Source organism: Pan paniscus, chromosome X, assembly GCF_029289425.2.
Source record: "Pan paniscus chromosome X, NHGRI_mPanPan1-v2.0_pri, whole genome shotgun sequence".
NCBI lineage: Eukaryota > Metazoa > Chordata > Mammalia > Primates > Hominidae > Pan > Pan paniscus.
Window position 1 is genome coordinate 5,238,024 of NC_073272.2, and position 144,179 is coordinate 5,382,202.

At 45.4% G+C, this 144,179-nt stretch overlaps 1 protein-coding gene, 1 non-coding gene and 1 pseudogene across 2 annotated transcripts; 1 reads left to right on the top strand and 2 right to left on the bottom strand.

Annotated features, from left to right (window-relative positions):
* Nucleotides 1-7,327: 7,327 nt before the first annotated feature.
* On the bottom strand, nt 7,328-7,434 carry LOC112438535 (U6 spliceosomal RNA). Its single transcript, XR_003026949.1, has one exon. It is a non-coding gene; the product is annotated as a U6 spliceosomal RNA (small nuclear RNA).
* A 2,486-nt stretch (nt 7,435-9,920) lies between these two features.
* PRKX (protein kinase cAMP-dependent X-linked catalytic subunit) lies at nt 9,921-114,682 on the bottom strand. Its single transcript, XM_063601703.1, is given in 10 exon segments — nt 9,921-11,378; nt 12,221-12,369; nt 15,833-15,910; nt 21,313-21,370; nt 26,463-26,558; nt 42,531-42,650; nt 56,171-56,434; nt 75,603-75,771; nt 114,148-114,454; nt 114,456-114,682. Coding segments are annotated over 9 exon segments (1,398 nt in total). The 5' UTR covers nt 114,636-114,682; the 3' UTR covers nt 9,921-11,378; nt 12,221-12,243.
* Nucleotides 114,683-115,777: 1,095 nt separating this feature from the next.
* Nucleotides 115,778-118,656, top strand: LOC129395380 (ubiquitin-ribosomal protein eS31 fusion protein-like; annotated as a pseudogene).
* The last annotated feature ends 25,523 nt before the right edge of the window (nt 118,657-144,179 follow it).

The window sequence follows — 144,179 nt, forward strand, 5'->3', positions numbered from 1 at the left end:
GTGAAATGGATACTTCTACTGTATCCTCTACTGACTACCACAGCTGACTTTCACAAATAACGAATGATGTACCTTCTCCAGGGCCAGCTTTTTCCAGCTCTAGATGTTCAGGCATTCTGGTCATTATTCATCAGTTCAATTAAAAACAAGCCCAGTGTAAAATAACAAGAACTCTGAACTCTGTAGACCAAATTACCTTTCTTCATTCCTCACTTACTGGAATGACATCATTTTTTAAACTTTGCCTTTTGTAGATTTTTTTTTTCCTTTTTTCAAGGCACTCATTTTAAAACGGCCTCTGCACAATTCCTGATTCATTATGAATTGTTTTTCAGCCAGTGGGTTTCCGAGACATTGCCCCCAAGGGGATTTTAAAAGCTGAGTATGCAGCCGGCTCAAAGCCAGACATTTATAACTAGATATGAAAGCATGAATCTATTCTCCGTGATGTCCTTGAGAACTAAAAATGTTTCAGATGAAAGTTAAGACCCAGGTGTGCAGACCTGTGTCTTCTCTGATTTTTGGAGTAGGGGGTGGTTGACGGTGGTTCCCAGGGACTGAGAAGAGGGGACAATAGGGACTTGCTGTTTAATGGGTGTAAAGTTTCAGTCATGTAAAATAAAAATTTCTGGAGATCTCCTGGACAAGACAGAGCTCATGGGGAACAAACAATGTGGATTAAACACGTAAAAATTTAACAGGGTAGATGTCATGTTTTGGTTTTTATCAGAATTTTAACAATTGAATTGTAGCTTTACATGTGTAGAAAATGGTCTCTTTCATGGACTTCTCAAAGGTAGCTTGCCTAGTAAAATAAATTTGCAAGTCCAGACATGGTGGCTCGTGAGAGCCTGTAATCCCAACACTTTGGGAGGCTGAGGCAGAAGGATTACTCAAGCCCAGGAGTTTGAGACCAACCTGGGCAACATAGCAAGATCCTGCCTCTACAAAAAAATGTAAACATTAGTTGGGCATGGCGGGGGTGCATCTGTAGTCCCAGCTACTTTGGAGGCTGAGGTGGGAGGATGGCTTGAGCCTGGGAGGTTGAGGCTGCAGTGAGCTGCAATCGTGCCATTGCACTCCAGCCTTGACAACAGAATGAGACCCTGTCTCAACAAAAATAATATAATAAAATAAATTTGCAACAGATGAATGGATAAAGAAAATATGGCAGCATATATATGCCATGGAATACTATTCAGCCATTAATAAAGAATGAAATCCTGTCATTCTCATCAACAAGGATGAAACTGGAGGACATTATGTTACATGAAATAAGCAGAATTGGAAAGGCAAATGTCACAGGTTCTCTCACATGGGAACTAAAAGTAGCTGTTACAAAAATAAAAAGTAGAACAGAGGATACTAGAGGCTGGGAAGGGTGGGGGGAGGAGGGGACAGAGCTTTTTTTTTTCTGAGACGGAGTCTCGTTCTGTCGCCCAGGTTGGAGTGCAATGGCACGATCTCGGCTCACTGCAAGCTCCGCCTCCTGGGTTCAAGAAATCCTCCTGCCTCAGCCTCCTGAGTAGCTGGGATTACAGGCGCATGCCACCATTCCCAGCTAATTTTCGTATTTTTAGTAGAGACAGGGTTTCACCATGTTGGTCAAGCTGGTCTCAAACTCTTGATCTCATGATCCATCCACCTCAGCCTCCCAAAGTGCTGGGATTACAGGCATGAGCCACCGTGTCTGGCCGAGGTTTCTTAAAGGATACAAAATTACAGCTAGACAGGAGGAATACCTTCTGGTGTTCTATAGCCCTGTAGGACGACTGTAGTTAACAATAATATACAGTTCCAAATCTAGGATATTGAATGTTCCCAACACAAAGAAATGATGCGTGATTGAGATGCCTGACGGATTTGCTAATTACCATGATCTGATCACTGTACATTACATTTACTCAAACATTGGTATGTACCCCAAAAATATGTACAAGTATTATCTGTCATTAAAATGTAAATTAAAATCTTTTAAAAAAAATTTGATCCACAGAAGGGTTGATGGACTAGTTTTAGTACATCATGGTTTTCTGCCTTATAACAAAACATCAAATTTCCAGTTCCCTCATCAATATACTCATGGTAGGTCTTCAGCATTTGATGGTTTTAACTGGCATCCAATATTTTTGTCAGAAAATACAGAATGCTGTTCTTTAATAAATGTCTAAGTATATTATATATAATAATTCTATACATTATACTAAACATATATAAATATATATTATATAAATCACATTATATATACATTATATACATATATTATACATCTATACTATATATTATAGTATACTTATTATGTATATGTAGATATATTAAAGTCCTGTATATGAATATAGTACATGCATATATTCATATACAGCACTTTAATATATATTGTGTATATATTGTATGTTAATGTAACATATTCATATTGTATATATTTAATATACATGTATTGCATAAATACATTAAAAATATATATTAACATAAATTATATTAATGTATTTATTACATTAATATGTAATAAACATACATTAATCTATTTACATATTATAGTCATATATTTATTCTGTTATGCTTATGTAACACATATTTATTATTGAAGTGTTGTTTAGCGCCTTGGTGTGAGCAGGAGCAGATGGAATGGAAACCTTAGCTCTGTGATTTTGTTTTCTGCTGAGTTCTCGTGTCAACAGCTTTGTCTTTTAGCAGTGGTTAGAGTGGGCAGGTGTCCCACGCGTTGCAGTATTTGAAGGATTGAAGGATAACTTTGTTGCACACACATGTAACAGTGTGCATGTCACTGCCCACAGAAAACGGGTGCTCCCCAAACTGCAGTTGCTCACACCTGCAGTCCCAGCGCTTTGCAGGGCCAAGGTGGGAGGATTGCTTGAGGCCAGGAGTTTGAGATCAGCCCGGGCAACATACGGAGACCTCATCTCTACAAAATAAAAATAAAAAATAAATTAATTGGGTGTGGTGGTGCACACCTGTAGTCCCAGCTACTCAGGAGGCTAAGGTGGGAGGATCGCTTGAGAGAAGGACTTCGAGGCTGCAGTGAGCTGCGATTGCACCAGGGTACTCCAGCCTGGGCAACAGAGGGAGACTCTGTCGCAAAACAAAACAAAACAAAAAACTCCAGCAATTCCTGTCCATCTCTGCAAAGCGATACCCGAGACAGCCTCTTGTTAAGATGAGGGGGGTCCACCTAACTATGATTTTCCTTCACACCCTCGGAAGAAGGTTATCTGATCCTTTCAATAAGTATACAAGATGAGCCTGACTTCTAGGAAAGTCAGAGAGCTCCGACAGGGTGTGGCTAAATATTAATACATATCTATGACACATAATTGACACAACCCTGGACAATCTCTAGCAATCTTACCCCAAAGTACAAAGCATGTTTGTTCTGCTGAAGGGGCTTCAAGACCCCTCCCCTAGCCTTCCAACAAACACACAAACACTCCATATCCTTTCCCAAATCAGACTGTCACTCACCAAGAACCTATGCTACAGAAACTCCCGAGTGGTCCCTGAACCAGACCCTGAACAGCCATACCAGCCCATGGGAAGACTCCCTTCCCCAGGGAATTCCAAGATGGGAACAGGGACAGCTTGGTCATAAGTAAACAGGCCTGTGTTTGACCCTTAGCTGGGTGTAATATTTCAGCCTCTGCTAATAGCAAGTGCTATGTGAGTGTCAAAAATTACAAATCAATTGATTTTACAATGTACGAAGTCAGGATGTTTTTAGCAAGCTGCGAATGTCACTCAGAAACCTGGGTGTCAAATATGTGAGTAATAAGAGTAAGCAATAAAATATTTTATTCATTCATGATGATGAGGGCAGCACATTTTTAACAACCTGTGAAGCCAATCTGCAAAGTCAACATCACACTACAACAGGAATCAGCAAATGCTGGCCCTTGAGCTAAATCCGGCCCTCTGATTATTTTTGTCAATAAAACTTCATTGGAGCACAGCCATGCCCACTTGTTTACATATTATCTATGGGGCTTTTTGATTTTTGTTTTTTTAAGAGTCAGGTTCTTGTTCTGTCGCCCAGGCTGGAGGGCATTGGTACAATTACAGCTCAAAGCAGGCTCAAACTCCTGGGCTCAAGTGACCCTCCCACCTCAGCCTCCTGAGCAATCCCAGGCTCGTGCTACCACTACTGACAGATTTTCTAATTTTTGTAGAGATAGGGTCTTGCTACATTGCAGGCTGGTCTCAAACTCCTGGGCTCAAGTGATCCTCCCACCTTGGTCTCCCAAAGCACTGGAATTACAAGCGTGCACCTCCGCCTAATTATAGCAGCTTTTTTGCACTCTGTGCAACAGAGACTGTGTGTCCCACAATGCAGAAAATATCTGCCATGTGGCCCCTACAGATAATTGCCCATCCCTGGATTAGACCAAAGGAGAAAAGCCACAGCTTGTTTGGAGACAGAAGCAGATAAAACTCAGACTTCTGAAAAGATACAAAGTTTTATTAAACAAACCTGGAATCAACAGTATTATTACATAAATTAGACAGCAGTAAAATTTTCCTAGGGCATATGTACAAATCACAGTGATTTCCATTGTGCAACAAACAGACAGGATTAAAAATAGGCACTCCCCTCCCTGACCCCCCATGAGAAGGCGGGGTCACCCCGCGGGGTTCCCAGTTCTGGCTCGCCAAGGGGTGCACAAACCTGCAAAGGCACTCTGCCTGTGTGCGCGGCATCCGGCGGCAGTCACAGGGGCCCCAGAAGCACGTTGGCAACATGGTGAGGCTGCCCAGTGTTCAGCGCAAAGAAAGAATTCAGCTACGACAGTTGAGCAGAGCTCAACAGCCATCTCAGAGCACAAGGACTGTGGAAAGGCTTCAAATCTCATCTGCTAAAACACAATTGTAATGCCTTTTACATACAGAACAGAAGTCTCCACCATGGAAGATCAAACTAAGCCTGAACAGAACTTCCCAACACACGATAATTTACAGAAAACCATGACAGAGCATCCCTGCTATTAGGAAGGACTGTTCTGCGGGGTGCAAGGCCATAAGGTTTGCAAAGCAAACTTGATTATGAAAAGGCTGGGTGAAAATACAGCCCCTCACCTTCACCAAGACACACACACACACACACACACACACACACACACACCCCCGCAAAGAAACTATCCAAATGCATTAAGACACCTGTTCGTGTGCTTTTCTTCTTGCTTTTGTTAAGTGAATCCCATCCGTTTAAGTTAGACTAATTAGAAAGCCTGCTTGCCTCCATCAGCAACAGAAAAACAGTGCATACGACTCCTCCAATGTGTGTAAAATGCATGCTAGGTAGATTGAAGGAAAAATGAGAGGAACCCGGGCACCCCATTTCAAATCTCTACAACTGGAGAAATCAAAGGCTGCAAGGACTGTGTAGACCTGATGCAAAGTTAACTGGCTGCAAAAATAAAACCCAAGCCAGTGCTGTCTTGCACCCTGTTCACTCGGTAGCTGGAGCAATGAATGATTGTGACATTCTGGTGGGGTATTTGTGCAGCCTGAGGTGCACGTGGCTACAGAGTTGAGCCTTGGGGTCTTTAACAGTGTTAAGCCATAGTTTCACAGTTACAATGGTCCAAAGAACTAGAGGCCATGTAGGTCAAACACAGAAATGGCGAACACATCCCAAACCACTCAACTGTTTAGTTCCACTGGTGATTTTTTTTTAATGGATAGTGATTTCAAATGATTTGGTGTTTTTGTTCTTGTTTTTGCTTTTTCTTCAAAGCAAACAAATGATTTGGTCTTTAAGTATGGACAGAAAGAAACAAAACGCTGAATGAGAAATTCAGTAACAAGTGATTGTGCAGTTGTTTGATGGGCATGGAGAGGGAGTGGGGCTGAACAGCATTTTGAGGGGATGAAGCGCGCAATCTTACCCCACTGCTGGGGGGTTTCTGCTTCTTATTCTATCATGCTGACAGCAAATATAATTTGCCCATCGCTGGCTATAGATATGTTTAGGCTAAGCAGGATTTAGACTTCTGTTGCGAAGGAATTAGAAGAATTCAGTAGAGACAGTGTATACTATTCGGTTGTGACTTTATTTCCTTCCTGGCTTTATCAATGCCTATGAAAGCAGGCCGGTGGCATTTCCCTTCAGAAAAACAAGACTTGCCCCAATATACTTCTTGTAACATATCCATGTCCTATTCTCTTAGAGTATTCCAATTTAAGAAAATATTGCCAACTCATAAAATTACATGAAGCAAAGTAAATTTGTAATGTTTTTCTGATACAAATGTTGTGATTATGGTAATGAATTTTCCTCCACATTTTGCGCAGTGATTGTTTGTCATGATCATCCATGCGGGCATTTCGCACCGTGATTGTTTCGTGATCATCCATGTGGACATTTCGCACCGTGATTGTTTCGTGATCGTCCATGCGGACATTTTGGAATGCCCACCCGGGTCAGCTATTTGTATTTTTTTAATTTTTATGTTTTGAGACGGAGTCTTGCTCTGTGGCCCAGGCTGGAGTGCAGTGGCACGATCTCGGCTCACTGCAGCCTCTGCCTCCCGGGTTCAAGCGATTCTCCTGCCTCAGCCTCCCGAGTAGCCAGGATTACAGGTGCCCACCACCACACCTAATTTTTGTATTTTAGTAGAGACGGGGGTTTTGCCATGTTGGCCAGGCTGGTCTCGAACGCCAGACCTCAGGTGATCCACCTGCCTCGGCCTCCCAAAGTGCTGGGATTACAGGCGTGAGCCACCATGCCTGGCCAGGTAAACTATTTTAAAATTATACAGTGATTGCTCCATGTTTATAGCTCATTTTGATTAAATTAACCTCTACATGACATTGGGCCATTTAAACTATGACCCTGCCATGGGCAGTTACCAGGTAGCTTGTGTCACTTCAAATGCTGAAATGTGTGTGATGCTCCAAAGTGGGTTTCACACCATCACACGTTCTTGGAATCGCTTCTAATTTCTCATTTGTTCTGTATGGCTGGAGGCTGATCACGATGTCTGTAAAGAACAAGGTCACCAATGTGCTTGCATATTTCATTTTCCTGCATATCAGTTCACAATTAAGGCATTTCAGGCTTTCCTGATGCTAATTCTCATCTGAGTATAAAATCCTGGATAATAAAACAGACAACCTAAAAATAGGCATATGGACTCATGGGTTTATGTACTTTTTAAAGTGTGCTCAAGTGTTTCATTTATGGTTTTATTAATAATTTTTAAAGTAGAATGTTCAATAATATTACTATGATTTATTTTTATAGTCAGCAAACATGAGACTTAAAAGCTTTTCCTTCTAGCTCCACATGTTGGTGCACAGTGTAACCTTTTCTTAAAAAAATATGGAATGCTGCATGAATCTGCGGATCTTCCTCGCGCAGGGGGCCATGCTAATCTCCTCTGTGTCATTCCAATTTTAGTATACCTGCTGCCGAAGTCAGCACCAGTTTCACCTTTCCACATTCACGGTAAAACTGATGGGAAACTGCATGCTAAATGTTTAGACAGCGATGGCCCTCAACTGTTAATCCCAACAGGATGGTGAGTGAGAAGCACAGGCTGAAAATAGAGTTGTCTAAAACATTTCCACATTTCACCATCTGAACATCATTTTCCACTGAGTTATTAATTGTAAAGAGTTTATTCTGCTGAACCTACTAATTATTCTCACCTACTGAGTTGACCTCTATGTGAAGAAAAGGTCACTGATGAAAAAGGGTGGCTATGTTCTGTTTCTGCAATTTCACTGTTTTAACATCTTTTTTTTTTAATAGAGATGGGGTCTCGCTATGCTGCCCAGGCCAGTATCAAACTCCCAGGCTCAAGCAATCTTTCTGCTTCAGCTTCCCCAAATCCTAGGATTATAAGAGTGAGCCACTACAACCAGCTTCACTGTCTTTTAAAGCCTTAAAGTGGATGTTCTCTTCATACCACTTTCAAAAGCAAAAAGCCATTGCCTTCTTTTTTTTTTTTTTTTTTGGACAGGGTCTCACTCTGTTACCCAGGCTGGAATGCAGTGGTGTGATCTCGGATCACTGCGGCCTGGACCTCCCCAGGCTCAAGTGATCCTCTCATCTCAGCCTCCTGAGTAGCTGAGACTACACTCACGTGCCACCATGCCCGGCTAATTTTTTTGTATTTTGTAGAGATGAGGTCTCACCACGCTTCCCAGACTGGTCTCCAACTCCTGGGCTCAAGCAATCCACCCACCTCAGCCTCCCGAAGTACTGGGACTACAGGAACAAGTCACTGCACCCAGCTCAGATGAAATTTTTGAATGTGTCACAGAAGGTTTTTTTAGATACAGTACATTCCTCCAACAACTTCAATGTCATTGTAGATTCTTGGAATAAATTCGCTCCCATATCTTCCTCTCTTTGTTTCTTCTTTTAAAGTCTCAAGTTACCAGGTAGGAAGCACTAAAGATACTGAAGGTAGACCTCCCCATGATATTTTCTTCCCCAAAACTATAAAATGCATGTGAGATGATTTTTTTAAATCCATGCAACATACCCTTCAGATGTTGTCCCCGAGATTTTTGAAAAAACAAATTGAAAAATAAAAATTATAGGCTCTGTAAAGTATGAACATTTACATCACTGCACAATTTCTGTGCATCTGCCATAATGACTTCTATATATACACACAGGCATACACACACACACACACACACACACACAATTTGTGGTTATAATCGAACAAGTCCAGTTCAAACTTATAAACTTAAGTCTATGACAAAAACCAAGACATCACAGTAGGAACACAACACTAAAGGATAAGAAAAAATCTACAACCAAACAATTTTCAAAACCTTCCTACAGTGTGGAATTCCAGTTGCTTAAATAATGCCAGTTCCATGAATTTCAACTGTGCTCTAATCTATTTCTATACACACAGGTACAGAGAAAAGTGGAGATGTCCTTATGCCGTGAAGAAGACATTTTGCTTCTGGTCTGCTTAGGTGCAGTTCTTTGTTCCAGGCAGATTCCAATCTTCCTGTTTCTAGCATGAAATAGGACAAAAGATTCTGTGAGTTGCTCAGTAACTGGATGAATTTTGTAATCATCATCTCAATGATAATACAAAGGTTTCCTTTCCCTAAGTGATAACAAAGAAAACTTCCCTTTTTAATTCTTTTTGCAAGGATCCATAAGCCTGAATTCTAAAAGGAGAGGCCAATAAAAAGGAAATGAAGAATGTTTTAAAGGTAAGGGGTTTTTTTGGTTTGTTTGTTTGAGACGGAGTCTTGCTCTTGTTGCCCAGGCTGGAGTACAGCGGTGTGATCTCAGCTCACCGCAACCTCTGCCTCCATGTTCAAGTGATTCTCCTACCTCAGCCTCCTGAGTAGCTGGGGTTACAGGTACCCGCCACCACGCCTGGCTAATTTTTGTATTTTTGGTAGAGATGGGATTTCACCATGTTTGCCAGGCTGGTCTCGAACTCCTGACCTCAGATGATCCATGCACCTCGGCCTCCCAAGGTGCTGGGATTACAGGCATGAGCCACCTCGCCCAGCCCTGTTTTCATTTTTGAGATGAGGTCTAACTCTGCCATCCAGGCCGGAGTACAGGCACAATCACAGCTCACTGCAGCCTCAACTTTCCAGGCCCAAGCGAGCCTCCCACCTCAGCCTCTAGAATAGCTGTGACAACAGGTATGTATCACTACGCCTGGCTAACTTTTTTATTTTTTGTAGAGATGGGGTCTCACTATGTTGCCCAGGCTTGATCTCAAACTCCTGACCTCAAGTGAGCCTCCCACCTCGGCCTCCCAAAGTGCCGGGATTACAGGTAGGAGCCACCACATCCAGCCTGAAGAATGTTCTATCATACGCTTATCCATAAATAGATAAATTTATCCGCCAATAGATGATGAACTGCACAAGAAAAATGGGATCCCCAATTCAACATGCTTCCTCAGAGAACCTTACAGCAAGACAGAAAATATTTTATTACAAAGTAAAATAAAAGACATAGTGAGTCAGTTCTCTTAAATTCCTCCTCCACATTCAGAAAGGCATACAGGGTGATTCAAACAAAGATGAACGGCTAAAGCATAGTTTCTAAGCTGCCCTCAAGTGCAGTGATTCATCTGAACTGGTGTCTTATTTACAGGAGAAGATTTGGCTTCATGAAGAAATATCTTCCTGCATAAAATTCCTGCAACTAATCGCTCGTTGCTGAAAATGCCAGGGATGTGTTTGGTGTGCAAATTACTTGATAAAATTACTGAGATGGATTAAAATATTGCATCTGGGCCAGGCACAGTGGCTCATGCCTGTAATCCCAGCACTTTGGGAGGCCGAGGTGGGCAGATTGCCTGAGCTCAGGAGTTCAAGACCAGCCTGGCCAACATGGCGAAACCCATCTCTACTAAAAATACAAAAAAATTAGCCTGGTGTGGTGGCAGGCACCTGTAATCCCAGCTACTCGGGAGGCTGAGGCAGGAGAATCACTTGAACCCAGGAGGTGGAGGTTGCAGTGGGCTGAGATTGCACCACTGCAATCCAGCCTGGGGAACAGAGCGAGACTCTGTCTCAAAAAGAAAAAAAAATTCATTAAACAGAGCCCCAACCACTAGCCAAACTATATTAAAAATGATTCCACTTAGCAAAAATAATACTTACACATACTTTCTCAACAATGCATATCAGATTGAGAAAGGTTATTCCTATGTGTGGAATCTTTTTCAGGGAAAGTAGGGGCAGCTGGGGACAGGATGTAATGAAACTGTTCACTGATTATACGACAAAAATCCATCAAATGGAAGCTTTTTTGTTCTTTAAGTAAATTTTACAATTGAGGGGTCTCTATTAGAGAAAGGTTCTATTTTTGTGGCTTATCAACTAGGGGTCCTTCATACTAAAGCAAACCAAGTCTTTACATCATTTTAAAGATTTCCTGGAGAGACACAATTTGTAAGATGTTATGGGCGAGTCAGCTAAAATGTAAGCCCCAGAGTAGAGCAGAGAAACAAAAAGAAGTAAACACATTCAGGAACATCTTATGATTTTTAAAACCCGCAACTGGATTTCATGAGCATTTATGAAGTTGGTAAAGTTTCACGCTCTCATGTTAATACAAACCAGTCACCACTGTAAAAGCGTTCATCACACACTGAGAGGTGAAGCCATGCCATGGAGACAGGTTATCTTCTCGAGGTCATAGCCACCTATTCCTCTATCATTTTGTTGTCTATTATTTTAATTTGTATCCAGCTTTCCTCTTGGTACATCCATGTAAACACCTGCCCAGGATGGAGGGCTCTCATTCACCATGTCTTTCAGCAGGTTGGTTCCTCTCCCCAATCAGCAATTGCGACATTTGGTGTCTGTTTCGAATGGTGTTGGTTAGCCAATTGGCTTTCCACTTCACATAACTGGGAAGACTACAGGAAAATTACGGGAATGGAAATCAAAATGGGAAAAACAAGCTATGTCAATGAATAGACACATCACTGACAATATTTTGCTTCACTGGTATTTTTCTTGCTCGTGTGTTACAGGAAGAAAGATCTAATTGAAGCCATATAACCAAGCAATTTAGAATTGAGGAGTAACTGAAAGCTCTTTTTAATCCATACTTAAAAACTAATAATAGACTTTCAAAGGCTCGAGGAAATAACACAGTCAAAACCCTTTTTCAGTCATCTTAAATTAAAGCTTAGCAAATTTCATGAGGGATTCTAAAAAATATTATTATTATTTAAAAAATAATAATAGACCTTCAAAGGCTCAAAGAAGTAATAGACTCAAAATCCTTTTCCAGTCATCTTCAATTAAGCTTAGCAAATTTCCTATGAGGGCATATTTCTTCTTCTTATTTTTTAACCAAAGGAGACCTAAAGAGACTTTTGGAAATACTTGTTAATTATTCTAAGGAAGCTCGCCTGTCACTCAGGGTTTCTGGAACAGGGACCAGAGGAGCTGGGCTTCTCAAATGTTCAGGCACACACAAACCACCTAGCGGTCTTATTTAGACGTGCAGGTTCTGACGCAGAACATGGATTCTGAACTGTCATGCTGATGCCTCTGACGGTCACATGCTGACCTGGAGTCCCAGGCATGGCTGTGTTTATTTCGCTGACCCTTGCAATCAATCCCCTTTGCTCTGCTTCACTGCTGACCTCTGTGTGCATGAGGTTAAGCCCCACTCAGTAAACGCAGCCACACCTGGATGTGGGGTCGAGCCAGTCTCATTTTTTGGTAATTACTAAATATAAAGATATACCTTCCAGATGTGAGCTCCTGTCCTCAGAAATTCTTGAAGATTTCTAAATCCTTCTGCGGCACGGGCGCGGCTGTGTCCCAGTCATTCTCAGGGTAAGTTTCGAAGTTGGAAGTGTCGCCGTCGCCAGCTATCTTGGGCACGATGGGAGGCTGTGAGACATGGCCGAAGCACAAAGGCATGGTTAGAAAGGAACGGGACACTTGGATACTGCACACACCCCTTTATTTCTGTCGCTGTACCTAAAAATGAAAATGATTTGCAAAACACTAAAGCTGTCTTCCCTTCGTTTATGAACGCGGCAATCTTTGAATTAAAATATTGTGAATGAGGCTGCGTGTGGGGACTCACACCTGTAATCCCAACACTTTAAGAAGGTGAGGCGGGAGGGTCGCTTGAGCCTCAGAAGTTTGAGACCAGCCTGGGGAACACAGGGAGTCCCCTGTCTCTACAAAAAATACAATTAGCCGGGTGTGGTGCTGTGTGCCTGCAGTCTCAGCTACTCAGTAGGCTGAGGTGGGAGGACTGCTTGAGCCCAGGAGGTCGATACTCCAAGTGAGCCATGATTGCACCACTGCATTCCAGCCTGAAAGACAGAGTGAGATCCTGTCTCAAAATATATACATATATAGTATTAAGTAAGCTATGGTACACTCATGTGATGGAATACAATGCAGTATTTTTTAAAATGAGGAAGCTGGCTAGGCGCAGTGGCTCATGCCTGTAATCCCAGCACTTTGGGAGGCCAAGGTGGGAGGATCATCTGAGGTCAGGAGTTCGAGAACAGCCTGGCCCGTGGAGAAACCCTGTCTCTACCGAAAATACAAAAATTAGCCGGGCATAGTGGTGGGTGCCTGTAATCCCAGCTACTTGGGAGGCTGAGGCAGGAGAATCGCTTGAACCTGGGAGGCGGAGGTTGCAGTGAGCCGAGATCGCACCACTGAACTCCAGCCTGGGCAACGGAGCAAGACTTCGTCTCAAAAAAAAAAAAAAAAAAAAAAAAATGAGGAAGCTAGCCAGGTATGTAGACAGGTCTCCAGATTATACAGTCAAGTGCAAAAAGCAAGACTATAATAATGTACATACTACGCTACTCTAGATTTGTATAAATGAGTGGCAAAAATAAGAATGCATGTATCCATGTGGGTTTTTATTAGCACAAAGAAACTCTAGAAGGATACACAGAAAAACTTAATAAAAGGTGATTACCTACAGGTGGCTTGGAGGGGGTAAGAGGGAGACTTGGCAATATATCTCTTTTAATATTGACTTGGTTTTTGACCAATGTGGATAGATAAAACGTATTCAAATTGTTTTTTTAATGCAATTTAATACAATAAAGTATTTGAAAAGGTAAAACTTTGAACAAAATGATGCATCAGCCCAGGCCCAGTGGCTGACACCTGTAATCCCAGCACTTTGGGAGGCCGAGGAGAGTGGATCATTTGAGGTCATGAGTTCGAAACCAGCCTGGCCAACATAGTGAAACCCCATCTCTTCTAAAAACACACACAAAAATTAGCTGGATGTGGTGGCGCACACCTGTAATCCCAGCTACTTGGGAGGCTGAGACAGAAGAATCACTTGAATCCAAGAGGTGGAGGTTGCAGTGAGTTGAGATCACTCCACTGCACTACACCCCGAGCCTGAGTGACAAAGTGAGACTCCATCTCAAAAAAAAAAAAAAAAAAAAAAAGAAGCGTATCATCCCAGGCTCCAGCCCCAGAAACTCTGGTCTGAGCTGAGGACTAGGAATAAGCATTTCTAAGCATTCTCCATTCTTTTGACTCTGAAGTGCAAAGGTGAAAACACTACCATTGAACACTCCCATCAGTAACATATGCAGTTCAGAGTGTTCACAAAAGCCAAGATATGGAATCAACCTAAGTGTCCACCAACGGATGAAAGGATAAAGTGTGGTCCATACACACAATGAAAAACTATTCGGCCATAAAATGGAATGAAATCCTGTCATTTATAGCACCACGAATGGAATGGGAGACCATCATGTTAAGTAAACTAAGCCAGGCCGGGTGCAGCGGCTCATGCCTGTAATCCCAGCACTTTGGGAGACTGAGGCTGGTGGATCACTTGAGGTTAGGAGATTGAGACCAGCCTGGCCAACATGGTGAAACCCCGTCTCTAGTAAAAATACAAAAATTAGCTGGGCGTCTATAATCCCAGCTACTCAGGGGGCTGAGGCATGAGAACTGCTTGAAGCCAGGAGGTAGAGGCTGCAGTGAGCAAGATCGTGCCACTGCACTCCAGCCTGGGCAACAGAGCAAGACGCTGTCTCAAAAAATAAATAATAAACTAAGCCAGACGCAGAATGAGAAACACAGCGTGTTCCCACTCATATGTGGGAGCTAAAAAAATGGATGTAATGAAGGTTGAGAGTAGAATGATAGTTACCAGAGGGTGGGAAGTGTGTATGGGTAGGGGATGAAGGGGAGATGAAGAAATATTGCATAAACATAATGTTAGATAAAAGGAATAAGTTCCAGTGTTTGATAGCATAGTTGGGTGGGCAGAGTTAACAATATATTGTATATTTCAGAATAGCTAGATTTGCAATATTCCCAACCCATAAAAATGATAAATGTTTGAGCTGATGGATACCCTGGTTACCCTCAGTTGATCATTACACATTCTATGCGTGTGTCAAAATATAACATGTACCCCCATAAATATGTACCTGTGATAGTTACACTGCTTAGCAGCTGTGTAACCTTCCACACATTGCTTAACTTCTCTGAGCACAGTCTCCTCATTTATAAAATGGACAAGTATTATACATTGAAAAAAATGCCAGATTTTTTTTTTTTTTTTTTTTTTTTTTGAGACAGGGTCTGGCTCTATCGCCCAGGCTGGAGTGCAGTGGCATAATCTTGGCTCACTGCAACCTCCGCCTCCTGGTATCAAGCAATTCTTGTGCCTCAGCCTCCCAAGTAGCTGGTACCACAAGCATATGCCACCACACCTGGCTAATTTTGGTATTTTCTATAGAGGCGGGATTTCACCATATTGCCCAGGCTAGTCTCAAACTCCTGGGTTCCAGTGATCTGCCTGAGTTGGCCTCTCAAAGTACTGGAATTATAGGCGTGAGCCACAGCACCCAGCCAAAAAGCCAGATGTTTAAAAATAGGCAGTTTGGCCAGAAACGTTCCAAAGAATATTCTCCATGTAATACACCACCATCACTGAACGATGACCATGGTGCTAGACGCTTGCTTATCTCTGTAATCCTGTTGACCGCTTTCCACTAAAGAGGAGGGAGTAGGGTTTAGCAGTCACAGAGCTAGTCAGGAATCAGGCCAGGTCTCCTAAAATCTGCTTCAAAATCTGGGATAAGTGTCCATCCAGGGATGAATGGACAAAGAACATGTGGTATATGACTGGGTGTGGCGGCTCCTGCCTTTGTGGGAGCTAGGTAGATGGTTAGCACTAAGACACTCAGAGTGGGGAACTTGGCTTATGAACAGTTTTAGACAAATAGTTGTATTATATAAATTAATTACATGTCAGCCATCAATAAAGAAGTCCTAGGATTCAGAGGCAGTCCCTGTTCATGGGAGAGCTCGGGCATACTGAGTCACCCACTGATATGTGTTGTACCTTCAGTTTTCTCTGCGGAACAGCTTCCCAGTCCACGGAGCGGAACCACCGATGACGTTTCACATCATTCGCCCCGTTCTTCAAAAGAAACAACACGTGTCGTCAGTGTACAGAATTTTGACAGGGCAGGAAAGAAAAATACCCCAAAGAATCTCTACATTATTTTAGTATTGAAACAAACAGACCAAGTTTGCTGCATTTTGGAGAACTGTGCCTGGAGGGTGAGCTGCCAGGAAAACCTGCAAGCAAAGCTGTTAGTGTTTTGTTTGCCCTTTTTTGTCGCAGAAACAAATCCAGTCATTCTGCTCCTGTGCAATGCATTTGCATTCCGGACCAAAGACGAAAAAGGTAAATACGATTCCATCTCTCGACATAAAATTGGACAGCCAGTAATTTCTCAGTTTGTCTCCTGTTTTCGTCTTGGCAAACTTATTCAGTATTTTACAGACATAGAAACTAGGGTTCAAGGAATGATGTTAATTTGCTCCGTAGGACCCAGCAAGTAAATAACAAGACTGGGAACTCAAACCGAGGATGTCCAATCTAAGAGACCTTAAGAACGACATTGCACGGCCTGGCAATTAACAAGGTGCGTTCAAGTCGGCCTGCTTCATGCTCAAGGGTAGCACCAGGCATCGCTGGCTCACACTGTGGACATCACGACCTCGAAATCCCTCCCAAGTGCTCATCCGTAAACCTCACTCTGCTTCCTTTTCTTATACTTGTAGTGATGTTGTTATCAATTAAATGTGGGACAGCAGAAGAAATAAACGTAGGTTCCATGAAACAGAAGCCAGTACATCTGAATTTAACGCGTCTATCAGTTAGCATTACTGTAGTTTCAAATTTCTTATCCTTAAAGAGGAATACGTACACAACCATATCTTCAAAAGGAAACAGTAATGTGAATTTTTTCTATTGTTTTCCCATCCAGTTGTTTTGACAACTTTTTCTTTTCTTATTGCAAAACAGGTATTTTTAATCTTTAGCTAAGTCAAGCAACAAATAATACTGTTGAGTTTTACCTTCAGCAATGTTGTGAATAAGAGTAAGACTGCTGTGAATAAAATAAGAGAATAAAATAAAATAAATTTTATCCATCAGATAAAATTCTAATTTGGATACTAAAGGATGTGTGTGTCTGTATATACTCACATGCATACATAGTAATATATACACACACATACATACATACACACATATATTGATATATACACATACTTATATACATACACATGTTAATATATACACATACTTATACACATACACACATTAATATATACACATACTTATAGACATACACACGTTAATATATACATACTTATACACATATACACGTTAATATATACACACATATATTTATATATACACATACTTATATACATATGCGCGTTAATACATACACATATATTAAATATACACATACTTATATACATACACGTTAATATATACACATGTATTATATATATATACACATATACATATGTACTTTACACACTTTATATGTAGAGTATAAAGTATATGTATATACCGAGATTCACATTAGTATCCAAACTAGTGTGTGTGTGTTATATAAAGTGTGTGTGAGGGGGGTGGGAGCAGTGGTTCACGTTTATATTCCAGCACTTTGGGAGGCCAAGGCAGGAGGACTGCTTGAACCCAGGAGTTTGAGACTAACCTGGGCAACAAAGTAAGACCTGGTCTCTACAAAAAAACATAAAAAACTAGCCAGCCTTGGTGGTGCATGCACTGAGTCCCAGCTACTCGGGAGGCGGAGGTGGGAGGATCACTTGACGCCAGGAAGTCAAGGCTGCAGTGAGCTGTGATCGCACCACTGCACTCCAGCCTGGATGACAGAGCAAGACCCTGTCTTGAAAAAATAAAAATAAAAAAAGTGTGTGTGTGGGTGTGTATCTACAGTCATGAGCCTCAAAATGATGCTTCAGTCAACAATGGATGACATATACAGTGTTGCTCCTGTAAGATTATAATGATCTTAAAAACTCCTATCCCCTAGTGACATCATGGCCATTGTAACCACAGGACAATGCATCCCTCCTGTTACGCTGCCAGGCGTATAACAGTCTAACACATATGTTACCTACGGCACCTAATAGTTGGTAATGATAATAAATGACTATGTCCCTGGTTTATCTATTTACTATACTCTATGTTTTTTTGGGGGGGCGGGGCAATGGACAGAGTTTCACTCCATCATCCAGGCTGGAGGGCATGGTGCCATCTTGGCTCACTGCAACCTCCGCCTTGCTCTGTCTCAAAAAAAAAAAAAAAGAGAGAGAGAGAAAGAGAAATAAGCCAGGTAGAGACAGACAAATACCACCTAATCTCACTTATATGGGAAATCTAAAAAAGTTGAACTCATAGAAGCAGAGAGTAGAGTGGTGGATACCAGGGGCTGGGAAGGGGCTGAGATGGGAAGTCATTGGTCAAAAGAGACAAAGTGAGAGAGACAGGAGGAACAAGTTCAAGTCAGTCGCTTGCACAGCTCGGTGACTATAACTAATGATGTATTCTCAAGAATCTCTGGAAGAGTAGATCTTGCTGGGTGCAGTGGCTCTTGCCTGTAATCCTAGCACTTTGTGAGGCCAAGGTGGGCGGATCACTTGAGCTCAGGAGCTCGAGACCAGCCTGGGAAACACATCAAGACCCCAACTCTTAAAAACAATTTTTTTCAAAGAGTAGATCTTAAGTGTTCTCACCACAAATAAATGGTAATTATGTGAGGTAATGCATATGTTAATGAACTCAATGGACCCATTCCACAATGGGTACATATTTCAAAACTTCATGTTGTACATGCTAAATAATACCATTTTCATGTGTTAATTTAAAAAAAAATAAAAGTCAGTGTTTTCTTGAGTCTCTTTCAGTTTATCTCCATATCAGGAAGCTTTAACTAGACTTTAAGACCTAGCTTGGGAGTTTGTGAGCTTTTCCCCAATTCCTTTGATTGGGAAACTTGTTCTTCCCCCTTGGAAGGTACCTATGATGGTCACTACGCCATTCCCAGCAGATTCTAGATATGGGTCGTCTGTGATTCCCTGCAGTCCCAGCAAGAGACCCAGCTCTTTTCTAAATGGCTGTGGCATTAAAACAGGACCCGTCCAATCTTATGAAGAGCCGTGGCACAGATGAGTCCACACCGTGCAACCTGGCTGGATAGGCTCCTTGGAGACCTGAAGGTATCGGTTGCTGTCTGCAAATAATGTAAAGGACAGAGGCTTGACTACTGTTATAGGGTAAACAATGTCCCTCAAAAAGATATGTGCACATCCTATCCCCCAGTGCCTGTGAATATCACTTTATTTGGAAATAGGGTCTTTGCAGATGTAACTAAATTAAGGTTCTTGAGATGACATCATCCTGGAGAAGGGTGGGCCCTAAATCCAGTGACAGGTGTCCTCATAAGAGACAGAGGAGGAGATACAAACATAGAGGAGAAGGCCATGTGAAAATGGAGGTGGAGACTGCAGTGGTGTGGCCACAAGCCCAGGGATGCCTGGAGCCCCCAGGAGCTGGGAGAGGCAGGAAGGATCCCCCACTAGAGCCTCTAGCAGGAAGCAGACACAATTATCACACATTGGGCAGTGGCCCTCAAAATAGATGCCCATGTCCTGACTCCCAGTACCTGGGAATGGAACCCTACATGCAAATAGGGTCTTTGTAAATGTAATTAAGGGAAGGCTCTTGAGAAGAGATAATCCTGCATTAGGATGACCCTAAACCCAATGACAGGCATCCTTCTGAGAGACAGAAGAGGAGACACAGAGAAGGCCACGTGAAGAAAGACAGAGACTGGAGTGATGCGGCCATAAGCCCAGGGATGCCTGGAGCCCCCAGGGGCTGGGAGAGGCAGGAATGATCCTCCCCTAGAGCCTCTGGAGGCCTGAGACACCTTGATCTCAGACTCCTCGTCTCCAGGATGGGGAGAGCAGAAATTCCTGTTGTTTAAGCCCCTAGTTTGTGGTCAGTTCTCATGGCAGCTACTGGAGACTCCTAAACTACACAGAGGGCCCCAAGAGAGCCAAGTGGTTCAAGCCTCACACCCCGGTGTACTGTGTCTCTCCAGACTGTAATTTACAGCGTCAAGACGTATATGGAAGTTCCTCCATGTATAAGTCCCTCTGAGGTTGTCCAGAGCTAGAAATGGCCAACAAAAAGTCCATGAATTCTGTCAAATTCAGGGATGTCAAAACACGCATATCAGGTATGATACTACTTAAGGAATAGTCTGTTTGTCAATTATATACTTGCCTCCACACAAAAAGTTTGTGGAAATCATACCTGATGCACAACTTTTAAAATCATCACCTGCGCACATAAAACACCTACTCTCATGTCCATGGCAGAACCATTCACAAAAGCCAAAAGGTGGAAACAGCCCACATGTCCATCCATAGATGAATGGACAAACAAAACAAGGTCTGCCCACACAATCGAATACTATGCAGTCAGGAAAAGGAAGGAAGCTCTGACACGGGCTACAGCCTGGATGAACCTTGAAGACATCATGCTCAGAGAAAGAAGCCAGAGGCAAAAGCTTACATTTTGTACAATTCCATTTTTAGCAGAGCCCAGAACACCGAACCCTACAGAGAAAGTCAGTAGATTAGTGGCTGCTTAGGGTAGGGGTCCCCAACCCCTGGGCCACAAACCGGTAGTGGTCCACGGCCTATGAGGAACCAAAATGGGCCACACACCAGGAGGCGAGCAGCAGGCAGGTGAGCGAAGCTTCACCTGTACTGACAGCTGCTCCCCATGGCTGGCATTAGCACCTGAGCTCCGCCTCCTGTCAGATCAGCGGTGGCATTAGATTCTCATAGGAGCACACACCCTATTGTGAACTGCGCGAGTAAGGGATTTAGGTTGTGCGGTCTGTAGAAAAACTGTCTTCCACAAAACTGGCCCCTGGTGCCAAAAAGGTCGGGGACCGCTGGCTTAGGGCAAGAGAGGATGAAAGAATAGCACAGTGATAACTGAAGGGTGCAGGGTTTCTTTTTTTGAGCTGATGAAGATGTTCTAAGATTAACCACAGGGGTGGCTGTACATAATCGTGTGTATACTAAAAGCCACCGAATTGCACATTTTAGATGGGTAAATGGCATGGCGTGTGAATTCACTCTCCGTAAAACTGTTTAAAAAATAAAATAAATAAGTAAACAAAATAATGAGTAATAACTTATAAATTGTTATTGCTCTATTAACCTTGCTTGAGGGGAGGGGAGATACGGTGTAGACCCAGTTTGACGTTGTGGGCCCAGAAACCGAGATTTGATAGATCTTTCCTGGCAGTTTCAAGTAAAATTTAAAAAAATAAATAAAACACCAGATTTGAAATTTGGGCAGTGATTAAATATGACCGCTAAGCCTTGGTTTATACCTGCACATGCCAATGTGGGTGTTAGACGGCAGACACGCACATCGGGTACCACTGAATACCTACGGGATCAAATACTGACCTTCATGTTTCCTAATCGCCTTGTTCTGTCAACCACGAGCAGTTTCTTAATGAGGTCTCTATGTTGGGGAAGGAGACAAAAAAAAAAGTACACAGATTATATATCAACATCAGCAAACGCAGCATGGCAACAGAGATAAGATCTATCTGACATGAGGACCGCAGTTCAATTTCCACTTTGGCAAAACACTTTCTAGTGCTTATTTCCTACCATCACTGGCTCTTAAATCACCTATGCAAGGCTAGGTTGCCCCGTGCAAGGCTGAAGCTAAGGGAAGGGGGTTGATTACATCTTTGTAAAGAAAATACACCTTTGAGTAGAAAAGGGTGAAATTTATATGTGCCTGCAGGGAGGATCCAGACACTTAACGTAAACATGCCTGTCAGGCTGTCCCTGCAAAATAGAAGACATCTGCTTTCACCAACATCAACACTCATGCGCTGCCCTGGGGGTCTGCTTATTGATGGGATTCCTGTTTTAAAAGGCTGGCTTTCCCATAAGCACACACATTAGGATGAGTCTCCTAAGTCTGCTTCTTCACTTATAATCTTCCTTTTAAATAACAGACCATGTCAGAAGTACAGCAGGTGGGGAGGTTGGGCATACTGGCTCACACCAGTAATCCCAGCACTTTGGGGAGGCCGAGGCGGGTGGATCACTTGACGTGAGGAGTTTGAGACCAGCCTGGCCAACATGGTGAAACCCCATCTCTACAAAAAAAAAGAAAAAGAAATTCGCTGGGCATGCTGGCACACAACTGTGGTCCCAGCTACTTGGGAGGCTGAGGCACAAGAACCGCTTGAACCCAGGAGGCGAAGGTTGCAGTGAGCTGAGACTGAGCCACTGCACTCCAGTCTGGGTGACAGAGGTAGAGTCAGTCTCAAAAAAAAAACAAAAACAAACAACAACAACGACAACAAAAAACAGCAAGCTGGTTCAATTAGGGTGGGTAGTTGGAGATGATGTTGAAGACTTCCAGGAGATTAGGTGAGTTCTAAAAGATGCATATTTATGGAAGTAGAAATGATCATGTGTGTCTGTGTGTACACATAAAATACACAGAGTACATTATGTATAATAATATACATAATATGATATAATAATATAATATATTGAAGTCCCCCAAAACAATCCAATACCCATGACCCCGGTGTAAGCGTCTAGGCTTTCCCAGCATAAACTATGCCCCAAGGTAAGTAGCACGAACTTGGACTGAGCCACTCCCAGGTTCTGTGACAGACTGTGGAGTCTCCGACAAGCCAGGTGACGTCCTAGGGTCAGACTCCACCATCTAGATTGTGAATCTCGCCAGTGCTGTCCGATCGGAAATTTTACAGTTTCCTGCCACCATGCTTTCTGAATTAGGATGGGATGCTTGTCAGACTTCACCGCTTCTCTGCCACAAAGTAAAACTCAGAGGCCATCTGTCCGCCCACCTAAGGCTAGGATTTTGTATCCATCCTGTAAGGCTGAAAAGCTTTGAGCAGGGTGGGGAATATAAAAATCACCTAAAAGTTAGAAACCTTTCCACTACTTAGTGAGTTTCTCCTTCATTATTTTGACATGCTCCCCCCTGCCAAAAAAAATCAAGGTTATCAAACACTATACCCCCAAAACATTCCCAAATAAATGTGGGGCTTCGTCCCCCACGTGATTTACACCACTGCCTGCCCCCTTACCACACACACTTAAAGCTCACTGGAGTGCAATTATAAGACAGGTTTATTTATGCTTTTATATTTTAGATAAACCTTTGTTTTCTTATAATCCCAGTCCAATCAGCTTTAAGTGTATATGCTAATGGGGCAGGCAGTGGTGTAAATTATAGTGGGAAAAAAAGCCCTATGTTTATTTCAGAATGTTTTGGTGATCACCTGATAAATTTCAATGTGTGTGTGTGTGTGTGTGTGTGTGTGTGTGTGTGTGTCTGTGTCATGTAAGAAAACAAAATGTTTGATGACCTTGAATTTTTTTTTAAATTTTTTTGGTGTTTGGCATGTAAGAAAATGAAGATTTATTTAAAATACAGGGCACAGTGGCTTGTAATCCCACCTATGCAGTGGGCTGAAGTGGGAAGACCACATGAGACCAAGAGTTCGAAACCAGCATGGGCAACATAGTAAGACCCCCGTTTCTACAAAAAATCAAAACATTGGCCAGGCATGGTGGTGCATGCCTGTAGCACCAGTTACTCGGGAGGCTGAGGTGGGAGTATCATTTGAGCCCAGGACGTCAAGGCTGCAGTGAGCTATGATTGTACCACTGCACTCCAGCCTGGGTGACAGAGCAAGACACCCGTCTCTTTAAAAGAAAAAGTAAAATACCAAAGCAAACTCTTATAAAGCAGTCTAGAAAGTAAAGAGTATGGATGAGAAGAGGCCCCTGAAGATGCAAAGCCCTATAAAGGAACAACAGAAGTGTCCACAGCTGTAGATGGGTCCCTTGACCCCGGGATAAGCGACACATCTGCCGGCACTCTTTTGATGCACTGTAGCCAAAATTCTACATTTTATTTACGATCCTGGCACCAACTGGCTCCTCTCAGATGCAGGTACTTTCAGGTGTTGTAAAAAACACCGGCAGATAATACCTCTACCGAATTGGCAACAAGTCCCAAAGCTTTGTTTTGGTGTTTTGTTTTAAATGATATTTATTTCTATAAGGAATGTCAATCCTGATGTGCCATTTGCCCAGGCGACATGTTTACCTGGTCAAATGATAAAAGTTGCAGGAACCAACATATGACTTTAAAAAGCTGAGAATCAAAATTCTAGCATCATGGACAACCAGGGACAGTGATTTGGATAAGAAAAATGCCTCATTAAGGCCAGGTGCAGTGGTTCACGCCTGTAATTCCAACACTTGGGGAGGACAAGGCAGGAGGATCAGTTGAGTCCAGGAGTTCAAAAGCAGCCTAGGCAATGCAGCAAGATCCCCATACCCATCTCTACGAAAAAAAGGAAAGATATGAGTCATTGAGGTCTTGCTTCTCAGCCAATTTGATAAGATTTAACAAATAATGGGAAGAAGTGAACTATCAGTTCACTTCTATCTATCACTGTTTCTGCTCTTGGTGAACCCACACTGGGTATGTAAAGAAACAGGGGCACTGTGGGGAACACTGGAAGGGGCTGGGAGCTGCATAAAGAGAGGCATGTTAGATCAGACAGTACCAAGATGGTCGCTGCTGGTTCCCTACTCTCAAAGAAGATAAACTAGGAGAGAAAGAAGGACAAGTGGCAAGAGACCAGACTTTGATTACGCTTCTGGTTTGTTCTATTTCTGCAATTCCTTTTTTTGTTGTTGTTTCCACAGAACATTGGAACCCCCCCCCATATATATATATAATTATATTTTTTAATTTTATTATTTTTTCTTTTCTTGACACAGAGTTTCACTCTTTCATCCAGTCTGGAGTGCAGTGGTGCAATCACAGGTCACTGCAGCCTCGACTTCCTGGGCTCAAGCAGTCCTCCCACCTCAGCCTCCCTAGTAGCTGGACCACAGGCACCTGCTACCATGCCCAGCTAATTTTTAATTTTTTGTAGACATGGGGTGTTGCTACATTGTCCAGGCTGACCTCAAACTATTGGCCCCAACAAATCCTCCTACCTCAGGCTCCTGAAGTGCTGGGATTACAGGCATAAGCACCTCACCTGGCCAAACTCGATCATAAAAGTGCTTTGCCATCCACTTAATATAATGTCACTCAACTCAGATGGGATTTGGGGCCTGAGAGAGAGGTTCTATATAATCCTTTCTATTTCCTTCCAGAGCAGTCAGCTTCTGAGGTGCTATTTCCCCTGACACCTCCCTGTCTTACCATTCACTGCACAGGGTGTCCCTTCTAGGCGACTCATTGTTAAGCGGAGCCTCGTTTTCTTGCTAAAGTCTTTTAAAGCCTGCCTCTTAGTGTGTCAAACACAACACATGCTCAAGCCAATAAAACACGACCTTATCTTCTGTTCAGACTAAGAACCTCTGGTTAGGATGGGGTGCGTTCACCACCAAGAAACTCAACTGAACGTAGCCAGTGGCCCCATAAGGGGCATATTCAAAACAACCTGCTCCATCGCCCTGAAATAAGTCTTCTCTGAACTGAACTTCCACCGGCTCATAAGAAAATAGACCATGGAAAAGAAAAGTTTAATTCTCAACTAGATGCATTTAGCTGTAGTTTGTGCCCAGGGGGCTGGTGCACCCATCAACTCATCTGAAAAATACAGTGAAACAAACAGAAATCAGTGCTTATTACAGTAAAAATGGCTACCAGTTGACCAGATTGGGTAAGGTAGCCAGAAAACCAAAAGCATTCTTTTTTTTTTTGAGACAGAATCTTGCTCTGTCGCCCAGGCTGGAATGTAGTGGTGCGATCTCAGCTCACTGCAACCTCCGCCTCCTGGGTTCAAGCGATTCCGCTGTCTCAGCCTCCCAAGTAGCTGAGACTACAGGCGCCCACCACCACACCCAGCTAATTTTTTATATTTTCAGTAGAGCCGAGGTTTCACCGTGTTTCCCAGGATGGTCTCAATCTCCTGACCTCGTGTTCCACCCACCTCGACCTCCCAAAGTGCTGGGATTACAGGCATGAGCCACCACGCCCAGCCGCGTTCTTATATTTAAGAAAATAATATATTTTTTCCCTACTGCCACGACCTTTATAAAATGTGCATCCAAAGTTGCCAATATCCAGCAACTGTAAATATTCTTGAAGCAACATGCTCAGAACTGAAAATGTTGACGTTAAAAAGGACTTAGAGGTTGAGCATAATTTCAGCAGGAGAGAAAGGATAAAACTCTGCTAAACCCATCAACAGTTCTGTTAGCCACAGAACTAGGAGGATCCTTCTTGTCAAATTCCAAAACTGCTCGCTTATAAAATACGATGACAAACTCGTTCATTGGCTCATTTTAAATATAACATACCACCAAAAGAACACAATACGGCCAAGACTCATTAAAATGTGAAGCTATCATTAAAGTAGAATACTGAAAATCTTTTTCTTGTGGAAAAGACAACTGTCCAAAATAGTTTATGCGCAGCACATTTAATAATGCAATATGGTATCCTGCTGAGTGCGTGTTTTCACGGTGATTTTAGACACTTTAAAAATAAACACACCCCGTGATGAGGCAAACGGTTTACTTACTTTACGTGGAAATCCAAATGTCTGGGGAAATCTATTTTGCCTGCAAGAATTTTCTGATAAATGCCAAACGGGTTGTCATCAAAAAACGGAGGAAACCTGTTAGAAAAACAAACATGTATTTTTAGTGGGGAGTAAGCATGGAAAAAAATCCCTGCTTTGTAATGATAGCTATTTCTGCTTCACACAGGCAGAAGATAATTTATTTCACATGCTCTTCCCCGCACACTGAAGTTGTCACGATCTGAAAGCACGTGACAGTCAGATGGTTCTAAGAGGCAAGGCATCGTGTGCCACAGTCCGATGCAGGGGAAGCTCCCTTGGAGAGAATATAAAGACCATTTGAGAGGCGTCTGCTGAGCAGAAGGCAACTCCTTTGGGCATCTTATTGAGGGGCCACCAGCCCATTCCTTAACTGTGCACTAAACACTGGACAGAAATGCTCTCTCATGTTTACCGGGGTGAATCCACCACCATGACCAAGCATGGAACTCAAATGTCTCAAGAGCGAAAAGATAAGCACTCCAATTAAAAAATGGACAGGTGGTCTTCACAGACATTTCTCAAAAGAAGACATGGAAAAGGCCAACATGTATATGAAAAAAATGCTCAACGTCACTAATCATCAGGGAAATGCAAATCAAAACCTCAATGAGGTGTCAATCATCTCAACCCAGTTAAGACGGCCATTATCAAAAAGACACTGTAATCCCAGCACTTTGGGAGGCCGAGGCGGGTGGATAACCTGACGTCAGGAGTTTGAGACCAGTCTGGCCGACATGGTGAAACCCCATCTCTACTAAAAATACAAAAATTAGCCAGGCATGGTGGCACGGGTCTGTAATCCCAGCTACTTGGGAGGCTGAGGCAGGAGAATCACTTGAACCCGGAAGGTGGAGGTTGCAGTGAGCTGAGATCATGCCATTGCACTTCAGCCTGGGAAACAAGAGTGAAATTCTGTCTCAAAAAAAATTAAAAAAAAAAAAAAAAGACACATACACACAAAAATAACAAATGCTGGTGAGGATGTGGAGAAAAGGGAACTCTTTTTTTTTTTTTGAGACAGGATCTCGCTCTGTCTCCCAGGCTGGAGTGCAGCGGTGCAATCTCAGCTCACTGCAACCTCTGCCTCCCAGGCTCAAGCGATCAACCTGCCTCAGCCTTCCAAGTAGCTGGGATCGCAGGTACCTGCCACCATGCCAGCTAATTTTTGTATTTTTTTTTTTGTAGAGCGGGGGTTTCACCATGTTGCTTAGGCTGGTCTTGAAGTCCTGGGCTCAAGTGATCCACCCAGCTTGGTCTCCCAAATAGCTAGGATTACCAGCGTGAGCCACTGTGCCTGGCAGAAAAGGGAACTCTTACGCAATGTTGGTGGGAACGTAAACTAGTAGAGCCACCATAGAGAAGAGTATGGAGGTTCCTCAAAAAACTAGAAATAGAACTCCCATATGACCCAGCCATCACATTACTAGGTATCTGTTCAACGGAAAGGAAGTCATGATATTGGAGAGACATCGGCACGCCCATGTTTACCGCAGCACTATTCACAACAGCCAAGATAGGGAATCAGCGTAGGTGTCCATCAACAGATGAGCAGATAGGTAAAGAAAAGGTGGTATCTACACACAGTAGAATACTATTCAGCCATAAAAAGGAATACAATCCTCTGATTGGCAGCAACATGGATGAAACTGGAGGACATTATGTTAGGTGAAATAAGCCAGGAAAAGAACATTAAACAGCACTTGTGCTTACTCATACATGAAAGCTAAAAAAAAGCTGATCTCCTGAAAGGATAAAGAAGAACAGAGGATACTAGACGCTGGGAAGGGAAGACGTGAGAGATAGGGAGAGGTTTGTTAAAGGATACAAAATTACAAGCAGATAGGAGGAATATGTTCCAGTGTTCTATAGTCTTGTAGGGTGACTATAATTAGCAATAACATATCGTATTGTTTCAAATACATAGAGGATATTGAATGTTCCTAACACAAAGAAATGGTAAATAATTGAAATGGATATGCTAATTACCCTGATCTGATTACTCCATTCTTTGTATCAAAGCATCACTGTCTACCCCATGAATATGTACAATTATTATGTGTCAATTTAAAAAATAAAATAAGCCTGGGAAATATGGCAAAACCCAGTCTTAAAAAAAAATATATTAGCTGAGTGTGGTGGTGCATATGTGTGGTCCCAGCTACTTGGGAGGCTGAGCGGGGAGGATCGCCTGAGCACAGGAGGTCAAGGCTGCAGTGAGCTGTGATCACACCACCACACTCCAGCCTCGGTGACAGAGTGAGACCTTGTCACAAAATAAAATAAAATATAAAATAGGCTGGATGCTGTGGGTCATGCCTGCAATCCCAACACTTTGAGAGGCTGAGGCAGGCAGGTCACTTTAGGTCAGGAGTTCCAGACCAGCCTGGCCAACATGGTGAAACCCGTCTCTACTGAAAATACAAAAATTAGCTGGGCATGGTCCCTGGTGCTTGTAATCTCAGCTACTCAGGAGGCTGGGCCAGGAGAATTGCTTGAACCTGAGGGGCAGAGGTTGCAGTGAGCTGAGATCGCGCCACTGCACTCCAGCCTGGGTGACAGAGTGAGACGGAGTAAATAAATAAATAAATAGAAATGAAATCAAATATAAAGTAATTGTTAAAGTAAAGTTTACAGTGGTGAATACGCCACTATGGCCAAGAACAGGACACCTTTCTCGAGGCTTCCTTCACTCTACAGCACGAGCAATACCTGATTATGTCCAGCCCGGTACTGAGCCTGCTTGCACGGCACTATAAGGCATCCTCAATAAACTGCAAGTGAATGTCAGTGAACTACTTTTTTTTTTGAGACAGGGTCTTGCTCTGTTGCCCCCAGGCTGGAGTACTGCAGCGTGATCCTGGCTCAGTGCACTCAGCCTTCACCTCCAGGGCTCAAGCTATGCTCCTACTTCAGCCTCCTGAACAGCTGGGGCTACAGGTCTGCACCACCACGCCAGGGTTTTGTTTTTTGTTTTTTTTAATTTTTGGTAGAGACAAGGTCTCACTATGTTGCCCAGGCTGGTCTCAAACGCTTGGGCTCAAGTGATCGTCCCACTTCAGCCTTCCAAAGTAATGGGACTACAGATGTGAGCCACCACACCCATCACTGAATTTCTTTATATTCCTCATTCATGGAACAGTATGTGGCACACAACAGGTGCTCAATAAATGTGTACAGGCCAAATGAAAGAGCCGGAGATATCATATTTTTCTTTTGTTTTGCGACAGGGTTTGAGTCTGTCACCCAGGCTGGAGTGCAGTGGTGCCATCACAGCTCACTGTAGCCTCGACAGGGTTTGAGTCTGTCACCCAGGCTGGAGTGCAGTGGTGCCATCACAGCTCACTGTAGCCTCGACAGGGTTTGAGTCTGTCACCCAGGCTGGAGTGCAGTGGTGCCATCACAGCTCACTGTAGCCTCGACAGGGTTTGAGTCTGTCACCCAGGCTGGAGTGCAGTGGTGCCATCACAGCTCACTGTAGCCTCGACAGGGTTTGAGTCTGTCACCCAGGCTGGAGTGCAGTGGTGCCATCACAGCTCACTGTAGCCTCGACAGGGTTTGAGTCTGTCACCCAGGCTGGAGTGCAGTGGTGCCATCACAGCTCACTGTAGCCTCGACAGGGTTTGAGTCTGTCACCCAGGCTGGAGTGCAGTGGTGCCATCACAGCTCACTGTAGCCTCGACAGGGTTTGAGTCTGTCACCCAGGCTGGAGTGCAGTGGTGCCATCACAGCTCACTGTAGCCTCGACCTACCCCAGGAGGCCATCCTCCCACCTCAGGCTCCCATGTAGCGGGGACCACAGGTGTGTGCCACCATGCCTGGCTAATTTTTTACTTTCTGTAGGGATGCGGTCTCACTATGTGACCACTTTTAATGTGCAGGAGCAGAGTCTGTACTTGTAACTGAGACTGGGTAGTCTGCAAAGCTGACCAAAGCTCTTTGCCCCAAGAAAAGCATTTCTTGACCCCTGGAGCCCAGGAAAAAGACAGAAATACATGCAAATACAGCCTTGAAAATGGTGCATGTGTAAAAACAAGATTGTCATACTATGCTTTGTTGACTGTAGTAAAAAGATTACAGTCCTGCTGCAGAAACCAACAGACTTTAATAATATCTAGAAATGTTCAAAATATGTGAAATAAACTAAAAAAATATATATACTTAAAACTGCAAAGACCAAGATAAATCCAAGAACATCTAGAACTCAACTGTATTAGTCCATTTTCAGTCTGCTATAAAGAACTACCTGAGACTGGGTAATTTATAAACAAAAAAGATTTAGTCCAGGCGCGGTGGCTCATGCCTGTAATCCCAACACTTTGGGAGGCCAAGGTGGGCGGATCACGAGGTCAAGGAGATCAAGACCATCCTGGCTAACACACTGAAACCCTGTCTCTACTAAAAATACAAAAAAATTAGCCAGGCGTGGTGGCGGAAGCCTGTAATCCCAGTCACTCAGGAGGCTGAGGCAGCAGAATGGCGTGAACCCGGGATGCGGAGCTTGCAGTGAGCCAAGATCACGCCACTGCACTCCAGCCTGGGCGACAGAGCAAGACTCTGTCTCAAAAAAAAAAAAAGAAAAGAAAAGAGATTGAGTTGACTCACAGTTCCGCATGGCTGGGGAGGCCTCAGGAAACTTACAATCATGGTGGAAGGCGAAGGGGAAGCAAGGCACATTTACATGGTGGCAGATGAGTGAAAGCGAGCAAAGGGGGAAGTACTACACTTTAACACCATCAGATCTCCTGAGAACTCTATCATGAGACTGTACTAGGGCAATGTTGCTAAACCGTCAGAAACCACTCCCATGATCCAACCACCACTCACCAGGTCCCGCCTCCAACACTGGGGATTACATTTAAACATGACATTTGGGTGGGGACACAAAGCCAAACCATTTCATCAACCAGTAAGTGTATACTAGACACTTACATGTCCGTGGCACAAGTTGTACTTCTGAGATTTTCTCATATTGATCAGGACAGATACTTATATTGGCTCAAAGTCATGTTTTCCATTTAGCTTCTTTTGACTTAAGATATTCTAATTCAGGTATGCTAGCAACAGAAATACCTTATAAAATGGAGCTTTCAAATGACACACTCATTGATTATCAGAAATGTCCATGAGCAAAAATAATTCTCCTGTAGATTCCAAATCACTTCCTGACCTTAACAAAATTCAGTGGAGTGGACGGAATGAGAGGTCCCCAAAAAGATACATCCATGATCTTGCCCCAACAACCTGTGAATGGGACCTTATTGGGAAACAGGGTTTTCACAGATAGAATTAAGGAGCTTCAGATGAGATCATCCTGGAACAGGGTAGGCCCAAATCCAATGACAGGTATCCTCATAAGAGACTCAAGAGGAGGCAGACACACACAGAGGAGAAGGCCACATGGGGACAGAGGCAGAGACAGCAGTGATGCGGCCACAAGCCCAGGGATGCGTGGAGCGCCCAGGAGCTGGGAGAGGCAGGGAGGATCCTCCCCTAGAGCCTCCAGAGGGAACTGGATACACCTGTAGTGGATTGAACTGTGGCCCTCAGAAAGATCTGTCCACGTCCTAATGCCCAGACCTGGAATGAGACCTTATTCAGCAATAGGGTCTTTGCAGATGTGATTAATTGAAGGATCTTGAGATGAGATCGTCCTGGATTAGGGTGGCCCTAAATCCAATGACAGGTGGCCTTCCTTCTAAGAGACTGAAGAGGAGACAGAGACACAGAGGAGAAGGCCACATGAAGGTGGAGGCAGAGACTGCAGTGATGTGGCCACAACCCCAGGGATGCCTGGAGCCCCCAGGAGCTGGCAGAGGCAGGAAGGATCCTTCCCTGGAGTGCAGTCCTGAGACACTTTGATCTCAAACTTCTGGTCTCCAGGACTAAGAGAGGATAAAGTTCTCTTGTTTAAACCTTCCAGTCTGTGGTAGTTTCTAACAGCAGCGTCAGGACATTCATACGTCAAACTACACACGTGAACTGTCCAATACACTGCAGTGGAGAAAAATTCAAAGAAAAACAAAGAGGAGAAATACGAAGTACAAAAATGGAAATCAATGGGAGAGGTGACAGAGAAGTGGGGGTGGGTTACATGAGGAAATGAAAGTTACCAGAGAAAGGTAAATGATTAGGTGCGTGCGACGTGGCCCTAACACAGCATTTCTTCCTTCTTAAATAACATTTCAGTTGCTTGTTTTGCACTTTAGCACGAAGGTGAGTTTCCCAATAGGGTATCTCTTTGGGTCGCTGGTCCTGGAGTTACAAGCCACCACAACGTACTGAAAAACCACCCAGGCCAGGCTGGGAAGCAGAGCTCTGAGTACAGACACTCATGCGATCTGCGCCAACCCTGCCGCCTCAGACGTTAACAACCTCCTGAGCCCATCCTCCCTCACCTGCCCGCAGCGTTCTAACAGTAGTTGGGGGAGTTGTATTCCTGTTTCTCTCCGGGTTTGGGGGGCGACCCTGTGTGAATACATTCAGCTGTGTGAATAATGCACAAATACAGGAATGGAGCATTAAACTCCAGGAGCAAATGTCTCATACATACCTAAAAACATTTATGGAGAATATTAAACGAAGTGCTCTTGGACAGTAGACATTACATAAGATCATGGGAAAGGTATTAATAAGCGGAAAAAGATAAATAATAAGTGAGCACTAACTGATGATCTTGCCTGAAAGAAAAAGCAGAGACAGTGTGTGTGTGTGTGTCTGAGAAACAGCACTCCCCCGGACGCCTGGGCAGTGCCCTCTGAAACCCTCAAATTTCTGTCTCTAAACATACAGACTGCTTCCAATTCTTACCAAGTGGAGAATAAATTCTCATTATATGGCATTTGGCATTATTAAGCAAGTTAAATTGATCTGTGGTGACAGCTACACTTGCAAGGACAATCTGCTAATCAGCATGAATGCAAGCTCGAGATTTTCGCCTGAAAAATTCATGCCCAGGCTAGGCACAGTGGCTCATGCCTGTCATCCCAGCATTTGGGGAGGCCAACGCGGGAGGACTGCTTGAGCCCAGGAGTTCAAGACCAGCCTGGACAACACAGTGAGACCTCGTCTCTACAAAAAATTTAAAAATTATCTGGACGTGCTGGTGTGTGCCTGTGTTCCCAGCTACAGCCTGTGTAGTCCCAGGAGGCTGAGGCAGGAGGATTGCTTGAGCCCAGGAGGTCGAGGCTTCAGTAAGCTATGGCTGCACCACTGCATTCCAATCTGGACACAGAACAAGACCCTGTCTCAAAAGAAAAAAAAAAAAAAAAACGCTCATGCAGTGGCTCACGGCTCTCATCCCAGCACTTTGGGAGGCCGAGGCAGGTGGATCACTTGAGCCTAGGAATTTGAAATCAGCCTGGGTAACATAGCAAGACCCTATCTCTACAAAAAAATTTTAAAAAGTTAGCCAGGTACAGTGACGTGTACCTGTCATCCCAGCTACTCAAGAGGCGGAGGTGGGGGTTTGCTTGAGCCCAGGACGTCCAGGCTGCGGTGAGCTGTGACTGCACCACCGCACTCCTGACTGGGCAACAGAGCAAAACTGTCTGCAAAAACAAAAAAAGAAAAATGAAAAAAATTTACACCAATTGTGCCACTAGCTCTATCATTTGCCAGTAAAATTTGAATGTAGCCATTCCGCCTATCTACATCTTCCAGTAAAGTGGATGGTGCAGGCAGAGATACCCTGGGCGCTGTGAGCTGATGTTCTCCCTCCTACTCAGCTGGAAAAACACCCTCCTAAACTATCAGCTGACACACTAACTGCCCCAGTTCTGAGGACCCGGGCTGGCCTTGGAAGACAGGTGCTTTGGAAATGCATTCAAGAAAAGGAAGGCAGAGGTTTTTAGAGAAAAGAAGAAAGCCGTCACTAGAATTTCACTAGAATTTCATCCCACCTTGACTTCTTCCTCAAAAATCCTTGTCCCGATATCTTCAGATTAAAAACTAAAATTTAGGCCAGGCGTGGTGGCTCACACCTGTAATCCCAGCACTTTGTGAGGCTGAGGCAGGTGAATCACTCGAGGTCAGGAGTTTGAGAGCAGGCTGGCCAACATGGCGAAACCCCATCTCTACTAAAAATACAAAAATTAGCCAGGCACGGTGGCACGCACCTGTAACCCCAGCTACTCGGCAGGCTGAGGCAGGAGAATTGCTTGAACCCAGGAGGCAGAGGTTGCAGTGAGCTGAGATCGCGCCACTACACTCCAGCCTGGGTGACAGAGCGAGGGTCCCTCTAAAGAAAAAAATAATAATAATTAATAAATAAATATAAAATCTGTGCTCCTCAGATGAATCAGGGAGGCTGAGGTGGGAGATGAGAAAGAACTTGAGGGCCAGTTAAAGCAGAAGGAGCAAGCACTGGGGCGTGTGAGGGTTGGGGCAGAGTGGAGGGTGAAAATATAGCCCCGGGCACGTTGACTTGGGCATCACAGCAGTGGCCCTCAAAGTGGAGTCCCAGGGTGGCTTCCCGACCTCAATTTAGGGATGGCTGAGGTCGTTTTTCTGACTCCAGTTCAGAATAGTGATGAATTTTCTCCTATGCCTCAACTAAACACCACGCAGCACAGCAGACAGGCTGCCGACGGAGGGAGGAGAGGCCAGCAGCCCTTGTGAAAGCTGGACACTAAAGAGATTCACAAAACCCAGAAAATACGGGCAATCTCCTCACGAATGTTTTCTCTCTTTTTAGAGACAGGGTCTCTCTGTCGCCCTGGCTGGAGTGCAGTGACGAGACCACAGCTCACTGCAGCCTTGACCTCCCAGCCTCAGTGATCCTCCCGCCTCAGCCTCCCAAAGTACTGGGACCCTGGGCGTGTACCATCATGCCCAGCTAATTGGTTTATTTATTTCATTTTATTTTTTGTAGAAATGGGGTCTCACTATGTTGCGCAGGCTGGCCTCCAACTCCTGGGCTCAAGTGATCCTCCCACCTCAGCCTCCTGAAGTGCTAGGATTACAGGCGTGAGCCACCATGCCCAGCCTGAATGGTTTTAATTCTAGAAAGTGTGGTTACACATTTTTTTTCATTTAAAAATGCTATGTTCTCCTCTGATTATTATTTAACTTCTCATATATATTATTTATGTATTCTGTTTGTTTATATTTCAGTCTCTACTTTAATTTCAAATGTAGTCAGTGTGGACAGCTGTAACACACAGAAATGAAAGTTCTGTGGGTTGTTAATAACTTTGAGCTGTGTGTTGAAGGGTTCCCGAGGCCAACATGTTTGAGAACCACTGCACAATGCCTAATGCTCCCCGTGGAAGAGGCTCCACTGCAGACAGATTCCACCTTCTCTAGGATCTTCTGCACCCTGTCTGCTATGCTGTATTGTCTTAGTTGACACCTATGAAGAAAATTCATCACTATTCAGATCTGTCGTTGGAAAAATGATCTCACTCATCTGCTGAAACACACTTCAGGAACCCCATAGTCCTCTGGGATGCCACTTGAGAATCACTGCTGTCACAACTAAGACAAGATGGCCCGGGGGCTTTCTCTTACCCTGCACTCTGCTGTATGTCTTGTGTGTCCCTGTGTTTTGTTCTTGATGCTTTAGCTGATTTTTTTTTTTTTCTTTTTCTGAGACAGTGTCTCGCTCTGTTACCCAAGCTGATGTGCACTGGTGCAATCTCAGCTCACTGCAGCCTTGACTTCCTGGGCTGAAGCAATCCTCCCACCTCAGCCTCCTGAGTAGCTGGGACTACAGGGACATACAACCACACCCAGCTAGTTTTATTTTTATTTTTTGTAGAGATGGGGTCCCACTATGTTGCCCAGGCTGGTCTTGAACTCTTGGGCTTAAGCAATTCTTCTGTCTCAGGCTCCCAAAGTGCTGGGAGGACAGGCATGAGCCACCACGTCCAGCCTTTACCTGACTCTTGAGTTAAACTCTCTGGGAGAATAAAACCACAGAAATGGATGAGGAAAGAGAATAGGATGGAAGAAATCGGAGCTGAGCTTGGGTCCTTGGAAAGTGCATGATTGATTTTCTTCCAGAATGTGCCACACAATTTTCATCTGACCTAAACATGTCTCATTCCATGAAAATAAAATCTGCATCATGATATGATCTCCTTCCTAATCACATGGCAGATTTTACCACATAGATGGTTTTCTCTGTGCTTAGTGGAAGATTGAGATAATCACTTAAAGCAATAACACAGACAAGGCACAGTCTCACTTGATCCTAAGAGTGGGAATCCAGCAAATGGAGCTGCGATAGGAAAGGTGCAGACACGGGCTGCGAAGGGAGCAGGAGGACTCTGACTGCAGGCTGGCTCCACTTGTATGTGCAGCAGTGCCCTCCCTCCAGCCACCAGAAGTTTCCGGGTTCAAGGAGGTGAGGAGAGCAGCTTGGGAGCATTGCTCTCAGAGGCAGTCAACACATACAAAATGTAGATGGTTTCAGAGCTGCTAATCAGTATAAAGAAAACAGATGGGCTGCTGAGACAGGGCATGGCCCAGGAGAACAGGGGAGGCCCCAGAGGGCTGTGGGAGCAGGTGACAGGTGAGCCTGCAGCATGTGCAGTAGAAGAGAAAGGGCCAGCCCTGGCTGGGTGTGGTGGCTCACGCCTGTAACCCCAGCACTTTGGGAGGCCGAGGCAGGTGGATCACTTGAGGTCAGGAGTTTGAGGCCAGCCTGGCCAATATGGTGAAACCCCCTCTCTACTAAAAATACAAAAATTAGCTGGGCGTGGTGGTGCACACCTGTAATCCCAGCTACTCAGGAGGCTGAGGAAGGAGAATCGCTTGAACCTGGGAAGCAGAGGTTGCAGTGAGCCAAGATTTGCGCCACTGCAGTCCAGCCTGGGTGACAGAGCGAGACAAGAAAGCAGAGGTTACAGTGAGCCAAGATTGTGCCACTGCACTCCAGCCTGGGTGACAGAGCGAGGCGGAACAGAAAGGAAAGGAAGAAGGAAAGGAAATGAAAGGAAAGGAAAGGAAAGGAAAAAGGGGAAAGGGGAAAGGGGAAAAGGGAAAGGGGAAAGGAAGAGGGAGAGGGGAAAGGAAAAGGAAAGGAAGAAGGGAAGGGAAAGGGAAGGGAGGAAGGAGAGAGAGAGAGAGGGAGGGAGAGAGGAAGGAAGGAGAGAGGGAGGGAGGGAGGAAAGGAAAGGGAAGGAAAGGAAAGGGAAAAAGAAAAGAAGGAAGGAGGAAGGAAGCCAGCCTTTGGGCAGGGGGACAGGTCAGGCTTCCTGGCACGTTTAAAAAGCAGTGGGAAGACAAGGAGGGGCCAGGCTGTTGTCTAAGGGGGGTGGACAACCCACAGGCAGACCGTCTCAGAACCTCATATGATAACGAGCCTCCGATTCTGCTCCAGTCATCCGGGAAGCAACAAGTGGGCTCCCAGGGAATAGGGACACAGCTGATGTGTACGTGGACAGGATGCCTGCAGCTGCTTCCAGGAAAATGTACTGCAGGCAGGAGGGGATGCAGGAGACTGAGAAGGCTTGGGGTGGTCCAGGCGAGCTCAGGCCGGCCGGAGCTGGGGAAGAGCACAGGAATGCCTGGGAGAGTTGGGGTCGGCGAAGCTGGTAACTCTCAAAACACCCACCCATGTGAAGAGACACAGGGCTGCTGAGAAATTGAAAAAATAATATTCACCCAGAAATAGACTCTAATTAGAAAAAAGGAAAATAAAAATAGGCTTACTGTGAATCAATAGCTCCCTGCCTCATGAAATGCACAGGTCAGCAGACTGGGCTTTGATTGGGAGACGGTTATTCATTTAATTTAATTATTCATTTTCTTTTTTTTTTTTTTTTCTTTTTGAGATGGAGTCTCACCTCTGTTGCCCAGGCTGGAGTGCAGTGGTGCGATCTCGGCTCACTGCAACCTACCCGCCTCCTAGGTTCAAGCGATTCTCGTGCCTCAGACTCCTGAGTAGCTAGGATTACAGGCACCATGCCTGGCTTTTTTTTGTATGTGTAGTAGAGACGGGGTTTTACCATTTTGGCCAGGCTGGTCTCGAACTCCTGACCTCAGGTGATCCAACCACCTCGGCCTCCCAAAGTGTTGGGATTACAGGTGTGAGCCATGGTGCCTGGCCTAATTATTCATTTTCAATTAGCCTAATGATTTATTACATTATAATTAGGTTATTTTCTATTCTATTATATTCTAATATATTTAAATATTCCAATGTTATAGCCTATTAACAATTCTGGTAACTTTATATAATTCGAATACAGTCATTCTAAGAGTGTAATATTCTATTCTTTTTAAATTTATTTTTATGTATTTTTAACTTCAGCATACCCTGAGACTAATATTCTGTTTTAATTATAGTCTAATAATTCTATGTTGTATTCTAACAATATTATGTCCTAATAGTATATTGTATTCTAATAATAGTCTACTCTATCCTAGAATCAATAAAATTTGGGGCACACGAACCTCACTCTATTTAAAACCATTAGACTACAGGATACAACGATCCTCAGGCAATGCTGCCCTCGTGTGGTCAGTGTTATCACCGAAGGAAAATGTGGTGCTTTTCCTTGGGTGGATGCTGATCAATATGCCTAAGTTATTTTTAACCTTTTGGGTTTGCCTAGGACATAATGGGCTAGGGTGCATATTGAGAAGTTTGGTTCTATATGATTTGTAGGCATGCCTCAGCAAAGAGTAATGGAAAATTCAAAAGACCAACAGGCCGGTACGTAGGTAGATTATTGATAGCTAGATAGACAGAAAGGTAGCAATAGAGGGATAGGTAGGTAAGTAGATGATTGATAAATACATAGATATATAGAAAAGCAGATAGATGAATAGGTAGATAGATGATTGATAGATGGATAGGTAGGGAGGTAAACAGTTACACAGGAAGATGATAAATAGATGGATAGGCAGATAGATAAATAGGAAGTAGATCGATAGATTGGTACATGAATGACAGACAGATGATAGGTAAATACAGAGATAACAGGTAGGTAGACAGATAAAAAGATCGTAGAGATAAAGAGATGGAGAGAGATGGATATATAAATATATAAATGACAACTTAGATGATAGATAAGGATAAATGGATAAACAGATACATACATACATACAAAATAGGTAGACCATAGAGATAGACAGGGATAGGTGTGTGGGTGGGTGGGTGGGTGGATGGATGGATGGATGGAAGGGTGGGTGGATGGATGGATGGATGAAGGGGTGGGTGGATGGATGAAGCGGTGGGTGGGCAGGTGGGTGGATGGATGAAGGGGTGTGTGGGTGGATGGATGAAGGGGTAGGTGGGTGGATGGATGGATGGATGAAGGGGTGGGGGGGGTCGGGGGGTGGATGGATGAAGGGGTGGGTGGATGGATGATTGAATGAAGGGGTGGGGGTAGATGGATGAAGGGGTGGGGGTGGATGGATGAAGGGGTAGAGGGGTGGGGGGGTGCGTGCATGGATGGATGAAGGGGTGGGGGTGGATGGATGAAGGGGTGGGGGTGGATGGATGAAGGGGTGAGGGGTTGGGGCGGTGGGTGCATGGATGGATGAAGGGGTGGGGGTGGATGGATGAAGGGGTGAGGGGGTGGGGCGGTGGGTGCATGGATGGATGAAGGGGTGGGGGTGGATGGATGAAGGGGTGGGGGTGGATGGATGAAGGGGTGGGGTGGTAGATGGATGAAGGGGTGGGGGGGTGGATGGATGAAGGGGTAGGGGGTGGGGGAGTGGGTGCATGGATGGATGAAGGGATGGGTGGATGGATGGATGACAGGGTGGGTGGGTGGATGGATGAAGGGGTTGGAGGGTAGGTGGGTGGATGGATGGAAAAGTATATAAACATAGATAAATAGGTGGGTAGATGGATGGATGGATGATAAACAATACACATGGATAGCTAGACAATGAAATACAGGTTTTTACGGGTTCCACTCTCCTCCTGCGGCATCTCAGGCTCCGGTTTTGTGGTGGAATTCTTTGGTAGTGCTTGTTCAACATCGTTCTGATCCCTAAGCTAGTGTGGGAATTAACGGATTCACTTTCTTTATAAAAGAGGGCAGAGATAAGTACACGGGGGCAATGACCCCTGTCTGCTCCCCAAACAAAGTCAGCGACTGCCTGGATTTCCTGAGGTGGATGTTAGAATGTCACATGCTCCACACCCCCAGGAACAAGCGCTCGGTGCTCCCCGCCAGCAGGATCTGGCTTAGACACATCTTCCCCGCAGGAGAATGCCTCTCTTCCTTCCCTCCTTTGTTTCCAACTGAAAGGGAAGGTTCCCCAGTAAAACTCTGGTCTTTACCCCCTGCAGGGAATCAGAGAGATGTGAGAGAGGATCTGGCTTTTGCGACAATGGAGGCCACTCAGAGGATACGCTGGTGTCTGTCTTTGAGACTCGGGGGCAAGCAGAAGAAAGAAGGAAACAGGAAAAGAGAGAACCTAGGAGGCAGAGTGTCGGCTGTGGCAAAGCGCGGCAGAGGCTCCCCCAACCGGTGTTCTGGGCCCTCGCTGGCTGGGCTTCCTCTCGTCTTCATCCTAGAGAAGAGTCTTTCGTGCAGAGCCACACGGTGCAACAGTTCCTCTGACACGTAGCTCACTCCTTCCTACAGGTTCCTATCTGGAAAAGTGCCACGCTACTGTGTCATCTTAGCACTAACAACAGAACGAGGATGACGCCCACGTCCTGGGTTTCCAAGTGTTGCGTGCTTCCTTTGCGTTTCTGCTCAAGTCATAGTGGAGCTGTCTCAGGCATATGCTAGACTTGAACGCTCAATCATGCTGACGTCCCAACAAATGACCGACCTCTCTGTTATGTGGTCGCAGGGGGGATGGCACCTCTCCTGACTTCCAAATCTCACCCAACACAGGTATCACAGGCGTTGGAACGAGAGTAACTCCATCTTGAACAGGGGCCGGGTAAAATGAGGCTGAGACCTACTGGGCTGCACTCCCAGACGGTTAAGGCATTCTAAGTCACAGGACAAGATAGGAGGTCAGCACAAGATACAGGTCACAAAGACCCTGCTGATAAAACAGGCTGCAGTAAAGCCGGCCAAATGCCACCAAAACCAAGATGGCGACAACAGTGACCTCTGATCGTCCTCATGCCTCATTATACATTAATTATAATGCATTAGGTACTAAAAGACACTCCCACCAGGGCCATGACAGTTTACGAATGCCATGACAAGGTCAGGATGTTACCCTGTATGCTCTAAAAAGGGGAGAAACCCTCAGCTCCAGGAATTGCCTACCACTTTCCCGGAAAACTCACGAAAAATCCACCCCTTGTTTAGCATATAGTCAAGAAATAACCATCGAAATAGCCAAACAGCAGCCCTCAGGGTTGCTCTGCCTAAGGAGTAACCATATTTTTATTCTTTTACTTTCTTAATAAACTTGCTTTCACTTTATGGACTTTCCCCAAATTCTTTATTGCGAGAGATCCAAGAACCCTGTGCTGGGGTGTGGGTCGGGACCCCTTTCCTGTACCACAGGCATACGGTTTTAGGAAAGAACATATTCTCGCCTTCCTTGCCGGCTGTTCATCCAGAAACCACTCAACTGTATTTGGCTGATTTACCTTGACCCAACCTGTGCCCTCCTGAGCTCTGCAGGTTACTTCAGAAAGGGTCTGTGCAGAAGATTCATTTTTTAATTTAATTTTTAAATTCTTTTTAAGACTAAACAAGCGCAGAAGTGATAAGGGGGGAAAAGAGTAGAGCAAGGAGTTCAATCTGTAGCTGACTGTGAAAATCAACTGAGATAACTCACTACCTTCAGAGCAGCCCAGAATGTTAATTGTATATTTAAAGAAGATATGGATATTTCAATATAAAAATCTCAATGGGCATGCATGGGTGGTTCCTTCACAAGTTTGCGTTTTTTGCCTCTTATTCACACAAGCTCAATTGCTAATTCACATTGCCAACCTCAGCAGGGCAGCAGATGTGTGTGCAGCCACACTGTGTGTTTGTGACACTCACGTACCGTTTTCAAGGTTACAGAAATGCCGAGTGGACGAATGGGTGGGGGAAGGGGGTGCTGGCCTGTAAGATGAAGATTCTCTACAGAGACTCTACTTACCCCGAAAGCATCTCGAATATCAGGATGCCGAGGGCCCACCAGTCCACAGCCCTTCCGTGGCCCTTGCTCTGAATGACTTCGGGGGCTAGGTACTCGGGTGTTCCACAGAGGGTCCAAGTCCTATATGGGCGACAGAGACAGGCCCCCACAACACTCAGTGGTGCTTGGCTAATGCAGTCACCTTAGAAGCTCTGATTGTTACAATAACTTCGTTGAGTAAAACCACGCTCTGTTTACCCTCCTGTGCACATATTTTAATGTGTAAAGACAGTAACATTGTTTTCGCTGATTTCTTTCCATAGAAACATTTCTTAACGGGCTTGGAAGCTAAGAATTGGTTTTATCATCCTTGCTCCTGTTGCTGGTACTGTTACCACTGTTACTCAGAAGCAAAAAAAAACCTCATTTTTTTTGAGTTATTTATACCTGTCTTAGTATAAATCATAAAGAATAAAATTAATTAATTAAAGGAAAAAGAACGAGATCATGTCCTCTGCAGCAGCATGGATGGAGGTGGAGAGGCCATTCTCCTAAGTAGACTCACATGTTCTCACTTGTATGTGAGAGCTAAACACTGGGGACACACAGACACAGAGAGGGGGAAAAGCAGACACCTGGCCGCTGGAAGGAGAAGCACAGGAGAAGGATGAGGATGGAAAATCTACCTGTCAGGTATGATGCTTATTACCTGGGTGACAAAATAATCAGTACACCAAGTGTCATACAGTTTACCCATGTAACAAACCTGCACGTGTACCCCTGAACCTAAAAGTTCTTTAAATAAATAAATAAATAAAATTAAGTAAAAAGAAAATCCTTTATCCAAAAAAAAAGTGGCAGTGAAAAGAATAATTCAAGAACTCGCTTAGGCCGGGCATGGTGGCTCACACCTATAATCCCAGCACTTTGAGAAGCCAAGGTGGGCAGATTACTTGAGGCCAGGAGTTCAAGACCAGCCTGGCCAACATGGTGAAACCCCATCTCTACTAAAAATACAAAATTATCCAGGCATGGTGATGCATGCCTATAGTCCAAGCTACTCCGGAGGCTGAGGCAGGAGAAATGTTTGAACCCAGGAGGCGGAGGTTGCAGTGAGCCAAGAATGCGCCACTGCACTTTACACTCCAACCTGGGCGACAGAGTGAGACTCTCTCTTAAAAAAAAAAAAAAAAAAAGGTGCAAGAGCTGGGTTTGTACTTGTAACTGAGACTGGATGGTTTGCAAAGCTTATGTATGTTCTCTTTGGCTCTTTACACCCCCACCCACACCCCCCAGAAAAACATTTCTTGCCCCCTGGAAACCAGTGTAAAGACAGAAATACACTTCCTCCCCTGCATGCCATTTTCCTTTAAAGGTGCCTGCTTTGTGCTCCAAAAGCAAAGGGGTGGCCTCAAGCAGGAAGCCTGTACTTCTTCCCCTAAGAAAGCTCTGGAATAAAAAATCACTTTCTTTACACTAGACCACGCTCTTGCTAATTGCACTCTGCAAACGGCGAGCGGCTGAACCTGCATTTTGGTTACAGAAGAATCTGCTAAATAAAGTCAGGGCAAGATAACAAGGACTGCAGCAGAAGCTGGAAGACTCATGGGCTGGAAAGGAGCTGAGTATCAGTAACCCCAGAGAGGGGGCCTTGTCTGGGCCGTACTCCACTGGCGCTCTACTGCTGGGTAGAATGTCACTTCGGGCTTTCAGCAATTCAGACCTGTAGCACAAATGCGGGCCACATCCACCCTTCCTGCCAAGTGCTGCCCTGGTGTGTGGAGCCTGTCTGTAGACAGGCAGAAAGAAGCAACACCCTCGGAGGGAAAAAATATAGAGATGCTTTGCAAAAGACCCTTCCCTCCCACCACTCAGATCAATGAAAGAAGAAACCCTTATTTTGTAAGTTGAATGTAAAGAGAACAAAAAACAAGTTCCACAGAATCTGGTAATATACATGTTTATCCACTCTCAAGTTCTTTGCACAATGTATCAAGCATGTGCAAAGCCTATTTTATACCCAGCACATCTTGCCTGAGTCCGCACTGTTTGCAGTGGTGTGGGCATGTATCTTGGCTTCAGCTCCTCAGCTTCCTGCTTGCAGGAACCCACCCAAAATGTTGTTACTGTTATCTTTCCTTCCCTTCTCCACCACACCTCCATACCCCACCTCTTTCCAGACAACAGATTTTTCCACACTAATCTGTAAGCCCTTGGGATAACAACAAACTGGCTGCCATCCAAATTTCAAATTCTGTCGGCCATCCATGAAATAAAAGTACCACAGGTCAGGCATGGTAGTTCACACCTGTAATCCTAGTACTTTGGGAGGTTGAGGCAGGAGGATTGCTTAAGGCTAGGAGTTTCAGACCAGCTTGGACAACATAGCAAGACCACTCCTTTACAAAAAAAAAAAAAAAAAAAAAAAAAAGCCAGGTGTGCTGAAGTGCGCTTGTAGTCTCAGCTAGTCGGGAGGCTGAGATGGAAGGATCACTTGAGCCCAGGAGGTCAACACTGCAGGGAGCATGATAGTGTCACTGTACCCCAGCCTGGGCAACAGAGCAAGACACTGTCTCAAAAAAAAAAAAATTACTGCAGGATCTAGCAGATATAAGTCAGGAAACCAGGAAAGAAGACAAGGAGAGAAATTGAGTTCTCCTCCCATGGAAGCATGTGGAAGGGACTTACTCCCGATCTGCAGGTTAGAGCTAAGTATGGAACAGGGACCACCTTGTGGTCCTGTTAAGTGCTTCTCACTCATTAGAATTAAGTCTACAAATGGAAAGTACAATGTGCACTATTTTAGAAACACGCTCTCCCCTGCCCTGCCCAGCAGTTGAATCAACTCCAAGTACACCCTGGCTGCTTCAATGCACAACACTTCTGTCATTCTGCAAGACGAGCGACTTACTGGCCTGCTAGTTTTGTATTTCCACCTTTCTAGCCCATCCAAAGTGGCCTGAAAGTAGCTAAAAGCCTAGATCTTAGCTGATATGAAGCCCAGGTAGAGGCCACAGGTCATGCTACAGGCATTAGCTGCAACTTCTCCACTTACCTTTTGAAAGATGAGGCTCTTTTTGGCTCCGTGTTAGGGTAAGGACACACACCTAAGGTTGTATAAGTATCCAGGTTCTAACTGCCTCAGGAGGACTCCTGCCCTGTTAGAGTCACTCCTTCCTGCAAAAAGCCCCAATGCCTAGCTGAATGTACAGAGAGACATACGCTGCTATGGAGAGATGCTGACTGCGTGAATGAATATGAGATGAGACAGCCTGAGTGTTATGTCGAGACCACTGGTCTGGGCAGTGAATTATCCACTTCCCTGCTCCTATCTCCTTTTGCTCACCTGGCTTTTGGGTAGAAGGAAGGTGACACCTGCTGTTCTCAGTTTTCTCACTGTTCTTAGTTTCACTATGGCCGGGGGGAGGGGAGGGAGGAGGCCATGTTAACGAAGGAGAAACAGAGCTAAGGATAGGATTATCTATAAAGTATAGATATCCAATGACTCCTGTGTTCTTAATGCCCACGCCTTCCGCCACACCTGCACTGGCTGAACGGTGCACCCCCTAAAGTCCTAAACCCCAGTATTTGTGAGTGGGACCTTATGTGCAAACACGATCTTTGTAGCTGCAATCAAGTTAAGATGAGACCATCCTGGCTTAGGATGGGGAATAATTGCTTAACAGATACAAGTTCTCTTTTGGGATCGCGCAAATGTTCTGGAACTAGACAGAGGTGATGGTTGCACGACATGGTAAATGCAATAAATGCCACTCAATTGTGCACGGCAAGATGGTTCAAACGGGCTGGGTACAGTGGCTCATGCCTATAATCTCAACGCTTTGGGAGGCCAAGGTGGGAGGATCACTTGAGCCTCAGAGTTCCAGACCAGCCAAGGCAACATAGCAAGACCCTGTCTGTACAAAAATATTTCAAAGTTAGCCAGTCATGGTGGCTCACACCTCTAGTCTCAAGTACTCAGGAGGCTGAGGGAGGAGGATTGCTTCAGCCCAGGCGTTGGAAGCTGCAGTGAGCCATGATCCTACCACTGCACTCCAGCCTGGCTGACAGAGGAAGACCCTATTCTGAAACAGAAAAAATGTTAATACAGATGGTTACGATGGTACATTTTAAGTGTATTTTACCACAATAAAAAGAGAAAAAGAGGCCAGGCACGGTGGTTCATGCCTATAATCCCAACACTTTGGGAGGCCGAGGCAAGTGGATCACGAAGTCAGGAATTGAAGAGCAGCCTGGCCAAGATGGTGAAACCCTGTCTCTACTAAAAACTACAAAAATCAGCTGGGCGCGGTGGCAGGCACCTGTAATCCCAGCTACTCAGGAGGCTGAGGCAGGAGAATCACTTGAACCTGGGTGGCAGAGGTTGCAGTGAGCCGAGATCGCACCACTGCACTCCAGCCTGGGCAACAGAGTGAGACTCCGTCTCAAAATAAATAAATAAATAAATAAATAAAAGAGAGAGACAGAGAGAAACGGATGACATCTCCAAGCTGAGTTTCGGTCCAGTCCCTCTTACGTCCTAGCAGGTGGCGTCACCAGCCTCACTTTCTGTCTCTCCTCACGGCTTTATGACATGGTGAGCGTGTCACTCAGCTAACAGGGGCATGGTGGGGCTCAGGAGGAAGGACAGCTGATGACAGCTTTTACACTTGATTACAGATACAAATGCATTTTTTCCCTTTTTATCAGAAAAGTATGAGCCAGTGTTTTGTCTGGGTTTGGTAATGCAGGAAATAGATGTTCGCTCAGTACTCATGGTGAAAATACTACATTGCCTTTTCTTATAGGATCTTGGGTTGCAATAAAGCAGCAGGGTGTGGGGTTTTTCATAAAAAGGAAAGATTTTGTCATCTTTTTTTTATGGGGACACAATCACAGTTCCTAGAACTGTCTGATGGGGACAAACAGTTGAGAATTTCAGGCCCGTGAAGGGAGAAGGTGTGTGTCTGCGAGCATGGGACAGCTTCCGATGGCCAGCCCAGGCCCTGGGAGGGGTTTCCTCGGTGACAATGGCTCCTAGGCACCACTGATCAGCAGGGAGAAGGGTGCCTGTCACCAACCTCGGCACAGTAATACCCACGTCCTAGTATGAACTACAGCAAAATTAAAAGGGGCTCAAGGGAAAGTAACAACACCGACTGCAAACAGACTCGACATCTCAGGCCCTCCTTGACTTCCGTTAAATACTCAAAGAAAGAAGCTAGGGGAAAAGTTCTAAAGTAACTAGAAAGACTTTTCTGGTGTTACGAAATATATATAAAACCATTATGTATTTATACATGTATATGTTTAAATTTGAACTTATAATCTAAACACTAAATGTGTAACACATACTAATATATAAATTTAAATTTTAAAAATAAATATATATTTATAAAATTATATATAAAACTATGGATAATAATGTATAATTATAGCTACATATAACTTTCTAAACATATTTATACCATAATTTATGAGCACATATAATTATTTGGTAGCCATGTTTATAAAATTAAATATGTAATATTAAATATAAAATTGTATCCATTTATTATATATTTAATTGTATTAAATTATTTTTTAAATATAATTATGTTTAACTAAAAATTACATATTTAATATATAATTATAATTAGAATATATTAGTATATTAATATATACATACATTGTTATATTAGTAATTAACACATTACATTAATATCTTTATGTATTAAATTTATATATGAATATACTAAAATATTTAATATATTAAAGAGATAAATATATTTAAATATATAAATTTAATGTAGGATATATTATTTATGTGTAAATATTACAATTATATAGTTATTTATAATTATATACATAATTATGATTTTATATGTATGATTTTCTAATGTGGTAAAATACACACAGCATAGAATTTTCCATTTTAAGCATTTTTAATTGTATAGTTCGGTGGTGGGAAGTCCATTGACCTTGGTGTTCAACCCTCCCCACCGTCCACTGCTGGAACTTCTTCATCATTCCAAACAGAAACTCCATCCTCATTAAACAGCATCTCCCCCTTCCCTGCACCTCCCCGGCCCCTGGCACCCACCATTCTACTTTCTGTCCTTATGATTTGGAAGAATCTAGGGCCCTCCTACAAGTAGAATCACACAATATGAGACCTTTTTGGTCTGGCTTATTTCATCCAATATCACGTTTTCAAGGTTTATCAACGTGTAGAATGTGTCAGAATTATATTCCTTTTCATGGCCAAATAATATTCCACTGCACAGACAGAGCTCCTGGCCAATTTTAACCAGTTCACAAAGCAAATGGCCTGGCTCAGGGGTGGGCAAATATTTTCTGTAAAGAGCCAGACGGCAAATATTTTAGGCCTTGTGAATCACATGGTCTCTGTTACAAATATCCAGCTCTGCTACGGTAGCTCAAAAGCCCCCAAGATGTGACTGTGTTCCAATAAAACTTTATTAACAGACACATAGGGGGCTGGATTTAACCTATGCAAGGCTAATTTTTTTGTTTTTGATGTTTTGTAGAGATGAGGTCTTGCTATGTTACCCAGGCTGGGTTTTTTTTTTTTTTTAAAATAGTTGTCAGATGTGATAATGGCACTGAAGTTCTTTTTTAAAGGGAGTTATCTGTTAAAGATAGGATAAAGTGCACCTGCTTTAAAATAACTCAAGAAACAAATGGGCAAAGAGAAAAAAAACAAAGTGACAAAGCTTTGATAACAATCGAAGTTGGGTGATGGGGCCATAAGGTTTCAATGTGAATTACTCTCTCTACTCCTGTGTGTGTGTGTGTGTGTGTGTGTGTGTGTGTGTGAAAGGGGTAAGTAGTAATTTTGAAAGACTAGGTTCAATGTTATCCCTATAAGGCTAGAAATAAAAATCCAGAGGACAGTAATCAATGTAACATCTGGATTTAAAATGCTACAACAGAGGAACTAGGAAAGAGCTGTTGCACCTGGCATGGTGGCTCACGGCTACCATCCTGGCACTTTGGGAGGCCGAGGTGGGAGGATTGCTTGAGGCCAGGAGTTCAAGACTATCCTGGCCAACATAGTGGGACCCTGTCTCAAAAGAAACACAAAAAAACAAAAACAAACAAAAAGCTGTCGCAGAGAAATAAAAAACACCAAAAACAAACAAAAAAGAGCTGTTGCAGAGAAAGAAAACCATCTGTTATGGTTTAAAGACAGATGTATAAAGGTTGAGCATCTTTAATCCAAATCTGAAATCCCAAATGCTCCAAAAGTCAATACTTTTCCAGCACCGACATGAGGCTCACAGCACAAAGGAAATGCTCACTGGAGCATCTTGGATTTCAGATTTTCAAATTAGGGATGCTCACAGGTAAGTGTAATTCAAATATTCCACAATCTGAAAAAAATCTAAAATCCAAAACAATTCTGGTCTGAAGTATTTCAGGTAAGGGATGCTTGTGTTATGCATTTGAATTATAAAATCAAATTAAACACATCAGTATTTTATTTTGACCATTTCATAAAACCAGAAATAATTCTAGTTTGCCACCAAATCTTTTGGGGAGCTATCTAGATAACATAAAGTGTGTGTGCAAAATATTTAAAATACAAACGTAATATTGCTGTTAGAAAACAAGAGCCTGGTGAACGCAAGTCACAAAAGAACACCATCTGAACATACTGACAACCTAGGAAAGTCAGAAATCAAGTCACCAAGAGCAGTGGTTTAAAATAAGTAGGGTACAAGTCATTCAGTTAACAGGGTTGCTAGGGGAGGGGAGGGGAGAGGAGGGTTAGAGGAGGGGAGGGGAGGGTAGAGGAGGGGAGGGGAGGCGAAGGAATGGGAGGGGAGGGAAGGGGAAGGAATGGGAGGGGAGGGAAGGGGAAAGAATGGGAGGGGAGGGAAGGGGAAGGAATGGGAGGGGAGGGGAGGAAGGAAGGGAGGGAGGGAGAGGCTGAGTACCGTAGCTCCCGCCTGTAATCCCAAAACTTTGGGGGGCCAAGGTTGGAGGACTGCTTCAGTTTAGGAGTTCAAGACCAGCCCTGGCAACATAGTGAAACCCCGTCTCTACAAAAAATCCAAAAATTAGCCAGGCAGGGTGTGCAAGCCTGTAGTCGCAGCTACTTGGGAGGCTGAGAGACAGGAGGATTGCTTGAGCCTGGGAGTTCGAGGCTGCGGTGAGCCATGGTTGCACTACTGCACTCCAGCCTGGGTGACAGAGTGAGACCCTGTCTCAAAAAAGAAACAAAAAACAAAGAAAGAAATTCATGTAGTGAGTAGATTACATTACAACATGCTTAAGTATGTTTTTACCCCATGCTATAAGAGAAAAATGGCAGGGCGCGGTGGCTCACGCCTGTAATCCCAGCACTTTGGGAGGCCGAGGCGGGCGGATCACGAGGTCAGGAGATCGAGACCATCCTGGCTAACACGGTGAAACCCCGTCTCTACTAAAAACACAAAAAATTAGCCGGGCGTGGTGGCAGGCGTCTGTAGTCCCAGCTACTCGGGAGGCTGAGGCAGGAGAATGGCATCAACCTGGGAGGCAGAGCTTGCAGTGAGCCGAGATTGCACCACTGCACTCCAGCCTGGGCGACAGAGTGAGACTCCTCTCCAAAAAAAAAAAAAAAAAAAAAGAGAAAAATGAGAAACAGACTTCTTTCTGGGATATGTTCAAAAATGTTATTCAAGGCCAGGCACGGTGGCTCACGCCTGTAATCCCAATGCTTTGGAAGGTCGAGGCAGGTGGATCACTTGAGGCCAGCTGTTCAAGACCAGCCTAGGCAACATGGTGAAACCAGGTCTCTACTAAAAATACAAAAATTAGCCAGGTGTGGTGGTACATGCCTGTAATCCCAGCTACTTGGGAGGCTGAAATGGGAGGATCGCTTGAGCCCAGGAGGCCAAGGTTGCAGTGAGCCAAGATCCCACCACTGCACTCCAGCCTGAGTGACAAAGTAAGACCCTGTCTTAAAAAAAAAAAAAAAAAAAAAAAAAAAAGGTTATTCAAGATGAGGCCTCCCTGTTTAGTTCCATCTATTCTGTAGTGGCCCACGATACAGTGGTGAATTTCAGTTTTATTCAAAAGGCACATGTACTGTTTGAATGCTGAATCAGAGGCAGGGCCATGTATCTGCCCCCATGAACACAACTTCCCTGGGGCCGGGCCAGCAGAGAGATGCTTCGTTACAATGACGGTCAAAAAAAAAGGAAAAAAGCCCCCACAAAAAAAAAGTTTCCAGAAGCTACATTACCCATACAGAGGAAGATGCAGTTCTTTGCTAAAGCAATCTATCAAGATGGTAATGAGGCATTTTCTAAGATTTTCACATGTTCATTAAGTAAAATAATTGCTGCATGTTATATACTAAACCATCTTCGTCCATTTAAATAGACATCATGAATTAACTGGACAGTAACATGGTTTGTCAAACTTATAAACAAGTGAATATATGAAATATCTTATCTCTGTTTTCTTTGAATTAGACTTGCAAATAAAATGACTTTAAAAGAATTTACTAATATACCGTGTGCTGCCAAGAGAGGGCAGCACAGATGCTATAAATCAATATTTTAAAAAATCCTGCATCTTTCCTACTCCATGTAAAATGCACCTAATTTCCATGTGCCTTATTTTTGGAAATGTAGTACAAGAAATACTATAGGGGAAAATCAGATTGAATGTAAACGCATCATAAAATTTTCCTAGGAGAGCCCTTTTCTAAAAGCTGCCAGAGAAGAGAGTCATTTAGTGTAAAACTGCCCCCACATCAAGTTTCTCAAAACGCAGATGGTTTTACAATGTTAGGAGTATAATTAGTGTAATTATCTCCTTACCCAACCCCACCACATCAAAGAATATGGAAATATAAGATGTATTTTCTAGGCTTGTCTGACCAAGACAGAAGCCGATAGCCATGTGCAATCCTGGGTATTTGAAATGTAGCTTGTCTACCAAGGAACTGATGTCATTATCTAATTCTACTTTCATTAATTTAATCTGATTGAAAAACTGACACTCAGTATAGTTACCAAAAATCTTTCTGAGTATTTTTCAGCAGCTTGGGCATGTGAATTTACTTTTTATGACTGTTGATTTTATGAATGTAAATTAAAGATCCATTGGGAGCTAAGCTATGAGGACGCTGAGGCATAAGAACCATACAACGGACTTCAAGGACTTGGGGGAAAGGGTGGGAGGTGGGTGAGAGATAAAAGACTACATACTGGGGCCGGGTGCGGTGGCTCACACCTGTAATCCTAGCACTTTGGGATGCCAAGGCGGGCGGATCACAAGGTCAGGAGATTGAGACCATCCTGGCTAACACAGTGAAACCCCGTCTCTACTAAAAATACAAAAAATTAGCCGGGCGTGGTGGCGGGCGCCCGTAGTCCCAGCTACTTGGGGGGCTGAGGCAGGAGAATGGCGTGAACTCGGGAGGTGGAGCTTGCAGTGAGCTGAGATTGTGCCACTATACTCCAGCCTGGGCGACAGAGCCAGACTCCATCTCAAAAAAAAAAAAAAAAAGTTAGCCAGGCCTGGTGGCGGGCACCTGTAATCCCAGCTACTTGGGAGGCTGAGGCAGAAGAATCACTTGAATCTGGGAGGCGGAGGTTGCAGTGAGCCGAGATTGTGCCACTGCACTCCAGCCTGGACGACAGAGCGAGACTTCGTCTCAAAAAAAAACAAACAAACAAACAAAAAAGGATAACTGTTTTCTCCTCAATGGAGTATGTGTGTGTACGGAAACATATCTATATATAACTGTTCCAGGCTGAAATGTATCCCTTAAACCTTATATGCTGCAGTCCTAACCCCCAGAACTTCAGAATGTGACTATATGGGAAAGAGCATCTTTAAAGAGGTCATTAAGGTAAAACGAGGTCACTAGGGTGGGTCCTGATCCAAGAGGACTGGTGTCCTCATAAGAAGAGGAGATAAGGATACAGACATGCACAGAGGGACAATCCTGTGAGGACACAGGGAGGAGACAGCGTCTCCAAGCCAAGGAGAGAGGCTTCAGGAGGAACCAGCCCTGCCCACACCTGGATCTCAGACCTTAGCCTCCATGACAGTGAGAGGAAAAGGTCTATTCTTTAAAATGCCCAGTGTGTGGTCTTTTGTCACGACAGACTGGTTAAATGAATCCAATCATGGAAAAAAAAATACATATACATGTATTATAAGCTGAATGTGTGTGCCCACCCCCCCCAAAATTCCTATGTTGAAATCATCATCCCCAAAGTGATAGGATTAGGAGGTGGGGCCTTTGGGAGGTGATAAGGTCACGAAGGTGGAGTCTCATGAATGGGATGAGTGCCCTTACAAAAGGGGCCCCAGAGAGCCCCCTCGCCCCTTCCACCATGTGAGGACACAGTGAGAAGGCGCCGTCTACGAACCAGGAAGCTGGTTCCCTCCAGGTACAGAATCTGTCGCACCTCGATCTCGGACTTCCAGCCTCCAGAGCTGTGAGCCATGAATGTCTGCTGTTGAGGCTGCCCAGTCTATGAATGGGTGTTAGTGCAGCCTGCACTGGCTGAGACAACATGTGATGGTTCGTTTCATGTGTTGATGGGCCGTGGGGTGCCCAGATGTTTGTTCAAACATTGTTTTGGGGTATGTCTGTGAGTGTGTTTCCAGAAAAGAAACACATATATCATACATGTGATATAGTATGATATAGGTATACTATATATATTATATACTATGTAATATATATAATATATATTATATACTATGTAATATATATAATATATATTATATACTATGTAATATATATAATATATACTATGTAATATATATAATATATATTATATATTATATACTATATAGTATATATAGTATATACACTATATACTATAATATATACTATATACTATATACTACATAGTATATATAGTATATATATACTACATAGTATATATAGTATATATATACTATATATACTATATTATATATATACTATATATACTATATTATATATATACTATATATACTATATAGTATATATGCTATATATACTATATAGTATATATATAGTATATATATAATATAGTATATATAGTATATATAGTATATATATAATATAGTATATATAGTATATATATAGTATATATATACTATATAGTATATATAGTATATATAGTATATACTATAATATATTATATATATACTATATACTATAATATATTATATACTAAGTAATATATATAATATATATAATATACTATGTTATATATATTATATATATAATATACTATGTTATATATATTATATATATAATATACTATGTTATATATATTATATATAGAATATACTATGTAATATAATTATATATAGTAGATACTATGTAATATATATATTATATATAGTATATACTATGTAATATATATATTATATATAGTATATACTATGTAATATATATATTATATAGTATATACTATGTTATATATATTATATATAGTATATACTGTTATATATATTATATAGTATATACTATGTAATATATATATTATATATTATATATTATGTAATATATATTATATATTATATACTATGTTATATATATTATATATATTATATACTATGTTACATATATTATATATTATATAGTATAATATGCTATATAATAAATATTATATGTAGTATGTGTAATATATAATACATATAATATATACTATATAGATTATAGTGATATGTATGATATAGTATCATATAGGTATGCTATATATTATAATATATAGCATACCTATATGATACTATATCATAGTCATAGTATACTATATAATATATAGTATTATACTATACATATATAATACTATATCATATGTACATAAAATATACTATATGTTATATACAATAATATAGTATTATATGTATTTCTATTTAATATACATATATAGTGGAAATATATATATACATCATAGAAATATAGATAACAGAAAAAAATAAGTGCACGTGTGTGTGAGCAGGTGTGTATGGAATATTCAATTTGGTTTTTTTTTTTTTTTTTTGGTTTTTTTTGAGATAGGATCTTGCTCTTTCACCCAGGCTGGAGTGCAGTGGTATAATCACAGCTCACTGCAGCCTCAACTTCCGGGGCTCAAATAATCCTCCAACGTCAGCCTCCCAAGTAGCTGGGACTACAGGGATCCACCACCATAATCAACTTTTTTTTAAATATATATATTTCTGTAGAGACGGGGTCTCACTAGGTTGTCCACAGTGGTCTCAAACTCCTGGGCTCAAATGATTCTCCCACCTCGGCGTCCCAAAGTGCTGGGATTACAGGTGTGAGCCACAGCACCTGGCATTTAATTTTAAGAGATATTGTATCCTATTCGATGCAGATCTATTTTATAGTCAGGGCAATTCAAACTTGGATATGACTCATTTCCTCATCATTTCGGATCAATAGCGGATATGTGGTGTTCTGATTTCCTCCACGGTGCCAGTGAAGGAGACTGACTTCCTGCCCACTGGCTCTTTGCCAGCAATCGCAGCCCACCTAAAACGATCTGTGGGTCAACCTGGCTCTCTCATCCCTGGTTGCAAGTGTCTCCTACACATGAGAGTTAAACTCTGGTTCCCAATCTTTCCCTGCCTGACCTGCCACAACTACCACCACCTTTCTCATTGCCAAGCAGTGTAGATTCCATCGGAGTTCACGTTCCTCTTACCTGTCTACCAGCTTCTTGGCGAACCCAAAGTCCGTGAGCTTGATGTGGCCATCCCTATCCAGCAGGATGTTCTCCGGCTTCAAATCCCTGTAGACGATCTCCTTGGAGTGCAGGTACTCGATGGCACAGATGATCTCCGCAGAGTAGAAGAGCCCCGAGGTGCTGGAGAAGCGCCCCCGGTTGCGCAGGTAGCTGAAGAGCTCGCCACCCGGCACGTACTCCATGAGCATGTAGAGGAAGCGCTCGTCATGCCACGTCCAGAACCTGCGGGGACAGACAGCACATGCTCAGGGCCCCGCCAAGGCAGGGCAGGGGGTACGCCGTCAGCTAGGTGTTGGGGTACAGATGCAGCTAGATGCCAAAATGTGTGTACAGACAGACAGTAATAGCTGGGGACAGATGTCGGGACATGGAGCACACAGATATCAGCACATGGGTAAAGACGGATGTTAATATATGGGTACAGATAGGTGTTCGAATGCACGTACACACAGATGTTACGATGTGCTTAGAGACAGATGTTAGGATATGGGTGTACATCGGGGCTGATACATGGGTGTCAACAGTGTTACCATATGGTATTAAATATGGATATAGATATATGTTAGCATATAGGTATAGAAAGATGTTAATATGTAGTTATAGATAGATGTTAGGATATGGGTGTAGACAGATATTACAATATGGATATAGATAAGTGTTGGAATACAGGTGTAGACAGATGTTAATATGTAGGTATAGAGAGATGTTAGGATATGGGTGTAGATGGATGTAGACAGGTATTAATATATGGGTGTAGATGGATGCAGACAGGTGTTAGTATATGGGTGCAGATGGATGTTAGATTATGGGTGTAGACAGGTGTTAATGTATGGGCATAGACAAATAAAATACAGATAGATAAATGTTGGAATATAGGTGTAGACAGATGTTAATATGTAGGTATAGATGTTAGGATATGGATGTAGGCAGACGTTAGAATATGGATAGAGATCAATGTTACAATATAGGTGAAGACAGATGATATCTACACGTATAGATGTTACAATATGGGTGTAGATGGATGTCAGGATACGGGTGTAGACAGAGGTTAATATATGGACATAGATGTTAGAATATGGGTGTAGAGAGATGTTAACATATAGGAAGAGACAGATGTTACAATATGGGTGTAGATGGATAGTAGGATATGGATGTAGAGAGATGTTAATATACACGTAAAGACAGATGTTAGAATATGAACGTAGATAGATATTAACAGAGGTATAGAGAGATGTTAGGATATGGGTATAGACGTGTAGACCAGTGTTGCTCGGTGGGTGCAGACAGATATTAGGATATGGGTGGAGGTAGATGTTAATATGTAGGTGTAGATGCTAATATATGTGATAGACAGATGCTAAGGTGTGCATACAGACAGATGTTAGGCTATGCGTGTGTATAGATGTGACTCTACAGGTATAGACAGGTGCTGAGGTCTGCATATAGAAAGGTGTAATTCATCAGTATAGGTAGATGCTAAGACGTGTGTAGATGTTAAGAGGTGTATAATCAGATACTGGGATAAGCATATAGATGGACATTAAAGTACAAGTTCCGCAGATGTTACATAGATGTTGTCTTAGTCCATTCTGGCTGCTATCACAAAAATACCATATACTAGGGGGTCTTACAAATAAGAAAAATGTATTACCCTCAGTTCTGGAGGCTGGAAGTCCGAGGTCGGGGCGCCTGCTGATGAACTGCATGGTAAGGGCCCATTCCTGAGGGAAGGGCCCTTCTCGCTGTCCTCCCATGGACCAAGGGGAAACGGGCTCCCTCAGGCCCCTTCACCGAGGGCACTGGTCCTGTTCAACGGCTTCACCCTCACGATCTAATCACTTCCCCCAAAGCTCCACCTTTTAATTCCATAGCTTTGGGGGTTACTGTCTCAATATATGAATTTGGAAAGGACGTATTCAGACAACAGCAGATGTTAAGATATGTGTATCCTGGCACATGGGTAAAAGGTCTCATTGTCTTGGGATGAATGAATAGTAAATATCATGGTCTCATAATAAACCAGCCAACAGTATGCTATGGGCTGAACTGTGTCCTCCCAATATCCACATGTTGAAGTCCAAACCCTCAGGACCTCAGAATGTGACTGTATTTGGAGACAGGTCATGTAAACAGGTGATTACGGTAAAATGTGGTCACTAGAATGGGCCCTATTCCAACGGGACTGGAGTCCTAAGAAGAGGAGATGAGGACACAGACACACACAGAGGGACGACCACGTGAGGACACAGGGAGAAGACAGCGTCTGCAAGCCAAGGAGAGAGGGCTCAGGAGGCACCAGCCCTGTTAAGACGTTCTTCTCAAAATTCTAGCCTCAAAAATTATAAAACAATAAATCAGTGTTGTTTAATCCACACCGTCTATGCTACTTTGTTATGGCAGCACTAACTAACTAACCTACAACACACACGTCTTCAGAGATCACACCTGATTCAGTAACCTGGAACTATCATTAAGCCTGAGAATTAACAATAAACTAGCAGACTGCATCCCAAACCTGCTAGGAAAAGGTAGCCCTTTTAAAAAGCCCCAAATGAAGTATTTCGAAGCACTTGCTTGTGGGAGCTTGCCTGAGGTGCTTCTCCTTACAAAGGTGTTGATTAATGGAAGAAAACGCAGCAATGAGAGATTGAGGAAGGTGGGGGTAGGGATGAAAGAAGGAACAGAAGATACTGAGGTGCGTCTGTGCATTCAACATCTCAGCACAAGTTACAAATACAGTTTGGAGAGATACGCACTGATAAGGAAAGAACGTTTTCACCTAAAGATGGGACGGGTGGGGTATGAGGCAAGATTTGGAACTAAGGGCTTTGGGATTTTTGTTTGTTTGTTTTTCAGACAGAGTTTTGCTCTTGTTGCCCAGGCTGGAGTGCAACGGTGCAATCTCGGCTCACTGCAACCTCCGCCTCCTGGGTGCAAGCGATTCTCCTGCCTCAGCCTCCCAAGTAGTTGGGATTATAGGCGCCCACCACCACGCCCAGCTAATTTTTGTATTTTTAGTAGAGATGGGGCTTCACCATGTTGGCCAGGCCGGTCTCGAACTCCTGACAGGCGATCCACCCGCCTCGGCCTCCAGAAATGCTGGGATTACAGGCATGAGCCACCGTGCCCGGTCTGTTTGTTTTTGAAACAGGTTCTTACTCTGTCTGCCAGGCTGGAGTGCAGTGGTGCAGGTAAGGCTCATGCAGCCTCAACTTCCCGGGCTCGAGCAATCGTCTCACCTCAGCCTCCCAAGTAGCTAGGACTACAGGTGCATGCCACCATGCCTGGCTAATTTTTATTACTGTTATTTGTAGAGACAGGGTCTCACTGTGTTGCCCAGGCTGGTTTTGAACTCCAGAGCTCCAGCAATCCTCCCGCCTCATCCTCCCGAAGTGCTGGGATTACAAACGTGAGCCGCTGTACCTGACCTGGGCTTTGTTTTTGGAGAGGACTCGGAAGACACCAGCATGCCCGTGTTCCCATGAGCACATGAGCCTTCACCAGTAGAAGACACCCAGTAGAATCAGGAGCATAAAGGTCTTCAACCATGACCAGGACCCGTGCCAGTTTTGTCTCATCTGATCATGATGCTATCACAGATGCTCCCCTGCAAGCTCATTCAAATGAGCTGCACCCCGCTGGTGTACGAAGAAAACAAAACGAGGCCCAGGAAACGTTCCCTGAGGACAGGGAAGGATGCTCAAGGTCGACCGGATGGTCTTGTCTGCTAGCACAGGCCATTCCACCAAAACAATGTAGAATGAAGGCAAGGACGTGGGAGACAGCTTGCAATGACACAGAGATTAATGCTAAGAAAAATCATAGGCTGGGCACGGCAGCTCAATGCCTGTCATTCCAGCACTTTGGGAAGCCAAGGCAGGAGGATCACTTGAGGCCAGGTATTTGAAAGCAGCATGAGCAGCACAGCAAGATCCCGTCTCTACAATAAAAGAATCAGCCAGGCATGGTGGCATCCCAGCAATTCGGGAGGCTGAGGTGGGAAGATCATTTGAGCCCAGGAATTGGAGGCTGCAGTGAGCTATGATCACAACATCACTGTACTCCAACCTGGGTGACAGAGCAAGACCTCATTTCTAAAAGGAAAAAAAAAAAAAATAGACACATGCTACTGTGAATTTTAGATGAACATTTATTTGACTAATCACAATGTTTTTATGTATTAGCAAAAATATGGGCCTCTTATAAAAAAGGCTCTTACCTAATGCACTTTTAAATTTGCAGATTCTGCAATGATGCTGGAGGTGGGGGACTAATGACCCACACATACAGGTTGCAGGAATGCCTTCTGCTCTCCACCTTGCTGCTGGATTCCTGCCCCTCAGCAGCTGGGTGGCTGAAGGGAGCTCAGGAAGCTCAGGGTTAGACATTTCTTCTGTTTTTTTTCCTTCAGTTACTGAAGGCTGTGCACCTGTGTCCCACCTCTCCATTCACTTCTTATAGCTCAGCAAGTTCAAAATGTGTGGTCTTGAGGCATAAAGGGAAGCAGGGAGACTATATGAGGAAGGAGAAGTATTTTGCTGGAGTGGTTTTTTTTTTTTTTTTTTTTGAGACAGTCTGGCTCTGTCACCCAGGCTTGGAGTGCAATGGCATGATCTTGGCTCACTGCAACCTCCGCCTCCCGAGTTCAAGTGATTTTCCCGCCTCAGCCTCCCGAGTAGCTGGGATTACAGGCGCATGCCACCATGACCGGCTACTTTTGGTATGTAGTGGCTGTTTTCCAGAGCAATCTGCTGGAGTTCTAAAAGATCCAGCACATACCCACATTCCTTCCATCTTATCACTGACATCTCGACTCATTTTCTCCCAGCTAAATGCCCTGTTTTTCTGCTTTGCACCGTTATTGGTTGGGCAAGAGTGTTCCTCTCAGTAATATTTCGTGATTAAGTACATGGCATCTCAAATGCATGACAGTCAAGCTGTACTTTTGTGGATGAGCTTAGAAGACAACCATGATTTCATGATTTCACTGTTCTGGTGGGGAAATATTTTCCAAGGTCCAAATACTATCGTACGAGTGAACTTTTACAATAAACTTCTGTGTCAGCTGGTGACTTTCTAAATTTCTTCAGGGCGCAAGGTGGAAGGAAAATTTAGCTACGACTGACCAGCCAAGGTGTGATACTGAACATGTGGGGGTAACACCGAGCTCTTGAAAATACCATTAATGGTCAAAGCAATAGCAAGACCACTGTCTACAACTGTTAATTTGGTTGAAGAGAATATACATGGCTCTATTTCCCTATGGCTTACACACACACACACACACACACACACACACACTCTCTCTCTCTCTATCAATTAGTTTGCAACACATTTTTGGATATATCCTGTATCCTCCCCCATCTACCTCACTCTGGGATAATAATCTGTACAGATCCTCTTATAATGCATCACCTTGTCACAACGTAGCAGCAGGTCACCTTTCAGGAGCATCAGAGATAATTAACCGTGGTGGGAGATTAGAAGGATTTGGGTAGGTTAGAAGCAAGGAATGAAAGAACTTTGAGGATTACACAGGCATGTAGAATATGCAAGCCCTGACAATACAAACATCTCAGGTTCGGTCACCTGGCTTGCAGGGGAAGTTGCAATTTCAACCATGGGTAGGATGATCTGTAGAGGAAGAGAGTTAGGGCTTTGTATCAAATGAGAAGAGGAGGGAAGGGAAGAGGAAAGGAGGGGAGGGGAGAAGAGGTGGGGTGAGGAGGAGGGAAAGCAGGGGAGAAAAAGTTACTGCGTGAGTAGGGAAAACTACTGAGATGTGTAAGGTTGTATGAAAATACATCTGTTATACAAGTGTCTCAGTAAAATCAACATCAACAAACCACAAGGCTTAATAAAGTCACCTAATCAGTATATATGAAATGGAGACATCATTTTTACCTATACACTAATGCGGGATCACCCTTCAGCATCTTTAAGAAGTAACAGTTTACAAAGAGAGTTAGCAAGTAAAAACATACTCCTTTAAGAAAAAGAAAAATCTAGATAACTGGGATTCTCTTGCCCTTCCCCAAATCAATAAGATTAAGTAAATATTATAAGAAAAAAGAAGTTCTCTGACACATCCTTCCTTCAAATCTTTTATCAGTAAGACTTTGCAGGCGAGTGTGGTGGCTCACACCTGTAATCCCAGCACTTTGGGAAACTGAGGCAGGAGGATCACTTGAGACCAAGAGTTTGAGACTAGCCTGGGCAAAATAGGGAGACTCTGTCTCTGCAAAAAATAAAAAGATTAGCCAGGTGTGGTTGTGCAGGCCTGTAGTCCCAGGTACTTAAGAGGCTGAGGCAGGAGGACAGCCTGAGCCCAGGAGTTGAAGGCTGCAGTGAGCTATGACTGAACGTCTGCACTCCAGCCTCAGTGACAGAGCCAGACCCTATCTGGAAAAAAAAAAAACAAGACTTTGCTTACGTGGACAGAATTTGTACAGAGCTGGGTATCACTAAAGATAAGGAACAAAATGTTGAAAGAGATACTGACTTTACTATCTCCAAAAAACATTTACAAAACATAAGTCACCATGTGCAGGGGCTGTGGGATAGGACGAGTTTAGTGACTACAGGTGATTTCAAATCTGAGTTTGGAAAATTAGAAACCGGTGCATCGGTTCAATGATTCCAGTTAAATGCGGGACTCTGCCCCTAACATCAAGTCTATAAAAGTTCAAAAGCAATAGACGATAAGAGGGTTTATCACAATGGATATGAGAAGTATGTTCAAGATCTAACACTTACTGTACGTACTAGCCTCAGCAATCAATGAGTTCATCAACACATTAATCAGTAACTCACCAGCCACATTCTTTATTGGTTTCCAGATGTTTTGGACAAGGGCCCCTTATGTGCCAAGCAATGTCCTCGGTACATAATATCAGGAACGGCAGATCTTGTGACTGTCATGAGCTTTGCAGGCTTGATGTGGAACAGACATTACATAGTAAACTTGGAAGGATGCCTGGAGGGGGTCTTGCAAGACCAGGTAGAAGGTGGGGACAGGGAGGCAGGGGGCATCTCTGTCCCCACAGCTGAAGGCCAAAGGAAGATTGGGGAGGGACACAAAAGAGCTGGAGGCCAGGTGCGGTGGCTCACGTCTGTAATTCCGGCACTTTGCGCGGCCAAGGTGGCAGATCGCTTGAGCCCAGGAGCTCAAGACCAGCCTAGGCAACAAAGCAAGATCACGTCTCTACAAAAAATTAAAAATTAGGGCCAGGCGCGGTGGCTCATGCCTGTAATCCCAGCACTTTGGGAGGCCAAGGTAGGTGGATCACGAGGTCAGGAGATCGAGACCATCCTGGCTAACATGGTGAAACCCCGTCTCTACTAAAAATACAAAGTATTAGCTGGATGTGGTGGCGGGCGCCTGTAGTCCCAGCTACTTGGGAGGCTGAGGCAGGAGAATGGCGTGAACCTGGGAGGCGGAGCTTGCAGTGAACCGAGATCACACCACTACACTCCAGCCTGGGGGACAGAGTGAGACTCCGTCTCAAAAAAAAAAAAAAAAAAAAATTAAAAATTAGGTGGGCATGGTGATGTGCACCTGTACTCCTATCTACTTGAGAGACAGAGGTAGCAGAATCACTTGTGCCCAGGAGTTCAAGATCAGCCTGGGCAACATAGCAAGACCCCCAAAATTTAAAAATTAGCCAGGCTTGGTGGTGCAGGCCTGTAGTCCCAGCTATCTGGGAGGCTGAGGTGGGAGGATAACTTGGGCCCAGGAGAATGAGGCTGCAGTGAACTATGATGGCACCGCTGCACTCCATCTTGGGCAACAGAGAAAGGCCCTGTCTTTAAAAAAATAATAATAATAATAATTAGAGATGGGGTCTCACTAAGATGCCCAGGTTGGTCTCAAACTCCTGGCCTCAAGCAATCCTCTCACCTCAGCCTCTGACAGTGCTGAGATTACAGGCATGAGCCACTACGCCCTGCCTATTTTCACATCAGAGACGTTTGGGCTGATACAGCAGGAAGGGGTGAGTTCAGCAGAGATCGGAGATCAGTGGAGAGAAGGGGAGGGAATTTAGATAAGCTATGGCAGCTTCTGTGAAGACATCATTGATGTGGATGGGCTCTGGAGATGTGTTTGAGAATTGGAAAGGGGCAAGGCATGGCGGTGTGCACCTATAATCCTAGCTACTTAGGAGGCTGAGGCAGGGGAAATGCTTGAAATTACGAGTTTGAGACCAGCCTGAGCAACACAGTGAGATCTTGTCCCTACACACACACACACACACACACACACACACACAAATTCAATTAGCTGGACATAGTGGTGTGCACTTGTGGTCCCAGCTACTTGGGAGGCTGAGGTGGGAGGATCTCTTGAGCCCAGGAGGTCAAGGATGCAGTGAGCCATGATTGCACCACTGCACTCCAGCCTGGATGAGACGGCAAGACCACATCTCTTAAAAAAAAAAAAAAGTTAAAAGGGCAGGACTCAGGATTACAGTGAATGCAGAGTCAAAGAAAAGGAATAAAAAATGGTTCCTGGGTGAGCCCCAAGAGCTGGAAGGACCACCTATGAAATGGGGAAGTGCAAATGAGGAACTGATTAGGGCTGTGGGGCAAGGAGGAAGAGCAGGAACTCATTTTTGGTGAGAGGCATCTGAGCAGAAGGCTCAGAGAGTGGTCAAGTGGGCGCACACATGTAGCTTGGCAGGCTGAAGGGGTGGGCTGGCAGCAGCGCTTGGGAATCTTGAGACCAGCAAGACAGAGAATGCAAATACAGAGAAAGAGGAATGAGAGGGCAGAGGGGCTCCTGTTTCCCACTGTGGGGTCCAAGGAAACGTCACCAGGAAGTGCATGCCCACAGGCACACAGCCTTGCTCCTAGGGTGACATGCACCCTCCCATCCTCTAGCAACACTGCCTTGCACAGCTGAGCTCCTCTCGAGGAGAAGTGAGGTCACCTCCCCTGCTGCACGCACTGGAAGACCTCCCCCGCACCAGCAGCGCATCCACGGCCCCTTTCCTCCACTTCCACACCAACATCTGTTGTTTTCTTACTTTTCTGTTTTTTTCCTAGATAGGGTCTCGCTCTGTTGTTGCATAGGCTGGAGTGCAGTGGTGCGATCATAGATCACTGCAGGCTTCAACTCCTGAGCTCAAGCAATTCTCCCACCTCAGCCTCCTGAAGAACTGTGACTACAGGCGTGCAACACCATCCCTCACTATTTCTTCGAGCTTTTTGTAGAGACAGGGTCTCCCTATATTGCCCAGGCTGGTCTAAAACTCCTGGGCTCAAGCGATCCTCCTGCCTGGGTCTCTCAAAGTGCTGGGATTATAGGCGTGGGCCACCATGCCTGGATTTTTTTGAGTTTTTATAACAGCCATTCCAATAGATGACTGGATAAAGAAAATTTAGTATATAAAAGTCACAGAAAATGTAGTATATTGACACCGCCATAAAAAATAAAATCATGTCTTTTGCAACGACAGGGATGGAACTGGAAACCACTATCCTAAGTAAAATAACTGAGACACAGAAAGTCAAATACCGCATAGTCTCGCTCAAAAGTGGGAGCTCAACAGTGGGTCCACATGGACACAGAAATGGAAATAACAGATACGGGGACTCCCAAAAGGGGAAGGCTGGGAAGGGGTTGAGGGCTGAGAAATTACCTATCGGGTACAATGTTCACTATTCGGGTAAGGGGTACCCTAGAAGCCCAAAGCTCACCATGACATGATACATCCATGTACCAAACGTCCACGTGTATCCCTGAATGTCTAAAGATTAACAACAACACAATAATAATACAACTTCTCCTCCTCAAAATACCCCAGAGGGATCTCCAAGAAAACAAGAGACAAAAATGATGCATACTCTAGTGGCATGAGGCCAAACTGCATGGGGCGCGCGCGCGTGTGTGTGTGCATGCATATATGTGTGCGTGCATGTGTGTGTGCACGTGCACATGTGTGTGTGCTTGTGTGTGTGCGTGCCTGTGTGTGTGCACGTGCACATGTGTGTGTGCTTGTGTGTGTGCGTGCTTGTGTGTGTGCGTTTGTGTGAGGGGGCTTTTCTAACACAAAGAAAAGTACAGAAGGATCCATACCAGGCTGTGAAATAGTTACCTGGCAATGAGGAATTCCAGATCAGCCCAGTCAACAAGGTGAAAACCCATATTTACTAAAAGTACAAAATTAGCTGGGGGTGGTGGTGCATGCCTGTAATCCCAGCTACTCAGGAGGCTGAGGTGGAAGAATCGCTTGAACCCAGGAGGCAGAGGTAGCAGTGACCCAAGATCACCACTGCACTCCAGCTGGGGTGACAGAGCAAGACTCCATCTCTAAAAAATAATAATAATAAATTAAAACAATGTATTCGAGCAGCTGAAATCAGGCACTGGACAGATATTTGCCAAACCTTGTTCATGGCAGCATTATTCACTACAGCCAAGAGGTGGAAGGCACCCCAGTGTCCAAGGATGAATGAATGGGTAAACACAACATGCTGTATCCTCTATACGATGGAACACTACTCGGGCTTAGAAAGGAGGGAAATTCCTTTCTACAGGACGGGGGAATCTGAAGGACATTACAGTAACTGAAAGAAGCCAGTCACAAAAGGACAAATGCCGTATGATTCTGCCTATATAAGGTTCCTAGAATCACCAAATTCATAGAGCAGAGAGTACGAGGGAGGTTGCCAGGGCAGGGCTGGAGGGAGGGGCAATAAGGCGTGTTTCATGAGGACAGAGTTTCAGTTGGGGAAGATGAAAAGGAGTTCTGGTGATGGATGGGGATGGGGATGGGGATGGGGTGGCGGTCGCACAGAAACATGAATGTGCTCCACGCCACTAAACTGTGTTTTGTTTTTTTTGTTTTCTGTTTTTTTTTTGAGACAGAGTCTTACTCTGTTGCCTAGGATAGAGTGCAGTGACACAATCTCAGCTCACTGCAATCTCCGCCTCCCAGGTTGAAGTGATCCTCCTGCCTCAGCCTCCCGAGTAGTGAACTGTACTTTTTTTTTTTTTTTTTGAGACAGAGTCTCGCTCTGTTACCCAGGCTGGAGTGCAGTGGCGCGATCTTGGCTCACTGCAAACTCTGCCTCCCGGGTTCATGCCATTCTCCTGCCTCAGCCTCCCAAGTAGCTGAGGACTACAGGCACCCGCCACCACGCCCAGCTAATTTTTTTGTATTTTTAGTAGAGACGGGGTCTCACTGTGTTAGCCAGGATGGTCTTGATCTCCTGACCTCGTGATCCGCCCACCTCGGCCTCCCAAAGTGCTGGGATTACAGGCGTGAGCCACCACGCCCAGCCGTGAACTGTACATTTTAAAAATGGTTAAAATGAGGCTGGGCATGGACGCTCATGCCTGTAATCTCAGCACTTTGAGAGGCCAAGGCAGGAGGATTGAGTGAGATCAGGAGTTTGAGAACAGCCTGGGCAACAAAGCAAGATCACATGTTTGCCAAAAATTAAAATATTAACTGGGCATGGTGGCATGTGCCTATAGTCCCAGCTCAACTTGAGGGCCTGAGGTAGGAGGACTGCTTGAGCCTGGTAGTTGGAGATCAGCCTGTGCAACACAGCGAGACCCTGTCTCTACCAAAAATTAAAAAATTAGCCAGGTGTGGTAGTGCGCACCTGTAGTCCCAGCTACTTGGGAGGCTGAGGCAGGAGGATCACCTGAGCCCAGGAGGTTGAGGCTGCAGTGGGCCATGATTGCACCAGTACACTGCAGCCTGGGCAACAGAGCAAGACCTCATTTCTTTAAAAAAAAAAAAAAAAAAAAGGAAGTTAAAATAGTAAACTGTTATGTCATATATGTTAACAAAATAAAAAAAATAAATTTTAAAGAATGTTTTCCAGCATAGAGAGCAATCTATGAATCTATGAACGGGGGGAAAGTCAACATGAAGAAAGAGTCAATGTCGTCAACAACGACTGAGACAAGGGAGGTTCCCAAGTCCCCTCCGCCTCCTCTCCAGTGACCTCAGCTGAGCAGCTCTGTCCTCATCTTTAGCTGACAGCAGCACTTTTCCATCCGCGAAGCTGATCTGCTGTCTTTTATTTGCAGGGTCTGCGGGGGTGGCTTGTCCTCTAAGGGATTTTTTTGCTTTTGTTTTTGTTTTTATGAACAGGCAAATCAGCCTCACTAATTTGGAGACGCCTTACCGTAGAAGTTGGTCCTCCTCTCTCCAGAGCCCGCCATAAAGCTGGGCTTTTGTGGTGAGAAGAAGAAAATGAGCCATCCTCATCCCATCTCCTCCAACATCTATGCCACGTGAGGCTCCAGAACGGCTCTACTTTCCGACCTGGCTGCACTGCAACTAGCCCTTAACCAAGGTGACCTAGCAGCCCTCGGTGGCTCCATCCACCTGTGGCTTCCTCCCTCCAAGGACCCTGCCTCAGGCTCTCTTCTGAGACAGTTGCTGTAGATGTTTTGCCCTCAAAGTTTCCCAAATTGGAATGCACTCTCTCTCCCTGGATCTCCTCACTGTCCAGCAGCCCAAATGCACAGCTGAGCCAGAGCCAGTCCTTCCTTATAGGCACAGCCGAGCCAGAGCCAGTCCTTCCTCATACCCCAGTCCCCATGGCAGTCTCCTACACATCTGAGTTCACTGCATTCCTGTGTCCACCTCCTGGCTGCACTCAGATTTGAGTTTCTCCCCCATGTCCCTCCTGCCCCGTAGTGACCCATGGCTTCCGTGTCACTCCCTGTCTAGAATGATTTTCCACCACCCACCCCTTTCAGCCAATAAACCCCTACTCCTCCTGCAAAATTCTCCTTAGGTGTCCACTGCGTCTTCACCCCCTACCTCTTGCCCTCCAGAGCTGGTAAGGCCCCTTTTCCACGTATCGCTGGGACTCTTCTCACCCTACGCAGTTCTCCTTAGACCAAGGCACTGGAAGGCTTGGCATCAAATGGAAAACTCCATTCAGAAGACACTACAATTGCATTCTCTTGCAAGAATTTAAACCTCCCTTTTCATACATAGAAAAAGGGAATCAAGGTAAAAAAAATAATAAAAAAGAAAAATATAGATAATAAAATAAGCCTCCCTTTTTGAAGCGTCTGCTTTGCCCCAAATACTAAACATGCAATGTATCATTTTTTGGACAAAGAAGAGGAAGAGAAGACCCAGGAGCTGCCTGCCTTCACTCTGGTCTCTGTGCTTTGCAGGCAGTGATGACAGAGCAAGAAGCGCTATTTCTAGATTTTTGCTTTTAAAATTCAAATAGAGAGCAAAATAAATAAATAAATAAAAGGAGAGAACATGGTGTTCTTTCTTCCTGAACTCTCAGGAAAACAAAGGAATGATTTTACTCCTACCCCCAACAAGTACCAATGACAATGGGGACCACACTCAAGTCTGCAGACTTTAAAAAAAGATGTTTCCAAGAGATGCATCCACTCTCCCCGAAGAAGAGGTTCTGGCATGAACTCCTCTCCATGGAGAAACGAGCGGTCATCCAGGAACTAGAAGGATGTGGCCCGGAGTGGAGAGACCTCTTGCCTTCCAAGTTCTGTAGAAGAAAGCTGGCTAAGCCCTGCAACCACAGACCAAACCCACTGGCTTGGCTCGGCTGCTGTACCATAGATAATATGGCACTGGAACCACTGTTTGGCCCATAAGCCAATCAATCATGACAGAAGAGTGGGGCTGCAGGCTCAGGGGCTGGGGCAGAAAAGGGAGAAAGGGACTCCACACGCACAGGTATTTATCTGTCTGTGCATCCGCTACAGTGGGTGTCAATGGAGCTGATTCTGCTCCCCACAATAAACACTGGACAATGTCTGGAGACATCTTTGGCTGTCACACTGGAGTGGGGGTGCTAGAGGCATCTGGTGGGTGGAGCCCAGAGACATTGCTCAGCACCCTACAGTGCACAGGGCGGTCCCACCGCAGAGAATCCTCCAGCCCCAAATGTCAGCAGTGCTGAGGTTGAGAAACTCTACTAATATGTTCCATCATCAATCTATCAATCAATCACCTATCTATCTCAATATCTATCAACCATCTACCATCTATAGCTACCAGCTATCTATCCATCAGCTATCATCTATAGCTATCATCTATCAATCACTTATCTCAATATCTATCAACCATCTATCATCTATAGCTATCATCTACCTCAATATCTGTCATCTATCAAATATCTGTCTCAATGTTGATCTCCATCCATCCATCCATCCATCCATCAACTATCTGTCACAGTGGTTCACAACTGGGGATAACTTTTTGTCCCCCCATAGGGGGAACTTAGCAGTATCTAGAGACATCTTAGGTACTCATCATAGATGGGATGGGTGCTCTTGGCATCTGCTGGGTGGAGTCCAGGGACGCTGCTCAACACCCTACAGTGCACAGGATGCCCCACCACAGAGTCCTCCATGATCCCGCCCCATGTGTCAGCACTGCTGAGGTTGAGAAACTCTCTTTTAGCATGAGAGCTCTGCCTACATGCAATCGGTCATTAATCTATCAATCAATCACCTACCCACCTCAATATCATCTATCATCTATAGCTGTATATATTAGTATCTATTATCTATCACCTATCTTAATATCATCTATTAGCTACCCATCATCTATCTACTCACCTATCAATCACCCATCATTTACACCTATCTTAATATCTATTATCTATCACCTATCCATCTCAACATATACCTACCTATCGTACCTATCATCTCTCTCTGTCCGTCGTCTGTCTATCACAGTGGTTCACTAGTGGAGAAAACTTTGCCCTCCCTCCCTGAAGGAACACTTGGTTATGTATGGAGACACTTCTGCTTTTCATAACTGAGGTTGCTGCTCCTGGCCCCTGGTGGGTGGAGCCCAGGGACACTCCCCAACACCCTGAAGTGTGCAGGACGGCCCCACCCCAGAGACTCCTCCAGCCGTAAATGGGAGGCACCTCCGCTGAAATTCCTCGTTTTATACCTTCATCAAGAAGTCCAAGGCCTAAAACTGCCAGTATGGGAAGCAGATGTTGAGCAAGGCAACTTACATTTAGAAGAGAAGCTGCACAGCTGGGAGGATGAAATTCATTCTTCACAGAGGATCTAGGATTCTCCTCTAAGACATGCTCCTCAGCATGCAACGTTGGACACCCTCCAGCATCTTATCCATGGGGCTGGCCAGACCCAGCGTGCTCTCTCGTGTTATATACAGGGAATGCCAAGTGTCTGAATGCACTGGATCAACTTTAATCCAGTTCTTAAAGCCACTTGGTCCCTAAAGTGTTAATGCACAGAAAAAGCAAAATGCTATAGCAGGTTATCATAATACTGCAGGGCACCGAAAGATCAATTATCAGCAAGTCACTAAGGCGGTCTCATGGGCTAAGTTACATCACCCCCTCCAAGTCCACATTGTTTTTCGGATTCTTTTTTGAGACAGGGTCTTGCTCTGTCCCCCAGGCTGGAGTGCAGTGGCACAATCTCGGCTCACTGCAATCTCCGCCTCCCAGGCTCAAGCGATCCCCCTACCTCAGCCTCCTGAGTAGCAGGGACTACAGGCACCCCCACCACACCCAGCTAATTTTTGTACTTTTTGTAGAGACAGGGTCTTGCCATGTTGCCCAGGCTGGTCTCAAACTCCTGGGCGCAAGGGACACTCCCACCTCAGCTTCCTAAAATGCTGGGATTATAAGTGTGAGTCAACATGCCCAAGTGGCAAACTCATTTTCTGTCATTTTTTGGGAAAAGTCACCTGTAAATTGCTATCACCATTAAGTCTTTAAAGGCTCATTGTTGACAATCACTTCCCTAGATCCAAAACTTTTCACGAGAGCTGTGCACTTCAGGGCCTGCCTTGTTTTCTGCACTATTTCAAAATCAAAGAAATGTATTTATTTATTTATTTTTATTTTTATTTTTTATTTTTTGAGACAAAGTCTTGCTCTGTCACCCAGGCTGCAGTGCAGTGGCACGATCTTGGCTCACTGCAAGCTCTGCCTCCCAGGCTCAAGAGATTCTAGTGCCCCAGCCTCCCAAGTAGCTGGGTTATAGACGTGCGCCACCACGCCCAGCTACTTTTTGTATTTTTAGTAGAGACAGGGTTTCCCCATATTGGCCAGGCTAGAATTTTCTTTTTAATTTTTTTTCTTAAGAGACGAGATCTCACTATGTTGCCCAGGCTGGTCTGGAACTCCTGGTCTCAAGTGATCCTCCCGCCTTGGCCTCCAAAAACGCAGGGATTACAGGTGTGAGCCACCGAGCTCAGCCCCAAATCAGAGAATTCTGAAATGAGCCCCTGCCATGTTCTCCCAAAACACTGAATAAAATCCTCCCGAGAATAATATCAAAAGCAGCCTTAAATTCCATGTGGACTTTAAATGATGAGGAAAAATTCATGCCTTTTGGCAACACTACCAGGCGGACCTGACATACAAATAACAGCTACATTCGACTGTAACCAGCACTCGGAGGAGCCGGTGAGCTGTACGGGCAAAGGACAACCCATGAAGCATCCAAAATGTCCTCTTCAAAGGCTGTCATGGTGCAGAGAAATTTCACTCCTTAAAAGTTAGAAATAGGCCAGGCACGGTGGCTCACATCTGTAACCTCAGCATGTTGGGAGGCCGAGGTGGGAAGATCATTTGAGCCCAGGAGTTTGAGACCAGCCTGGGCAGCAAAGTGAGATCCCATCTCTACAGAAAATTTTAAAATGAGGTAGGTGTGGTGGTGCACGCCTGTAATCCCAGCATGCCAGGAGGCCAAGGCAAGTGGATTGCTTGCAGCCTAAAGTTCAAGACCAGCCTGGGCAACATAGCAAGACCCTGTTCATAGAAAAAAAACAAAAAATTATCTTCACCAAAGAGGTTGTGAAAAATATATACATATGTTTTTTAAAAATTAAAAATAAATAAAAACATTAGCAGGGTGTAGTGATGGGTGCCTGTAGTCCCGGCTACTCTGGAGGCTGAGGCAGGAGGATGGCTTAAGCCCGGGAGGTTGGGGCTGCAGTGAGCTGTGATTGTGCCGTTGCACTCCAAGATGGGCCACAGAGCAAAACCCGTCTCTAAATGTAAATCTATATATATACTTTTTTATATAAAAGATAAAAATAAACCAACATAGGTAACTTTGAATAGAATTTCTAAAGTCTCTAGGGCTTTATATAAGACTTAAGAAATATAAACGACTTTGTTCCTTAATTGAAAGCAGGGAATATCAAAATCAGAATCCATGTCCCTGCAGGAATGTACCTTATCTGCCAAGGAAAACAGTCTTGAGCTATCCTGCCTTGAAGAAAGGAGAACTACCTAACTAAAGCTCTGTTCTACAAGCTCCTCCCTATTTTTTAACTTGCGGGAGCTCAAGAATTCCATCCTGGGGAATTCTCTCACTTGTATACTCCACTCACTCCCATGTCCATGCGGTTCTTCTGTGGGATTTTAGATTTCTGAACTGTAGAGTACTCAGGAGCCCATCGTCTCGGCTGCTCTCCTGCTCCAGGAGGTGCAGGGGGTGTGTGTGAGTTCCTCAGGGCTATCATTAACAAAGTACCACAAACTGGGGGTTGGGGTGGAGGGACGCGGCAGACAACAGACATGCATTCTCAATCCAGGTGCAGTGGCTGACACCTGCAATCCCAGCTCTTTGGGAGGCTGAGGCTGGAGGATTGCTTCAGGCCAGGAGTTTGAGACCAGCCTGGGCAACACAGCATGACCTCATCCTACAAAAACTTTTAAAAGTTAGTCAGGCATGGTGGCATATACCTGTAGTCTCAACTAGTTGGGAGGCGGTAGAGGCTGCAGTGGGCCATGATTGTGCCACTGAATTCCAGCCTGGGCAAGAAGGAGTGAGACTCTGTCAAGAAAGAAAGAGAAATGAAGAAAGGAAGAAAGGAAGGGAGGAAGGGAGCCACCGCGCCCATCCTCTGCATATGATTTTGTTCGGAGCTCAGGCAGCATTGGGTCTAGAGGAGAAGGCAGGTACACTTGTTCCAGTACACACGAGGTGCTTCAAGAACCCTGTGTCCCGGGGACAGCAGGTGAATGAGGGAAAACAGGTAGGTGTTTCTTAGATGGGGGAAGTGAAGGACAATGATGAGAGCAAAGAAGGAGGCCTGTCAAAGAAGGGTGGCCTGGGAGAAGCCCCGGAATGAGCGTGTGAACAGCACCTTCTACCTTCTCCTGTAGGGAGGTGGTGGCAGGAGGCCAGTCCACGAGGATACTGGTAGGAGGATGCTGCATTGCTGGGGCTTTATATGGGATACTTCAGGAGTTCCCTGAGGATGAAAGGAGAGAGGCAGGTCATTGCGGAGGTACCTGGGAGGACCAGTGAGGCTATAAAGTGAGGAATGTCTTCAAGGGGAGCAAGGCTGGGAGAGAAAGACCAGGTAGGAGGGAAGCTAGTACAGAAAATCAGGGCAGAGAGACGGGACCCAGATAAAGCAGAAGATGGATAGGTGGACAGGAGAGGCATGGTAGCAAGATGGCGGAGGGAAGACGTGGGAATTGGATGGAAGGCACCCATGGAGGGAAAGGAGAGACGTGCAGGACATCCTTGTCTAAGGCAACTGGGTGGAAATGGAATTACCCTGCTGGAATGGCCTGAATATCTTGTGTCCTCCCAAATCCCTATGTTGGATCCTCACCCACAGGTGATGGTGTTAGGTGGTATGTCCTTTGGGAGGTCATGAGGGTGGAGTCTCATGAATGGGACAAGTGCCCTTATAAAAGGGACCCCAGAGAGATCCCTCACCCCTTCCACCATGTGAGGACACAGTGAAAAGGTGCCATCTATGAACCAGGAAGCGGGTCCTCGCCAGACACTGAATCCACCGTGTCTTGATCTTGGACTTTCCAGCCTCCAGAACCATGAGGCAAATGTCTGTCATTTGTAAATTACCGAGTCTAGGATCCTTTGTTATAGCAGCCTGAATGGACTAACACACCTACCCTAGGACATAAGACTGTTGTGTACCATCAGCTGGAAGTGTGTGGGCTGCATCTAAACGGGATATCTCTCATCCACAGTCAACCAGAAACCCAACAAAACCTGAAGCCCAGCCCCGTCCACGTGACTGTGGTCCCTTAAAAACCAACTTAACCAGTTCTGCCGAGAGCTATAGACGCAGAACCCAAGGAGGTGAGGAGACAAAGATTCCTGCATCCTTTTCCAGGCAGAGATACTTCGCTCACCCAGGAGAGGAGCAAGGGGCCTTGGGCACGGACTTCTGAACACAGAGCATTTCTTTTTGGACCTGGTCAGCCATGGAGGTCAGGAGCCCTGGAGGTATTCCAGCTCTAAGATCAGAGGCTGATGAGACCTGACAGGTGGAGACTGCTGTGGCCTAAGGCTTTGCACGCAGGCCATGGTCTCGGCCCACCCAGCTTCTTATAAGAAGAGACACACAGGGGTCTAGGGAGAGTGCGTCGGGAGAGGCCTCAGGAGGGGACTCACAGCCTGATGAGGAACGGGTGGCTGACTTCCTTCAGGACAGACTTCTCATTGTGCACGTGCTGCTCCTGCTTCAGGCGGATGACGTCGGGAATGCTCATCACCTTGAGGGCGAAGAAATGCTTGGCTGTCTTCTCCTTCACCAGGTGCACCCGCCCAAACGTCCCAGTGCCTGGAGAGAGAAGAAATCGACAGAGGCCATTAAGTCTCCTGACAAAGGGAAAAACCACCGCAGCCAAGCAATCAGTGGGGGGCTGCAGCAGGACGGCAAACACAGACCCCAAGTGAAACTTTCAGAGACTTTGTGTCATGGTGCACGTGGGGTGATGGCATTTAGTGAGAGGCAATCACCTGGAATTTTCCACTGAATACAGAAATTGCAGAGAGAGAAAGAGGGAGAGAGAGGGAGACAGAGAGAGCCATCTACCTCTGAATGGTTCCTCAATTTGGGGACAAACTGGCCATAATTTCTGCAGATCAGTCTTCACACACAGCACACCCACACGCCCCACACACCCACATGGAGAAGCATTAGAGTAATAGTAAATGTATTTATATAACATGCCTTTTTCTCTTCAGGCTCCCTGGTTTTATCAGAAATACAGACAGGGTGTAAAACACACAGCCCTCCTCAACACGGCTGTTTCCTTAACGCACATTAAGGCTTGCTCAAAGTACGGAGTCCGTATTCTACAATCTGGCGTGGGTTGGGATGAAGTGCTATATAGGTGCCCACAAACAAAACAAAACAACAACAACAACTTCAACCACTACAAATATAAAAGAAAACCAATAGCTCTACTGTATTCTGCTGGGACATTTTCAATCCAAACACTCTCTTCTCCTCCTTCCCCTCCTCCATCTCTTCCTTCTCTTTTTTCTCTTCCTCAATCTTCTCCTCCTTCTCTTTCATCTCTTCCTTCTCCTCTATATCCTTTTCTTTTCCACTTCTTCCTCCTCCTCCATCTCCTCCTCCTCTCCCTCCTCTTCCTCCCACTGGGGTGCATCTAAATGAAGAAATCTAACAGTCAATGAGATATAAAAGAAAATCAAAATCTCTATAGTATCTTGGGAGCACATTTTCAATGTAAACACGCTTTGCTTGTTCCTCCTCCTTCTTTCTCCTCCTCTTCTTCTCTTCATCCTCCTCCTCTTCCTGTAACACATTGATCCTATAAGGTATGCATGTGTTCACATGCATATTGAAATATTCTTCACGTAGCATAAATGTTCTTGGGTTAATAGAACGAATAGTGCAGTGGCGCCATCACAGCTCACTGTAGCCTCTACCTCCTGGGCTCAAGCAATCTTCCCGCCTCAGCCTACCCAGTTAATTTTTGTACTTTTTGTAAAGACGGGGTCACACTGCGTTGCTCAGGCTAGCCTTGAACTTCTGAGCTCAAGTGATCCTCCTGCTTTGGCCTCCCAAAGTGCTGGGACTACAGGCATGAGCCACTGCAACTGATGCAGGATTTCTAGAGTATCCCTAAATTGTCTTTGATCTACCTTGATCCCAGAGTCAGCAGCCCCTTACTGACATGCAAGTCATTCCTCAGCAATATTTTTAAACAACGCATTCACAGCTGCAGACAGAGATGAGCAACTAAAACAAAACTGCCGTCCCATATTATGTGATCACACCCACCCCAAACAGCAGAGGAGGCTTCTCAGAAACTGACTTTCAGAGAAAGGATGGTTTGGAAGTTTATCCTTCTGAGGAACCAGCATCTGTTGACGAGCAAATCTCACTGATCAATATTGATCCATTTACCTATCCAATCATTGCCTGATACTCCTGTGCCTGCTTTATGCTAGATTGCAAAACCCACGAGAACTAGGATCTTCCAGACACCTGCACTCCCATGTTCATGGCAGCACTATTCACAACAGCCAAGACGTGGAAACAACCTCAGTGTCCGTCCAAGGGCAAATGGATAAAGAAAACATGGTACATATACACGATGGAATACCATTCAGCCCTAAAAAAGAAGGAAACTCTGGCATTTGCAGCAACATGGATGGAACTGGAGGCCATTATGTTCAGTGAAATAAGTTAGGCACAGAAAAACAAATATTAAATATTGCATGATCTCACTTATACAAGGAATCTGACATGGCTTGGCTGTGTCCCCACCCAAGTCTAATCTTGAATTGTGGCTCCCATAATCCCCATGTGTTGTGGGAGAGACCAGGTGGGAGGTAACTGAATCATGGCAGTGGGTTTTCCCATGCTGTCCTCCTGATAGTGAATAAGTCTCACAAGATCAGATGTTTTAATAAATGGGAGTTTCCCTGCTCGCGCTCTCTTCTTGCCTGCTGCCATGTAAGACGTGACTTTGCTCCTCCTTTTACCTTCTGCCATGACTGTCAGAACCTCCGCAGCCATGTGGAACTGTGAGTCCATTAAACCTCTTTCCTTTATAAATTAACCAGTCTCAGGTATGTCTTTATTAGCAGCATGAGAATGGACTAATGCAGAATCTACAATAGTCAAACTCATAGAAGCAGAGAGTAGAGAGGTAGTTATCAGAGGATAGGGCTTGAGGGGGAAGGGGAAATATATTGGTCAAAGGATACAAAGTTTTAGTTGAACAAGATAAATAAACCATGGAGATCTACCATACACCTAGTTCATATAGTTAACAATACTGAACTGATAAATGAAATTTTATATATAAATAGCTCACATATACAATAGTAAAATTGTATATATGAAAATTTGCTTAGAGGGTAGATCACATTATATTGTTTTGTCTTTTTTTTTTTTTTTTTTTTTTGAGACAGGGTCTCTCTCTGTTGCCCAGGCTGAAGTGCAATGGCACAATCAATAGCTCACTGCAGCCTTGACCTGCCAGGCTCAAGTGACCCTCCCACCTCAGCCCAAATAGTTGGGACTACAGGCGTGCACCACCAAGGGCGGATAATTTTTTAAATTGTGACTGGGTATTTTTGACTGGTTTGGGAAGAAAAAAAAAAGACCACAACCATACAATGGATTTCCTTCCAAGAGTCTGGAATGCCATTGATTGCACATGGTAACGTGAAAAGAAAAAGTTGTACTTAAGCTACCAATTTTACTTAGAGTATTTGCTGTAAACTAAAATCCCCATGTTGTAAAATATCTAAGCTAATGAATGATGAATTTACTAGCTTATAGGGCAGACTGGGAAGGGAGGAGGAGAAGTAACCTTTGCTTTTTAAGTGAAGTTTCCGATAATGAATATTTTATTATGGCAGAAATAGAAAGTGAACTACAAGATAAAGAAAAAGTGTAAGAAGGAAACAATGTCAAGAGCTGACAGGTGTTAAATATTTCTTTAAAAAAAGAAGTAAACAAATAATGAAATAGTAACACATTTTTAAAGTATATTCTCTTAGTTAATTTGGAAATAAAATAGGTTTTATTACAGTACAACATGGTGTGGGCAAAATTAGGTGGAATCAGGTCAAAGACAGGAAGTGGGAGAAGGGCTTTGAGGACTGTGAACTGATACAGTTTAGGTGTTTGACTATGGCCACTGATGCTTCAATTGGATAAAACACAATTAGGAATCAGGAACACTGGCATCCAACCCAAGCTTATCCTGCCATTGGACCTATGAAATGGGCAACAGAGTAACCTTTTAACCTTTTAGTCTCCTGTTGCTCTTCTTTCCAACAGAACTTGCATATTATTAGGAAACATTAAATTCTTGCCACACCCTAAAATTCTAATAATGCAATGAATATGGTCCTTGACTTTTCTTCCTCTATCTGGTTCCTTCCTCCTTATTTATCTTTCTCTATCACCCACTCCAAGGAACCCATTCATTACTTGGCTGTGTTTACTGCATAACATTCTGTCTTAGTACTTGTATTTGACCCTCAACAGAGAGAATTCTCCATGCCTACTTTAAGAACAACAGCTATGACTCAACAGATTTTTTACACTTCTGTGACTTCTTTAAAGCTTTCTCTGAGCTGTGTGCATTATAAACATACAAAACTCAAAACACGTTACTTATGCACTGCAGCGGATATTTGCGCTACCCTGGGAGATATTGTCAGTCCCGCCAACGCCACAATCAGACTGCAGAAGTATGTCGGTAAACAACCTTATTCAAAGCAGACAGAAGTGGCATGCTGTAATGTTTAAGGTTTATCAGCTTAAGTGCACAGAAGACAAAGGCAACATTTAATGGTGCTGGTAGATTTTCCCCGCTTGGTGTTGGAAGGCTCTCCAGTACACATTCCCCAGTTATCATTATCCCACTTGAGGAGAAAATGTCTATTTGTAGCCTTCTCTGCAGCTAAGGGTGGCCATCTGACCCAGCTTTGACCAATAAGACATAAAAAAAAGAGTCTTTTCAAGTGTTTCTAGGCAGGTCAGCTCTTTCCTTCCTGATAAGGGAGATCTTGAAGGTAAGTGGTCCATTCCCCACCCTAGAGATCCCCTCCATCTCTCTCCAAGCTAAGTAGTAGTGTTATGCACGAGGGAAATCAGATGTGGAGTTTATGTCTTTTCTTTTAATTTTAGATTCAGGGGGTCCATGTGCAGGTTCATTACGTGGATATATTGCATGATGCTGAGGTTTCGGCTTCTAATGATCCCGTTGCCCAAGTAGTAAACAGTTTCTAATAGGAAGTTTTTCAGTCTTTTCCCCACTCCCTCCCTTCCTCTTTTTGGAATCCCCAGTGTTTATTGTTCCCATCTTTGTGTCCATGAAGTACTCAGTGTTTAGATCCCACTTGTAAGTGAGAACATGCAATATCTGGCTCTCGATTTTTTGCATGAATTTGTTTAGGACAGCAGCCTCCAGCTGCATCCACTTTGCTGCAAAGGACACGATTCTGTTCTTTTGCAGGGCTGCAATGTGGAGATTAAAGTCAAAGCTTTAAGGGAAAAGCTTAAGTATGGGTTCTACAATCCCTTACCCACAGTGGCTAAAGCTAAAGGCTCTGAATACTCAAAGTGTCTTCATCAACACACCTGGACGCAAAACTGGACCTTGCCTAACGTGAGACTGTTCAGGCTTGATCCTCCTTGGGGTGAATATCTACCTATTTCACTACAGAAATATTCTTGTCTTGATAACAACATCCAGCCCAGACTCTGCTGAGGGTGTTGTATAATTAAAAAGGACATGCACCCATTCTCATCCCAAATTTAGAAAAATCCCCAAATTCCCAAATATACCTGATCTATACATTTCAGAGACTTAGAAGGACCATGGCAATCTCGGGAAGGTGTGGCTACTTTTAAGGTGGGCACGCCCTTTTTATAGCAGGTGCAATACAGTGGGCTTTTCCTCCAACATTCAAAGAGTTGTTTCTCCAGCCAAGTGCCAGACGAGGAAGGTGGATCAGATTTATGAGCCATTCTGTGTGTGCAATTCTGATCTGTAAACATTAATGCGGGGTGGACTCAGGTCTCCTCTCTCCCACTGGAGAACCTCCTGCTTTTTGAAAGCCTCTGACAGTGTGGCCACTCTCTCTGCATTCCCTCATCCATCTATCCCTCCTCCCCTACCCTATCCATCCTTCCCAAGCCCTTGGGTCCAACTCACACACAAACACATCCTGGCCTGTTGTTGTTGTTGTTGTTGTTGTTGTTGTTGTTGTTGTTGTTACAGAGTCTCACTCTGTCGCCCAGGCTGGAGTGCAATGGCGCAATCTCAGTTCACTGCAACCTCTGCCTCCTGGGTTCAAGCGATTCTCCTGCCTCAGCCTCCAAAGTAGCTGGGATTACCGGTGCCCGCCACCCCGCCTGGCTAATTTTTGTATTTTTAGTAGTGACAGAGTTTCACCATGTTGGCCAGGCTGGTCTCAAACTCCTGACCTCAAGTGATCCACCCACCTCGGCCTCCCAAAGTGCTAGGAGTACAGGCATGAGCCACTGCACCTGGCCACATCCCAGCTTTCTGTCTGGAGGGATGGGAAGAAGGAGAAAGACGACCTCCACACTCCCAATAAAGAGCAAACCTCATAAACTTCAACTTTCCCAGAAAAATGCCATGGGCATCTTCTGAGCTCCACCCAAATACAGGCATGTGTAACTGTAAACATACACATACACATTACGGTCACCAAAAAATGACAGCCTTTATCCCGAATGTTTAGACAACTCAGCAGAACTAAAATATTAGGTGAATCACCATGACCATGGAAAATGCTGAAAGGTTCCCTTGTTAGTGAAGACTCACAACTGGCGGCTTGGGGGCTGGGGGGAATCTACAGCCAGGCACCGTAGCTCACAACTGTAATCCCAGCACTTTGGGAGGCCAAGGCAAGAGGATGTCTTCAGGCCAGGAGTTCTCGACCAGCTTGGGCAACACAGCGAGAGCCCCTTGTCTACAAAAACATAGAGATCTCATCCCTATTAAAAGAAATTAGCCAGGAGTCATGGTGCACTCCTGCAGTCCCAGCTACTGGGGAGGCTGAAGTGGGAGGATCACTTGAGCCCAGGAGGTGGAGGCTGAAGTGAGCTATGGTTGCCACTGCACTGCAGTCTGGGCAACAGAATGAAACCCTGTCTCCAAAAATAAATAAATAAAAAATAAATAAGGCCAGGCACAGTGGTGCACACCTGTAATCCCAGCACACTGGGAGGCTGAGGTCAGAGGACTGCTTGAGCCCAGGAATTCCCGACCAGCCTGGGCAACATGGTGAGACCCCTATCTCTACGAAAAAATACAAAAATTAGCCAGGCATGGTAGTGTGCACCTGGAGTCCCAACTGCTCAAGAGGCCGAGGCAGGAGGATTGCTTGAGCCCAGGAGGTTGAGACCAGCCAGGGCAACATAGTGAGACCCTGCCTCTATTTAGAAAAGAAATAGGCCGGGCACAGTAGCTCACACCTGTAATCCCAGTGCTTTGGGAGGCCAACATGGGAGGATCGCTTGAGCCCAGGAGTTTGAGATCAGCCTGGACAACACAGTGAGACCCCAGCCTCTACTAAAAATACAAAAAAATTAGCCAGGCATGGTGGCGGGTACCTGTAATCCCAGCTACTCCAAAGGCATGAGAATGTCTTGAACCAGGGAGCAGGAGGTTGCAGAGAGCTGAGATTGCACCACTGCACTGCAGCCTGGGCAACAGAGGGAGATTTTGTCTCAAAAAAAAATTTTTTTTAAATAATAAATATATCTCTCTTGGTTCAAAAATCTAAAGAGAAATAATTTTTTTAAATGTACAAAGCGAGGTATGAGAAAGAACAGAAAACACATTTCTCACTGTGAAAAGAGATGGCCTTTTCCTCTCTTCCTCAAGCCCAGCAAACCCTAAATCCCTCTTGCCTGTGACTTTGGAGGGAAGGAAGGAGGCGGCCAGCAGAAACAGAGGGAAGACAGCAGGCCACCGTGTTTATCATCACGAAGCCCATTCATACTAAAGAAGTGTCCAGAAAGAGGAGAAACACGGATTTAAGTTTCTTTGGTTATATTTTTAAATTTTGCTAGAACTCAAAACACTTCAGGAGAGCTGTATGGAATAAACACAGGGACCGTGACATGGAATTTCACGCGGTCACAAAACGGAAAAGAAACCAACCAACCCTGAGTACTTTCCCTTGGGGTCTGTGGGTATATGGGATGGGGTCAGGAGGGTGACAGGAGAAGGACCGTGTCTCACTGCAGCACATTCCCGGGAGTAGATTCACGGATGATCTCAGACACCAACAGCTGACACCATCTGAGCCCAGTTCTTCCTCTGTGCTGCAAGAGCAATGCCGCACAGCTAGCTCGGCCTTTCACAGGTCACCTAAACACAGCCAATCTCCCCTCTCCCCACTTTGCGTGCATTGAATGGGGTGCCCTGGAAAAGATACGTTGACGTCCTAATCCTTGGTACCTGTGAATGGGACCTTAGTTGGAAACAGGGTCTTTGCAGATGTGATTAAGATATACACAAAGGCTGGGCACAGTGGCTCACCCCTGTAATCCCAGCACAGGAGTTTGAGACCAGCCTGGGCAACACAGCAAGACCTCAGCTCCACTTTTTAAAAAAATGAAATAAAAAAAAAGATATACATTAAGGTGAGGTCATCCTGAAGGTGGTCCAATATGAGTGGTGAACTAATAAGGAGACACAGACGCAGAGGAGAAGGCCACGTGGAGAAAGAGGCAGAGAGTGCAGTGATGCGGCCACAAGCCCAGGGACACTTGGAGCCCCCAGCAGCTGGGAGAGGCAGGAAGGAGCTTCCCCTGGAGCCTCCAGAAACAACTGGATACAACTGTAGTGGACTGAACTATGGTCTCCCAGAAAGATATGTCCATGTCCTGACCCACAGAACCTGTAAATGAGACCTCATTTGGAAAAAGGGTCTTTGCAGATGTAATTAAGTTAAAGATCTCAAGGTGAGGTCATCCAAAATTGGAGTGGACCCTAAACACAATGACACGTGTTCCTGTAAGAGAAGAAGAGAAGACACAGACACAGAGGAGAAGGCCACGTGGAGACGGAGGCAGAGACCGCAGTGATGCGGCCACAAGCTCGGGGACGCCTGGAGCCCCCAGGAGCTGGGAGAGGTAGGAAGGAGCCTCCCCTAGAGCCCGCAGAGGGAGCACAGCCCTGCCGCATCTGCACTTCAGAGTTGTGGTCTCCAGGACTGTGAAACAATTAACTTCTGTTATTTTAAGGCACCCAGTCTGTGGTATGTTACCAAAGCAAATATGCGCAAGGGGTACAAATTCAACCAAATAGTTCCAAATTTAGCCAAGTACATTCCCTAGCAATGCTGCGAGCTCACAGTCAAAGGTATAACTCCACCATCTCTGAGAACCTGAGAGAGGCTTCCAGGGTGGTCTGAACTGTGCAGACCTCAGCAAACAGCAACATCCCAGGAAAGAGTGGGGCTAAGGAGCTACTAATCCCTATTCCTACAAAGGCAGCCTAGACATGTCTGAGCCTTCCCAGACCGATCACTAAGGAATATCCACAACACACAGCCGCCCCAAACATGGGAGAAGACAGAAGTCTTCGAAGGAGCCGAGATGAAAAACCAAGTTCAAATTGTAAACTAGGCTGGGCAGGGTGGCTCACGCTTGTAAGTCCAGCACTTTGGGAGGCCTAGATGGTGGGATCACTTGAGGCCGGGAGTTCAAGACCTGCCTGGGCAACATAGCGAGATCCCAGCTACAAAAATAAAAATGAAAAATTACCCAGGTGTGGTGGTGCACAGCCGTCGTCCCAACTACTTGGGAGGCTGAGGTGGGAGGATTGCCTGAGCCTGGGAGGTCGAGGCTGCAGTGAGCTAAGATCACACCACTGCACTCCAGCCTGGGCAACAGAGCAAGACCCTGTCTCAAAACAAAAAACGACAACAACAAAAACAAATAGGAAACTAATGGCTGATATTTTAGTCATCTGTATATAAATCCCTTCATAATCTTTACTGAGGTAAGAACCACATTTTCATCCAAAAAAAACAAGGTAGTTGGCCAGGCACAGTGGCTCACACCTGTAATCCCAGCACTTTGGGAGGCCAAGGCAGGTGGATCACAAGGTCAGGAGTTCAAGATCAGCCTGACCAACATGGTGAAACCCCGTCTCTACTAAAAATACAAAAATTAGCCGGGTGGTAGTGGCGTGCTCCTGTAATCCCAGCTACTCAGGAGGCTGAGACAGGAGAATCGCTTGAACCCGGGAGGTGGAGGTTACAGTGAGCCAAGATTGCGCCACTGCACTCCAGCCTGGGCAACAGAGCGAGACTCCGTCTCAAAAAAACAAAAACAAACAAACAAACAAAATATGGTAGTTAAGCAAGAATTTGGTAGGAGTGGTCACAGGGAGAGATTACTTTCTGGGTCTCAATCTTTCCCTCTATCAAGTGTTGGTTATTTCTTTTCATCAGTACAAATATTCTGAGGTGCATAAAGATCTGACTTAAGCTTCATCTCATTCAGCTTCTGCAGTATTCGCTACTCTCTGTTGAAAAAAAAAATCTAGTGGCTAAACGTAAATGAAAAAAAGTACCTATTAATTACACTCTGACCTCGGTTCATCCTGGGAAAGGGTTTCAGGGCTCATAATTCTGGCAGACTTCTATGTAAATAAAGTACTTTGCTTGAACTACTGTAATAACCTAACACAGACTGGAGGACTTAAAGAGAACTTTCTTCTCTCACAGTCCTGGAGGCTGGAAGTCGGAGACCCGGGTGTGGGCAGGGCTGGTTCCTCCTGAGGCCTCTCTCCTGGGCTTGTCGATGCCATCTTCTCCCTGTGTCCTCACAGGGTCGTCCCCTATGTGCGTCTGTGTCCTCATCTCTGTTTTTATTTATTTTTTATTTATTTCTACTTTGTGAGATAGAGTCCTGCTCTGTGGCCCAGACTGGAGTGTAGTGGCACGATCACAGCTCACTGCAACCTCCACCTCCTGGGTTCAAGCGATCCTCCGGCCTCAGCCTCCCAAGTAGCTGGGATTACAAGCATGCGCGACCACAGCCAGCTAATTTTTGTATTTTTAGTAGAGATGGGGTTTAACCATGTTGGCCAGGCTGGTCTCAAACTCCTGACCTCAAGTGATTCGCCTGCCTCAGCCTCTCAAAGTGCTGGGATTACAGGCATGAGCCACAACGCCTGGCCTAAAATAATTCTTGCATACACACTTTCCATCTTGGGTCCTTCCTGAGAATAAACCCACCTGAACAGGGCACCTGTTCCTTCCTTCAGCCCTTCCCTCCTTCTTTCATCTGTTTCCTTCCTTCTTTCCTCTCATTCCTTCTTTCCATCCTTCCTTTCTCCCTTTTTCCTTCCTCTTCTTTCCATCCTCCTTTCTCCCTTCCTTCCCTCTCCTTTCCTTCCTTTCTCCCTACTTTCTTCCTTCCCTCCTTCTCTCTTTCTCTCCTTCCTACTTTCTTCCTTCCTCAGCCATCTCACTACTAAGCCTCATTCTAGAGGCGTCATCCCATCACAGTTAAAAGCTGTGTGACTGTGACAAGCCCTCTAACCTCTCTAAAATTCATCTACCAAATAGGGACCATAATCTTTACCCCCACTGGGTTTAAGTGAAATAACACACAGAAAGCACATCACACAGAATAATAAACATAGTAAATGAATGCATCTGTAAGTGTGAAAACATTCAAACATCGGCTTCCCAAATGTCCCATGTGGCGGTGGTTACCCAGCCCTATCCATTTGGCAAGGACTCCTCCCAGTGTGCACTTCAAATGGGTGATTTTGTTGTATGTACACCTGAATAACACTGACCCGCCTCCCCCAAGATAGGCTAAGAGGAATTAAAAAAAAAAAGAAAAAGTAAGCAAAACCAGGCTCAGTGGCGCATGTCTGTAATCCCAGCACTTTGGGAGGCCAAGGCAGGTGGATCACTGGAGCCCAGGCATTCAAGACCAGCCCAGGCAACATGGCGAAACCCTGTCTCTACAAAAAATTTAAAAATTAGGTGGGCATGGTGGCGCACATCTGTGGTCCCAGTTACGCAGGAGGCTGAGCAGGGAGGATCTCCTGAGCCCAGGAGGTAGAGGCTGCAATGAGTGCCATGACTGCACCACTGCACTCCAGCCTGGGAGACAGAGCAAGACCCCCTCTCGACAACAACAACAAAAAGTAAGCTTCACAGAAGCAGAGCTGGTGTGTGTTTCTTCTTATTCTGCGTGGCACTGAATATAGACATTCATGACGACCTGTGGGCTGAACAGCACAGCTCACCTTCCAGAATCAAGGATCTCACACCACTAAGTGGGGGCTGAGAGCAAAATCTCCTGCCACAGGGAAATGGATAAGAAGAGGAGTTTGCACTCCCAACTCAGCTCCTTTATTCCAAAAGTCTGATATGTCCAAAACATAAGTCTTAAGATGCCCATTGAAGACATGTAGGCAGGTTCCATCTGTACCAGGTCTGGGAAACAATGTCTCTACTTATGATCCCAGAATGAAAGCTGATGATTTTTTTTTTTTTTTTTTTGGAGATGGGGTCTCACTCTGTTGCCCAGGCTGGTCTTGAACTCCCGGCTTCAAGCAATCTTCCACCTCAGCGCCCCAAAGTGTCAGAATTGCAAGCGTGAGCCACTACACCTGGCCTTGAACATATTTACTTTGTTTTAAATCTTTTTTTTTTTTTGGAGACAGAGTCTCATTCTGTCACCCAGGCTGGAGTACAGTGGCGCGATCTCAGCTCACTGCAACCTCCGCCTCCTGGGTTCAAGCGATTTTTCTGCCTCAGCCTCCCAAGTAGATGGGATTACAGGTGCCTGCCACTACGCCCGACTAATTTTTGTAGTTTTAGTAGACACGGGGTTTCACCATGTTGGCCAGGCTGGTCTCCAACTCCTGACCTCAGGTGATCCGCCCACCTCGCCTCCCAAAGTGCTGGGATCACAGGCGTGAGCCATCACGCAGACCAAATCTATTTTTTAATTATGGTAAAATACGCACAACATAAAATTTACCATCTTAATTAACCATTTTGAAGTGTACAGATTAACGGTGTTAAATACATTCACAATGTTATCCAACCAACACCACCAACCATCTCCGCTTGGACTTACTTTTATTTATTTTTAATTAATTAATTAATTTTTTTTAAGAGACAGGTCTCACTCTGTCCCGCAGGCTAGAGTGCAGTGATGCAATCTCGGCTCACTGCAGCATAAACTCCTGGGCTCAAGCCATCAGCCCACCTCAGCCTCCCAAGTAGCTGGTACTACAGGCATGCACCACCATGTCTGGCTAATTTTGTTTTTGAGATCTCACTTTTTCGCCCAGGCTGGTCTCAAAGTCAAGGGATCCTCCCACCTCAGCCTCCCAAAGTGCTAGAATTACAGGCATGAGCCACTGCGCCCAGACTTAACTTACTTTTAATGGGAAAAGTCACATGCAGGTCCTCAGTAAGCATATTAACTTAGCCAATAATAAGGTAACATAATGAGAAATCATGTGGGTGAGACAGCAAATGGCTGATGTCAAAGTAACTTGGATAACAAAAATCACTAATTTTTTAGATGTTTTGAGGATTATACACCTAAGAGGTAAGTCCCTTAATAAATTGTAAATGCCAGTCAACTATAAGAATTCCTAAGGCTCAAAAACAGCTGACACAACAGTCCCTGAATTAAACACATGCATTGTCCATCACCACCCTGCACACTCACCCCACATATTTTAAATAATCTGCATTTCTTTCCTTAAACTGTGATGCTTAAGGAATCTTGAACATGGGCATCCCAGGGGCTAAAAAAAACAGGATGCACCAATTCAATGGGGGAGAGAAGGTGAGGGTGGATGAGCCCTAATTCTCCCTAAAATGCAGGAGAAAAAAACCCCAAACAGGCCAATGTTGAGACATCATGGACAGAAATATTTGCAAGAGGAGAGCGTCACAGTGGCCCCGCTGAGACACCAAGGACAGCATCGTGTTCCTCATGGACACTCCAAGAGAGGTGGCTACATGGAAAATACACTTCAAAAAAGGTAAAACCCCATCCTGGCCAACATGGGAAAACCCCATCTCTACTAAAAATACAAAAAATTAGCTGGGCGTGACGGCGCATGCCTGTAATCCCAGCTACTCGGGAGGCTGAGGCAGGAGAATTGCTTGAACCCAGGAGGCGGAGACTACAATGAGGCAAGATCACACCACTGCACTCCAGCCTGGGCGACAGGGCAAGACTCTGTCTCAAAAAACAAACAAACAAAAAAGGTAAAACCCAGCTGGGCGCGCTGGCTCACGCCTGTAATCCCAGCACTTTGGGAGGCCGAGGCAGGTGGATGATCTGAGGCCAAGAGTTCAAGACCAGCCCAGCCAACATGGTGAAACCCCATCTCTACTAAAAATACAACGATTAGCCGGGCATGGTGGCAGGCACCTGTAACCCCAGCGACTCAGGAGGCTGAGGCAGGAGAATTGCTTAAACCTGGGAAGCAGAGGCTGCAGTGAGCCAAGATCATACCACTGCATTCCAGCCTGGGCGACAGAGCGAGACTCTGTCTCCAAAGAAAAAGAAAAGGTTAACTCAAGAAGTGGGCACGGCCCCCATCCATCTTGTCTACAGCCTGGGAGGCCAGTTACATGCCACATTAGCTTGGGAGGGAACATGCTCTTGTTCCACACCTGTAGATGGGTGGAGGCCGAGAGCAGTGGCTCATGCCTGTAATCCCAGCACTTTAGAAGGCTGAAGCAGAAGGATCACTTGAGCCCAGGAGATCGAGACCAGCCTGGGCAACATAGCCAGACACCATCTATACAAAAAAAAAAAAAAATTTTAATGAGCAGGGTGTGGTGGTATGCTCCAGTAGTCCCAGCTACTCATGAGGCAGAGATGGGAGAATTGCTTGAGTCTGGGAGTTGGAGGCTGCAGTGAATTATGATAGTACCACTGCATTCCAGCCTGGGCAAAAGAGCAGGACCCCCATCTGTTTAAAAAAAAAAAAAAAAGTGAGGCTCTTCTCCATAAGTAATAATTTGCTTCTATATCGAGAAAGGACTTTGGAGAAATATACAAGACACATTAATATGGACACCTGGGTGAAAGGAGAGGGCAAATTCTGCACAGGTGAGGCACAAAAACAGATGCATTTCACTATATAACTTTCTCACCTTTTAAAATTTATGACTATAGAAATAGTTCATCTACATAGGTTCAATTTATGTTAAATTGATAAGTGAAACCGACGCATTGTATTAAATAATTGTTTCAAAATAATGATATCAGAATGCACACATTTATCATCCTCAAACTCAGTTCTTTTCCTTGACATTTTCCCCCCTGGGTAAAATCAATAAAAGAACATTAAATGCTACCGTGGAGGAAATAAGTGTGTGAAACACGCAGTTCTTCTTTACGAAGTCGATTTTTGGAATTACTGCTGCAAACAAGTATAATGACCTTCTATTTTATAGAGAGGAAAAAAAGCTGTTAAAAAGTATTTTTAAAAAAGAGTGTGTGTTGCCAGGCATGGTGGCTCGTGCCTATAATCCCAGCACTTTGGGAGGCCACTGAAGGACATCAGTTCAGGAGTCCTAGACCAGCCTGGGTAACATAACGAGACCCCATCTCTATTAAAAGATCAAAAAATTAGCAGGGTGCGGTGGTTACACACCTGCAGTCCAAGTTACCTGGGAAGCTGAGGCAGGAGGATCACTTGAGCCCAGGAGTTCAAGACAGCAGTGAGTAGTGATCGCACCCCTGTGCTCTAACTTGGGTGAGAGAGCAAGACTCTGTCTCAAAAAATGAATGAATGGGATGGGCTGGGCGCGGTGGCTCACACCTGTAATCCCAACACTTTGGGAGGCCAAGGCGGGCGGATCACAAGGTCAGGAGATCGAGACCATCCTGGCTAACACGGTGAAACCCCGTCTCCACTAAAAATACAAAAAATTAGCCAAGTGTGGTGGCGGAAGCCTGTAGTCCCAGCTACTCAGGAGGCTGAGGCAGGAGAATGGTGTGAACCCGGGAGGCGGAGCTTGCAGTGAGCCGAGATCGCACCATTGCACTCCAGCCTGGGCGACAGAGCAAGACTCTGTCTCGAAAAAAACAAAACAAACAAACAAAAAACAGTGTGCTTACTCTGTGAATAAACTGAAAACTAAAGAACTATGTGTTTTTAAAGGGTGAATCTTATGGTATAGAAATTGTATCTCTATAAACAATGTTTACTTTAGAAAAGAATGTATGCTTTGGATATTCTTGGGAAGGCATTTTTTATTTATGTTGCTGCTATAACCAGTGGGTGGAGGAGGAAGAAGATATATTTTAAAGCTTGGAATATTTACTTCAAACTTCAGTTAAAAACAGTAGAGCCAATTCAGCCAAGCACTGTGTGGTCGATAGTTTGGTGAGTTCACTGGTCTAGACAGTTGAAACAAACTCCCTCAAAATTTTGCTGAGTCAAACAACATTCCATTTTTACACTGTCCTAATTTAAAAGATGCAGATGTTTCAGAACTACACTCTCCGATGTACAGTGTATTAAATTACACTTTCTCATCAGAAATACAAAATGTGGCCGTGAGTAGTGGCTCACACCTGTAATCCCCACAGTTGGGAAGCCACGGTGGGCGGATCACTTGAGCACAGGAGTTCAAGACCAGGCTAGACAACAAAGCAAAACCCCATCTCTACTAAAAACACAAAAAACAGCCAGGCATGGTGGCATGCGACTATAGTCCCAGCTACTTGGGAGGCTGAGGCAGGAGGATCACTTGAGCCTGGGGGCGGGGGTTGCAGTGAGCTATGATCACACCACTGCACTCCAGCCTAGGTGACAAAGCGAGACCCTGTCCCAAAAAGCAACAACAAAATACAAAATGCATAATCACAGAAGTGAAAAGAAAAACAAGAAATTCTCATCTTCTCCCACAACACTAACAGATGTGAAGCCAGGGAAAGGTTCGTGATTTCTGGCTCAGGGTATTTATACAAGCACAGTATGTGCAGCTTTCAATAACATTTGAGTGCAACTCTACCAAGAAAAACAAGGGCTGGTTTTCACACATCTACAATACAATCCAGCAAGGTTAAAGATACATCCTAGCCTACCTCCACGATAGTGTTGAGGGATAAATCAGAGACGGTAGAGACCGAGCACAGTTAGGAGATCACCATTATAATTATAATTATTAAGGTGATCACCAGCTCAGTCGGACTAGGGTCTAGAAAGTCTGAGCCCCGAACAGAGGGATCAATCACCTTTTAAGCAGTTTGTGGCGGGAGTTACGTGCTGCAGAAAGCGTACTTGCAGAAGTGAGAACAAAGGCAGTAAATTACTCTTTTGCATTTGTTACACCATATGTCTTACATTCTTGGGAATACATACTTTTGCAGCAATTGCTTATCAACCTTGTGACTTTACAGTTGCACTAGGGAGGGAAGCAAGAACTCGCCGTGCCTCAAGGAATGTATAAGGATGGAACACAGATAAGCCTCTCTGGGCATAGAGGAGGGATAAGCAGTTAGTATTCTCTCTTAACCCAGTCCCCCCGCCCCGGGGGGGCGGGCTACATTACATTCTACCTTCAAGAAAAATAACAATTTTTCAACCATTACACTTATAAAATTCATTAATTCCCCCTTCAATAGGATGCAACAATCCCGCAGGACTCCCCCGAATTACCCTTGAGATCAGCTTCTCAAACTGAGTCCATTAACATTTGGAGCTGGATGATTCTCTGTGGTGGGGCCATCCTGTGCACTGTAAGGTGGCAAGCAGTGACCCTGGACTCCACCCACCTGTTATCAGTAGCACCTCCCTGAGCTGTGACAACAAAAATGTCTCCAGACTTGTCCAGGGAAGAAGTATCTCCCTGATGGAGCTGAATTGCCATTGGCAGAGAATCTCTGCCACAGACAGATAGAAAGATAGGTAGATGGGTATGATAGACAGATAGATGGATAGAAAGATGATTGATTGATTGATTGATTGAATGACTGATTGGATGGATGGATGGATGGATGGATGGACAATGGGTATGATACATACATGGAAAGAGAAAGATGATACATTGATTAATTGATTGGATGGATGGATGGATGGGTAGGTGGGTAGGTAGATAGGTAACAGATAGGATAGATAGGTGATACATAGATAATTAGGATGGTTAGATAATTGATAGGTAGGTAGGTAGATAATAGATGGGATGGGTGGAGAGGGGGAGGGAGGGAGAGCGAGAGTGGGGAGGGGAGAGAGGGGGAGAGAGAGAGAGAGAGACAGAAAGAGAGAGACTGACTCTCACGCTAAGGCAGGTTCTCTCAGCCTAGCACTGCCAACATTTGAGGCTGGATGATGCTCTGTAGGGCCATCCCGTGCACTGCAAACCTGCAGAGCGGCGTCCCTGGGCTCCACTCACCACACGCCATCAGCATCCACCCCCAGTAGTGACAACCACAACTGTCCCCAGACACTGTCAAGTGCCCTGTGGGGGAAGGCCGGCCCCCAGTTGAGACCCCCTGTTTTGGAGCAAGCACTGCTCGTAGTATTGCCTGCAATGATAGGAATGTTCTCTATCTGCACTGTCCAAAATGGTAGCCACAAGCTCACAAGTGGCTACTGAGGATTTGAATTGAGGCTATGGAGAGTAAGCAACTGAACTTTTTTTTTTTTTTTTGAGATGGAGTCTCGCTCTGTCACCCAGGCTGGAGTGCAGTGGCGCGATCTCAGCTCACTGCAAGCTCTGTCTCCCAGGTTCACGCCATTCTCCTGCCTCAGCCTCCTGAGTAGCTGGGACTACAGGCACCCACCACCATGCCTGGCTAATTTTTTGTATTTCTAGTAGAGACAGAGTTTCACCGTGTTAGCCAGGATGGTCTCAATCTCCTGACCTCGTGGTCCACCCGCCTCAGCCTCCCAAAGTGCTGGGATTACAGGCGTGAGCCACGGCGCCAGGTCGTAAGCAACTGAACTTTTATTGCATTTAATGTTAGATGGCTTTAGAGTTCCTACCACTGAGACACACTGAATTCTTTGATGAGGTGTCGGCTTCTAACACTCCATAACCACAATGAAGTGGTTTATGCAGTCCAGGTTTTGAACACAAAATAGCTTTTGGGAAAAAAAAGGAGTCAATATAATAAATGAATGCATCACTTCCATCATGATTGATATTTTCCTGGGCCTCAGGTGCTGTCTACCTCCGAGAAACTGCAATGAACAACACAAGGTTGGTCCCTCATTTAGTTTTGTTTAGTTCCAGTCGGGCTGGAAGGAGGGCAGGAAGCATTAATGACAGTAAGTCTAACAACTTGGGTGACCTCACATGAGTTTGTTCAGACTTGAGGACTTCAAACAACATATCCATAGGAGAACATTGGGATGCATCTAACCTTGGTCAAGGGGTCAGGGAAGGCCTCTTTAAGAAGTAAAATTTCCAGTGAAAATGGGAAGGTGGTGGAGATGGAGGGTTAAAGGCCTGTTCATAAGGGGCTTGGGCAGAGAATGGGCTCAATTAGGCTGCAAGAGGGAGGGTGGAGATGATCACAGCTTAGGGTTTGGGCATCTACGCAGTGAGTGCTGCCGACTTAGGCAAGGTGTGCAGGTGCACAGGGGTCTTTTGGGTTGCTTTGATTTGGGGGAAGAAGGGGACACATTTCATGTTTAACCCAGGGGATGTATTGAGATGGAGGGATGGACTAGGTTGAATGGTGCCCCCCAAAAGTATGTCTACATCCTAACCCCTGGTGCCTGTGAATGGAGTCTTATTTGAAAATAGGGTTTTTGAGGCCGGGCGCGGTGGCTCACGCCTGTAATCCCAGCACTTTGGGAGGCCGAGGCAGACGGATCACGAGGTCAGGAGATAGAGACCATCCTGGCTAACAAGGTGAAACCGCGTCTCTACTAAAAATACAAAAAAAAATTAGCCGGGTGTGGTGGCGGGTGCCTGTAGTCCCAGCTACTTGGGAGGCTGAGGCAGGAGAATGGCGTGAACCCGGGAGGTGGAGCTTGCAGTGAGCCGAGATTGCGCCACTGCACTCCAGCCTGGGCAACAGAGGGAGACTCCGTCTCAAAAAAAAAAAAAGGAAAAGAAAATAGGGTCTTTGTAGTTTCTATTAAGTAAACAATCTCCAGATAAGGCCATCCTGGATTTAGGGTGGGACCTAAATCCAACAACGGGTGTCCTTCTAAGAGACAGAAGAGGAAAAAAGAGTAATAATAAAAAATGGCCAGTGAGCATGGTGGCTCACACCTGTAATCCCAGCACTTTGGGAGGCCAAGGCGGGTGGATCACCTGAGGACAGGAGTTCGAGACCAGCCTGGCCAACATGGTGAAATCCCGTCTCCACTAAAAATATAAAAAATAAGCCAGGCGTGGTGTCGGGTGCCTATAATCCCAGCTACTGAGGAGGCTGAGGCAGGAGAATCATTTGAACCCGGGAGGCAGAGGTTACAGTGAGCCGAGATGATGCCACTGCACTCCAGCCTGGGCAAAAGAGCGAAACTCCGTCACTAAAAAAAATTAAAAATAAATAAATAAATAAATTATTTAAAAAAATAAAGAGCCAGATGAGGAGACACAGACACAGAGGAGAAGGCCACATGGAGACGGAGGCAGACTGGAGTGATACAGCCACAAGCCCAGGGATGCCTGGAGCCCCCAGGAGCTGGGAGATGCAGAAAGGATCCTCCCCTAGAGCCTCCAGAAGGAACTGCATACAACTCTAGTAGACTGAACTGTGGTCCCCACAAAGATATATTCACATCCTCATGTCCAGAACCTGGAATGGGAACTTATTTGGAAATAAGGAACTTTGCAAACGTGATTAAGCTAGGGATCTTGAGATGAGATTGCGCTGGAAAAGGGTGGGCCCTAAATCCAATGACCAGTGTGCTTCTAAGAGACAGAAGAGGAGACACAGGCACAGACGAGAAGGCCACGTGGAGACAGAGGCAGAGACTGGAGTGCTGTGGCCACAAGCCCAGGGATGCCTGGAGCCCCCAGGAGCCGGGAGAGGCAGGAAGCTTCCTCCCCCAGAGCCTCCAGAGGGAGCACAATCCTGCCTGCACTTTGATTTCAGACTCCTGGTGTCCAGGCCTGGGAGAGCATAAATTTCTGTTGCTTGCGTTCCCCAGTTTTTGGTAATTTGAGACAATGGAGCAGGACACTCATATAAGAGTGTTGCTGGATATCTTGGGAAAAATGGACCCTCCAACAGGCAGTAGTTGGCAATGCACCCTTCAGGGCTCCTAAGAAAGGTCTAAACTAGATGTGTGCTTTGAGACCCAAAGCCTTAAGATGATAACTGAAGTCACAGGCACAGATGAGATCACCCTTCTAATTTATTTAATGCAATGTTTTTCTTTTAACTTTCAGCAGTCCCATATAAAGCTCTTCCTTCCTCTTTCTCTTTTATTGTAACATCCTATTTTTGTGGATGGAGACAATATCCTCTCCAACTCTTCAAAAAAGATGTCTCAAAGTGAGATTTTTTGTTTTCTCTTATATTTCCCTTTTGGATTTTCTTGTTTTGTTTTGCTTTTGTTTTTGTTTTTGAGACAGGATCTTGTTCTGTCGCCCAGGCTGGAGTGCAGTGGCGCAATCTTAGCTCAGTGCAGCCTTGAACTCCCAGGCTCAAGCAATCCTCCCACCTCAGCCTCCTGAGTAGCTGGGACTAAGGTGTGTGCCACCACACTCAGCTAATTTTTATATTTTTTGTAGAGATAGAGTCTCCCTATGTTGCCCAGGCTGGTCTCAAACTTCTGGGCTCAAGCAATCTTCCCACTCGACCTCCCAAAGTTTGAGTCACAGCGCACATGACCCCCTTTTGCTTTTAATCTTCTCTTAGGTTCTCCGAATGATCTGTCATTTCTGGGACCACATGTCTTTACTTCCATTAAGCTCTCCCACAGTTTCACTGATAGCTAGATGCCAGATTCATGGTGGTTTTCCTAAGAATGACACATCAGAAAGACTGCCTCAGGTTTCTTCGGTGTAAATGACGCTGGGGGACAGCACTATCCTGGAGTGCCACCACCCCGCTGTCTTCTGTAGCTCTCTCCTACCCAGTGCCTGCCTTTTCATTTCCTTCTATTTCTTTACAAAGAAAACCCTACTGGTGAAAGCTTGCATCCTCCCAAAATTCCCGTGTTGAATCCTCATCCCCAAGGTGATGATGTTAGCAGGTGGGGCCTTTGGGAGGTGTTGAGGTCATGAGGGTGGAGCCTCATGAATGGGATCAATGTCCTTATTAAAGGGACCCTAGAGAGCTCCCTCACCCTTTCCACCATGTGAGGACACAGTGAGAAGGCGCCGTCTATGAACCAGGAAGCCCTCACCAGACACCGAATGTGCCATGCCTTGATCTGTGACTCCCAGCCTCCAGAACTGGGAGCAATAAATGTCTGTTTAAGCCCCCCAGTCTACGATACAGACACTCCTCAACTTACAGTGATGACATTACACCCCATAAACCCTTTGTAAGTTGAAAATATGGTAAGTCAAAAATGCATCCAATACACCTAACTTACGAACATCACAGCTTAGCCCAGCCTGCCCTAAACGTGCTCGCAACACTTACATTAGCCTACAACTGGGCAAAATCACCTAACGTGAAGCCTAGTTTACAATCAAGTATTGAATGCCTCATGTAATTTACTGAATACTGCACTGCAAGTTAAAAACAGAACAGTTGCATGGGTACTCGAAGCGCGGGTTCCACGGACTGTGTCTTTCTCACCATCGTAAAATCAAAAAATCTTCAATCGAACTATCCTAACTCAAACTACCATAACTCAAACCATCATAAATGGAATCATCATAAATTAGGGATCTTCTTTATAAGACAGACTTTTTTTTGTTTGGCTGGACGCGGTGGCTCACAACTGTAATCCCAGCTCTTCGGGAGGCCGAGGCAGGCGGATCACTTGAGGTCAGGAGTTTGAGACTAGCCTGGCCAACAAGGCAAAACTCTGTCCCTACTAAAAATACAAAAAATAGCCAAGCATGGTGGCATGTGCCTGTAATCCCACCTACTTGAGAGGCTGAGGCACGAGAATCACTTGAACCCGGGAGGTGGAGGTTGGGGTGAGCCAAGATTGCATCACTGCACTCCAGCCTGGGCGACAGAGCGAGACTGTCTCAAAAACAAACAAACAGAACAAACAAACAGACAAACAAACAAAAAGCTATCTACTCACCAGGCACAGTGGCTCATGCCTGTAATCCCAACACTTTGGGAGGCCGAGGCAGGAGGATTATTTGAGGCCAGAAGTCTGAGACCAGCTTGGATAATACGGCAAACCATCCCCACACCCCCATGTCTACTAAAAATACAAAAAATTAACCAAGTATGGTGGTATGTGCCTGTAGTCTCAGCTACTTGGGAAGGCGCGGCACGAGGACTGCTTGAGCCCAGGAGGTGAAGGCTGCAGTCAGCTATGATTACGCCACTGCACTCCAGCCTGGGTGACAAAGCAACACCCAGTTTCTAAAAAAAATAGAAAGAAGTCACTTGCTCTATCTTCACCATCCTGCTATTAAATTGGAGACCTGCTTCCTGCACACTCTGTTACTCCTTTATCTGCTGGGTCACTAATCTGAGAACAATCCTACTTCTTACTTTCCTTATCACCAGGCAATGTTTGTTTTCATTAATCACAATGTCCTTTTTTTTTCTTTTTTTTTTAAGATGCGGTCTCACTCTGTCACCCAGGCTGGAGTAGAGTGGTGTGATTATGGCTCACTGCAGTTCCAACTTCCAGGCCCAGGCGATCGTCCTGCATCAGCCTCCTGAGTAGCTGGGACCACAGGTGCTCGTCGCCATGCCCGGCTACACTTTTTTTTGTTTGTTTTTGTAGAGACAGGTTCTTACTGTGTTGCCTAGGCTGGTGTTGACCTCCCAGGCTCAAGCAATCCTCCCGCCTCGGCCGCGCAAAATGCTGGGATGACAGGCATGGGCAACCGCACACAGCCATGAATCACCATGTTTTCTTTACACAGTCTGGGAACCCCAGCTGAGAGTCACACAGAACATGGTTTCTGGAACAAGGGCATCCCAAGGGAACAATTGACAAAATCGCCTTTTGGAGCACACACAGGTCTACCCAGGGGCACTGTCTGTTCTGCTCACTCAACAAGAACACCAGGCAGCCAGCTAGGGAACAGAGGATTCCTTTCCCACACAATGCGGCCATTCTTTCCTGAGCAGGTGGGTGGGCCAGCCGCTTAGTTTCATCTGAACATTTGCCAACATCCAAAGAATTAGAGTGTTTTCAGCAGCCTTAAGCGTTGTCATGAAATCAGCCAAAAACCTGTGATGTGTATGGCTGGGTGTACAACTACGGATCTTGTAGTGACTATCGTATATGCTGGCATACCACAGAGCCACAGACGCAGGAAGAAATGCAAAGCATCCTACTGAAAAAACTCACCAACTACATAGAAAGAAGCAATTTTTCTCTTTTTCTCTTTTTTATTTTTAGAGAGATGGGGTTTTGCTGTGTTGCCCAGGCTGGTCTCGAACTCCTGGGCCTTGAAAGGTGAGAGTGATCCTCCCACCTCGGCCTCCCAAAATGGTGCAATTACAGGCATGAGCCACCGTGTCCAGAAAAAGAAGTAGGTTTTCACTTTTTGTTGTTGTTGTTGTTGTTTTGTTTTTGTCTTTGTGGTTTTTTCTGCATGTGTTTTGTTTTTTGTTTTTGTGTGTGTGTGTATTTTTTGAGACAGCGTCTCACTGCCGCTCAGGCTGGAGTGCAGTGGCATACACAGTGGTGTGATCTCGGCTCACTGCAACCTCCGCCTTCCGGGTTGAAGCGATTTTCGTGTCTCAGCCTCCCGAGTAGCTGGGATTACAGATGCCCGCCACCACACACCCGGCTAATTTTTGTAGTTTTGGTAGAGACAGAGTTTCACCATGTTGGCCAGGCTGGTCTCAAACTCCTGACTTCAAGTGATCCGCCCACCTCAGCTTCCCAAAGTGCTGGGATTACAGATGTGAGCCACCCCACCCAACCAGGTTTTCACTTTTAGAGAGGTGGAGAATCTATCCCAGACCACACACTCGCCCACCATCCCACAACTTCCAAAATTCTTTTTTTTTTTTGAGATGGAGTCTTGCTCTGTCACAGATGTGTGCCACCACGCCCAGCTAATTTTTATTTTATTTTATTTTTTTGAGACAGAGTGTCACTCTGTCGCCCAGGCTGGAGTACAGCGGCACCATCTCGGTTCACTGCAATCTCTGCCTCCCAGGTTCAAGCAATTCTCCTGCCTCAGCTTCCCAAGCAGCTGGGACTACAGGCGTGCACCACTACGCCCGGCTAATTTTTTGCATTTTAGGAGAGACGGGGTTTCACCATGTTGCCCAGGCTGGTCTCAAACTCCTAAGCTCAGGCAATCCACCCACCTCAGCCTCCCAAAGTGCTGGGATTACAGGCGGGAGCCACCGTGCCCGGCATTTTTTTAAGTTTTTTTTTTTCTTTTCTTTTTTTGAGGTGGAGTCTCACTCTGTCACCCAGGCTGGAGTGCAGTGGCACAATCTCAGCTCACTGCAACCACCGCCTGCCAGGTTCAAGTGATTCTCTCACGTCAGCCTCCCAAGTAGCTGGGATTACAAACACCTGCCACCACGCCCAGCTTTTTTTTTGTATTTTTAGTAGAGACGGGGTTTCACCATTATGGCCAGGATGGTCTCAAACTCCTGACCTCAGGTGATCCACCCGCCTTGGCCTCCCAAAGTGCTGGGATGACAGGCGTGAGCCACCGCGCCCAGCCAGGTTTTCACTCTTAAAGAGGTAGAGAATCTCCATCCCAGGTCACACACTTGCCCACCATCCCACAACTTCCAAAGTTCTAAATGAGCATCAGAAATACTACAGCCAAATGGCACAATTTCAATTGAGAATGCTTTCAGTGCAACCTTCCTGTTTATTTTTACTTTTCCCTTTGAAGGAAGACAAGCTCCCGGAACTCACACAGCTGTCCTGAAATGCATCGTATTTAAGGACATGCCTCTGTAGCAGGTGGCGGCTGCCTTGTTTTCTGCACTTATTTCTGTGGCTTTTTGGGTGAAGAGGCGACTGGGAGTGTTGATTACACGGAGGAGGAAGCTGGAGCTAAAACAGCACCAGCTGAGTAAGAGAAACTTAAAAAAAAGCAGAGCTCAATCAGAGCCTAATAGTCACAAGCTATGAACACATCAGACTACAAAACACCAAAATTAGGCGGTGACCTTTGAAGGTCAAAAGGGATGGAGTTTCCTAACAGTTTTCCTCGGTTACAATTCTACTTCTTCTAGGACCCTCTGGCTTGTGACAGCCAAAGCACCAGCTCAGAATCTGTATCAAAATACAATGTTTCAGGAAATTCCAGAAACCTAAAACGAGTGGAAAAAACGAAAGAAAAACCAGAGCAAAACGCAATGTAACTGAAAACAGGAAGTTAACGGAGAAACATAAAGGAAACCCTAAGCTGTTTCTTTGCAGACTGATGAAATTGATAAACCAGAATCTATTCTCAAAATAAAATCCTAACCTATTTAAGGATAAACTAAACAAAAGCCTTAATACATAAAATCACGTCCAACAACAACTATTTGTATTCAACTATCCAGGGAATATTTTGAGTCGTTACTGATTTTTTTTCTATGTTTTTCTTTTACTTTTTTCTTCTCTTTTTTTTTCCTTCTTCTCTTTTTTTCTTTTCTTTCTTTTCTTTCATGGTCTCACTCTGTCACCCAGGCTGGAGTACAATGGTGCAATCATAGCTCACTTCGACCTCGACCTCTTGGGCTCAAGTGATCCTCCCACCTCGGCCTCCCAAGTTGCTGGGACTACAGGCACGTGCCACCAAGCCCAGCTAATTGTTTGTTGTTGTTGTTGTTTGTAGAGACAGGTTTTCACCATGTTGCCGAGGCTAGAGGCTAGTCTCGAACCCCTGGCCTCAAGCGCTCCACCCACCTCAACCTCCCAAAGTGTTGGGGGATTACAGGTGTTCAGCCACCACGCCCAGCCCGAAAATCAATGAAGTTGACAAGACACAATCTGTTTTCAAAAGAAAATACTAAACTGTTTAAGGACGAACTAAAGAAAAGCTTTAACAAACAAAATCATTCTATTCCAGTGTCCAGGGAATATTTTGAGTCATTATGGACTTTTTTTCTATATAAATTATTTTTTTCTTCTGTTTTCTTTCTTCATCTTTTATTTCCTTTTCTTTTTTTCTTTTCTTTCTTTTCTTTCAGAATATTGCTCTGTCACTAAGGCTGGAGTGCAGTGGCGCCATCATAGCTCTCTGCAGCCTCCAACTCCTGGGCTCAAATGATCCTCCTGCCTCAGCCTCCTGAACAGCTGGGATTATAGGTATGCGCCACCACACATGGCTGATTTTTTTTTTTTTTTTTGTAAAGACAAGGTCTCACTATGTTGTCCAGGCTAGTCTAGAACTGCTAGCCTCAAATGATTCTCCCTCCTTGACCTCCCAAAGCACTAGGATTATAGGCGTGAGCCACTGTGTGTCGCCTATTTTTTCTGAAGGTATCATTGTAAACAAAATCAACCAGCCCATGAAGAGGAAATTCTAGACAAGTTGCTTTCTCAACACCTTTTGATTTTTGGAATCTCATCCAAGCTGGATTTTGCGATCTTTGAAGAATAATTCCCTATGACATTGTCTCCAAACATAAGCTAGTTCTGTCAGCGGCATCTGAACCAGAGCAACTCCATCTTGAAGAGGAGCTAGGTAAAATGAAGCTGAAGCCTGCTGGGCTGCATGCCCAGATGGTTAAGGCATTCTAAGTCACGGGATGAGAGAGGAGGTCAGCACAAGATGCCGGTCATAAAGAGCTTGCTGATAAAACAGGTTGCGGTAAAGAAGCTGGCCAAATCCCACCCAAACCAAGATGGTGACAAGAGTGACCTCTGGTTGTCCTCACTGCTACACTCCCATCAGCGCCATGACAGTTTACAAATGCCACGGCAACGTCAGGAAGTTACCCTATTTGGTCTAAAAAGGAGAGGCATGAATAATTCACCTTTCGTTTACCATATAATCAAGAAATAGCCATAAAAATGGGCAACCAGCAGCCTTCGAGGCCACTCTGTCTATGGAGGAGCCATTCTTTTATTCCTCTACTTTCTCAATAAACTTGCTTTCACTTTACTCTATGGATTTGCCCTGAATTTTTTCTTGCACAAGATCCAAGAACCCTCTCTTGGTGTCTGGATATGGACCCCTTTCTGTTAACAGCTCTGTTCCCTCCACTCTTGTCCTCTCATTGCCAAGACTCCAACATAAGCATGCATACCCAAATAAACGCAGGCAGGCTTCACAGGGTCCCCCTCTGCCTGCCCATCCAAAGAGATCCCAGGTGCCCTAAGCATGACAAAGCACTTCTTTCTTCTGTGCCAAGGTTTCTCTGGCCACACCTGTGTGCAACCCTTTTGTTCTGCAAAATGACTCCCAAGGGAATGATTCACCAAGGTGAAAACATCCACCAAATTAGTTGTCAACGATTTTAAAAGAACCCTCCACAGGCTGCCCTCCAAATCTCTCTGATGGGGTACCTCCCCAGTATAACATCCAAAATAACTACCTCGGAGAATAATGTAATGCCCACACACAACGCATGCTAAGTAAATGGTAGCGTGGGTTGCAAGGATCTGTGTGGACTTGTGCAATTTAACAGGAACTGCGTGAGACAACTTCCTTTTTCTATGTCCTGGTGAAAAATTCCAATGGATTTTTAAACAGGTACGAGGGCATGGAGGCCAGCAGGGAAGACATTGTATAGAAGGAAGGTCTATTTTTCTTTTTTTTTTTTTAATTGAGGCAGGGTCTCACTCTGTCACACAAGTTAGAGTGCAGTAGCACAATCGCAGCTCACTGAAGCCTCTACCTCCCGAGCTCAAGCAATCCTCCCATCTCAGCCCCCCGAATAGCTGGGACCACAGGCATGCGTCCCCATGCGTGGCTGATTTTTTCTCCCCCTTTGTAGCAGTGGGGTCTTCTTATGTTGCCCAGGCTGGTCTCAAACGTCTGGACTCAAGTGATCCTCTCACCCTGGCCTTCCAAAGTGCTGGGATTACACGTGTGAGCCACTGTGCCCAGCCGTATTTTTCAAACATATTAAAGAATGATCAGGGTCTAACCTTGACAGTTCTGAATTAAGCAGGATGGAAAGGCCCAAACTAGTCATATGGACAGTTTTATGTCCTCCTCTCTTCTCTTCTCTCCACCTTATGAGAGAATGAGCTGGGCATGGTGGTGTGTCCCTGTAGTCCCAGCTACTTGGGAGACTGAGGCAGGAGGATCACTTGAGCCCTGTAGTTTGAGGCTGCAGCTGAGCTATTGATTGCACCCCTACTGCACTCCAGCCTGGGCGACAGAGCAACACCTTGTCTCTAAAAAACAAAAAACAAATAAAATCATGATAATCCCTTGACCTGGCCACTGTATCATCTGACAGAAGACATGAAAGGCTGGAAGAACTGCCCAGAGGTGTCCCACAGGAAATTCCTCCGTAGGAAACTCACCATACTGGCAACAGCCTCCCACACTGACAACCTCTGTGTGGTCTCCTAGACCACAGGAAGGTGGAAGCCATCAGTGCTGGAGGGGGAAGGAATTTCCATCCTCGCACCTGAGTCTCCTCTGCAGATCATTTACATCTTCACTAAAGGTGTTCAGACAGGGTAGGGTGAGTCTCCTGGATGCCTATTCTGCCATCATGGGAGAATAGCTGGGAGGCTTCAAATGCATCTAATGTGTTTTTGGGTTTTTTATTTTTTTTTGAGATGGAGTCTCACTCTGTCACCCAGGCTGGAGTGCAGTGGCACAGACTCGGCTCACTGCAACCTCTATCTCCCGGGTTCAAGTGATTCTCCTGCCTCAGCCTCCTGAGTAGCTGGGATGACAGGCACCCACTATGGTGCCCAGCTAATTTTTGTATTTTTGGGTACAAACGGGGTTTCGTCATGTTGGCAAGGCTGGTTTCGAACTCCTGATCTCAAGTGATCTGCCCACCTCGGCCCCCAAAGTGCTGGAATTACAGGTGTGAGCCCCCACACCCGGCCTCTAATGGCTATTTATCATGTTTTCTCCTACTCAGATCAAATGCAAATGCCAACTGGACTTTCACTTAAGATCCTAATGGGGAAGCAAAATGTCCATCATCCTGTCTCACCCAACACAGCACAGAATCGGAGACGCCGGGAAAACATGCCCACCCGAGAAATGCAGCGTGAAAACGCTCCAGAAAGGAGGAGCTTCTTGAAAGTATTGGTTGCATTAGTTTCATTCTTCTTGCACAAGGGAACCCTGGAAAAAAAGGGGCCTGTCAAGTTTACCCGCACACACGTATTACCAAATTCATCCACATGCCCAGGTTTCTGTGCAAACAATCTGCCCTCTAGCACCTGTGTTTCTGTCTTGCTCCTCCAGTAGGATACGAGATTTGCTTCTGGGATTCTAAAGTACATAGGTCAGGCAGGGCGTGGTGGCTCACGCCTGTAATCCCAGCACTTTGGGAGGCTAAACTGGGAGATCACTTGAGGACAAGAGTTCAAGACCAGCCTGGGCAACATGACAAGACTCTATCTCTACAAAAAAAAATCAAAACAATAGCCTGGCGTGGTGATGCACACCTGCAGTCCCAGCTCCTCAGGAGGCTGAGGTGAGAGGATCCCTTGAGCCTGGGACGTCGATGCTGCAGTGACACCACGTCACTGCACTCCAGCCTGGGTGTCCGAGTGAGACCCTGTCCAAAAAAAAAAGGAGTGAGATAATGCCGTATTTGTCTCTCTGTGCCTGGCTCATTTCTCAGAGCATAATGACCTCCAGTTGCATCCACATTGTTGCAAATGACAGGACTTTATTCTTTTTACAGGCTGAATAGTACTCCATTGTGTAGAGACCACATTTTCTTCACCCAGTCATCTGCTGACGGGCAAGTGGGCTGTTGCCCTATCTTGGCTGTTGTGTGACTCGTGCTGCAGTGAACCTGGGAGTGCAGGTATCTCTTCACTGTATGTGGTTTTAAGCTACTATATTTGCGGTCCTTCCTTCCAGCAGCCACGCAAGACTAAGACAGTGTGAAAGAGCATAAAAGAGGTAATGATAGACCAGCGCATTGCAGCTGCCTTTCCATGGACCCTGCCGCGTGGGGTGAATAGAGCCCCATCTAAATCCATTTCGGCTGCCATCACAAAACACGGCGACTGGGGCTTAGAAACAACAGACATTTACTGCTGTCAGTCCTGGAGGCTACAAGTCCAAGATGAAGGTATGGGAGATTCAGAGTTTGGTGGGGACCGGCTTTCTAATTAACAGACGGTGCCATCTCACTGTGTCCTCATATAGTGGAAGGGGTGAGGGAGCTCTCTGGGGTCCCTTTTATAAGGACACTGATCCCATTCATGAGACCCCACCCTAGTGACCCCATCACCTCCTAAAAGCCCCACCTCCTAACACCATTACCTTGGGGATTAGGGTTTTGACATAAGAATCTTGGGGTGGGGGACACAAATATGATGATGGTGGCCCCAGACTTGGTTTTGGGACTGGACCCACCACAGTAGAGGACCACGGGGAGGCCACCTGGAGAAACAGGCAGAGGGAACCCATCACACAGAAACATCGGTTCCACCTTCTCACACTGGGCTTACCAGGAAGCTAACAGGGAAAACGAGGTCACAATTCTAAGTAAAGCACTTTCAGCTTTTTGGAAGGAATGCCTTAGGGCTTCCTCTGTATTTCCCCCAAGGTTTTTCTTTTCTTTTCTTTTCTTTTTTTTTTTTGAGACAGAGTCTTGCTCTGTCGCCCAGGCTGGAGTGCAGTGGTGTGATCTCGGCTCACTGCAAGCTCCACCTCCCGGGTTCATGCCATTCTGCTGCCTCAGCCTCCCCAGCAGCTGGGACTACAGGCGCCCGCCACTACACCCGGCTAATTTTTTTTGTATTTTTAGTAGAGACGGGGTTTCACCGTGTTAGCCAGGATGGTCTCGATCTCCTGACACTTCGTGATCCGCCTGCCTCAGCCTCCCAAAGTGCTGGGATTACAGGCATGAGCCACCGCACCCGGCCGGTTTTTCTTTAAAAAAAAAAAAAAAAACCACAATGTCATCAACATTACTACCTTTTTAAGATATCTCTCTCACTCTTTTTTTCAACTTTACATATGCAATTTCATGCTGGAGAGAAGAGGAAACTGATGGATAGAAAAGGTTTACTTTTTGGAGACCCTACAGTGTGCCAGGCACTGTGTACTCATCTCCCTTGATACTTTCTTTATTTTTGACATAGGGTCTTGCTCTGTTGCCCAGGCTGGAACACAGTGGCACCATCATGGCTCAGTGCAGTCTCCACCTCCTGGGCTCAAGCAATCCTCCTGCCTCAGCCTCCCTAGTAGCTGGGACTACAGGTGCATTCCATCACACCCAGCTACTTAAAAAAATGTTTTTTTGTAGCGATGGGGTAGTGCTGTATTGTCCAGACAGATCTTGAGCTCTTGGGCTCAAGTGATCCTCCCACCTCAGAGTCCCAAAGTGCTGGGATTACAGGAGTGAACCTCCACACCTGGCCTCCCTTGAATTTTTATTTTTTGAGACAAGGTCTCTGTCACCCAGGCTGGAATGCAGTAGCACGATCTCAGCCCACTGCAACCTCAACCTCCTGGGCTCAAGCGACTCTCATGCCTTCGCCCTCCTTTGATTTTTACAAGTATGTCTCTTCCTGGTGGGGGCTGTCTGCTGCTTTCGAGAGTTTAACGTCTCCCTTCTTTGCAGCGTGCCCATGAACTGTAGATGACTCTGCTTTTGTCGTCCAATCCCAGTGTGCACGCCCTGCTTTCCCGGGGAGGAGGCAGCGTGCTGCAGGCGAAACCCATTGGGCACACAGCATCCCTTCTCTCAGACCCTCTTTCCCATTAAGAAAATAAGGCTACAAGCATGGTGGATGCACCTGTAGTCCCAGCTACGTGGGAGGCTGAGGTGGGAGGATCACTTGAGCCCAGGAGCTCGAGACCAGCCTGGGCAACAGAGCAATGCCCATCTCTACAAAAATAAATACATAAATTAGCTGAGTGTGGTGGTGCACGTCTGCAGTCCCAGCTACTTGGGAGACCGAGGTGGGAAGATTGCTTGAGCCTGGGAGGTCGAGGCTGCAGTGAGCTGTTGATTGCACCACGGCACCTCAGCCTGGGCGACAGAGTAAGACCCTGTCTCTAAAAAAAAAAGCAAAAAGAAAATAACGCTAATGTTGTCATGGTGGAGCTTCTGCGCATAGAGAAACTAATGTACATATTGTACCCGTCCAGTACTTGGCATCAGTGAGTGTCATAAAGAACAACTGCCGATAATGCCATCATCCATTCATTTATTTATTCACACACAGAGTGACCAGCTTGTCCCTGTCTCTGCCTGCGACTTTCCCAGCTAGCACTGAAGGTTTCCCACCTCAGGAAACCCCAGGCGCATAAGGAGGGTTGATTTCTCTATTCATGCGGTGGATGGTCTTGGGCACACACTAAGTGCCGGGTCTGTTCTTTGGATGTGGGAGATGAAAGTGGCTCCAACACACAGAGGTCCCTGCACTCTTGGCATTTATGTGCCAGCAGCGGAGGCAGGCAGAATGCTTGAGCCCAGGGGTTCAAGCCTAGCCTGGGCAACACAGCGAGACCCTGTCTCTTTTATTTAAAATAAGTCCTGCATATGTATCTTAATTTAACTTAAATTTAACATGTATTTTAATTTAACTTAAATTAAAAAAATAAAATGAAATAAACAATGAAGAGGAGAAACCGGCAGGACTTCTATCCTTGGAGATGTTCTCTGACGTGTAATATTTGATCTCATCTCTTGGCATTTGCGTGATGCACTTAAAGGAAACTGTCATTCACACATGCATGAGCCTGTCTCACACGGAGCACCCACACAAGATAAATAAGATCAAAGGGCTGAGCTCCACTTTCTGTGTATTGTTAGGCTACAAACAACACTCCTAATTGCTATGTCAACACTGCCCACAAGGCTGCTGATTTATGCACACAGTAGAATCTCACCAGTTCAGATGCCATTCGTCCCGGCAGCATGCTGTGTGACAGACAGGGTGGGGATGCCGTGGACTCAATGTCTGTGTCCCCCTAAAATTCCTGTGTTGAAATCCTCACCTGCAAGGTAATGGTGTCAGGAGGTGAGGCCCTAGGGAGGTGATGAGGTCGTGAGGCTGGAGCCTCATGAATGGGATCACTGCCCTTATAAAGGGACCCCAGAGAGCTCCCTCACCCCTTCCACCATGTGAGGACACAGCGAGAAGGCGCCATCTATGAACCAGGAAGCAGGTCCCCACCAGACACCAAATCTGCCATGCCTTCATCTTGCACCTCCAGCCTCTGAACTGTGAATAAATGTCTGTGGTTCATAAGCCACCCAGTCGGTGGTGTTTTGCTACAACTGCCTGAATAGACTAACTTGAGGCATTAATAAGAACCCAGCAACAAGGAGAGGAAAGGAAATTCTGGCCAATTCAGGAGAACCAAGGACAAGAGAAAACCTACCAGTATAAGCACTTTAGATCTGAGAGCCATGTATCATTAATTATGAAGATCTCCTAGCTCTTAAGAAAATAAAATATTTTCAGATTGTATAGTGTGTGAAAGTTTAAAAAAAAAAAAGTGTCTGGCCAGGCACGGTGGCTCACGCCTGTAATCCCACCTCTTTGGGAGGCCAAGGCTGGCGGATCACCTGAGGTCAGGAGTTTGAGACCAGCCTAATCAACATGGAGAAACCCCATCTCTACTAAAAATATAAAATTAGCCAGGCATGGTGGCACATGCCTGTAATCCCAGCTCCTCGGGAGGCTGAGGCAGGAGAATCGCTTGAACCCGGGAAGCAGAGGTTGTGGTCAATACACTCCAGCCTGGGCAACAAGAGTGAAACTCTGTCTCAAAAAAAAAAAAAAGTGTCGAGCAAGACCGAGGGGTGGTCTGTGGTGAGGGAATTCATCCTGCACCATGGTTTGGAGGGTGGTAGCTGCCAAATCCACACACTGGGTAAAACTGCACAGAACTCTACACACACACTCACAAACACAAATGAGCACCTTTTGAAAACTAATAAAGGCTGAACAAGCCGGGCACGATGGCTCATGCCTGTATATAGTCCCAGCGCTTTGGGAGGCCAAGGCAGGAGGATTGCTTGAGCCCAGGAGTTCAAGGCTGGAGTGAGCCGAGATCGCACCACTGCACTCCAGACTGGGCAACAGAGTGAGACCCTGTCTCAAAAAAAAAAAAAAAAAAAAAAAAAAAAAGCTGAACAAGGTATGTGTTCTCTTTAATAAGGATATACCAACATCGATGACATGGTTCTGATATTGTCCCACGGATATGAAGACGTCACCATGGGGAAGTTGGCTGAAGGGTCCATGAGACTCCAGGTACTGTTTTTGAAATCCCCTGTGAGTCTGTATTTCAAAAAATATATATTTTTAATAGGTGTCTAGGAACTTTGGAGTCTTCCTCATCGTCATCGTGTAGGACAGGTTCCGTCATTATTTCCCTTTGTAGATGAGTAAATGCAGAACTAGGCTGAGAAAAGGAAAATGAAATGTGGACCCAAGGCCTGGCCACTGGTTTACCTGTTGAATTACCTCCTTCCTGACAGGTTAACACTTGGGGTACCCATGACAAGCAAGCACTGGGTTGTAGATGCCAAATGATTCCATAAGGACACTTCTGGGAAAAAACCTAAGTATTTTTTATCTGATATATAGAGAAAGGAATTCTCAAGTGGTCATTTTAAGTAGGAAGATTGATAAAATAAGGCTGGTAGATGGCTGCACAGATTCATCCTCTTCTCTCTACATAGGGTAAGTTTTTCATTTCCATAATATCATTTTCTTATTTTATTTTTTATAGAGAGGATCTCGCTCTATCACCCAGGCTGGAGTACAGTGGCACGATTGTGGTTGACTGCAGCCTTGACCTCCTGGGCTCAAGTGATCCTCTTGCCTCAGCTTCCCAGGTAACTCAGGTATGCGCCACCATGCCCCGCTAACTATTACTACTATTTTTTTTTAAGAGATGAGGGTCTCACTATATTGCCCAGGCTGGTCTGGAACTCCCGGCCTCAAGTCATCCTCCCACCGCGACCTCCCAAACAGCTGGGACTACAGGCACGCACCACTGTACCTGGCCCTGAAATTTCTTTTTTCAAAGCACAATTGTTCTCCATGATAGGAACAAGCATGGCTTGGTTATATGAAAAAGAAATTTGAAGAACCAGATTGAAAACCATTTTTTCTCTGAGGAGTAGCAAGACTGTTCTGATCCAAAGTTCCTAAAACGAAATCAGCCTTTAGACCAGACGTATTCCAGAATCCCTTCACACATAAAAAAGAAAAAAGAATCCATTATCAGACTTTTCACAACTGCAAACTGCACTCTTTCTTCCTAACTATCTGAACTTGAGGAAAACTGGTCAATCTAGAATGCTGACAAGTTTCTTTTTCCCTCTGTCGCCCAGGCTGGAGCGCAGTGGTGTGATCTTGGCTCACTGCAACCTCTGCCTTCTGGGTGCAAGCAATTCCTCTGCCTCAGCCTCCTGAGAAGCTGGGATTACAGGCGCCCGCCACCACGCCCGGCTAATTTTTGTATTTTCTCAGTAGAGACAGGGTTTCACCATGTTGGCCAGGCTGGTCTAGAACTCCTGAGCACAAGTGATCCGCCTGCCTCGGCCTCCCAAAGTGCTGGGACTAGAGGTATGAGCCACCACGCCCAGCCTGTGATTGGCTTTAAGTCATAGAAAATAGGATTGCTCAGCTGGCAATCTGCATACAGATCCCCTCTGCCCACCCCCCAAAAAAGTTCAGTACTCCTGCGGGTGCTCGTTTGGGGCCTGAGAGAATTAGGAATGAGGGTGAAAGAGCACTTAAAAGCAAACTTATGTTCCTGTAGTGACAGTTTAGGATGAAGAGAGGTCACACCCACCCAGACTGGGTTTCAACTCCAGACTGAGACTCAAGCTCATCCCTCACTCTTCTCCATCATGCCTTGGAAAACAGTCCAAAGCTGCTGTAGATTGTGGCTTAGAGACACAATCGTGAAGGATCTAAAAGGCTTAGATTTTATAAAACGTATTATTTTAGGTGAATCACACTCAGATTGCTCTTTAACCAACAATAAAGAAAGGGGCTTGGATAAAAGGTTGCAGATAATGTCACCAAAGCTGTGAAGTTGTCATTAGAGAGTGTTCCAGACATGCATGCAAACACACACACACACACCCCTGGGTCCTGGTCCCCTGCTGTCCAATGAGTGTGGGATACCTAGCCCTCCTGTCACACCCTTGGAGCCCATAGGAAGTTATCCTTGAGAAAGGAGCATCATCCTCATCCTCATTAAGAGAGCACTGACTGGACTGAAAAACAAAGCTGACTCCCCGCCCAGCCAGCTTGGTCCCCAGAGGCAGCGACACTCTATTTTTAAAGATGAGGTTACCCGCTGGGCACCCTAAGCTGACTTGACGTCAAACTGAGTGGCCCCCTGTGACACCAGAACACCTCACCTCTGCCGCCCTCCTGCCCGCATCCTGCTCTCTGCCCCGGCCTCCAGCCCCAGCTCCACCTTTCCCAAGGGACCCATGTGGGTGCCCCAAAGAATGACAAACGCTGGTGCTGAGTGCCAAGGAATGGCTGGACCTCATCAATTTTCCATTGTCGAGTTGTATTTCCACCTACTGTGGCGGCTGCGCCAGTCAGGGTTCCTGCCCCACCCTTCTTCCCCGCAAAACACACCCAGCTCTAAGATTAGCTCAGGACAGCTTTCCGGGGGGACCAAGACAAGGGGGAAGGCAGAGAGAGAGGAGGGAGGGAGACAGAAAAACCAAGACCGGAAGGGGACAGGGAGAGAGACACCAAGAGACAGAGGAGGAGAAATGCAGAGAGACATGAACAGAGACAGAAAGAGGGAGAGAGAAGAGAAACAGAGAAAAGAGAGAGAGAATGAGATAAAGAGGAGGAGGGAGGGAGAGGAGAAAGAGAGAGGGCCTCGTCCCACACTGTCCTTCCAAATTCAGGCTTTCCTCGTGGGCCCTTCCTCAAGGTCTAAGTGGCAAAGAGGTCACTGAAGGAAGCTAAGTCCCCTCTTCCTCAGCGGTTCTAAAGGCCCCCTGGCTATGCCCGCTGGTCTTCCTAAGCCATAAGCTATGGCCTCGAGCCCTTGGGCTTCCCAGCCCAGCTTCCTCCTTTCCAAAATGAGGACAAACAGGAGTTAGAGGGCCTGAGAGCCGACGCCTCACCAACACACCCAGGACAGCCCCCTCTACTCTCCCATTTATTTTCTTGACAGCCAACACCCCACTTAGCCATACGGAGTCCCTAAGAGGCACAGGCGGGCCGATGACAACTGTTTAAATCCAGCGCCCACGTTCAGTTGGGATATTCTGACCCACTCAGGGCTGCTCCATAAAGCAGCGCGTGTCCGGATGCAAGCGCACCGAGAACTCGAAACGTCTCTGTCAAGCTGCCCATTCGGGGTTAAGTTCAAAGACAGAGGACAAAGGAAACGGATAAAGCGTCCGATACAAGAATTACCCATTTCAGAGGCACAAGACGAAGAGCACAGGCGGTGTCAGGACATGTTAGGATCCGTCCCCAGCGCTGCCGTCCTCGTCCCCACAGCGCCCCGGGACACCTGTCCCCCACAGCCCAGCTGCTCCTGCAGCCCCTGGAGAAATCTGTACATTCCCTGCCGCTGGGCACACGGGGAGGCTGGCCTAGGGGAGGCCTGCAGGGGTCTTCGCACCCCGCGCCAGTGTCCCTGGGGCCGCTGCCAGGGAGGGAGCACGAGGTCCCCCAGGCGAGGTGACCCGCAGGAGGTTTTGTGACGTCGGACGGCCCAGGCCCCAGAGTGCTGTGTGTGCTGGGGGCGGAGGGTGGTCTCCGAGAGGAGCCGTCGGCATTTCAGGTTAGGCACCCGGCCGGTCGGGGGTACTTGCCTGGGCTGGGGGGCTGGGGAGTGCGCTCCACCCGGGAAGACCCGGGGCGCAGGTGCAGCCCCGCACGGGGACTCCGAGCCGAAGTAGCGGGTCAGGGCCCTCCCCAGGAGGTCGGCACCCAGGGCCCTTTGTCCTACTACAACGTCCCGGCCACGCCGCGCGCCCCTGTGGGCCGAGTCCCCGCCCGCACTCACTCACCCACGGTGGCCAGCGTGTCAAAGTCCTGCAGGCTGTACGCAGGCGGCTCCGGCGACAGCGCCTCAGGGCTGGGGCAGAGCGCGGGCGCCCCGTCGGGGGTCTCCTCCGCCACCTTGCGGGAGTCGCTCTCCGCCGCGGCCGCCTGGGCCAGCCCGGGCGCCTCCATGGGGACGCACTCAGGTCCGGGGCACCGGGCCAGGCCGGAGCGCTCGGGGAGCCGGGCTTCCCGGGACGCAGCCTCGGAGGGCGGCGCGGCGGCGGCATCAACAGAGGCTCCCCATGCGCGCTCTCGCCTCCTGGTGCGCGGTCCGGCGCGGCTGACGGAGCGACGGGGACAATGGCTGGGCGGCGCTCACGGCACAAGCAGCAACGGCCCCGAGTGGGAGCAGCCGCCGGCCTCGGGGGGCGGGCACCGAGTGCGGGACGACTGCGGGGAAGGCGGGGGCCGCGGCCCGGGCTGGGGGGGGCGAGGCGGGGCCCCTGCGCATTCCCGGTCTCGCGCCCGCCGCCTCCTCCAGCTCGGTAGCCGCGTGCGCGCTGTTGGGGCGGGCGGAAGCCGCCTGGGCGTGACCGCGCCTCTCCCCGCCCTAACCCGGCCGCGGGGCTGGGGGCGTCGCCTTCGCGCGCGCTCCGCCCCCGCCCCGACCCAGCCCAGGAGCCGGAGACCCGGGCGTGGGGCGCTGGGGAGGTGCCCACGCCCCCTCCGCGCCCGGGGCACCCCTGGGGTGGGACCCAGGCTGACTTCTCCTCGGGGACGCACTGGCGGGCCACCCGCGTCGCTGCACCCAAGCCCGGAAGATGGGGAGGCGAGGGGGCCCGGGGACAGGGAGGGCGTAGCTCAGCAGAAGTGAAATTCAAAACTAAAAAGTGAAATTGGCGTTTGGTGAAGAGAGGGGCTCGGATTAGCCCGGCTAATTTTTGTATTTTCTCAGTAGAGACAGGGTTTCACCATGTTGGCCAGGCTGGTCTGGAACTCCTGAGCACAAGTGAACCGCCTGCCTCGTTCTCCCAAAGTGCTGGGACTACAGGTATGAGCCACCACGCCCAGCCTGTGATTGGCTTTAAGTCATAGAAAATAGGATTGCTCAGCTGGCAATCTGCATACAGATCCCCTCTGCCCACCCCCCAAAAAGTTCAGTACTCCTGCGGGTGCTTGTTTGGGACCTGAGAGAATTTGGAATGAGGGCGGATCCCCAAGAGGGGCTGCCGGGTCTTCGGGATGAGTTCAGCGTCCTGGTTTTGCTGTAGGACTCTGGTGATTCTAGATTTCTACTTGGAAGGGGCGGGGAAGGGCGGGCTCGACCCTGTGCGTTTCTTTGCAGCTTCCTGTGGATCTAGAATTCTTTACAAATAAACATTTCTTTAAAAAACTAGGGAAAGACAGATTTGAGAGATCGCCCGACCAAATGTAGTGCGTGAAACTTGATTCGTCACTGTTTCAAACACCCCGGCGACAACCCTATAAAGAATTGTGCAGAGGCATTTCAATTTCAGAAACGCAAAGATTTTTTTTTCCTGGCTTAAGTGTGGCTCAGGCAATAGTTGGACATACTTATATTTAAAACCCATATCCGTGTGGATTTGAAATGCAAATATAGCTAGATATTTGGTCACCCCTTTCCCCAGGGAAATGCAGACAGTGCTTAACTTGCGGGCCTGGCACGGCCTGGACGCTGCGCCCCTGACCCGCGACCAGGGCGGCCCAGGCTGCCGGTTCGCCGAACACAGTTTGAGCAGCAAGGGGTCAAACTGCAAACGCCTTTGTTTTGAGGGATCTCAGCGATTCTGCGATTGGAGGGGGTCTCCAGTCCCTCAGTCCGCAGGTCAGGGGGGCTTTCCGAGAGCCAAAGCGGCCTCTAAGTCAGAACGGACACGTTTTTAGGGGGACCAGGCCGAGCCATCCTTCCACAGCTAACGGGGAGGGGGAGTCAGGAAGTCTGAACCTGGCTCAGGCTTTGGATTTCTGGCCCCTGGCTGACAGCCTCGCCCAGCCTGCACCTGCATTTTGTGGGTGGCATATCCCCCTGGGGGTGACGCCCGCTCTCTATGCGCTGCAAAATCCTGAGCTGGAATGCAAAACATATGCGACACCAGCAGGCCCCCGCCATCCCCTGAGCCTGGTTAGGACAGGTCACGGCCCTGCCAAGCTTCACCAGCAAGCCGCGCAATCCCTTGATCCTGGTTAGGACAGGAAATGGCCCTGCCAAGCCCTGCCTGGCCGAGGGGTTCAGGGCCAGCAAGGAACGCGCACTCAGGAAAAGTTCGTGTCTCCCCGCGGAACGCGCGCCCTCTCCACTAGGGCCTGACCTTGGAAATGCAAGGCTGCGGCCTCATAAAGTCCTTTTAATCAAGGCCCGGGTTTCACACCCAATTAAGCAGATGTCCTTGCCTGCAAATTGCACGCAGGAAGAAGAACGTGGCACAGATTTGCAGCGTTAAACTCTGCTTGAGCTGCTGGTTGGTCTGATTCCACCGAACCCACCCTGAACTTGACCGCATAGCTACCTCTTCTTATAAATAGACCCTGCACGTTTCACAACACCTTGCTTGACAAAACAGCTTTCATCTGGAAGGATCATAAAAATCCTTGAGAAACCGCAGCCTATTACTTGAGAGACAAAAAAGGAAAATCCCTGGGAGTTAGGCATGGAAGGGTCATTACCGCCTTAATGAAGTGGCATTAATTTGCGGCGGAGTCAGGAAATGCTGAACTCTGCCATTCCGAAGGAATAAGTCCCTGACCCTAAACCAGAATGAGCTGTAAATTCAATACAATGATAGGTGCAGGTGTTGTTAAATATGAGAAGAATCAAAATTGTACCATCTGGCTTAGCACAGAGGCTCACACCTGTGACCTCAGCACTTCGGGAGGCACGGGGGTTCAAGACCAGCCTGGGCAACATTGGAACCCACCCCCCCATCTCTACCAAAAATAATTTTTTAAACTAGCCAGGTGTGGTGGTGCACACTTATAATCCCAGCACAGAGGCAAAGGCACGAGGATGCCTTGAGCCCAGGAGGTCAAGGCTGCAGTGAGCTATGACTGCACCACTGCCCTCCAGCCTGGGCAACAGAGTGAGATCCTGACTAAAAAAAAAAAAAAATCATACAATCTCTGAAGGGAGCTGAACACTCTTTAAGCATGTATACTGTATGTGTGTGTTTGTGTATGTATGTGTGTATATATAATGTATATATAGCCATTCCATATATTATATATACTGAATTAAATATGTTATATATGTGTGTATATGTATGTGTACATAAGTGTGCATATATAATATATGATATATAATATATTTTGCATAAATGATATATAAAATATATATTTCTATATATGGTGATATAAAATCTTTTTTCTAATTTTATTTTTTATTTTTTCATTTTTATATATTGAGGAGGTACAAATGCAGATTTTCTGTTTTTCAGTAATTTTGCTTAAGATAATGGCCTCCATTTCCTTCTATGTTGCTGCAAAAGATATTATTTCATTCTTTTTTATGGAATCATAGTATTCCTTGGTGTGTGTATATATATGTTTGTGTATGTGTGTGGGATTACAGGTGCCCGCCACCACGCCTGGCTAATTTTTGTATTTTTTGTAGAGACGGGGTTTCACCATGTTGGTCAGGCTGGTCTCAAACTCCTGACCTCGTGATCTGTCTGCCTCGGCCTCCCAAAGTGCTGGGATTATGGGCTTGAGCCACTGCACCCGGCCAACTTTACAATTTATATATATAATTTGTATATATATAACATATAAATATATATTCTAGTATATTTTATATAATATATATTCTAGTGTGTGTGTATATACGTGAAGTGTTTAGCCACCTTCGCAGACATATACACACACACATATATATATTCTGAGTTAAACATATATAATATATAAAATATGTGTGTGTATATATATGTGTATATGTGTTTGTGTGTATATATATATGTGTGTATATATGTGTGTGTGTATATATATATTTATGTTGCAACTTATTGACCTAAACATATGCTTCAGCTTCCCTTTTGATCTGCCGTCTGCAGTGAAGCTGCCACCAAACTGCAGATTTTCGTGAAAACCCTAAGGGGGAAGACCATCACCCTTGAGGTTGAACCCTCAGATGCGATAGAAAATGTAAAGGCCAAGATCCAGGATAAGGAGGGAATTCCTCCTGATCAGCAAAGACTGATCTTTGCTGGCAAGCAACTGGAAGATGGACGTACTTTGTCTGACTGCAACATTCAAAAGGAGCCTACTCTTCATCTTTTGCTGAGACTTTGTGGTGTTGCTAAGAAAAGGAAGGAGTCTTACCCCACTCCCAAGAAGAATAAGCACGAGAGAAAGAAGGTGAAGCTGGATGTCCTGAAATGTTATAAGGTGGATGAGAATGACAAAATTAGTGCCCTTCCGACGAATGTGGAGCTGGAGTGTTTCTGGCAAGCCACTTTGACAGACATTATTGCGGCAAATGTTGTCTGACTTACTGCTTCAACAAACCAGAAGACAAGTAACTGTGTATGAGTTAATAAAAGACATGAACTAAAAACAAACAAACAAACAACAACAACAACAAAAACCATAGCTTCAGAAACACACAGTGCCTCCATACTTTGTTATTTGACCAAGTGTAAGAGGTCTTCCCAGGGCATCTGGAAAGGGGTCCTCCAAGCAATACAGTGATCAATTCCTGTTTAGACCGCGCCAGGAATGGAAACTCTATCATTTCCTGAGAATATATCCACCTATGATTTGGTCTTCGAAGGCAGGAAGGGAATTCTGATAAACGTTTAGTTACAGCAATACAGTTTCAAATTTTAGTACTCAGATATCACCATAATTACGGTAATGCCCTTGGTTGCGTGCCTACTGTGTCCCAGGAATAGAATCCGTCTTTTCTCATGCTCAACATAGTTCATTCTCGTTTTCTCAGATGAGCCATTTATTGGGGCTTGAGTATTTTCATGCATCATTGAGTCATCCCCAATGCCTAGCATGTTCCTTACAAGGACTGATTCACCGTTGGTAGCTTTGCAATCTTCTCTTCTCATTTTTTCCTTGTCACAGGACGGTACCATCATGGGTTAGTTTTGGCTTTACATGTTAGGACTTCACTATAGCCTAGGAGTTGGCTACATTCCAGTACAATCCTCAGTACTTCTGCCTCTGCTGATGGGCCGGGCCCATTGTGACTAATTGAGGATGATGAAATTGATTTTATAAATGTATGTATAACCACGGTTATCAGAGATCTGCTGTGGTCTTAGCCCAGCTGAATCACCATCATTTCCAGTCTTAGAAGCCACCTTTTTGCCATTTTTCAGGGCCTGATTCTCTAGAGACATAATGTCCAATGGGGTTGGGCACAGTGGCTTACGCCTGTAATCCCAGCACTTTGGGAGGCCGAGGTGGGTGGATCACTTGAGGTCAGGAGTTCGAGACCCAGCCTGATCAACATGATGAAACCTCATCTGTATTAAAAAGACAAAATTAGCCAGGCGTGGTAGTGCATGCCTGCAATCCCAGGTACTTGGGAGGCTGAGGCAGGAGAATTGCTTGAACCTGGGAAGCAGGCAAGTGAATGAGATCATGTTGCAGTGAGCTGAGATGACGCCATTGCACTCCAGCCTGGGCCACAAGAGCAAAACTCTGTCTAAAAAACAATAATAATAATAACAATAATAATAATGTCCAAAGGGACACCTTTTAAAAACAGCTGAAACTTGGCCGGGCGCGGTGGCTCATGCCTGTAATCCCAGCACTTTGGGAGATCAAGGCGGGCGGATCACAAGGTCAGGAGATCGAGACCATCCTAGCTAACACGGTGAAACCCCGTCTCTACTAAAAATACAAAGAAATTAGCTAGGCATGGTGGCGGGTGCTTGTAATTCCAGCTACTCGGGAGGCTGAGGCAGGAGATTTGCTTGAACCCAGGAGGCGGAGGTTGCAGTGAGCTGAGATCGCATCGCTGCACTCTAGCCTGGGCCACAGTGCAAGACTCCGTCTCAAAAAAAAAAAAAAAGAAATGTCCTCTTGGATTTCTTGAGGCTGTGAGTTTGAGACTAGCCTGGCAGACATGATGAGACTCTGTCTCTACAAAAAAATTAAACATTAGCCCAGCCTGGTGGTGCATGCCTGTAGTCCCAGCTACTTGGGAGGCTGAGATGGGAGGATCACTTGGGCCCAGGAGGTAGAGGTTGCGTGAGCTATGATTGTGCTACTAGCCTGGGCAACAGAGTGAGACTCTGTCGCAAAAACAAACAAACAAACAAACAAGATCATGTCCTTTGCAGGGAATGGGTGGAGCTAGAGGCCATTATCCTTAGCAGACTAACACAGGAAGAGAAAAACAAATACAGCATGTTCTCACTTATCAGTGGGAGCTAAATGATGAGAACACGTGGACACATAGAGGGGAACGACACATACTGGGGCATTTTGGAGAGTGAAGGGTGGGAGGAGGGAGAGGATCAGGAATGATAACTAAGGGTCACTAGGTTTAATACCTGGGTGATGAAATTATCAGTACAACAAACCTCCGTGACACAAGTGTACTTATGTGACAAACCTGTACATGTACCTCTGAACTTAAAAGCTAAAAGAAAACAAGACAAAACAAACCAAAACCAACTTTTGAAAAAATGAAAAATTATAGGACTTCTGAGTGAAATGAAATTTTCCACATGTGTATTATACTCAGTTCCCAAGTTAGAGGGTCTTGAATTCTCAATGGGTTTATAGGGATTAATTCATCCCTGGGTGTCCAAATATTATAGTTAGACAGAACGTCATTTAGTTAAAATTCACAACATAAAACCCTAAGCCACTCTTTCTAAAAACTAAGTTTTAAAAATCTGCAAACGTAGAATGCCATCAAAGCGATTTTGTTCATGTATCAAGCGCCGACTTCTAAAAATAATGTTTCTAAACATGCCTGTTTATTTGGAGGCTTTTCTTGAGCGATTCCAAAGAAAATCCAATAGAAGCATTGAGGATGTCATAGTTGTCTTCGCTGGTAACCATTCATTAGGAAACGCCTAGATGAGCCTGTAATTAGAATGGGCTGCGTTTACTCCTCATCCAAGAGACACATGACAGTTTTTATTTCTGGGATACTGGTAAAGTTTATGGAAAATGCAAACTACGGTATTGAAGGAATGCAGGTGAATAATGTTTCCAAAGTGGTAAACAAAAGCACCAGAAAGAAAAATCCTTCCTTCAAAAGGGAAGCTAATGGTATGTGTTCATGTTATTGTTTAACTGGATTTCCAGATTTGAACGTCACAGGTAACATTTCACTCGAAGAATAATAGTAATGATGTGTATGGAAGCAAGTCAGTAAGCAAGATGATTTCAGAGTGAATTCATCAGAGGTTGTTGCAGTGGCTCACACCTGTAATCCCAGCACTTTGGGAGGCCAAGGCGAGAGGATTGCTTGAGCCTAGGAGTTTGAGACCAGCCTTGGCAACATACCAAGACCCCATCTCTACAAAAAAAATTTTTTTTTAATTAGCTGGATGTGGTTGCGCTTGCCTATAATCCCAGCGATTTGGGAAACTGAGATGGGAGGATCACTTGAGGCCAAGAGTTTGAGACCAGCCTGGGCAACATAGTGAGACCCATCTCCATTTAAAAAGAAAAAGAGAGTAAGATAACCATGGACACCCATCGCTGTGTTCTGTAATATGTTAATGAGGTTTCCTTTAAATATTTAGATCCCTATAATGTCAATGTGGGAAAGCAAAAACGTGTGTGAAAACTCTTAACCAACTCTCCTGTATCCTATAAAACACTGGCCTTGTTATTTGGAATTCACTTGAGTCAGATCCTTTTTTATTTATTTATTATTTGGAAGAGATGGAGTCTTGTTCTGTCAACCAGGCTAAAGGGCAGTGGTGTGATCATGGCCCACTGCAGCCTCAGACTCCTAGGCTCAAGCGACTCTCCCACCTCGACCTCGCAAGTAGGTTGGGATTACAGGTGCACGCCACCACGCCTGGCTAGTTTTTTATAGAGATGGGCTCTTGCTATGTTTCCCAGGCTGGTCTTAAGGGCTCTCGCTATGTTTCCCAGGCTGGTCTCAAACTTGTGAACTCAAGCGATTCTCCTGCCTTGGCCTCCCAAAGTGCTGGGATTATAGGCATAAGCCACCATGCCCGGCCTGAATTAGATCCTTTTACTTCTCTTTCTGCTTATGGGCTTTGGGCTATTCCCTGAAGCTTGCAGGTAACACAAAGTGTAACACAGTAACGTGAGAAAAATTATAACACATCAAGTCACATTATGTCTCTAAGCATAATAAGTAACAAAGGAGTTTCAATCACTCACTATTTTTGGTAAAAAAAGCTGATTTTGATTCTCACCTTGCACCGTAATTAAAAATACCACAAAGACATCACAAGAAAAGAAACTGAAATAAATACCAGAAGTATTAAATTGAAATTGGGGACATAAATCAAACTTGAAACAAGCCCAGTCCCTGGTGGGCTCCAAAGAACTTTCTAAGCTTCATAGAGATCGAACTACAGGGGTAAAGATTAATAAATATGACTACCTAAAAATGTCAAGACAGTTGTTGAAATATAAAACAAAATGAAAATACGTTTACAGCAAGCTTACATAGTGCATGAGATGAAAGGCCAGACTGGGCCAGGCATAGCGGCTCACGCTTATGATCTCAACATTTTAGGAGGTCAAAGTGGGAGGATCGCCTGAGCCTTGGAATTTGAGACCAGCCTCGGTGACATAGCAAGATCCCATTTCTACAAAAAATAAAAATGAAAAGAATTAGCTGGGTGTGGTGGTGTATGCCTATAGTATCACCTACTCGGGAGGTTGAGGTAGGAGGATCACTTGGGCCCAGGAGGTCAAGACTGCAGTGAGCCATGATTGCACCACTGCACTCCAGCCTGGGAGACACAGCAAGACCCTGTGAAAGAAAAAAAGGAAGGAAGGAAGGAAGGAAGGAAGGGAGGGAGGGAGGGAGGGAGGGAGGGAAAGAGGCAGAGAGAGAACCGTCAAAGAAATGCAACTAAGAACAAATGTGGCAGTTGTTTGTTTATTTTTAATCTACCGAATACTAGGAAGATAAAGTGTTCCATACTGATGACAGAATTCTTATATACTTTTGGTCGTAATGTTAATTAGGGCAAAGCCTTAGGGTGTTAGAAATGATTATATGTGTTGGTCCACTCGTTCTATAGCTAGGAATTTGTTTTTCAAAACTAAATTCCACAGTGCAGCAAAAGCTTCATGGTTATAATTACCTATTTATTTATTTATTTATTTAGAGACAGGGTCTCACTCTATTGCCCAGGCTTGAGTGCAGTGCCGCAGTTATAGCTCACTACAGCCTCTAACTCCTGGGCTCAAGCAATCCTTCCACCTCAGCCTCCTGAGTAAGTGGGACTACAAACATGCACCACCATGCCTGGCTAACTTTGAAAAATTTTTAGTAGAGATGAGATCTTGCCATGTTGCCCAGGCTGGTCTAGAACTCCTGGACTCAAGTGATCCTCCCACCTATACCTCACGAAGTGTTCAGATGACAGGTATGAGCCACCGTGCCCAGCCTAGTTACCCATTATTCAACACAGTTTATTTGTTTGTTTGTTTGTTTTTTAAAGCCAGTCAAATTTAGCAGTGGGACAAGGCAATACCTTCAGCACCATAAAATACGAGAAGGCGTGCATTTACGCTGGTTTGTTTATGTGAGGAAATCTTCAAACTCTTCATAAACAGCGAACAGAGTGAGAAAACTATGGTTACATTTTAAGACATATAGGCAGCAATCCAAATTTTATAATACACTCCAACCTTACAGATATAAAAATATAATGTAAAATGATGAGAAAATGTAAAAAGCGTGGCAGACGGAGTTACTAGAATCTTCATTTTTAATGTGATTCTCCTTCTTCTACAAGCATGAATAATTTTCTTGTAATGATGAAACAGACTTCAGAACACACGATAGATGATTTCATAAAAGATACCAATTGAGAGATTTGGAAACCAGTGTGTGTAAAGTGATAGATGGGGTTAGAGTTATCTTAGGACTTGCTAAATTGCTGTGATTCTGTAATTTATCTCATTTTCTAGGGGAGCGATAAGAGGATATGTACTGTGTCTCATCCATGAATCACAGTGTTTCACAGGTCCTATCCAGCTAGTCATCAATACTTATCTGTACGAGACTAATACAAAGGAAACCTGAAAACTGCTGAAGGGCATAGGAAAAACAAATACCCTGACCTTGGAGGAAAACATGTACTTCAGCTCATTCTTTCCGGCTGATTCCATGTGGCATCCTCCCCGTCAAAGTGAATGTGGGAACTTGGCCAAGTGAAGTTAAAGTTTATCTGGGAGAATCAATATGAGACACAGAATCGTAAAATTTTGAAAAAAAAAAAAATACTTGTCATCAGATGGGAACTAGCCTTTTTCCTGACAAAGCCAGAGTTTTGAAGATAGTTTTATTTTATTTTATTCTATTTTATTTTATTTGAGATGGAGTCTTGCTCTGTCGCCCAGGCTGGAGTGTGCTTGCGCAATCTCGGCTCACTGCAACCTCCACCTCCTGGGTTCAAGCGATTCTTCTGCTTCAGCCTCCCAGGTAGCTGGGACCACAGGTGTGCGCCACCACGCCCAGCTAATTTTTGTATTTTTTAGGAGAGGCAGGGTTTCACCATATTGGCCAAGCGGGTCTCGAGCTCCTGACCTCATGATCCACCCACCTTGGCCTCCCAAAGTGCTAGGATTACAGGCGTGAGCCACTGAGCCCGGCCCTGAAGATAGTTTTATATTGGAAAGAGATTGAGAAATACGTTACATTGGAGTCCAGAAGTCATCCAGCAAGCACGTGACATTCTTAAGCCTTAGAAAGAACAAATGTTTCCAAACAGATGGTATTCAGACAGCTGCATAGTGAGTTACTTTTTTTTTTTTGAGACAGAGTCTCGCTCTGTCGCCCAGGCTGGAGTGCAGTGGCGCGATCTCGGCTCACTGCAAGCTCTGCCTCCCGGGTTCACACCATGCTCCTGCCTCAGCCTCCCGAGTAGCTGGGACTACAGGCGCCCGCCACCACGCCTGGCTAATTTTTTGTATTTTTAGTACAGATGGGGTTTCACCGTGTTAGCCAGGATGATCTCGATCTCCTGACCTCATGATCCCCCTGCCTCGGCCTCCCAAAGTGCTGGGATTACAGGCGTGAGCCACCGCACCCAGCCTAGTGAGTTACATTTTTTAAAAATATAAGCCAGGTTGCTTCTTTGCCCCTTATACCAAAATAAAGGGTTTTTATTAGTTATTTTTTAAAATAGAGACAGGGTCTCACTATGTTGCCCAAGCTGGTCTCAAACTCCTGGCCTCAAGCAATCCTCCAGCCTTACCCTCCCAAAGTGCTGGGATTACAAGTGTAAGCCATCACACCTAGCCCCAAAATAAACTCCCGATAGGTCAAATGTATGTTTAAAAATAAAATCATAAAGTACTACATAAATATATGGACTTTAAAAATGTAAGTTAAGGCTGGCCACGGTGGCTCATGCCTGTAATTCCAGCACTTTGGGAGGCCGAGGCGGGTGGATCACTTGAGGTCAGGAGTTCGAGGCCAGCCTGGCCAACATGGTGAAACTCTGTCTCTACTAAAAATACAAAAATCAGCCAGGCGTGGTGGCGCATGCCTGTAATCCCAGCTACCCGGGGGGCTGAGGCAGGAGAATCACTTGAACCCAGGAGGCAGAGGCTGCAGTGAGCTGAAATCGCGCCCCTGCACTCCAGCCTGGGTGACAGAGTGAGACTCTGTCTCAAAAAAAAAAAAAAAAAAAAAAAATGAACAAAAAACTTGACTGATTTTGAAGACCATGCCCAGCTCTGTGCTTAGAAGGTAATCCGAGCTATTTAATGCGTTATCTCACCTTGGTTTGAATGTAGGGCTGGGGAAGGAAAGCTAAAGCCCCCTCCCTTCCAAAAGGAAGTGAACCTTTTGATTCACTGGGATTTGTGTCAGTTTGTGACTGGGCAGGATTTGTTTCCTGGACGCTGGCAGATAAGTGTCTTTGTAAGAGTTGCCATACAGTGTTTCTGAAATCCTCTGTTGGGTGTAGAGTGAAGGCCCCACAGAAAACTGGCCTGGGAAAAAGGGATAACACCTTAGAATGCAAGCTTCTGTTTTCAGAGCCATTCCCTGGCAAAAGAATGAAGTAGTTTCCCAAAAGAGAAGGTGACAGAAGGATTGAGTGGGGTTCACTTGGCACCACCCAATTTCCAATTCAGCCGTATTTTCTGAGTAGTTCTACAAACAAAGGTCAAGTTGGGGCCAGGTGCTGTAATCCCAGAACTTTGGGAGGCCCAGACAAGAGGAAGGCTTGAGGCCAAGAGTTTGAGACCAATCTGAGCAACACAGCAAGACTCTGTGTCTACACAAAGTTTAGAAATTACCTGGGCATGGTGGCGTGTGCCAGTAGTCCCAACTACTTGGGAGGCTGAGATGGGATGATCACTTGCGCTCAGGAAGTCGAGCCTGCAGTGAACCATGATTGTACTACTGCACTACAGCCTGAATGACAGAGCAAGACCCTATCTCTAAAAATTAAACACACATACGCACGCACAAAGGATAAAGGCTTGAGGGGCTGGAGACTGCATCATCCGTGATGTGCCTATTACGTATTGCATGCCTGTATCAAAACATCGCATGTACCCTGTAAATATATATACCTACTATGTACCCACAAAAAATTTTTAAAATGTTAAAAAATAATAATAATAATTTTAAAAAACAAGCCATTAAGGCCGGGCATGGTGGCTCACACCTGTAATCCCAGCACTTTGGGAGGGCAAGGCTGGTGGATCACAAGGTCAAGAGAGATTGAGACCATCCTGGCCAACATGGTGAAACCCTGTCTCCACTAAAAATACAAAAATTAGCCGGGCGTGGTGACGCGTGCCTGTCATCCCAGCTACTCAGGAGGCTGAGGCAGGAGAATCGCTTGAACCCAGGAGGTGGAGGTTGCAGGGAGCCAGGATTGCGCCACTGCACTGCAGCCTGACAACAGAGCGAGACTCCGTCTCAAAACAACAACAACAACAACAACAAAAACAACCAGTATTGCTGGGCTGGGCCAAGAGTCCTAGAAAAGCCTGAAAAACTCAATTTCCAATATAGGTATTATTATTACAACAATGTTGACCCTGTTGGAAGAAGTAACAGAACATTCCTGGATGCACTGACGTGGTCATTAGTAGGAGGTGGACTTAATGCCACTGAGGGGCGTAGGACATTTGTGGAATCCTGAGGTCCTGTTGCATCTTTGAGGTTGTCTCTATGCTGAAAATATTGCTACACTCAGCTGAGTGCAGAATATCTTTAGGAAGAAGATATAGTGCTGGAAAAGGGACAGTTTGTGGGTTTTGTGTTTTGTTTTGTATGAAAGTTGCAAAAGTTATAGCTGTACATGAACATTAGAAAATGAATGTTAGTGAATGATTTGCCTGCAAAGCACAAGAGGTATTAATAGAATTCAGAACAGTCTTAACCAATAAGGTCATAGTCCTGCATAAAGACAAAATATTGTGGGCATCCAAAGTGTGCCAAAAAACATTCCATCTGGTACTTGAAGAGAGAGAGATTGCAAATAGCTGCAGAAGGCAGGAATGCTGGGAGATACACAGATAACCCATGACTATACTGAACATCAGATAAGGAAACAAAATAACACACAAACCAGGAAGTACTCAGCATGCATTTCTCTGGTGCTTACAACAATAACAGAAGAATGCTGTAACATAATCAACTGGAGCACTTTATACAAATAGAGCGTTTGGTGTCATTTGTTTTGGGTTTTGCGAAATGAGTTCATCCTAGGCAAGAAGAAATAGGATGCCGGTTTCACAGATCAGCCTGACATTACACATGAAAAGCAACAGACCCTCATGGAGTGCGGACACTTGGTGATATGAAGGCCCTGACAAATACAGAACAAAATCAAGTCTAGACATGAATTTAACCTACTGTCTATAGCTCTCTAGAACCGAAGTCTACTAAACATTGTACAGGCGTGCGTTAGCTGTGAAACATGAAGTGTGTCTGTGGGGCTGTCCAGGGAAACTGGAAAGAATTTCAGATTTCCAAAAGATCCCCAAAGGGCTGCTGAATGAACTCAGCTGCGCAAATGTGGGGTAGAACTAATCTGTGGATGCATCCAGCCTTCTGTCAGATGATAGGAGGCATTTTATTTGTATTCATTTATTTGTTTGTTTTTATATTTAAAACTATTTTTTGTAGAGTGATTTCAACAATGGATATTTTGGCTGGGCACGGTGGCTCACGCCTGTAATCCCAGCACTTTGGGAGGCTGAGGTGGGCAGATTACCTGATGCCAGGAGTTCGAGACCAGCCTGGCCAACATGGCGAAAACCTGTCTCTATTAAAAATACAAAAATTAGCCGGGCTTGGTGGTGTTCACCTATGGTCCACAGTTACTCAGGAGGCTGAGGCAGGAGAATCACTTGAACCCAGGAGGCAGAGGCTGCAGTGAGCCGAGATCGTGCCATTGCACTCCAGCCTGCACTACAGGAGTGAGACTCCATCTCAAAAAAAAAGAAAATGGATTTCTTGCTATATTATTTTCTATGCAAATATAATCTGTTTCCCTCAATGGAGTCTCTTTCCTGGGGTACAAAGACAAGCTTGAGACAAGTTTTATAAAATATGTTGGTTAGTGGTCTCTAGCATTATAGATTAAAGATTGTTATAGAATCCACATCTTGCAAAATATACAGCTGTAAAAATAATGTTGGGACCTTTCTCAGGAGCAACAATTACTGCATTTCTCACCCTCCATAAATATTTATATATGGCTGTATTTGCCTTTTAATTTATTTCTTTTATTTATTTGTGTTTTGAGACAGGTTCTCACTCTGCTGCCCAGGCTGGAGTGCAGTAGTGCAACATGATTCACAGCAGCCTCCACCTCTCGGGCTCAAGCAATCCTCCTGCCTCAGCCTCTTGAGTAGCTGGGACTACAAGTGCACACCACCATGCCTGGCTAATTTTTGTATTTTTTGTAAAGATAGGGGTATCACAAGGCCGGGCACGGTGGCTCATGCTTGTAATCCCAGCACTTTGGGAGGCCGAGGTGGGCAGATCATTTGAAGTCGGAGTTCGAGACTAGCCTGGCCAACATGGTGAAACCCCGTCTCTACTAAAACTACAAAAAAAAAATTAGCTGGGCGTGGTGGCGGGTGCCTGTAATCCCAGCTACTCGGGAGGCTGAGGCAGGAGAATCACTTGAACCCGGAAAGTGGAGGTTTCAGTGAGCCAAGATCGTGCCATTCCACTCCAGCCTGGGCAACAAGAACAAAACTCCGTCTCAAAAAAAAAAAAAAAAAAGTGTCTCACTCTGTCACCTAGGCTGGAGTGCAGTGGCACCATCTTGTCTCACTGCAACTTCCACCTCCCAGATTCAAGTGATTCTCCTGCCTCAGCCTCCTGAGTAGCTGGGATTACAGGTACGCACCACCATGCCCAGCTAATTTTTGTATTTTTAGTAGAGACGGGGTTTCACCATGTTGGCCAGGCTGGTCTCGAACTCCTGACCTCAGGTGATCCACCCACCTCAGCCTCCCAAAGTGCTGGGATAACAGGCTTGAGCCACCATGCCAGGCCCGACATTTTTCATTAACTGTGATGAGAGCTGGATCGCCTTCTATTTTGAAAGAAAAATAAGAGAGTCGACAAATTGCAAGCTTTTCCTTCTGAGAGACTCACGCCTGCTATAAATGAGCTACATCCTTACTGATGAGCTTGGCACAGATCTTTGGAAGAAAAACAAGTCTGAAAAGATCAAATTAGCCAGGCATGATGGCATGAACCTATAGTCCCAGCGCTTCTAGAGGGAGAATTGCCTGAAGTCAGCAGTTCAAGACCAGCCCAGGCAATATAACAAGACCCCATCTCTACAAAAAATAGAAAAATTAGCTGGCATGATGGTGCACCTGTAGTCACAGCTACTGGGGAGGCGAAGGTGGGAGGATTGCTTGAGCCCAAGAGTTCCAGGCTGCAGTAAGCTATGATGGCACCACTGCACTCCAGGTTGGGCAACAGAACAAGACTTCATCTCTAAAAAATAAAAATAAATAGATAAATAAAAGAGATCAATTAAAAGGCAAATAGAGCCATATATAAATTTTTATGAGGGTGAGAGATACAGTAATTCTTGTTCCCGAGAAAGGACCCAATATTATTTTCAGAGCGGTAAATTTTGTAATAAGATGTGGATTCTGTAACAATCTATAATCTATAATGCTAGAGACCACAAACCAGCATGTTTTATAAAACTTGTCTCAAGTTTTCTTTTTACCCCAGGAAAGAGACTCCACTGAGGGAAACTGAAATTATATTTGCATGGAAAATAGTATAGCAAGAAATCCATTGTTGAAACCACAGTGGGGAAAAAAGAATGCTGTGTTTGTGGGGTTTTTTAAGTTGTAAAGGCTGTATAAATCTAAGGAGTTTTCACCTATTTTTGTTTGCGCATGTTTAGGTAACGTTACAACAATTTTACAAATGTTGGGGTTGCTGGCATTTGCAAGGCGTTCTTAGACAAATCCAGGAAGACAAACAGTAGGCTTGATTCTTCTACAGCCTTCTTAAGCTCATTTCAATACATCTTTAAAATGTTACCAGAATAACTAAGAACATCTCAGTTTCTTGGGGAAGGAATCAGCAAACACAGCTTTTCTCCAGGAGCAGCAGCTTCTAAACTCCCAAAATCCTCTCTCTAATATAACAATTCTCTCCAAAGTAATCTTGCCTCAAAGAGAAAATTACTTTGTATAAATAAACAGTTTAACATTAGGCAAAGCAAGATAAGATTGTTTCTCAAAATATGTAGACCATGCTGCTGAATTGTTTTGCTTAATGTTTAAAGATATTTGAGCTGATTCACCCCTTAGCATTTAGTCACGTCAATATTCTCGTTCATGAGTGTGCACTTGCATGTGCTTTAACTGAGCAATGAAGATCGCAGTGAGGGGAGAAACAATATTCGTTGCATGGACCTCTGATCTTGTCAGAACAACCAGACCTGACTGTGAGTAATTTGTCCAGTTCCACCCAGCTGGGTGCTGAGGTTCAGTGAACGTCACTGGCTCTTACTATTACTCATGCCATTTCTTATCTTGGAGAGATGCTGTTGGAACAATTTAGGATCTCTCCTCTAACTCGTCTGATTTTCATTGACCTGAAAATTCTTTCAACATACTGACATAAAGCCAATTGAGAAGCATCCACAAATGCTATGAATAAAACAACATTGCTATCTGCATTAAATTAATACCCGATTTAAGCATAGTCTTGAAAAGAAAAAAAAGAAGGCTTACAAGTTCAGAAATGAATTGTGGTCATTATATGGATAATGTTAATAAAGTAATTCAAATGTTGAAACAATGTACAATTATCATCTGTACTTCATAAGCCAACTTTTATTAAAGCAAGAGTAATTTAATTTTTTTTTTTTAAGAGATAAGGTCTCACTGTGTTGCCCAGGCTGGAGTGCAGTGGTGCAATCATGGCTCACTGAAGCCTTGACCTCCCAGGCTCAGCCTCCCAAGTAGATAGGACTATGGGCACTTGCCACCATGCCTGGCTAATAAAAACAACAACAACAACAACAAAACAAACAAACAAAAACTTTATAGAATTGGAATCTCGCTGTGTTGTCCTGGATGGATTTGAATTCTCGGGCTCAAGCAACCCTCCCACCTCGGCCTCCCAGAGTGTTAAGATCACAGGCATGAGCCACTGCACCTGGCCCTAAGACAGGAGTAAATGAGGCAAGTGGTATCATACATATGGAATTGACAGCCACAATGAATACTCCCTCTTTGATTTAATAAGATGGAATTGAGGCCGGGCACGGTGGCTCACGCCTGTAATCCCAGCACTTTGGGAGGCCGTGGCAGGCAGATTACTTGAGGTCAGGAGTTCAAGACCAGTCTGGCCAACATGGTGAAATCCTGTCTCTACTAAAACTACAAAAATTAGCCAGGCGTAATGGTGCACGCCTGTAATCCCAGATACCCGGGAGGCTGAGGCAGGAGAATCGCCTGAATCCGGGAGGCAGAGGTTGCAGTGAGCTGAGATTGTGCGACTGCACTCCAGCCTGGGCAACAGAGGGGGACTCTCTCTCAAAAAAAAAGGTGGAATTGAAATTTATTATCAATTTAACCCAGGGTTTCGTCGTTATCCTCTTCATTTTCCTGAAATGGCTGGTCCTCCAGCAGTCACTCAATCATTTCCCAGATATTCTGTGATTGTTTTTTTTTTTTTTTTTTTTTGAGACAGAACCTCACTCTGTCGCCCAGGCTGGAGTGCAGCAGCGTGATCTCAGCTCACTGCAACCTCTGCCTCCTGGGTTCAAGTGATTCTCCTGCCTCAGCCTCCCGAGTAGCTGGGACTACAGGCACCCGCCACCACGCCCAGCTAAGTTTTGTATTTTAGTAGAGACGGGGTTTCACCATGTTGGCCAGGATGGTCTCAAACTCCTGACCTCAGGTGGATCCGCCTGCCTCAGCCTCCCAAAGTGCTAGGATTACAGGCATGAGCCACCGCACCTAGTCATTCTGTGATTTCTTTAAGGGAGCATGGTCATTTATTTTTACATACGGAAATACATTCATGAGATTTACTCCAGACACACTTATCAATATTACAAGACATATTTGAAAACCCAAATGTGTTCCCTAAAGTATATCCTGGATAGCTGAGTCACATAAAATTCTTTAAAATCAAGCAAAATATATGTATGTATATATATATGCATACATACACATATATAAATTGTATAAGCTTAAGAATTCAAATTCTTAAGTCTCCCTGACACACACACACACACACAAAAATTAAAGCTTTAAGTGTTTTGTATTTTCCATTTAAAAGGCATTTTCTGGCTGGGCGTGGTGGCTCATGCCTGTAATCTCAGCACTGGGAGGCCTAGGTGAGTGGATCACTTGAGTCCAGGAGTTGGAGACCAGCCTGGCCTCCAACATGGCAAAACCCGGTCTCTACTAAAAATATAAAAAATTAGCCAGGCATGGTGGCGAGGCTGTAATCCCAGCTACTCGGGAGGCTGAGGCAGGAGAATCACTTGAACCCGGGAGGCGAAGGTTGCAGAGAACCGAGACCATGCCACTGCATTCCAGCCTGGGTGACAGAGCAAGATTGTTTCTCGAAAATAAAATCTTTAAAAAGGCATTTTCTGATTCAACTGTTGTCTACATTCTCTGGCAAGTGATAGAGAAAATTCCACAAACATTTTTATCTTTGGACAAGAAGATCTAAAATACAACATTTAGCCAAGAGAAGTGAAAACAGAGGAATTTCGGACAGCTCGCCTCCTTACATGTGGCACTAACTTCCCCGCCTGTGAAATCACTATCTCGTAATCCAGGATCTCACAACCTCAGCACTGTGGACATTTGGGGTTGTTGGGGGGTCTCTGTGGCGCGGCGATCCTGGGCACAGTAGCCCCCTTGTTATTCTCTTGACCAACATCCCTGAGATCTACCCACCAGATTCAGGTAGCCGCACCCCCCCTTCCATAGTTGTGACAATCAAAATGTCTCCAGACACTGACAGAGGCCCCCTGGGGCAAAATCACCCCCAGTTGTGAATAATTGCTCTAATCCAAATAAATGAGAATAATGTTCAATCTATCTGAAAATCATAAATTCTGACAAACAGCTATTAATTAAGACAATGGAAATATGATGTATACATATAATAGAATCTTATTCAGCATTTAAAATGAAAGGAAATTGGCCAGGCACTGTGGCTCACGCCTGTAATCCCAGCACTTTGGGAGGCCGAGGTGGGTGGATCACCTGAGGTCAGGAGTTTGAGACCAGCCTGGCCAACATGGTGAAACCCCATCTCTACTAAAAATACAAAAAAATTAGCTGGGCGAGGTGGCATGCGCCTTTAATCCCAGGTACTCAGGAGGCTGAGGCAGGAGAATTACTTGAACCTGGGGGGCGGAGGGTGCAGTGAGCCAAGATCACGCCACTTCACTCCAGCCTGGGCAAAAGTGAAACTCTGGCTCAAAAATAAATAAATAAAAGGAAATCCTAAGAAATGCAACCACACGACTGAACCATGAGAACCTTGTGCTGAGAGAAGGAAGCCAGGCACAGAAAGACAAATACTTCAGGATTCTATTCACATGAGGCACCTAAGAAATGGTACCCACAAAAATGGTTCCTTTCATTTTGTGCTAAGCCTTACGTCACGGGGGATATAAACAGCATGTCCAGTGTTTAACAAGCCTAAGAGATGCAGAAGGCCCAAGGGCAGGTGCAGTTTACAAAGAGGGGGATGGTCTGTAAAAGATTAGGTGAACTTTTTTTTTTTTAGACGAAGTCTCACTTTGTCGCCCAGGCTGGAGTGCAGTGGTGCGATCTTGACTCACCGCAACCTCCACCTCCCGAGTTCAAGCGATTCTCCTGTCTCAGCCTCCCGAGTAGCTGGGAGCACAGGCGCACGCCACCATGCCTGGCTAATTTTTGTATTTTTAGTAGAAGCGGGGTTTCACCATATTAGTCAGGCTGGTCTCAAACTCCTAACCTCAGGTGATCCACCCCCTTCAGCCTCCCAAAGTGCTGGAATTACAGGCATGAGCCACGGCGTCCAGCCCAGGTGAACATTTTTCAAATGGAGACATAGAAATGTCTAACAGTCATGTGAAAAAAAAAAAATGCTCAACATCATTCAACATCACTAATCATTAGAGAAATGAAAAAGCCCCAATAAGATACCATCTCACACTAGTCCGAATGGCTATTATTAAAGAGTTTTTAAATAGTAGATGTTGGTTGGTGTGGATGTGGAGGAAAGGAAATGCTTCTACACTATTTGTGGGAGTGTAGATGAGTGCAGCCTCTATGGAGATTTCTCAAATAACTAAAAATAGAACTGAGTACTGTGGCTTAGGCCTATAATCCCAGCACTTTGAGAGGCCAAGGTGGATGATAGCTTGAGGCCAGGAGTTTGAGAACAGCCTGGGCAACACACTGAGACCCCATCTCTATAACAATTAAACAATTATCTGGGCATGGTGGTGTGTGCCTGTAGTCCCAGCTACTCAGGAGGCTGAGGTGGGAGTATGCCTTTAGCCCAGGAGGTCAAAGCTATAGTGAACTATGATCACGGCACTGTACTCCAGCCTGGGCAACATAGCAAGACCCTGCTTCAAACACACACACACATACACAGACACACACACACAAATAACATACACTGGAGACTTGGAAGTGTGGGAGAAGAGTGAGGGATGAGAAATTACCTAATGGGTACAATGATTGCTGTTTGGGTGATGGATGATTTAGTGTATCCATCTGGGATTTTTAGTAGCCCAGGCTTCATCACATTGCATATATATGCAATATATCCATATAACGAAACTGTACTTCTACGCCCCCTAAATTCATAAAAATAAATTTTTTTTGACACAGGGTCTCACTCTGTCACCCAGGCTGGAGTGCAGTAGTGCAGTACAGCTCATTGCAATCTCTGCCCCCCTGGCTCAAACGATCCTCAAACCTCAGCCTCCTGAGTAGCTGGGACCACAGACACACACCACCATGCCTGGCTAATTTTTGTATTTTGGGTAGGGATGGGGTTTCGCCATGTTGCTCAGGCTGGTTTCGAACTCCTAAGCTCAAGAGACACACCTGCCTTGGCTTCCCAAAGTGGAATTACAGACATGAGCCACCGCACCTGACCTATTTTTACAAAAAGATTAGATGAACAGCAGGCACCAATTTCAGGGGTCAGACTCAGTCAGTAATGAGAGATAGAGCAGAAAGATGCAAGGGAATTTGGGTCAAGCACAGAATAGCGAAAAAGACCTGGGCACCAGCCTCAAGCAGTGAGCTTGATTCTGTGACGGGCAAGAGGGCGTTCCTACCTGCTCTCTGCCTCAAGGTGGCTTTTGTCATGTGCAGTGCTGCTGGAGCAGGAGGCATTGGCTGATGCTAAGGCAAAATACAACTTGGAGAGCCAGAGCTATCCATGTGGGCAAAACCTTCAGCATGTCTGTGTTTCCATTGCTGTGTCTGTACATCAACGATTGTCCGTTTGCCTTTTCTCAGACTCTGAAAGAGAGAGTTGGGTCTTAGTAAGAGCTGGCAGTGGGACATGACCTGGGGTGCATCCTGCATTGCATTACAGAGACTCAAGATTTGTCCCTCTCCTCAGAAGCGGTAATCTCAGTGATTTTCTCAGATGGAGAAGGGCTGCAGGATGCGTGGGGAAAGAACCAAAGATTAGGAAGCAATCCGCTGTTCACAAAGCCTTCAGTGCTTTAAAGGAAGGTTGTGCTTTTGTGGATTCAACCTCCCTCAAATCAGGGACCATTATTATCATGTTATTGATAACATGGGAAAATAATACTCACACAACTTGTCGATCTCACACCCAGAGAAAGGTGTAGGTCACACGGAGACCAATGTTTTCTTTATTTATTATTATTATTTTTTTTTTTTGAGACAGGGTCTCCTTTTGTCACCCAGGCTAGAGTGCAGTGGCACAACCTCAGCTCATGCAGCCTTAATCTCCTGGGCTCAGGTAATCCTCCTACCTCAGCCTCCCAAGTAGCTGAGACTATAGGAGTACCACTATGCCCAGCTAATTTTTGTAATTTTTTTTTTTTTTTTTTGTAGAAATGGGGCTTCACTATGTTGCCCAGGCTGGTTTCGAATTCCTGGGCTCAAGCGATCCTCCTGCCTTGGCCTTTCAAAATGCTGACATTATAGGCATGAGCCATTGTGCCCAGCCAGAGATCAATCTTTTCAACTCCAAAACAACAAACAATCAGAAGCAGGTTATTATTATTATTATTCTAATAGAGACAAATTCTTGATATGTTGCCCAGGCTGGCCTCAAACTCTTGGCCTCAAGCCATCCTCCCACATTGGCCTCCCAAAGTGCTGCGATTACAGGTATGAGCCACCACGCCTGGGCTCAAAAGCAGATTATAACACCACATCATGCAAACAGGGAGGTTTTAAGCCTGTGCAATTTTTTCTTTATTTGTTTATTTTTTTTAGAGTCAGGGGTTTGCTCTGTTGCCTAGGCTGGAGTGCAGTGGGATGATTATAGCTCACTGCAGCCTCCAACTCCTGGGCTCAAGTGATCCTTTCACCTCAGCCTCCTGAGCAGCTGGGACTACCGGTGCCTGCAACCACACTTGGATTATTTTTAATTTTTTTTATAAAGACAGGGTCTCATTATGTTACCCAGGCTGGTCTCAAACTCCTGGTTTCAAGGTATCCTCCCACCACGGCCTCCCAAAGTGCTGGGATTGCAGGAGTAAGCCATCATGCCCAGCAACCCATGCAATGCTTAATTCAAATATTTAACTCTTTTTTACTTATTTTGGATGCACTCATGCGGATCTGATATTGGTTTCTGGCCTACAGAGCAGCTGCTAATTAAAACCCAATTAGTGGCCAGGTATGGTGGCTACACCTGTAATCCCAGACTTTTGGGAGGCCGAGGCAGGCAGATAACTTGAGGTCAGGAGTTCAAGAACTGCCTGGCCAATATGGTGAAACCTCATCTCTACTAAAAATACAAAAATTAGCCGGGCATTGTGGTGCGCACCTGTAATCCCAGCTACGCAGGAGGCTGAAGCAGGAGAATCACTTGAACCCAGGAGGCGGAGGTTGCAGTGAGCCAAGATTGTGCCACTGCACTCCAGCCTGGGCAACAGAGTGACCCTGTGTCTCAATAAAAAGAAAAGAAAAGAAAAGAAAAAACCAATTAGCCTAAGTAAGAAGTAAATGTGCCCCATGTGTCTTGTGCCGGATACCATGGCCCAGGTATATCCAAGCTCCAAAGCATTCACCAGATTGATAACATGTTTGCATCAAGGCAGACCATGGATGCTTAGAACAGCGAACTCAACACAACTGTGAGTACTTGGTGCTTCCAGTCATCCCCGCTGAAGGCAATCACCTGGGGGCTTGTTAAAAATAGCTATAACCTAGGAGATTCCAATTCCATACATTTGGGGTGGGGCCTAGGTCTACCAGTTTAACAAGCTCCCTGGGTGATTGAATTGCGCACCAAGTATAAAGCCTGCCAAATTAGGGCTATCCATGCAGTCGCTTTGGGTTTCAGTTTGGAATACTTTTACCATGGAAAGGGCTCCTGAAACATGCTTTGTTATGAGTCCCCAAAACCGTCTTTGTTTGGGTGTCAAGGCTGTATATATTAAGCCTGTGTTACAGGCTGAATCCTGTCCTGCTCCCGCAAATGCATATGTTAAAGTTGTAATTCCTAATGTTACCAGAAAGGGGTCCAGATCTAGACGCCAGAGAGTGTTCTTGGATCTTGCACAAGAAAAAATTCAGGGTGAGTCAATAAAGTGAAAGCAAGTTTATTAACAAAGAAATAAAAGAATGGCTACTCCACAGACAGAGCAGCAGCATGGGCTGCTGGGTGCGCATTTTTATGGTTATTTCTTTTTTATATGCTAAACGAGGGATGAGATTATTCATGAGTTTTCTGGGAAAGGGGTGGGCAATCCTGAGAACTGAGGGTTCCTCCCTTTTTTAGGTTAGGGTTAGGGTTAGGGCCATTGCCATGGCATTTGTAAACTGTCATGGCACTGATGGGAGTGTAGCGGGGGGAATACTAGAGGTCACTCTCATTGCCATCTTGATTTTGGTGGGATTTGGCTGGCTTCCTTACTGCTACCTGTTTTATCAGCAAGGTCTTTGTGACCTGTGTCTTGTGCTGACCTCCTGTCTCGTCCTTTGACTTAGAATGCCTAACCTCCTGGGAATGCAGCCCAGTAGGTTTCAGCCTTATTTTACCCAGCCCCTATTCAAGATGGAGTTGCTCTGGTTCAAACACCTCTGATGCTAGGACCTCAGATTGTGACCTTATTTGGCAGCAGTCATTGAAGCTGTAATCCATTAAGGTGAGGTCATGATGGTGGGCTCTAATTCAACATGACTGATGTCTTTATAAAAAGAGGAAAGTTGGACCCAGAGACACACACATGGGCAGAATACCATGTGAAGATGGAGGCAGAAATTGCAGTGACGCAGCTACAAGGAACTCCAAGGATCTCCAGCAACCATCAGAGGCTCAGAGAGAGGCATAGAATACATTCTGTCCTAGAGTCTGTCATCTGTTGTTACCAGAAAGGGGTCCTGATCCAGAACCCAAGAGAGGGTTCTTGTATCTCGCACAAGAAAGAATTCTGGGAAAGTCCATAGGGTAAAGTGAAAGCAAGTTTATAAATAAAGTAAAGGAATAAAGAATGGCTACTCCATAGGCAGACCAGCAGTGTGGGCTACCCGACTGAGTATACTTATAGTTATTTCTTATTTCTTCTTCTTATTATTATTATTTTGAGACGGAGTCTCACTCTGTCACCCAGGCTGGAGTGCAATGGTGCAATCTCAGCTCACTGCAACCTCCGCCTCCTGGATTCAAGCGATTCTCCTGCCTCAGCCTCCCGAGTAGCTGGGACTACGGGTGCTCGCCACCATGCCCAGCTAATTTTTGTATTTTTAGTAGAGACGGGGTTTCTTCATATTGGCCAGGCTGGTCTTGAACTCCTGACCTCAGCTGATCCGCCCGCCTCGGCCTCCCAAAGTGCTGGGATTACAGGCATGGGCTACCATGCCCGGCGTAAGCACCTGTGTATTTGGTGTTTTTGATTTTTTTTTGAGACAGGGTCTTTCTTGCTCTGTTGCCCAGGCTGGGGTGCAGTGGCATGATCTCGGCTCACTACGACCTCTGCCTCCCAGGCTCAAGAGATTCTCCCACCTCAGCCTCCTGAGTAGCTAGGTCCTTACAGTTATTTCTTGATTATATGCTAAACAAGGGGTGGATTATTCATGAGTTTTTCAGGAAAGGGATGGGCAATTCCCAGAACTGAGGGTTCCTCCCCTTTTTAGACCATATAAGGTAACTTCCAGGTATTGCTGTTGCAGGACTTTCTCCTTAGTTCAGATAAAAGCCAGGTTCTTGCCACATGGCCATGATTAGGCTCGCAGACATTTTGAAGAGTGAGAAAAATGGAATTTATTGGGCAAAAAGGAAAAAAAGAGAAACAGGGACTCTCAGCAAAGCGAGAGTCCCTGCTAGCTGGTCTCCCCCTCACAGATTGAATCCTGGATTCCACCTGAAACAGAAGAGGCCAGTCTCCTCCCCGCTGCAAAGGGCGTGAACTCCGTGGCTCCAGCCCATTTTCCCAGTGCCCGCACAGTGGTCGGAGTTTCTCTGGGGACCGCTTTATTTGACTGTCTCATTGCCATGGCATTTGTCAACTGTCGTGCTGCTGGTGGGAGTGTCTTTTAGTGTGCTAATGTATTATTATTAGTGTATAATGAGCCATGAGGATGACCAGAGGTCACTCTTGTCACCATCTTGGTTTCGGTGGGATTTGGCCGGCTTCTTTACTGCATGCCGTTTTATCCACAAGGTCTTTATAACCTGTATCTTGTGCCGACCTCCTGTCTCATCCTGTGACTAAGAATGCCTAGCCTCCTGGGAATGCCACCCAGTAGGTCTCAGCCTTATTTTACCCAGCGGCTACTCAAGATGGAGTTGCTCTGGTTCAAATGCCTCTGACAGTGGGATGGAGCAGGTTCTCCCTTTGTAAGGGCCTGAGGGCCCATGAAGCATGGAAGTAAAGACAAATCTTGAGTTCCTTCAAAGAAAATTCCAGGCACCTGGATGGCCACGAGAAGTCAATGAGCAACTCGGTAAGTAAAAAGGTAATAGTAGCTTAAAACAACAGCCAAGGAAGCTAGAGTCATGAGATGCTTGGCTTTCTATGGGAACGAAAGATAGCATCTTAGCATACGTCCCCGAGCTGTTTTTCAGGAACCCAGACCCCACCAATCGGATCTGCTGGCACGGACCTCAGGTAAGGGGAACTGAGGACTGAACTCTGACCAATGTACTTTGTTCTAAATTCCTTCCTGAGGGTCCTGGAGGAGGTCATGCCCACAGACCAGAGCTAACAGTTCTTTTCTTTTGTCTCTAGACTTTTAAACAAAGCTTCTCTTCCTTAACCCATCACAAATCAGAGAATCTTTGAATCTACCTATGTCCTGCGGGTCCCCCTTGCTTCGAGATGTTCTGCCTTTTTAGGTCAAACCACCATATAACCTCCCTATATTGCTTTATTGCTTTATAACTTTGCCTGTAACCTCTGCCTCCCACCTTGAAAAACCCTCACCTGTAATCCATTGGGGGAGGGTGGGGCTTTTTTTTTTTTTTTTTTTTTTTTTTTTGAGATGGAATCTCGCTCTCTCCCCCAGGCTGGAGTGCAGTGACGCGGTCTTGGCTCACTGCAAGCTCCGTCTCCTGGGTTCACGCCATTCTCCTGCCTCGGCCTCCCGAGTAGCTGGGACTACAGGCGCCCGTCACCATGCCCGGCTACTTTTTTTTTGTATTTTTAGTAGATTAGTAGAGACAGGGTTTCACCTTGTTAGCCAGGATGGTCTCAATCTCCTGACCTCGTGATCCACCCGCCTCAGCCTCCCAAAGTGCTGGGATTACAGGCGTGAGTCACCGTGCCCGGCCTTTTTTTTTTTGAGACAGAGTCTTGCTCTTTTGCTCAGGCTGGAGTGCAGTGGTGCCATCACAGCTCACCACAGCCCCAACCTCCCAGGCTCAAGTGGTCCTCTTGCTTCACCCTACTGAGGACCTGGGACTACAGGAGTGTACCACCACGCTCAGCTAATTCTTTAATGATTTGTAGAGACAGGGTCTTAGTATTTTGCCCAGGCTAGTCTTAAACTCCTCGGCTCAAGTGATCCACCCACCTTGGCCTCCCAAAGTGCTGGAATTACAGGCATGAGCTGCCTTGCCCAGCTAGGAGGTCAGGTCTTAAGCATGAGCTGCATGATTCTCCTTGCTTGGCACCCTACAAATACATGCCCTCCTTTCTCACGCTGCAAACCTTGGTGTAGATGTTTGGCCTTACTGTGCTGGGCCAAACCTTCAGAAGGAACCAACCCCACCGACACTTTGATCTCAGACTTCTTCTGGCCACAGAACTGTAAGAACAGTAAGTTTCTGAGGTGGAGCTCACCCAGCCTGTGGTACTTGGTGAAGGCAGCCGTGAGAAATGCATACAGCTCATTTGCACAAAAGGCAGAGAGTTTGAATCATTTGTAGAACTGGAGATGGGGCTTCCTCCAGGTGGAACTGCTTGTGAAAGTTAGAGGTGTAGAAAGGAGAGAGGGCATTTGCGGGTGTCTTTGTGAGTGATGCTAAGGACAGATACTAAGGAAGACAGTTGCAGAGACAAACTACTCACAAGACATGAGGAAGTTAAAAAGGCAAAGGATGATCAGAGTTCATTTTCCACAAAAGAGTCAGACTCAGATTTTTTTTTTTTTGAAATAGGGTCTCCCTCTGTCTCCCAGGCTGGAGTGCAGTGATGCGATCACAGCCCACTGCAGCCTCGCATACCTGTGCTCAAGCAATCCCCCTGCCTCAGCCTCCCAAAGTGCTGGGATTACAGGCGTGCACCACTGCATACAGCAGAGATTCAGAATATAGTGGGAACTGGAGTCCCAGGTCCTCCATGGAGTTGCTGGAGGCCAGCTATCGGGCAAGCTGCAGATCCCATGGAGATGGTTGTGGGCACATTTGGCAATTTTACATTCTAGGTCATCTCGGCCACGTGATGGGAAAAGTCTTCAGTCCCAGCAGACCACCAGGATTGGCCTTCACGGAGCGGAGGGCTGGAGAGTTGAGGATGAGAAGTGAATGTAGGGCTGTGTCAAGGGGAAGTAGAAATCCATGGTGCTATTCTTTAAAATCCTGAAGTTGGCCAGGCGGGGTGGTTCATGCCTGTAATCCCAGCTCTTTGGGAGGCCGGGGTGGGCAGATCACTTGAGGTTATGAGTTCGAGGCCAGCCTGGCCAACATAGCAAAACCCCATCTCTACTAAAAATATACACGCACAAAAAAAATTAGCCAGGCATGGTGGCACACACCTGCAATCCCAGGTGCTTGGGAAGCTGAGGCATGAGAACATAGTGAGACCCTGTCTGTACCAAAATTAAATTTAAAAAAATTAGCTACAAGTACTGATGTGTGGCTGTAGTCCCAGCTACTCAGGAGGCTGAGTGGGGAGGATCATTTGAGTACACAAGTTGGAGGCTGCAGTGAGCTATGATGGTGTCACTGCACTCCAGCCTGGGTGACAGTGAGACCCTGTCTCTAAATAAACAAACAGAAAAATGATACTGTGTCTCAACAGTTGACAAAACAATTACACTGTATTAGGTATTATAAGTAGAGATGGCTTAAAGTGTATGGGAGGATATGCCTGGGTGATATGCAGATACTGCATCGTTTGCTACAAGGGGCTTGAGCATCCTTGGATTTTGATATCAGTGGAAGTCCGAGAACCAACTCCCTGAGGATATTGAGGGCCAGCTGCACACACAGATGAGAAGGAATTAGGCCAGTCAGTCAGTCTTCTCCGAAAGAAGTCTTTGTTCTGCCAAAAAGACAAAGCCGGTGTGTTCTCAGGCTGGCAAGACCCTCCCACTCCTCTCCCTCGGGGAGAGCAGACCTGGGTACCTACCGCCTTTGAGTTGATGTTCTCTGCCTATAGCCCTTCCCCAGGGCTCTCTGCCCCAGCCCCCTCCTCCTCCAAGCCAGCACAGGCCATGCACCCCCTCCTCTGCGCAGAAGAGCCTGGGATGCAGGGGGAACAGTCAGAGAATAGTCTAAACCACGTGCAAAAATGCAGGCCTGGTGACTTCTGCCCCTTGGGGCGGTCTTCCCACATGGGATTGTTTGTGCCATGTTTGGTCTTTTACCCATGTGGTTGGAGATACTTTGAGTACAGGGTCAAAGGGACTCACTTCCACGTGCCTGTTTTTGTCTTCAGCAAATGGCTGGATTCCCTGTTTAGGATCTGGGGGCATCTCGCTCTTGCTTCCAGCTCTCCAGTGCATGGATACTTTCCTAAAAGTAGACAGAATGTCA